This window comes from Labeo rohita, chromosome 23, assembly GCF_022985175.1.
Source record: "Labeo rohita strain BAU-BD-2019 chromosome 23, IGBB_LRoh.1.0, whole genome shotgun sequence".
Lineage (NCBI taxonomy): Eukaryota > Metazoa > Chordata > Actinopteri > Cypriniformes > Cyprinidae > Labeo > Labeo rohita.
The window spans coordinates 26333902-26446260 of record NC_066891.1 but is presented as its reverse complement, the minus strand read 5'-3'; the positions used below and the strand labels follow the sequence as shown (position 1 = coordinate 26446260).

General features: G+C 35.8%; 6 protein-coding genes and 1 long non-coding RNA gene across 9 annotated transcripts in view; 1 reads left to right on the top strand and 6 right to left on the bottom strand.

Moving 5' to 3' along the window:
* LOC127155133 (plakophilin-1) overlaps window positions 1-19719 on the top strand; it is a 48177-nt gene extending 28458 nt beyond the window's left edge. Inside the window, exons 5-14 of the mRNA XM_051097151.1 lie at window positions 1343-1550; window positions 1746-1914; window positions 2588-2705; window positions 5173-5331; window positions 6030-6197; window positions 6277-6430; window positions 11157-11343; window positions 11558-11642; window positions 18083-18174; window positions 18266-19719. Of these exons, the coding sequence (XP_050953108.1) occupies window positions 1343-1550; window positions 1746-1914; window positions 2588-2705; window positions 5173-5331; window positions 6030-6197; window positions 6277-6430; window positions 11157-11343; window positions 11558-11642; window positions 18083-18163 (1329 nt within the window). The 3' untranslated portion in view covers window positions 18164-18174; window positions 18266-19719. The remainder of the gene's footprint in view (window positions 1-1342; window positions 1551-1745; window positions 1915-2587; window positions 2706-5172; window positions 5332-6029; window positions 6198-6276; window positions 6431-11156; window positions 11344-11557; window positions 11643-18082; window positions 18175-18265) is intronic.
* A 4386-nt stretch (window positions 19720-24105) lies between these two features.
* Window positions 24106-42467, bottom strand: tnnt2a (troponin T type 2a (cardiac)). Its single transcript, XM_051096835.1, has 14 exons — window positions 42436-42467; window positions 41713-41723; window positions 41071-41157; window positions 37415-37465; window positions 32569-32598; window positions 32116-32137; window positions 31945-32008; window positions 30730-30846; window positions 30383-30460; window positions 30187-30294; window positions 29669-29778; window positions 27181-27271; window positions 26699-26739; window positions 24106-24297 (listed from the first exon to the last, which is right to left on the bottom strand). The coding sequence occupies exons 1-14, from the start codon at window positions 42465-42467 to the stop codon at window positions 24264-24266; spliced, it is 876 nt and encodes a 291-aa protein (XP_050952792.1). The 3' UTR covers window positions 24106-24263.
* A 1850-nt stretch (window positions 42468-44317) lies between these two features.
* On the bottom strand, window positions 44318-61921 carry lad1 (ladinin). Of its 3 annotated transcripts, none has more exons than XM_051097431.1 (14): window positions 61744-61921; window positions 60785-60910; window positions 59538-59868; window positions 55801-55880; window positions 55478-55646; window positions 52732-52818; window positions 52416-52459; window positions 51148-51190; window positions 51007-51053; window positions 50833-50899; window positions 47459-47587; window positions 47258-47356; window positions 45137-45235; window positions 44318-45055 (listed from the first exon to the last, which is right to left on the bottom strand). In XM_051097431.1, exons 1-13 carry the CDS (start codon window positions 61779-61781, stop codon window positions 45164-45166), a joined length of 1332 nt encoding a protein of 443 aa, XP_050953388.1. In that variant the 5' UTR covers window positions 61782-61921; the 3' UTR covers window positions 44318-45055; window positions 45137-45163. The 3 variants fall into 3 exon arrangements, with proteins under 3 accessions (XP_050953388.1, XP_050953387.1, XP_050953389.1); XM_051097430.1 differs by having other exon boundaries at window positions 45142-45235; window positions 61744-61920; XM_051097432.1 differs by having other exon boundaries at window positions 45142-45235; window positions 59538-59850; window positions 61744-61915.
* Window positions 61922-64950: 3029 nt separating this feature from the next.
* Window positions 64951-74472, bottom strand: tnni1a (troponin I type 1a (skeletal, slow)). Its single transcript, XM_051095811.1, has 5 exons — window positions 74431-74472; window positions 71455-71586; window positions 70968-71057; window positions 68469-68645; window positions 64951-65571 (listed from the first exon to the last, which is right to left on the bottom strand). The coding sequence occupies exons 1-5, from the start codon at window positions 74437-74439 to the stop codon at window positions 65467-65469; spliced, it is 513 nt and encodes a 170-aa protein (XP_050951768.1). The 5' UTR covers window positions 74440-74472; the 3' UTR covers window positions 64951-65466.
* Window positions 74473-74625: 153 nt separating this feature from the next.
* Window positions 74626-79379, bottom strand: LOC127154349 (uncharacterized). The gene is made up of 7 exons (XR_007825476.1): window positions 79062-79379; window positions 77269-77324; window positions 77017-77085; window positions 76777-76835; window positions 76513-76641; window positions 75933-76034; window positions 74626-74702 (listed from the first exon to the last, which is right to left on the bottom strand). It is a non-coding gene; the product is annotated as an uncharacterized LOC127154349 (long non-coding RNA).
* An 8763-nt stretch (window positions 79380-88142) lies between these two features.
* phlda3 (pleckstrin homology-like domain, family A, member 3) lies at window positions 88143-90689 on the bottom strand. The gene is made up of 2 exons (XM_051095879.1): window positions 89929-90689; window positions 88143-88983 (listed from the first exon to the last, which is right to left on the bottom strand). The coding sequence occupies exon 1, from the start codon at window positions 90312-90314 to the stop codon at window positions 89931-89933; it is 384 nt and encodes a 127-aa protein (XP_050951836.1). The 5' UTR covers window positions 90315-90689; the 3' UTR covers window positions 88143-88983; window positions 89929-89930.
* Window positions 90690-95331: 4642 nt separating this feature from the next.
* csrp1a (cysteine and glycine-rich protein 1a) lies at window positions 95332-106214 on the bottom strand. The gene is made up of 6 exons (XM_051097069.1): window positions 106036-106214; window positions 100914-101023; window positions 99787-99955; window positions 99008-99137; window positions 98783-98876; window positions 95332-96064 (listed from the first exon to the last, which is right to left on the bottom strand). The coding sequence occupies exons 2-6, from the start codon at window positions 101020-101022 to the stop codon at window positions 95988-95990; spliced, it is 579 nt and encodes a 192-aa protein (XP_050953026.1). The 5' UTR covers window position 101023; window positions 106036-106214; the 3' UTR covers window positions 95332-95987.
* Window positions 106215-112359: the final 6145 nt, after the last annotated feature.

Here is a 112359-nt window from a genome sequence, read left to right as displayed (position 1 = left end):
ATCTATCGGTCTGTCTGTCTGTCTGTCTATATGTATTCGTCTGTCTGTCTGTCTGTCTATCTATCTGTCTGTCTGTCTGTCTGTCTGTCTGTCTCTGTCTGTCTGTCTGAGGTCAGCAAACTAAAGCAAGATCTGTCTATCTGTCTGTCTGTCTGTCTGTCTATCTATCTATCTGTCTGTCTATATGTCTCTATCTATCTATCTATCTATCTATCTATCTATCTATCTGTCTGTCTGTCTATGTGTATCCATCTGTCTGTCTGTCTTATCTGTCTGTCTATCTATCTATCTATCTATCTATCTATCTATCTATCTATCTATCTGTCTGTCTGTCTGTCTGTCTGTCTCTGTCTGAGGTCAGCAAACTAAAAGCAAGATCTATCTATCTGATGGATGTCGTACCTAACAGTTCGATATTATATTGAGTATTGTGACATCCCTACCTATCTATCTGTCTATCTATCTATTTATCTATCTATCTATCTATCTATCTATCTATCTATCTGTCTGTCTGTCTGTCTGTCTGGTTATCTGTCTGTCTATCTATCTCTCTTTCTGTCTGTCTGTCTGTCTATATGTCTGCCTCTATTTATCTACCTATCTGTCTGTCTGTCTGTCTATCTATCTATCTATCTATCTATCTGTCTGTTTGTCTATCTATCTATCTGTCTGTCTGTCTGTCTATCTATCTATTTATCTATCTATCGGGTGCGGGTCGGACAGGTAACAGGCATGAGTATTTACTCTTTGGACTCAATCCGATACACGCTAATACGCAGCTTCTCTCAAACGGCCCCGTGCTCATGTTCACACTTTGTCTGAAAGCTGTTTAAAAGCCCTTCACACGGAACGTGGCAAGTGGTGGAATCGTTGTGCGGCTGCTGCTTTCTCTCATAGTGGATGTGTTTTGTGCAGCTAAGGCTGTGTTTGTGACGCGGTCTTGGGGCAAATGTAGTTGCAAACAACAAAGTTACGTTTGATTTTACTAAAAACTATTTAAACAAAACATAACAAAAATAGTCTATGTGTTATTTGCTATTTATCATTTTATGGGACATTGACTAGCTCTGACTAGCATGTCAGAGTCAGACACAGTTAACTATAACATTTTGCACTTAATCATGTTTTTACCTGGTAAACAAACTTGTACACGCATGCTCTGGATTTGTCTTTATTTATATCTCTGTTTTTGATGAATCTTTGGGAATTCCGTTATATCTATCTATCTGTTTGTCAGTCATAAATCATTTGTTTACTCTATATATTTTAAAAATATAATATTGAATACTACACATTATTGTAAATAATTTAAATTGTATGTGTTGTTTTGTATCACTGAAAGGTTTGGCGTTTGGGAGGGATTCCTGCCCTAATTTCGCTGCTGAAAGGAGATGACCAACAGCTGCAACAGGTTTCCGCTGCTGCACTGCGCAACTTGGTTTATAAAGACAGCAGTAACAAGATTGAGGTGGACAGGTGCGAAGGAGTAGATGCCATTCTGACCTTACTTAGAGACACCAATGTTACAGAAACACAGAAACAACTCACTGGTAAGACTCATTATTGTGCTTCGTCATTTTAATGGCTTGTGTGCCATTTGTTGTCCTGTGATCTCATCACGTTGTGTGTGAATGCTGTCCTTTATAGTCATGTGAACTGGATTTGTGTTCAATATTAATGTGTTTATCAAAAGCTATAAAAGTTATATAAGCTAGTGAAAGTATGACCTTTTGATATTCATTCAGGTCTGTTGTGGAATCTGTCCTCGGCTGATGCACTGAAGCCAGAGCTGATCACGAACGCCCTGCCGTTGCTTACAGAAAGCATTGTGGTGCCGTACAGCTTTTGGACTGACAGCAACACTAGCAAACACATTGACCCCGAGGTCTTCTGCAACACTACTGGCTGTTTAAGGTGTGTTATGGTGTCAAAGTCCTCCAGAGTAACTGATTGAGTACAGCTTATGTAAATGACAGCTTAGTATCCCACTGAAAAATAACAGTATACGATTTTGAATGACATGAGGGTGACTAAATAGCTCTTACTTTTCCAAGTTCGTAACCATGTACACACCTTATTTGTTGCTTAGTACCTTAAAAATAATAAAAATCAGACTATAAAGTCTATGCGCATTTTCCACTTTCGCTTTCTTGTATAGCTGCCTGTTATGGTGATAGTGCTCTTTTTTAGGTTCAGTGAGTTGTTTTTGACAACAAAAAGTGAAATATGTGCCAGTCTTCAAGCATAGGCATACTCTCATTGTTTATCAAATGATGTCATATTCAACACCCAATAATCTCCCAATGATATGGGTTAGAAGCAACATAAACCACCAGAGTGACGCCTTATAACTTATCTGTGTTCATAATCAGCAGACTTCTTGGAGCTGTCATGTTGTTTCATGCAAGTTTTCGTACCAGCGTTGTATTATTACCTGTTTGTTATCAGAGGCATATCACAAGATAAGACAGACGAGAGGACTGTTACACTACAGAATGGCCCACGTATAATCATTGTGCTGTCTTGCAAAAGTAATATCTGTTTTAATGATTTAAAAGCTGATGAAGTTTTGGTTGTGTTCTTGCAGAAACCTCAGCTGTGCTAGTGAGAGCGAGAGGAGCTCTATGAGGAGCTGCCCACAACTTATTGACTCTCTCATGACCTACATTCAGACTCTAATGGACAGAGGCGATCCAGATGACAAGGTCATAAGCTCTTAAACTACATGGAAAAATATGAGGACACTGAAACAGATGCCCTAATATTAGAAGCGCAAAGTTCTCAAAAAATTATTAAGTTGACTTGAGAAAGCTTTATTTAAGCTTCTTCTTCTTCTGAGACAGTATCTTTAGTATATTTAAACAGTATCTCCTCGTAGAATTTTCAAGATACAACCACCAAACTTCGGGTCAGACCTTCCGACTGTTCTGAAGATAGTTGTTATATACTTTCTAACTGATAAGGCTTAAGGTTTTTGAAAACCAGACTATCAAAACCAGCAAAAATCCCACAGACGTTCATTGAGGGGGTGAAAACTTTCAATCAGCTGTTAATCATCAGGAAAGCTCAACAGCTATCCTAGACAACATGCTAATAAACAATACTAAAACATGTTAGCAACATGGTAATCATGCTAACAACATGTATAAACATGAAAGCAATTTGTTAAACAGACTAGAAACATGCTAATAATTCTGGAAACATGGTGATAATGCTAAAAACACGCAAATCCAGCCAGAAATCATGCCAGTAACTAATCGTGTTAACAACATGCTAACAACATGCTAATCATACTAGAAACATGTTAACAACATGCTAATCATATTAAAAACATGTTAACAACATGCTAATCATATTAAAAACATGTTAACAACATGCTAATCATGCTAGCAACATTCTGTTAATCATGCTAAAACATGTTAGCGGAATGTTAACAACATGCTAATTATGCTAGGAACATGTTAAAGGAGAAGTCCACTTCCAGAACAACAATTTACAGATAATGTACTCATCCCCTTGTCATCCAAGATGTTCATGTCTTGCTTTCTTCAGTCGTAAAGAAATTGTTTTTTAAGGAAAACATTTCAGGATTTTCCGCCATATAATGGACTGATATGGTGCCCCGAGTTTGAACTTCTAAAATGCAGTTTAAATGCAGCTTCAAACGATCCCAAGTGCGGTTGTAAACAATTGGTTATTTTCATTAAAAAAAATAAATTTTAAATACTTTTTAATTTTAAACGCTCGTCTTGTCTTACTCTTCCTGAACTCTGTGTATTCTGACTCAAGACAGTTAGTGATGATCAGAAAAACTCAGATCGTATTTTCTCCCTCAACTTCAAAAATCATTTCAAAGTCATCCCACATCACTGCAGAAGTTCTGACCCAGTCTTTGCAAAGAAGATCAAACACCCTTAACAAAAAAGGTAAAACAGCGATATAGGATGATTTTGAAGTTGAGGGAGAAAATACGATCAGAGTTTTTCTGTTCATACACTAACTGTCTTGAGCTAGATTACACAGAGTTCAGGGAGAGTCAGACAAGACGACTGTCTGACATTAAAAAGTAAAAGTAAATTGTATTTTTTAATGAAAATAACAGATCGTTTCGCTAGATAAGACCCTTCTTCTTTTACAACCGCATTTGGGATCGTTTGAAGCTGCATTTAAACTGCATTTTGGAAGTTCAAAATCGGTGCACCATATCAGTCCATTATATGGAGAAAAGTCCTGAAATGTTTTCCTCAAAAAACATAATTTCTTTACGACTAAAGAAAGAAAGACATGAACATCTTGGATGACAAGGGGGTGAGTACATTATCTGTAAATCCATGTTCTGGAAGTGGACTTCTCCTTTAACAGCATTGTGTTTAAAACATTCTAGCCATATGCTAATTATAATCATGTTAGCGACATGCTAATCATGCTAATTATAGGTTGTAATGTAAATCAACACGATCTTTATAACACAGATAGCACACGTATGTCTAAAGATGTCTGTTAAAGATCTCTTGATCTGGAAAGCATCTGCTGTGTACAAACATCTGGCAGACATCTGTAAGATGTCAGTTTTACATACGTTCTAAATAATGAACATCTTAAAGACACCTAATAGACGTCTATTTGACGTCTGATAGGAAACGTCCAATAGACGTATTGCAGATGAGCAAACTACGTCTTGCAGATGTAAATGCAGACATCAAATAGACGTCTCCGAGATGTACGTGTGCTATCAAACAGTATAAAAGACTACTTAGGAAAAGATCTGTCTGTAACTCTTTGATCATTTTGAAAATTAATAGGCTCTAGAAATTTACATATCACTTATGTGACCCTGGAGCACAAAACCAGTTTTAAGTAGCACGGGTATATTTGTGGCAGTAGCCAAAAATATAGTGTTTTGGTCAAAATTATCGATTTTTCTTTTATGGCAAAAATCATTTGTATAATAAGTAAAGGTCATGTTCCATAAAAGATATTAAAAAATGACCCTTATGACTGGTTTTGTGGTCCAGGGTCACGTATGATACAGTAGGTTTTATAGTGTTAAGCATAATCACAGAGTTTTTAAGTTTCATAGAGTTTTAAACAGAATACACCGAAAATGTATTGCAACAAGCTTGAAGTGACTTCTGTGTCCTGTTTCTGTTTGTTTTCATGATGTGGGAGCAGTCGGTGGAAAACTGTGTCTGCGTACTTCACAACTTGAGCTTCCAGCTGGAGAAAGAGGCTCCTGATCACTTCACACAGTTTTCTGTTCCTGAGGAGAGAGTGAACGAGAACAATTACAAAAAGAGCCTCTTCAGCCCCAAGAGCACCAAGACCCAAAAGGTATAGCAGTTCCTGATAAAACAGCTAGCATGCAGGATGTTTTGGATGCTGGTCATGGGTTGCTGACTTAACATAAATGATTAGTTAACCTAAAAATAAAACTCTCATTATTATATTACAAAAGCATATTACACACAAATTCTCAGAATTCCACAAAATACTAATCAGCACAACTGTTTTCAACATTGTTAATAGTAATACATGTTACTTGAGCAGCAAATCATCATACTAGAATGATTTCTGAAGGATGTGACCCTGAAGACTGGAGTAATGAAAATTCAGCATTGCATCACAGAAATAAATTACATTTTTAAATATATTGCAATAGAAAACAGTTATTTTAAATTGTAATAATATTTCACAATGTTTCTGTTTTGCTGTATTTTTGATTACATAAATGCAGCTTTAGTGAGCTTTTGGTATGCTTTTTCAAAAGCATAAAATCTTTTGAACAGCAATTTAAAAAATCATTTAATGTTTTACTGAAAAGGGACAGTAAAGTCATACAGGTTTGTAAAGGCATGAAGGTGAATAAATGATGACATAATCTTCAATTTTGGGTGAAATCATCCTCCGACCAGCAGTACTTTTTGGTCATTTCCATTCACCAAACCATCACTGGATCAACATGGAAATTCATACCATTATGCATATTTAAAAGGCATCTTCAGTACATTCACAGTGCTTTTTGTTATCAGGAGTTAAACTTCCCAGCCATGGAGAAGAAAGAACCTAAAGGAGTGGACTGGTTGTACAACCAAAAGTCGCTGCAGCTGTACCTGTCTCTGCTGCGCTTCAGTCAGAACGAGGCCACTCTGGAGGCGTGCTGTGGAGCCCTGCAGAACCTGACCGCTTCAAAGAGCTCTGTATGTAGACATACTGGAAATACACATGCAACTGAACTTGAGAAAAAGTTGTTCAACTTGTATTTTGATGTCTGCGCAGTTGTCCACACTGATGAGTCAAAACATCATACAGAAGCTGAATGGCCTGCCTGTCATTTCATCCCTGCTTAAATCAGGAAACGCGGGCCTACAGAAGACCGCAATGTCCTTAGTGGGAAACATGTCCCGGGTGTCATCTCTACGGAATACTATGGGTAAGAGTCTTTTTTATCATACCTAGAAAACCCTTGTATTGGGTAGATGTCCATAAGAAGTAGTAGTTCATAACAGCGAATCAGTTTTGTCAGATGATTCTATTCCTATTAGTGGAGTCAAAAACTAATTCAGTGACTTTCAACTAGTGTTGCTTTCCTCAACGAAAATTATGACTAATTATCGTCGTCAACGAACCTTTATCACGTTACGAAAACGAGACGAAACGCAACGTAAATGCTTGTCATGTGACGATGACTATAATTAAATGTATAATGCAATATTGTTGACGAATAAAAACGAGACTAAACAAAATGTTATAACGTTATTTCGTTTTGTTTAGTCGCGTTATTATTATTATTATTTCGCAGTATTTCTGAAGTGAGCTGCATCAGGTCGTACTACGCAGATGCAGGCGACGTCACTTCCTCAAGCCCTGTTTTTTTATCAAATCATAGTCTATATATAAAATGAATGAATAAGCAAAATATATTTAACTTAAATAGCCTAGTTGACAGATTAACAAAACGAAAGGAAAAGACTGAGTGACATATGCTGCTAAGTTTGGTTTGTGTGGCACGGCGCTCGTCGAAGTTCACCAGAAAGAAAAACGAGATGACAGAAATAAAAGTAAACACGCTGCAATTTCGAATGATCTGTATGACCAAAAATGACTGAGTATTTTTTTGTTGTTTGTTTCCGCTGTTCGATCGCACACACATACAGCAAACGTTGCAGCCTGTTCATTATTAGAATAAAATACAGTCAACAAACATATACATATACAGTACAATCCGTGTCGTTCAGCCTGAGGTCGGGCCAAACACATATTTGCTCATGTGAGGATGTTTTTACGTGCATTAAGTACAAAGCTTGGTTTACTAATAAATAATAGTTTAGCATTCAGATACATCTCTTATATGGACACATTTAATTGGGTTCATGCCGAATGAGAGAGCTAGGCTGCGTGAGAACAGTGTGTTTGCTTTCAGTTTCGCTTTAAATTAGCCTAATTTGTTTTAGCTTGTTGAGCAACTTATATATTTTATTATTGTTTTGTTCCGAAAACCGTTCAAAATAGTCTATAGGCTAGGTATTGTGTTTGTTGCTTGTACATTATAACATTTCGCTTTGTTTACCGGCATTATTTATAAATGTAGTAATTTTGTGCTTATCTGTGTTTAACCTAAACTATAACGTTAATTTAGACCTACATACCGGTAGCCTATCTAAATATGATTTTATAATTTTATGCTATATAGACCTACATTACCCTACACTGGATGCATAATGAGCCGTAGTAAACTACATTTTGGTATTTTATAATGCCTAGTCATACTTCTGTGGATATTTTGGTGAAAGTAACTATATGCACAAGTTGTGTCACGCATTGCAATTCAGAGACAGTAACTAGTAATATATAATGTGTTACATTTTGGAAGTAACTTGCCTAACACTGCTAAGCATCCCTTGTTGGCCAAATACTGTAGCTAGTTTTAGCAGACTAAAATAGAATTTTCATTAACTAAAACTAGACTAAATGTCATCAGTTTTTGTCGAATAAAACTAGACTAAAATGTCATCAGTTTTCGTTGACTAAAACTAGACGAAAATAGTCATGGATAATTCTGACTAAAATAAGACTAAAATGCTCAGACATTTAGTCGACTGAAACTTGACTAGACTAAAAAGAGTATGAACGTGACTAAAACGAATAAAAACTAAAATGACAGCTTCACACAAAAACTAGACTAAAACTAAAATTAAAACAGGCCGCCAAAACAACACTACTTTCAACACTACAGCTTTTATGCAACATTTTATTTTTTATGCAAGAAATACAGTGCTGCTTGAAAGTTTGTGAACCCTTTTTTATTTAATTTTCTATATTTCTGCACAAATATGACCAAAAATCATCAGATTTTCACACAAGTTTTGAAAACTGACAAAGAGAACCCAATTCCAGCATTAAATATTTGTAAGTTGCAAAAGTATGTGAATCTCTAGAATTAGCAGTTAATTTGAAGGTGAAATTAGAGTCTATCTGTTCAGAAGTGTTTTCAGTCAATAGGATGACAATTAGGTGTCAGTTTATGCCCTGTTTTATTTAAAGAACAGGATCTATTAAAGTCTGATCATGTTTGTGAACGTGAATCATGGCACAAACAAAGGAGATCTCTCTTGCTGGAAACGGTTACAAAACCATCTCTAAAGAGTTTGGACTTCACAAATCCACAGTCAGACAGATTGTGTACAAATGGAGGAAATTCTAGACTACAGTTACCCTCCCCAGAAGTGGTCGACCAACAGAGGTCACTCCAAAGCAAGATGTATAATAGTTTCCAAGGTGCAAAGAACCCCAGGATAACTTCTAAGCAACTAAAGGCCTTTCACACATTGGTTAATGTTGAAGTTTATGAGTCCAGTTCATGAGCCAGAGGGATAGAGAAGCCTGACGGAGCCGGAGGAGTAGAGTTCCGAGGTGCAGGATGGACGACGACAGCTCAAGGCGGAGCTGGAGGGCTGAGGGAGACAGGTGGAGCCAGTGGACTGCCGGGCCACAGCGAAGAGGAGGGAGCAAGGAGCCATGGTGGAGCCACCCGGGTCGATGGGCTGAGGCGGAAACCAGGACTGTGAGGCTGGAGGCTTACACGAGCGATCCTCCAGCCATAACGCCGATGGAGACTGGCAGACCAGCGGCGACCCCACCGCACAGATGGAGGACTGAGGGTGAGCAGACGGGCTGCCAGATGACAGCGGAGGAGGAGGCAGGAGCGGGTGGGAGGGCGTGCATTTGTGGACACAGCCACAGGCCATATTGACGACCCACGGTGGAGCCGACAGAGGGAGGAGGAGGATGGAGGAGGAAGGGCTGACGACTCCAGGGGTCCGACCGACAGCGGCAGAGCAGGTTGTGGAGGAGCCCGAGGAAGAGACGGGGAGCCGATGAGCCAGGGTGACGAGGAGGATCCAGACGACCAAGGTGGATCTGATGTCTCCAGCGACTGATGCGGAGCCGTTGATCCAGTAGGCTGTGGTGCAGCTGGAGTGACAGACGACCAAGGTGGAGCCGGAGCGATGGAGGACCCTGACGGGGCCGGAGGGACGAGGCGAAGCTGGAGGAATAGAGTCCCAAGGCACAGGATGGACGACGACACCCCAAGGTGGAGGGGGATGAGGGAGCCTGGTGGAGCCAGTGGACTGCCGAGCTATGGCGAAAAAGAGGGAGCTAGGAGCCATGGTGGAGCCACCCGGGTTGATGGGCTGAGGTGGAGCCGCTGGGTCGATGGGCTGAAGCGGAGTCCGGGACTCGAGGGATTCTCCAGCCGCAATGCTGATGGAGACTGGCAGACTAGCGGCGAACACACCACACAGATGGAGGATTGAGGGTGAGCAGAGGGGCTGCCAAATGACAGCGGAGGAGGAGGCAGGAGCAGGTAGGATGGCGGGCATTTGTGAGCCTCCAGGCTCTCGGGAATGCCCTTAGGAACAGAGTCCTTCCTTGGGTTAAACTCAGGAATGGGAGCCCCCTCTAGGCAGGATGTAGAAACCAGAGCCTTCTCTGGACTGGACATGGGAACATGGGTGTCCGAGGGCTCCGCAGAAGGAGGGAGAAGAGTGGGCAGATCAGCAAACCAGTCTATGATATCCTCCTCCACCTCTAACAGTCCCAGATTTTCTACCAGCTCACCCTCAGCCATGTTGCAATGGGCGGAGCTTCATTCCGCAATTTCACTGGCTGGAATTGTAGCTGGCTCTCGCGCCTTGACTGACGTCAATTGCAGCTCCGCTACCGTAGCGATCCATTGCTCTGCCACTCCAGGCGGCAAAGGCAAAAATGAACTCAGATCCAGAACAGCGAGTTCAGTGCAACATCGTCAAACACCGAGCTCGCTAAACTCAGCCGCATACTCCAAAAGGGAAAGGTCTTTGCAGGTGAGGGAGGTGAACTTTGCGGCCAGAAGATCCATGGGGAGGACTCTACAGAAACAGAACACTGAGGAAAACATGGAAAACAAAAATGGAGGGTAAACACAGAGGTAAATGCTCTGTTTGCCTCGGTCAGGTCTTCTGTCACACACGCTGGTGGAAGGAACACAGGAGACGCAGAGAAATGTTTAGCAGTCTTTAATTGCACAAACACAAGGGGTAATCCACAACAGGAATGAGGAGAAGCACACAAACACATCAAGTGGACCCGACAAACACTAACTAAACAGACTGGGGCTTATAAACACAAGATAACAAGGGACAGACAGGTGCAAGGAATCAACTTATTAGACAGAGGAGAAACTGGGTCACAGGGCACATACAGTAAGGATGAAAACATAACACAAAACACTACATAGTCCAATTATCCAAATAATATGTCATGTAAATATTATTACTGTTATGCAATGTTTGTTTATTTATTTATTTTGCAAAAGAATCATTCAATTAATTATTATTAAGGCCAGTTACCTAAAATACATTAAGTGTGATAATGCTTTTTTTGCGGTGTTTATCTATTTATATATTTACAATTAAGTAATATGGAGGTCAGTTACCTAAAGTAGATCAAGTGTGATATTGAATTCTTTTGTTTGTTTATTAAATATTTATTACATTTGTATTTACATTATGCATACAACAGATATTAAAGTAATTAATATCAATGCCAGTATACTTTACTTAAACATTGCACCAGTTCTTTTATTCCTATGTCAGTGATGTTCTTGTCATACACAGCCAAGGAAGTTCTTCCCAACATCGTTACTACTGTCTCGGCTGTGACGCCGAAGATGGTTGAGTCTGACAGCACCATCGCTACAGCGTGCCGTGTGATGCACACGCTCATGCTGGCAGATCCTGACACTGGCAAGAAGATGATAAGCACGAAACTCATCGACTCCCTGACCTACCTGAGCACAAATATGTAAATAAGTATTTCCAAATGAAAATGCATACATAAAAGAGAAAATGTGGCATTAGCAAACATTAGCAAGCTCATGGTTGAAGTTTAGAGGAAAGAAACCAACAAATGACCATTTTAATGATGTTCTCTGATAGTCACCCATGTCTGACAGGTAGTCTGTAAGAATTAGATGTGTAATAGCAAATATCCTGCTGAGAATCTCTATTTCTTGCAGATCATTTGAAACAGCCAGAAAAGCTGCTGCATATCTTCTCTATAATATGTGGGGACAAAAAGACATTCATAGTGTGCTGAAAAAGGTAAGACTGTCCAAACTCATGGTAATGGTGGAATTTGTTGTACTTGTAAAGAGATATTTTTGAAAATTTTGAATGCTTGTTGTGTCGAAAAGAAAAAAAAAACGTAGTACTTTTGATTTTGGTACTCGGATATGTTCTTGGCAGATCTGTACGATTCGCATGTCCAGTTCAATGGCAGTATTTGAAAACTGACATTCATTACATAATGCATCACATTTTGGAACTGCATTGTTAGGGTGAAACAATTTACATAAGAAACATTAGTTCAAAGTGTTTAATCACAAGATGCTGTTAATGATTTCAGAGGAAGTGTAAAGGTATAGTTTTCATGAATATTTTCTCATTCTGAAAAGATATGGGAGGGCAAAAAAAAAGGAAACAACATCTGGTTATAAGAAAGCAGTGAAAGTAGGGTGTGGTAGGGTGTGTACAGACACATGTGGTGCTTTTTCATTGAGATTTTTTTTTTCCTGCTCTGAGGTTAAAAAAAAAAATCCCCAGGCTGCAATCCATCTGTCTGTATGCCAGATTACACATCAAATAAGACTCTTACTTGCAAGAATATTCTTCACACACACGTACACACACACGTTTGTTTTTGTGAATTGTGGAACTTTCCATATACTTCTATAGTTTTTATACTGACCAAACGATATTGTCTATATCCTCACCCAACCCTAACCCTTTCTGTAAGGGGTCTTACAGAAAACCTGTTTGCATTGTTACATTTTCAGATAAACATCATTTACTATTTTTAATCATTTTTTTTACATTGTGGGGACAGCAGTCAATGTCAAAAATTTCAGGTTTTACTATCCTTGTGGGGACATTTGGTCCCCACAATGTAGCAAGAACAAGTACACACACACTTCCACTCTCATGTACTCCACCCAACCCTGGAAGAGGTTCAGCGGGATAAGAGAAGAATCCAGGGGGACGAGTTCTTACTCTCTGCCTGTTAGGTTTAAAGGGAATGGGCGGAGCAAACGCGTTCACACAGCACCTTCCAACACCTACTCACATACACCCACACACACTCATCTGCAGGAACATACAAACACATTCAGACAAACAGTATACCACATGAACTATAATAGTAATCCGCACTGTATAAATTTGCATTTCAGCTCCCATGTTTTTTTATCACATGATGCTGATTTAGATTTTTAGACTTATAACACAATAAAGCTGTCTGATCCATCAGTTTTTGTCTTAAGCAGCCTTGAGAAGCAAGTCATTTTATCATTTGTTTGTATTTCAGTAGCACAAGGTTGTGCAGATCCACACGCACTGACATCTTATTGGTTCAAAACCCACATAACTTTGTATTACACATCAGATTTTGTGCTGATATACACGAAGTCCGTAACCCAACAGGAAGTATTGAGAATTCTCATTCTCAGGCATTGTGTTTAAACAAACTTCTCTTAGAGATTTAAACATCAACACCAAATTTGGTCAGTGTAATCTAAAGCTTGTGACATTAAATTGTGAAGATCTTGAGATTTTTCATTGAAGGGTGTGTCCATGGCAATCTGACAAACTTTGATGCACCAAAATTTACATGTTTGATAAAAGTCCTGTCCTGAACACATGCTTTAGTTATAGTATTCAGTTATAGTCATAGCGCCACCAGTTAGCAACAGGAAATGGCATGTTTTAAGCTTCAACAAACTCCTCATAGAGATTTTATGACATCAACGTTATATTTGGTCAGTCTAATCTATAGGCCTTTGCAATGTTAAATGTTTCGCAATGGGAATAGAATGTGTTGTAACACATCTATACAATGTCCGATCTGCCCCAACCTTCACACATTCAATAAGAATCCTGTCTTGAACACATCTAAAGGTCAATGCTTTGATATGTCATATTTTGCACTAACTCAAACATACCATATTCAATCTGTACCAAACTTCATGTTTTATAAAAGTGCAGGCCTGAAAACGTCCACATGCCAATATCCAGTTATAGTCATAGCACCACCACCTGGTAGCAGGAAGTTTGGCACATATAAATGACTTTGACATATTCCTTCTATATTTACCACTTTAAATGCATATTGCCCACCATTCACTGTTTTCCTAAAGCTACTGGGTGGTAGTAAGCCCGGGTGTGAGGACCCTTTCAACTTGCTTGCAACGTGCAACTTTAATTTTTTAATTATAATTATGACCAGTGGCAGAAGAAAATGAAAACGTGGGTGTTTTATTACATCCAAACAGAGGCTTAAAGATTTTACAGATTTTGTGAAGAAATTGCGGTTATTTATAAACTTTATGTATATGTAACATTCTTTGAAATTAAATGGAGCGTTTTTAACTCAGCATCAAGTTATATGGAGGTCCGTTTCCGCCACTGAATTAAAAATAAAAAAAGGTTATTGTGACTTTTTCATTTCACAATTCAGATTTTTTTTCCTCAGAATTGCGTGATATAAACTCACAACTGCGAGAAATAAAGTCAGAAGTTTGTATCTCACAATTCTGAGAAAAATGGCAAGATGTAAACTTGAAATTGAGAGAAAAAAAGTCAATAACCTTCTTTTTGATTCATTGGTGGAAACAGTTGCCTACTAGAGGAGCGAGGAACAAGGAGATGTGGATAAACACAAAACCAAGAGGGTAACACAGGGAAAGCAGGAACAAACGCGTAGCACAACATTTGACGTTCGACATCGGACAGAAGGCAAAGGACAGACTACACTATAAATACACAACTAAACGAGGTGATCAGACGAACACAGTTGAATGGAATGACTAATTAGACAAGGGAGAAACTAGGTCACCAGAAGCACATAGGGAGAAAAAACGCAACAAAACAGGTCCATAACCCTGACATGTCGCCCCCTTCCCAGAAGGTGCGTCCTGGCGCCGTAAAATCAAAAAGAGGGAGGGATGGGTGATAACTTGGGAGGAGGGTCGGGAGGAAGACGGACACTTGGAAGGGGGCCAGCAGACAGAGTCCATGGAGCAGATGATGGGGAGAGGAGCCAGGGAACAGACAGGAGGAACGAGGGCAGATCAGATAAAGGGAGGAGCCAGGGTGATGACAGGAGGAGCCAGGGCGGACCAGACTGAGACAGGAGGGATTTGGAGCAGGAGGAGCCAGTTGGGACCCAGGCCACAGCCGGGTAGGCAACCCACGGTGGATCCGATGGAGGGAGGAGCCATGGGGGAGGAGGGTTTGACGACAGCGGAGCATGTAGCGGAGGAGCCCGAGGCAGAGATGGAGAGCCTATGAGCCAGGTTGATGAGGTGGATCCAGAGCGACAGACGGAGCCGGAGGGATGAGGCAAAGCTGGAGGAGTGAAGTCCGAGAGTGACTTATAGCTCACCCTCAGCCATGTTACAGTGAGCTCTTCTCCACGATCTTACTGGCCATGGCTTCTTGTCTTGTAGCGGGCTTGGTAGCCGGCTCTCGCACCTTGTCAGACGTCATAAGAAGAAGCAGAAGAAAGTTGTGACATATTGTCAAGTATGGTAACCCATACTCGAAATTGGTTCTCTGCATTTAACCCATCCACAGCAGTGAGTAGTGAACACACACACCCCGTGAACACACACCCGGAGCAGTGGGCCGCCATTGCTCCAGCACCCATCTCAGTCATGGTATTGAAGGTCAAGAGAGTGCTGTTCATTCACAATCCACACCTTTAATTCCTTCCGGTGCGAGAATCAAACCAGCAACTTTCGGGTTACAAGCTTGACTCTCTAACCAGCAGGAAATCCCCACGCAAAACACAATGAAAAGACGTTAAATGAAATGGAGAGACAATACAAGAACCGACAAACCAATGGGGAACAGAACCAAACTTATATACACAGACTAATCAGAGGGAAACAGGTGTGAACGATTTACACAATGACGTAATAATTGAAGAAAAAACACAAAAACAGTCCACAGGGGTGTGACATTACCCCCCCACCCCCATAAGGCGCGACTCGCGCCGTAACAAATACACTGGGGAGGGAGGGTGGGTGCCCCCTGGAGGTATGCCTCCAGGGTGGATCAGGGGGATCAGGGAGCCACGGCGGAGCATACAATCCAGGGTGCCATGGCGGGTCAGGGAGCTCGGGGAGCCACGGTGGAACATACAATCCGGGGTGCCATGGAGGATCAGGGAGCTCGGGGAGCCATGGCCAAGTACATAGTCCAGGCGGCCATGGAGGATCAGGGAGCTCGGGGAGCCATGGCTGAGTACACAGTCCAGACGGCCATGGCGGGTCAGGGAGTTCGGGAAGGGAGGTAGCCCCCATACATCCAACAAATCCCCCCCCACCCCCCACCCCCCGGCTCTGGAGGGGGCTCCGGCTCTGGACGGCTCGATGGGACCAGCGGAGACAAAGGAGAACGTAATCTAGATTGGTCCACAATGTCCTTATGGCATATTTGGCTTGCCATATTTGAAGCCGGTAGTCCAGAGCGCGGGGGTGTTGCTGGCTTACTCGAGCGTGGGACCGTGGCTGGAGTCCGTGAGCTGGCCACTGCTGGAGTCTGTGAGCGGGCCGCGGCCCGAGTCCGTGAGCTGGCCGCAGTAGCAGTCCAAGAGCTGTAATTGGAAATACAGGGAGCAAGGACATAGTTGATAAATTCCGCTATGGATTTGCGGCAATCGTCAGAAGTTATAGAACAGAACAACTTGTCATCATGCGTTGATCATCACATCCCTCCAACTCACCAGGTGTACGATGCTCAGGAATTCCTCCACGTATTGCTCCAACGGCCTCTCCGCCTGCTGGATGTCCATAAGGAACTCCTCAGCCCAGAACATTTTGTTTTTGGTCAGTTCTTCTGTCACGAGCGTCGTGTGCGGGATTGAGGAGTAGGGACGAGGAGATAAGGAACATGGGGAACAGAACCAAACTTATATACACAGACTAATCAGAGGGAGACAGGTGTGAACGATTTACACAATGACGTAATAATTGAAGACTGAACAGGAAAGACCAAATAAGGGCATACATAGGGAAAAACCACAAAAACAATCCACAGGGGTGTGACAGCTGGCTATGTAATTATTTAAATAAATATAATAAAAATATAAAACCCGGTCTAAAGTCAGTGGCGCAGTATTGTTTTTTATTAATTTAAGGGGTGTGTTAGTAATATGTGCCTACAGGAGGGTGCACAACATACGTCAAATATTAAAAATGAAAGGATTACATTGTCAAAGATTATTACTATTGAGTACATGAAGATAAAAATGCCTGCATGTCATAATGGATATCATAAGCATTCAGTCTTTGCTCTTGCAATTGCCGCCATGTAAATAGCAAGTCCGTCATTGTGCAAGCACAACTGGCTTTTAAAGGGAATGGAAGATAAGACTCTGATTGATTTATTGGTTATGACTAAAACGCAACCATGACTCATTAAGAGAATAGAGACAACCTTTTTGGACCGTAAGACTGGCGCGTCAACCATTTTTTTCATCATTAAACTAGCAAAAGTGATTTGGACATGTGGTTCCAACCATGTTCCTGGAGGCCCCCCAACACTGCACATTTTGCATCTCTCTTTTGTCTGACACACCCATTTAGATCTTGAACAGAGATTGTCTTACTATAGGGTGATGAGAGGGTCTGTATTAGTTACTTTTGGAGAAAGCGTAAAGGCTAACTTGGATCACGTGTCCATTAAATGATAAGCTGTTTCCTCTAAAAAGCTGTTTATTCAGCTTAGCTGAAGCCTCTCTTCCATTGACATGCATTCAGAGAAAACGACCACTGGTCACCTTTTCCACGTACTGCCAGACCGGAAGCGTTAGCTTTAGCTGTTACGCTTTTTCAGCTAATGGCTGCAGGCTTGCCATCTAGTTGCTTTGTCTTGAAGTCTCTACTAATGAGCTGATGATCTGTATCAAGTGTGTTTGATTAAGGAGACATGGAAAACATGCAGTGTTGGGTGGCCTCCAGGAATGTGTTTGGGAACCACTGCTTTAGACTTTGCACCTAGATCATTAAAATAGGTCCCTTTAGCTTTTGTCTACCACAATAATGTATTTTGAATGATATCCTTTGGAGAGATTTTCACAGCTAATACTGTGAAATATGTTTGATTAATTAATCAGCATTCCATGTCATTGGTGCAATTCTAAATTGTTTTAACCTTCTGACAGGAGGACTATTGCAAACAGTTTATGTAGTTGTTGTTGTAAATAAGTTTATCTGATTGTTCCATTCCTGCCTTTCAATCAGTCAGAAGTGAAAGTAGTGAAATGTTTGATTATGGCTGACTTCAGCATAACTGCTGAACCTCAGGATCTCAGACAATCATGCATGTGAGAACACTTGATTATAAGGCAGTGATTCAGTGGAAAACCACAACATGCATTTGGCTCTGGGAGTTTTCACACTGTTAAATGGGATGGTGATATGTGTCATTTTAAAAGGCCAGTAATGTTCCATTAATAGTTTTGTCCTTTTATTCTTTTACAGCAAGGGATGGACAAGGACACATTTATAAATGACGTCACTGCTGTTGCGTACCAGGAAGCAACGAGGAACAAAAGATACTGAGAGATGTGCAAGTGAGTGGAAAGACACTGTTTTATTTTATTTATTGTATTGATCCTGATACCTTTCATACTTTTAATTGTCTTTTTTCCCCCTATTTTGCAGTTCTGAGGGAAGCCACAGAATTTCAAAATACTGTTCTGCCTTTCAGAACAGTACATACAGGACATATTGTAGGGTGAATGGGAAACAATTACTGCAAATTTTTTGCTATTACACTCTCACTGTTATTCCAAACCCAAATTTTCTTCTCTGTGGGCTAAAAAGACCAAAAAAAAACAAAAAACATAAATTATCATAAAACTGTGTGATGCTAATATTCCAGGTGTGAAGAACAGACCATAAATTAACAACAGTTGTTATTGACTAAACATCCTTTCAGATCTTTTCAATGAAGCTGTTTGCAAATCTACTTACATTTGATTCATTCATGAACTGATCTGTCACATGGATGGTTTTATGATATTTTAATGGTGCTTTTCTGTCATTTTTTTGAGCTTGGCATCCACTGATGTGAAATTAAATAATCAGTTGCTCACTGTTATGGTAAAATCCCTCTTTCTGGGTTTAATGGATGATGTGGATCTCTGTATGGCTAGTGCAGGCCTGTTTAGTGCCTAATACGCAGATAAGCACATTTATCATGGGAAAGAGTTTGTACACTTATGCTTGACAAACTTGCACTACTGGTCCTGCAAAGTAATAATTCCACTCTTCTTGACTGCTTTTCTTTCCCTGTCCTCCTGTGCTGTATATTCAAACATATTAGGCATACTAAGGATCATAATACACATTGGAAAAAGATTTTTCATTTTGGTGCAATCAGGCCTGAAAATTTGTTGGTTTCTAAACATGCTCTTGTGTGAGAAGTAAGACGTTGAAACAACACATATCAATGTTGATTTGACATGAAACTAAGAGTGATTCATCATTGGAATTCTAGTTGGATTGGAACTTTCAATGAACTGTTGGTTTCATACACAACTCTGGACCTTTGTCTTCTTCAACTTAAGTGGACTGAACACTTTATTAAATCCGGTTCTCATCTGTTGTAGATTCAGAACCACTTTAAACTTTGAAGTTCTCGTAATAATTTCTATCGCTTCTTTTATGTTATTAGTCACACATAATTCTACTGTAAATACATAATATGAAAAGCACAGTTGAGTGGAAGGTATGTAGCTTATGTAATATCTTGGCAGTGTAAAGATGTCTTTGGACCTTTGGGTATGGTTGCATTTTACAATATCATTTTTTTTTTTAAATTATGATTAATTATTGCTGTATTTTGAAAAATGAAATGATATTTTTGTTTCTTAACAGGCTGCTTAGAGCAGTAAATGCAAAATGAATTGTTTTCCAGATATGCAGTAATATAATGTTTTGATTGACATCCATTTTTTAAACCAAATTAGCCTTTTCTGTGCTTTTTTGCTTAATGTGTGTGATATTGAATTTTTTTTGAATATTATTTTTATTTGACATTTGTTTGGCTTGATTGTGTTTGAAATGCATATATGCTTGTGGGAAAATGTCTAGATCTTTTCTTTTTTTTTTTTCTTTTTAAGTTGTCAAAATGCAAAATAGAGACAGACAGAGAGAAAATTGACAAACAAAAAAAATAAATAATATTTTTGTATTAAAATATTAAATGTGGGGGTGTAAAATTACATTTTGCATCAACATGACCAAAAATGTGCCTTTTAATCTTGCGTAAAAATGTATTTCTAAAATAAAAGTGCAATTCAACAAGAAATGCTATATGGTGTTACTTTCATGAGTATTTTAACTGAGGATGCATAATATTAGATTTTTGCCAACATCTGATACGCCAATATTTTAAAAATCATTTTAAATGCTGATACCGATATATATTTCCTTTTGTTTTTTTAAAAAAAAGACCACGTCTCTCCTCTGCAGAAATTATAGAAAAATAATTTTTCATTTTGGATAGTTTTGAGCAAAAACTTATTTGTTAGAACTAATAAACATTATTAATTGGATTAATTAATGACATTTTTTTTTTCCTTCTTTTTTGAAGGATAAGTCCACTTCCAGAAGAAGGGTCTTATCTAGCAAAACGATCGGCCATTTTTTTCGGAAAATAAAAATTTGTATACTTTTTAAGCACAAAAGCTTGTGTAGCACAGGCTCTGGGATGCGCGTTCACGACACTACGATCTAGTGAATCACGTCGAAAGGGTCACGCCAAACGTAGGTAGAACTATAGACCCAGTGTTTACAAAGTGAACGTGCAAAGACTAAGAAAGTAAGTCAAACGCTGTTTACAACCAAAAAGGTACAATGATGTCGGACAATTCTGAAGTTGTTTGAGAAAATAAGATGGAGTTCTTCAACATACTCTACCTTTTTGTGCCGGAGTACACAGACGATGAACGCAGTAGTGATGGGAAGTTCGGATCATTTTACCGACTCAGACCTTTGAGTCTCGTTCAGCAAAATGAGCTAATCTTTTTTCGAGTCATTTTATTCATTTCATTCATTTTAGCAAAATCAGCATCACGTGACAGCCCCATAAGATGAACGAACGACTCGGAAAAACCCGAAGACTTGAAACAGGTGAACTAATTCCAGTACAGAACCTAATAGGATGTTGCGCATGCGCGACTGAATGAATCACTCCCCGAGACGACTCGTTCTTCCCGAGTCACATTAAAGATTTGTTCAAAATGCACGAATCGTTCAAGAATGACCCATCACTAATTCGTAGTATCGTGGACGTGCATCCCAGAGCCTGTGCTACACGAGCTTTTGTGCTTAAAAAGTATACAAATTTTTATTTGTATCACTAGATAAGACGCTTCTTTCTCGGCTGGGATCATTTAGAGCCCTTTAAAGCTGCAATTAAACTACATTTTGAAAGTTCAAAATCAGGGCACCAATGAATCCTGAAATGTTTTCCTCAAAAAACCATAATTTCTTTACGACTGAAGAAAGAAAGAGATGAACGTCTTGGATGACAAGGGGGTGAATAAATTATCTGTAAATTCTTGTTCTTGTTCTGGAAGTGAACAAACCCTTTAATCTACAGATGAGTCATTGAACATATTTAATATTCGTTTTTAATTAATTTGTTAGAGCATGTCAGTGTTTTTCCAGATATTGAAAGGAAATGTTTTTGCTATAAAGCCGCCTTCATTATACCACCATAACTTTCACTTTAATAGATTACACTTGACAAGCAGTAATTACACATAATTTCAGCTAAATTCTGTCAGAGTAAAACTAGCAGATTAGGCCTGTATATTTACAATCTGAGTGAAAATGTTAAAGATGATTTATTGTCGGGGAAAACACCTCTCATGAGAATGTTGGCTAATGAGATTTTGTTTCCTTTTTGTGATTTTATACAGAAGCCAAAATAAAGTCTGCTTTAGCAGTAACATAAGTCTTCATTGCACAGACATATTGTGGAAAGTCATTTCCCCATCAGAATGCAGAAATGCATTTATCACTTCTCAAGAAAGCAGTTGTATTCTTGGATCAGCGTGTTTCATGTTTGCCCAAGGTCTCCACCCTACACTAGAAATGATGGGCGACGAGCCAGGAGACGCATGTATGAGTCACACACATTCTCCAGTGCAATTATAAAGTTCCTCTGTTCCTGTCATAATATCAGAGAGCTTGAACACTGGACTGCCAATCCAAAAAAAAAATGACAGCTGCGCATGTCAAGCGTGTTTCTGCTGCTGCGTTTAGCACGTTCTTCACATAATTAGTAGAATCAATGTTTTGTTCAAATCAGTGTTTGCAAATTTTATATTTGTTCTCTGCTGAGTTTTCTTTCAGACAAGCACTTATCAATGCACAAGCAGAAAGTGAAAGTGAAGTCCTTACGGTGAGTGTTCATACAGTGTTCCTGTATATTATGCAAATAATTTGAGATAAGAATCTTCTGACCTTTTTCACACTGAAACTGCATGAAGGCCTGAGAGGATGTTAACAGAGAGCTGGGTGTGTGTTAATGTGCATTGATGTCTATTACCTTTAAACTGAGCATGAATTCATTTCTTACAGTAAGTACTGTTAATTATGTAGTGTGTTTACATGAAGATTTAGAATGCAAAGGTTTTTAATGTGTAAGATAACTGGGAGCCACGTATTGAATTAAACGTGCAACGTGAAGCTCATGTGACAGAGTAGTGAGTAGTTACTTATGAACGTGGCAATTGTTTTAGCAAATTTGCATTCGTTCCGGCTCCATACAGAGATAAAGCAGCCCACTTTTTACCATCCAAACAACTGTTGATGGATAAAATCAAGTCTGCCCACATTATGTCTTGTTGACTATTTTGCTTCACTCATGCATTTTTATACAAGTCAGTGCTTTGACGTAAAAGAGAACTCCACTTCCAGAACAAGAACAAGTTTCTGTATTGTAGTAAATAATGAGTCTACTTCCAGAACAAAAATTTACAAATAATTTACTCACCCCCTTGTCATCCAAGATGTTCATGTCTTTCTTTCTTCAGTCGTAAAGAAATTATGTTTAAGGAAAACATTTCAGCATTTTTCTCCATATAATGGACTGATATGGTGCCCCGATTTTGAACTTTCAAAATGCAGTTTAAATGCAGCTTCAAACGAGGAAAGGAGGGTCTTATGTAGCATAACGATTGGTTATTTTAATAAAAATAATACAATTTATATACTTTTTAAGGGCAAACGTCTGTCTTGTCTTACTCTGTGTGGACTGTTTTTGTTCCGGTTCGTGACAGTGTATGTCGAAAAACTCCCATCGCATGTTCTCCCTCAACTTCGAAATTGTCCTATATCGCTGTTTTACCTTTTTTGTTTTTTTCTTGAGAAAATACAATCAGAGTTTTTCGACATACCCTAACTGTCTTGAGTCAGAATACAGAGAGTTCATGGAGAGAAAGGCAAGATGAGCATTTGGGATTAAAAAGTATTTAAATTGTATTTTTTAATGAAAATAACCAAATGTTTTGCTAGATAAGACTCTTCTTCCTCGGCTGGGATCTTTTACAACCGCATTTGGGATCGTTTGAAGCCGCATTTAAACTGCATTTTGGAAGTTCTTGGATGACAAAGGGGTGAGAATTACTAGAAAAACTAGCTAAATTACTAATTTATCATTTAAACATTCAGTGTTTTTGCAAAGTCTCTCATGCTCACCAAAGCTGCCTTTGATTAAAAAAAAATACAGTAAAAACAATCATGTTGTAAAATCTTACTACGATTTGAAACAACTGTCTTCAATTTGAGTAACTTCTGTCAAACAATTAATCGGGATTAATCACATTCAAAATAAAGTTTTTGTTTACACAATATGTGTGTATATTATGTATATATAAATACACATATATGCATGTACATTATATATTTAAGACAAATATGTTATGTTTATATATATAAAAATATTTATACAATATCAGTTATATGATTATAAAATATATATATACGTAAAAACATGTCAATATTTTCAAAAATACTGTATGTGTATTTATGTACACATAATAAATATACAGTATACACACATGCATTATGTAAACAAAAACTTTTATTTTGGATGCGATTAATCACGATTAATCGTTTAACAACACTACTTTGTATATATTTACAATGTAATTTATTCCTGTAAAGCAAAGCTGAATTTTCAGCATCATTGCTCTAGTCTTCATTGTCAAATGATCCTTCAGAAATCATTGTAATATGATGTTTTGCTGCTTAAGAAACATTTGTTTGAATACTGTTTTGATGCTTCATGTTTTTCGTGGAAACCTCAATATATATTTTAAGATTCTTTATTGAATTTGAAATCTATTTTAACATATAAATGTCTTTACTGTCACTTTCGATCAGTTTAATGCATCCTTGCTGAATTAAAAGTATTAGTTTCTGTCTTCCTTACTTCAAACCCTTCAACAGTTGTGTAAACAAGTTAACAAAATCACTTTTTGTGCTCCATTTTCTTATTTTTTATTCTTCTTGTTCAGTCAAAATCTACAGTGTTTATTCAGTGAGGACTAATTAAAAGCATCTACTATACACATCTGTCCTGGGCATTTTCTTCATGATCTCTGTGGGTTTGTGAGGAGTCGAGTTTGTCTTTCAGCAGCATTCACTTCCTGAGGCCTCTCTTGGTTCTCTTTGACCTACAGAAGAAAAAGAAAATAGCCAAGAGCCTTTAGTTTAGTTAAACTCACAGCTGTAAACCATAATTTTTTTAAATGTCAAATTTAGGAGTGCGCTATGACCTCAGAGCTGACATAAACTGACTAAAAACGCTGGAGTTCATCATTATATATATATATCGCGATTTACCGGCAGAGAAAACGGGAGAACTTCTTTCTCTGCTGAGTAATCAAGTTGCTGAACATGCACAGGTATAGTAATATGCTGACTTTGCAGCTGCAAATTGCAACCCAAATCCTCCATGCCCTCTAGTGCTTTAGTTCTGACTCCCACAATCATTTTCGGCCACAGAAGCAGCTCAGCCAGCTGACAAGATTGTCACTCTGACATGCATTCACAAAGACTGTGTGTCTGTGTTCTATGCCTAAGGCAGGAGTGGGTGTGTCAGAGTTTGGATTGAATGAGAAAGCCCTCGGGGAAATATAGCAAAAAAAATAAAAAATAAAAAAAATATACTAAACCTTGAGAGAATAGTGCGTTATGTGCAGTGGCGGATTAAGACTCTTTGGTGCCTCTGGGCAACAACACCTAAAGTGCCTGCCTCTCCCCCAATACTCCACCCACACTTTTTTTTATTTGCAAAATTTCATATTAAACTTATCTGATAACAGAAGGCTACATCAACAAGTATTTTGTATACTTGATACAAGGAGGCATACAAAATAAAAAAAATATATATTTATTTGGTTTATTAGTTTTTGGTTATTATGTGTGAATAAAGACAATTTAGTCGTTTGTTATTTGCCTAATAAATAACAATACAAATTTTAGGTCTGAAAAAGTTTTTGACGGTTGGTATAATAAGTTTAAGCACTGTAGCTACATAGTTTTATGAGGATTTGAACCGAAAATAAAACTTACAAACTCACTTGTTTACATTCTGCCCCTTTCTTGATTGCCAGCGGCTACAAAGTACAACGTGAAAGCGCACGGCTGACGCTCTGTAGCGAATTCACACATATATAAAGCATTTTAATTTCAGTTGAAGAGACGGGAGTTGCACGATGCACCTCACAGCATGTTCCTAAAATCTGGTTGAGTGATATGTAGGCGTCGAAACGAAAGCGCACGGGTTCACGCAGTTTGTCCACTGATTCAAGCAGGAGAAAAAAACTTTCAACAAAATATTCAGGGGACTTAGTACATTCTAATGAAAGGGTATGTATAGCCACGGCCAAACAGACGTTTGAGAATACATCACTTGTCTTACCGGAGAATTTTTTTGTGTGTGTGGTGCCCCCCCTGGGCACTTCCCCAATTGCCCATATGGTTAATCCGCCTATGGTTATGTGTTAAAACCAAAATTTTATATAAATGCACACACATAACATTTATATATTTAAAAAGAAACATATTTTTCCTTAATATATACATGTGTGTGTGTGTGTGTATATGTATAAATAATAAATATACACAGTACACACACATGTAGTATGTAAAGATAAACTTGTATTTTGGATGCAATTAATCGTGATTGTTTGACAGCTCTAATATTTATTATATATTATTCTTACATTTGAAATAATTAATAAGTCTATTTTCTGTGCATCATGAGTATAATTAAAAATGTGTGAAAGATGTACTACAAGTACTTCAAGTGTACTACAAGTAGTAACTAAATATTTTTTTTTAATACAGAAATAGTATGGTAAAAGCACATTTTAGATTTTTTTTTAAGACTTTAAGATTATCTTAAGAAAGAAAAAAATAGTATTTTAAGTACAGAATTTGTGCATGAAAATAGAGCAATAAGTACATTATAGAAGTGGAACTGAAATAAAGTCACTTAGATGCAAACACTTGCCACACTAGTTTATGTACATTGTGTGTGCGCATTAGATGGACACTAGACATCAAAACATGAAAAAAAAAAAAAAGAAAGAAAGAAAAAATGCCCTCCAAAACTATTTTGGCTGAAAACAATTTTATTTGCTGAAATTTTGGGGTATTACTAATATTTGCAGTGTGCATAAATATTATATTAAACATTCAGCAAACTTTTCTTGGAATTTTATAGGGGAAAGTTATGTAGAGATAATAATTATGTCGTCTTTTTTTTTTTTTTGCCCAGGTATGTCATTAAGGCAAAAAAAGCAACTAAAAACTGCATGTGTGCTGAATATGTGATTCGGATTGCAACATTAATGGCTGTATAATACAATTTTCAGAATCTAAAATCATACTGAATTCATTATGATTGACAAAAATTAATGCATGTTTATGGGTATTTATTTCATGTGTTTTTTTTTGTTTTGTTTTTTTTTGTCATACTTCTCATGTTTTTTGTATGATGAATTCATACAAAATCTCCAGCTTGTACAATAACTTGAAATCAGGTTGGACGGAGAGAGTTAGACTCACGTTTTCTGGTGATCACTGACTCTGTTCCTCAGGACATTGATCTGTAGAGAGATCCACAATGAAAAACACTAAACATCTTCCTGAACGCACAATAATGAGGCCATGATGAATGACTTATTAGTGCGAACTCTGATCAATACTTTCATTCCGTTTCCACGTAACTAGGTTCAGGAAGACATTAGATACAAGTGGATAAGAATGCTTTTCTTATAAATCATTTCAACAGAGTCAACATAAAATGATATTTGTACCCATTTTACTTACATAATGTGATTGTGTGAACTTTATCATATTGATTTAAACTGGCATTTAACTGGGTTTTAACTGTAAGCGTGCAGTGCTGACAATAGTAGCGTCAACTGACTATTGTCAAGAGATTACATTTATATATAACATGCAGTGATGATTCATGTTGTTTCTGATTCCATGTTAACGCTGTGGGTTAGTCAGTAAAACTCAAAGTGATTTAGTCATCAGCTTACCTCATATTTCTGTTTGGTAAACTGATATTGTAACTCAAACTTCTCTGCTTCTAGTTGACGCATCCAGGTCCACAGTTCCTTTGCTTTCTCCCTGATGAAAAAGTAAGAGAATAATGTTATTATTATGTTTTATATTATAAAACCTGCTTAATTAGGACCTGAGCACCAGTAGTGCAAGGACCCTACTGGAATTGCTCAGATTCTTCTTCTCCAAAATGCATCACATTTTTGAGGGCCTAAACCTGCTCAAAAACTCATGAAACTGCACACACGCCAAAAATGGTGAACATTTACATCTGATATGGGTTTCAGAAGTGTGTGTGGCAAAATGGCTTGATAGCACCACCTATAAAATTTCAATGACGTGCTCCTCATGCTGTGTTTTACATACATGTACGAAATTTGGTAGACACGTGTAACACACCAATACCTACAAAAAGGTCCTCTGGTATGAAGTCCGAAACCCAACAGGAAATCTGCTATTTTGATTTTTCTTGAAAGGTTTGGTGCCGTTTTCAGGCGTTGTATTTAAACTACCTCTTCCTAGAGATTCAGTCAGATCAACACCAAATTTGGTCGGTGTAATCTAAAGCCCTTTGTGATGTTAAATTGCAAAGATCTTGAGTTTTCGTTGAAGGGCATGTTCATGGCGGCCTGACAAACGTCGATGCTTTGCCATGAAACAGTAAGTTGTTATAAGTCAGGCACACAATGTACGATCTGCACCAAACTTCACATGTTTGATAAAAGTCCTGTCCTGAACACATGATGGGCATCATCATTTTATCAAACATTCAGTTATAATCATAGCGCCACCTGCTGGCAACAGGAAGTGACATGTTTTACACTGTAATGAACTCCTCACGGAGATTTAATGACATCAGCAGTATATTTGGTCAGTCTAATCTAAAGGCATTTGCAGTTTTCGTTGAAGGGCGTGTCCGTGGCAGCCTGACAAAGTTCAATGTTTCGCCATGGAAAAGAAAGTTGTTATAACCGATCTGCCCCAAACTTCACGTTCGATAAGAGTCCCAGCCTGAACACATCTGAAGGTCGATATTCCATTATAATCATAGTGCCACCTGCTGGCAACAGGAAATAGGTTGTTTTTACACCATTTTAAACATGCGATGTCCAATCTGCACTAGAGTTTACATGTTTGGTAAGAGTCCTGGCCTGAAGACATCTGAAGGCCAATATTCCGATATAATTATAGCGCCACCTGTTGGCAACAGCATATGTTTTACACTAACTCAAACATATGATCTTTAATCTGCACCAAACTTCATATGTTTGATGAAAATCCTGGTTTGAAGACATCTACATGCCAAAATTCAGTTATAGTCATAGCGTCACCAGCTGGCAGCAGGAAGTTTGGCACATATAAATGACATATTCCTCCTATATTTACCACTCTAAATGCATTTGCTCACTTTTCGCTGTTTTCCTAAAGCCACCATGCAGCTGCATTATCAACTGCATTACTTGGAGGAATTTGTTTATTGTGGCTATTACAATTAATATAAGTTATTATTTACCATATTGCTGATACTGTTCTGCTCGTGTGCTAAAGTACACTATTTATAAGGGATTTGGGGATAATTCATCTAAAAATGTTAATTCTGTCATCATGCTCCATCAATGTCATTCAGAAACTATATAACATATTTCTGTGGATCATAAATATGTATATTCTTTTTATTTTATACCTCAGAAGTCAATGGTGACCAAAACTGCCTGGTTGCCAAAATTCTTCAAAATATCTTTATTTTCCACAGAAGAAAGAAAGCCATACAGGTTTGGAACAACATATGTGTGAATAAGATATCAGAATTTTAATTTCTGTGTGGAGTATCCCTTTAACTGTGGTAAAATTGTACTTCTTGACATGTTGTTGCATATTAGTTAAATTTGTAGAATGACTCTTCAAACCTAGGGCCCTATGGTTTTCGCGATGCAGAAAACGCAGACGGAATCGCGGAATTCAGTCATAAAAACGGAATTTACTGAGTAACGTGGAATGTCACGGAATTTGTCAAAGTTTGAATGAATTAATCAAAAGTAGGTCATTACACAGAACATTTTAAATACAAAACACAGGATTTCTGAGGGTAAAAAAAACTTTCATAAGGCTATTTTAAGAATAAATTTGAATAAATTAAGTATGCATTCAAATAATTAGACATGCTAAAACAAAGAATTTGATAATAAAACATATGGTGAGAAATAAAACATTTTATAGGGCCCTAAACATGTCATTTTTGTTAAACCTTTATTAAATTGATGTGAAATTGTATAAGTTTCATGATTTTAATTAATCAGACATGTTCTTTGATTAATACAATTTAATTCAACCATTAAAAAGGAGATGAGAAAAATTAAAACGGAAAAAACAGAATCCAGAAAAATTAAAACGGAAAAAAATGAATTTGGAAAAAATAAAACGGAATTTGGGAAAAAAAAACTGATTTCATGGGGCCCTACAAACCTGAGAGCAGAGTCGTTGGCATTGTCGATGTCCAAAGGTTTGCGCCGATCACCAAGAATCTTCTTTTTCTTCTCTCTCTCAGTCTGCTTCTTTCCACTCCGTCTCTCTATCTGCAAAACAACATCACACAGAACAGTACCGACAATGTATTTTAATAAACCATTGATATTGATGAACTATTTTGTGTTTATCCATTTAAAAATGCCAATTATTCTAATTTGCTGATTTCCTGCTAAGGGTAACAAATTATTTTAAGCTGACTCAACAAATTGTGTTTTTTATTTTTTTCAGTGCAGGATTCATAACAGCATTTAAAAAAAATTATTCTTATTATTATTCTTATTATTTGTAATAAAGCCAAGAGTTTTGATCAATTTAATGCATTTTCACTAAATAAAAGTATTATAAAAGTTAAAAATCATGCAGATCAAAAACTTTTGAACATGTATATTTTGATAGTTATGCATATTGTGTTTTAGGTGAATTTTGGAAATATGTTTTTTGAAGTGCTATAGCACCTTCTGCATGTAACCACCGAAGTGCAGACTGGTGAGTGTCTTTTTCTTCTTGGCATCGTCCTCCGCTCTCTTTTTGGCTTCTTCTTCCTCCTTGCGAGCTCTTTCCTCCTGAACGTTTGAAAAGAGGAAAGGATTTGCAATGCTAATACCAGTTTGCATCCATCAGTGTGTGGTCACAGAAAATGCTTCTACTCACCTCTAAACGCTTTTGTCGCTCCCTCTCGCGCTCGTTGCGGATCCTCTGCTGCTCTGCTCGCTCGGAGCGCCGTTTCTCCTGCGGAATCACTCGCGTTACATCTTTGACAGCAGATTCATTGAGAAATCACTCAACAAGAGCTGTTTATTCTGCAAAATTGCTTTGACACCTGTCTGTTGAGGCCTTTTCAGGCTCACTCAGGCTTGAAGTGACTACCAGTAGACCTACTGGAATGTCACTAATGGCCCTAATGACTGCATATTTGTCATTTTTCTGTTTTTGTTAATATATTCATTTTTTTGTTAATATAATGGCAGCTGTGGTTTCATAGCATATTGTTCACTCACAATCCTTTCTTTAAGACTGATGAGTTCCTCCTCTTCTTTCTTACGGCTTTCAAAGTGAGCTTCAATCAGTGTCTGGAGTTCATTCAGGTCCTTCTCCATACGCTTACGATGGATGTCCTGAGGGGAAAACACATTTGACCTTTGTGATTGTATCTGAGACCGTTTGCCTGACAAAATGCGTAAGTTCAGGTAGACAAAAGCATAAATCAAGCTCTCGGGTTTCAGTAATTGCCATATAAAATGTCTGGGTTGAGTGAAACATCCTGATGCCTTTTTGTAAAATTGCTAGTTTTTACAATTTTTCCAATGCATGTTTTGGCTTAAGATCTTTGAGTACTTCAAAACATCTGTGTACTGTCTTATTTGGGTCTTCAGAGTATATTTGAGGTTTGATATTTATTATATTATATGAAAAATACTGCCATTTCAAAATAAAAAAAAAAAAAAAAAAAAAGAATACTTGTAGAATTTGGGTCAAAAATGAAGCAGAACCCAAGGGAAAATTGCTTGAGAAAATGCCTCAGATATTAAAAATGTAAATAAATAAAATTGTTATATATTAAATGATAAAAAAGTTTAATTATAAAATTATAGAAATATTTTTTATTATTATTTTGTCATCTTTTATCTAATATTTCATATCTATTATATTATATGAAAAATACTGCCATTTAAAAGTAAATAAATGAAAAAAGAAAACTTGTAGTTTGAATTTGGGTGAAAAATGAACCAGAGCCCAAGGAAAATTGCTTGAGAAAATACCCCAGATATTAAAAAATGTAAATTAATAAAAACATTTTATGTGTTAAATGATAAAAAAGTTCAATTACAAAATTATAGAAATATTTTATTTTGTATTATTTTGTCATCTTTTATTATCTAATATTTTATATCTGTTTTATTATATGAAAAATACTGCCATTTAAACATAAAAATAAATAAAAAAGAAAACTTGTAGTTTGAATTTGGGTCAAAATTGAACCAGAACCCAAGGAAAGTTGCTTGAGAAAATACCCCAGACATTAAAATAAATGATAAAAAAGTTAAATAATAAAATTATAGAAATATTTAATTTTTTATTATTTTGTCATTTTTTATTATCTAATATTTCATATCTATTATATGAAACGTACTGCCATTTAAAAGTTTGGACTACGACTGACTGATTGATTGAAGGAATTAATATTTGTAAAGAATATTTGTCATTTTACTCACATCAAAATCAACTCTTTCTCCATCTGGAATCTTTGGGGGCACCAGGTTCGGCAACATAAAAGGTCTGAAAAATATATTGACGGTGTTTCAAAATTTTTTAATGAAATGAAATCATGTACTGTTGATCTTTAAAAACATATAACCAATCACTGGTTATAAATCTAAACTTACTTCATGAATTTGGGTTTAGCCTCTTCTCAAGAATCAAACATACAAACAAACAAACAACAGAAGTTATTTAAAGTTATATGAGACATTTTCAAAAAGACATTTTACTTTTAAAAATATAACCTGTTGCAAATCAATCAGGCATGTCTGATTTTAGCCTTATTTGCATACATCTCCCTTTTGTGTTCTCATGCCAGTTATTGCACAATAGCAAACGGTTAGACATATAATAAAAAATGTGTCATTAAATCCATAAACCAGATTATAACCGAAATCTTTTTCTGATAGAATGAATGTTATCATGAGAGAATTTGGTATGATCTGATGCTTTGAAGATACAGCTATCCAGAAGGGTGTGTGTGTCATAATACAGGTTTCTGCATGTTTCAAACAATTACTTGAGAGTTGTAAATCTTAGGTTTCCTCTCTTTAGCCAGTGCAATAAAGAGCAAATACCTCCTCCATCTTCTGTATCTTCTTCACCGTCTGAAAGAAAGAAAGGTTACAAGTTGGTAATCAACAGCACTGACAGTGCCACAGAGAACAGGGAGATGAAAATAGAAACTGATAATGGAAGAATGGTGGAAAAATTACCATCGCATACCAAACACTCGTCACTTCAACTATACATAGAGCAGAATGTTTGATTCATCCGCGAATGTGTGAGTCATGAGTTCCAATAAATGATAAACACAGATGTACACGGGAAAAATAAATAATAAAAATAGAACTGCAACAGCTTAATGTTACTATGTAAAAGTGATTGATGAAAGAATACATACAGTTTTAGAATAACATGAGGGTGAGTAAATATGAACCTTGAAAGGTCTTTTCTAAATTATAAAATTGGCACCCAATTAAATTGATAAAATTAATACAAAATTCTCAGCTTTTATCTATTTTTTAAATCTTTGTCAGATATTTCTAAAGCTTTTGAATTTTTTCATCAATGTTTTGTTTGTAAATTTGTATGATTTTGGACTTTATCAGTGCAATTCAAAATTTTACAAAAACAAACGCTTTGATTAAACGTCAACATGGTACTGCTTGCAGATTTATTATGGATGGTGCTGTTCGTCAAAACTCTGACCAAATTTTCTCCTTCTATTTACGTAGTCTAGAAGGTATTTCTGTGGCTTGGCGATCAGTTTTAATAAGCCAGTTTATGGCAAGCCATTTTATCCTAAAATATTCCCAGTGTTAATCATAGTAATTCAATTACTAGTAACAATTTAATTAGTTCTTACTAAAGGTCCTTGCACACAGTCCAAACTTTTAGTATTCGTTCTTTCATATGTGCAGTCACGCACAGAAAGTCACGGTGGCTCTGAATTGTCAAAACACCTTTCAAAATGCTTGCTATGGATGCGCAAAATTCTTTTTTTTTTTATTAATGACAGACAAAAGTTTCGGAGGCAGTGTGTAAACGTGATTGACACAACCTGAGGTTGTTTTATTGTTGAATTATACAGTTGAATTATAGAGCTCTGTAATTGCATTCTTACTAGTAACAATTAAATTAGACAGGTCTTTGTCATATTTACTAGTAAGAACGTCTCAGTTACGTATGTAACCCTTGTTCCCTGAAGGAGGGAACGGAGACGTCACGTCGGTGACCGACGAATTGGGATCTCGCTTAGAGAGACCAATCTACTTAGAGTGTAGCCTAAACGAGCCAATGCTGCTGTCCCCTCCAGTGTCCTGAGCGAGCTCCTTGTGCCCGCTTCCTGGCCTAGGCTGGGCTCGCAACAAGAATACCAGTCACTGTATAACATAGCACTACCCACTTCCGTGAAGCTGGAGCACTGGGAATGTGTGGAAGCCCCACCTTTCCTGTAGGAGGTTTCGAAGCATTTACACACATCACTCATTTTTCAGGAACATGTGGAAGATTGGAGGTGATTGTAACCTTCTTGGAATGGCAGAAGATCTGCTGGGAAACACGGGCTCTGAGACTATACCGTGGACTTTTACACATATGGGATCCACTTAGGTCTCTCATATGGACCCCAGCCCTCTACCGGTTCTCATGGATTCGTCGAGTGAGGGCCTGACGCCTGACGCTCCGCTACGTCTGGCTGCCGAAGGGACGGAGGAGCTCAACAGGGTCTACTGTATGGACACTCTGGAGCAGTTTTTGCAAGCCGACCCCAACCGGGGCCACTCAGTGCTTCTACCCATTTGAGGCGAGAACACAGGAGGATACCGGCTCTACACGAAGGCTATAGAATCTAGCGAACGTGTTAGGGGTCACCCAGCCTGCAGCTCTACAGATATCTGTCAGCGGGGTGCCACAAGCCAGCGCCCAGGAGGATGCTACACTTCTAGTTGAGTGAGCTTGCAACCTGAGCGGGCAGGGCACAACCTGTGCCTGGTAAGCCAGGGTGATGGCATCCACTATCCAATGGGCCATCCTCTGCTTGGAGACGGCATTCCCCTTCTGCCGCCCTCCGAAACAGACAAAGAGCTGGTCTGAGGTCCTGAAGCTTTGTGGATGACCTGCTCCTCGTCCTCCCTGATCTTACACAATGTCTGTGTGAGAAGGCTCACTGGGGGAAACGCATACTTGCGCAGGCCCCGCGGCCAGCTGTGTGCCAGTGCGTCCGTGCCGAGCGTTCCCTCGGTCAGGGAACAGAACAACTGGCAGTGCAACGTTTCTAGAGAGGCAAACAGGTCTACCTGAGCCTCCCCGAAACGTCTCCAGATCAGCTGGACCGACTGGGGATGGAGTCTCCATTCTCCGGGGAGCGCAGCTTGCGACAGCTCATCAGCTGCACGGTTGTGCAAGTCCGGAATGTGAATGGCACGAAGCGACCTCAGCTGCCTCAGCATGCTTAGTGCCCAGACACGTGAGGCAACCATCGTGACCGTGACCATCACCCGGTGCCAGGTAACGACCGCATCCAGAAGCGCACGGGTGGAAGGGCATGTTTAAACGCCGCGTCTTTATAAAGACGTCCACCCGTGAAAGCTCTTTTAGAAAACTGCTCTGAGGTCTGAGGCGCACAAGGGAGATGGCCGGAGCAACACAGAAGGGGGTAGTGCAGCCTAATGTGTGCTTTTACCACTCGACCAAGGAGACCACCGCTGCTGAAGCGCCGTGCCGCCAACACACGAGCCGGTACAGTGTGACTCGTTCTTCTGTCTTTCGGTATCTTGTTACTCGATCCAGTCGGCTCCGAAATGAAAAGCTGACTATGCGCTGCACCTGCTGCATATTTATACTTGCGCTGTGATCAGCGGCAGCTGGATGCAGTCATCGCATGCCAATGTACATTGGCTCGTTTAGTTTACACTCAAAGTAGATTGGTCTCTTTAAGCGAGATCCCAATTTGTCGGTCACCGACGTGACTCGAAGTGACCGACTGAATGGGGAACTGAATTAGAGAGCTCGCTAATTGGAATTGTTACTATTAAAATTTTTATTATAGAGCTCTGTAATTTAATTCGTAATAGTTCTTAATAATTAGGTATGCACCTAAATTAGGGTTGTGCCGATAGACAATAGTATCGTGTATTGACGATAGTCAGAGATATCACCTGTTGCTGATGCCTTTTAACGATAGCAAGACAATTATTATTATTATTTGTCAAAAATAGACTAGGCGCCTAACTTTAGTGATGCAGTGCAGAGAGCCGCTTCTGGGGAGCTTCAGAAACTTGCCACGAGGTGGCTGGTATAAACACAAAGGCACAAATCACAGTGAGCCGGAGTGGGTGTTTCGGATGGGAAGCATGCAGTCTGTAATTATGTGCAATTCCTGACGCTCTCGAAAGCGTGCAATCGCTTTCTTATGCACGCGTTTTTTTCGGTTTCACTTTCGAAATCGGTCTCGTACAGATGGGAGACGATGGAAAAGGAGGGCACAGTAACTCGTTTTGGGGGGAACAGACCCCATTCGCGCCACAGACCTGTGCAGTGTAAATAAGGGATAAGAAATGTATTCGTCATATAGTGATGTAACTATTGTATTCACTTACGGTACTGGGAGTGTTTTTTAAAGTGCATAAACTCGTGCAGGACTAGGCTAGGCTAGTCTGTGATGATGTTCTTTGATAACGTAAATGTTCTTTGCTCGTTTTCTGTAGCTGCTTTTTGAATAACTAAGGAAATGTAAGCATTAGTAACTTACAATGTTTCTATTAAATTGTTATCATTTTAAACACAAATTAAATCATATTGAAAACATAAGGCTGCGTTTAGCCTAACCTAAATGAAAATTCTGGGCTAAAACCAAAACCAAAAATTCTGGATGCACTTGGTTGAAAACCAAAAACAAAAAGCTTTGTAAGAATTAATTACTATTTTAATCAATACTATAAAGTATGTTTGTAGGATTTTTTTTAATTTAACTCAATTTTAATGATACTACATTTTAAAAACACAAGCCAATAAAATATATTTTTTTTCCTGAAATTACACAATGCAACTGTACAGAAAATATAAAAATATTAAATATCAATATGTTATTTTTATTTAGTTCCATGCAACATAATCAGATATAACTTTTTTTTAACTAATTATCCAAATAATGTATAGTCCTACAGAGCTATTATTATTATTAGCATAACGGGAGCATATCAGTGGATGACAGGATAGCGTCATTTTACAAGTGTTGCCCAGTACATCTCTACTATAGCATGTTACAGCACAGTAGCACTACTGTAACAGGAATAAGTATACTACATAGAAATTTCCTATCGGCATGTTATTTAGCGGACTTTGCTTTTCAGGTGAGCATGAGTAAATGGTAAATAAGCAAAACACACATTCACTAAGCAGAATATTGAGCGAAGCATCACACCGCACAGTGTCGACGGCTGAAGGAGAGTAAAACCTGCGTGCTGAACGCTGCCGGGCTGTGCAGTGCGCCATATATGTTATAGATATTTTTCCGGCTCATATTTTCGGCCGAAAACCAAAAATGCCTATTTTGGCAGACGGAGCATCCCTAGTAAAAATGCAATTACGACAAGTAACGCTGAGAACATTTTAAGCTAAAACAGCTTGCCATACCAGTTGGCAAATGATAAACCTGAAGATGAAAAACAAACAGCAAATCCCTATAGTTATAAGCTATGCTGCTTATAATGCTTCTTGTTTAAACCTTAATATTAATACATGTGACGTTTGCAGGAAGTTGGACAAAGTAGATTTTATAAAGTCTTCAATTAAACATTTGATTAAATTAATTTAAAAAGTGTTATGATTGCTGGTCAAGCTGTAGTGGAGTCAGAATTAGTGTTACAAATTGTTTGATCGGACAGTGGTGATCTGGAGGGGTCAAACTGAGGGTCTCACCAAGTTCCTGAGCGGTCTCTTCCTCTTCTCCTGCTTCCTCCTCATGAGCCTCTGAACATGGTGAAAGTTAAAGAACAGGTGTAGTTAGCTAGCGTTACCGTCAACTATGAATCATCTGTTTCCCTTCATTAGGTATCAAATTACATAACGATTCCTTTGAGTTTATGAATTTAATTCAGTTGAGAGAGTGAAAAATTCAAAATAGAATAGAACACGTGTATACAAGTGTGAGAGTAAGCTTGTTTGGAAGATGTGAGTTAATTCCCGAGGGCAAAGGAGCCATATACCAGCCTGGGCATGATGGGTACTGGTGCCAGGCTTGTTAGATTAAAGCATACCTCAAACCTCTCAGATCGTTACACACTCACACAAAACAATACGACGCACGTCTCTACCCAACTGTCTATGATATAAGTTTGTCGGCATATCTGAAGTCGGACCACCCTTGAAAAGTATATTATTACAGATGGCAATACCATACTTTAAATTTGTTCCTGTGCTCAAATCTGATTGACCAATCAGCATTTGAAAACCTCACTAAATGCGGATCACTATTGTTAATGTTGTTCATTTCACATTGATAATTTATGAGTGTGTTATTGAAGAATAAAGAGCGCTGTGGTGATAACCAAGCGAGTAGTTGCTAAATTTGAAGAAAATATGAAGAAAAAGGCCTAAAACCTACATTTATTTCTTCATTTTAGTTAAATTGTGGTCATATGCTGCCTATGGATGTAGCATTGTTCAGTTTATGAATGCAGCAAATGAGTAAGGTCGAAAAACTTCCCTACATAGATTTCACTCTTTTTTTATGTTGGTCACACAGATTTGCCATGCTGACCAGGGTTGCCCAGTTCCAGCCCATTTTGGGTTGAAAAAGCTATTAAAATCTCATCAAAATCATGTTCCAGATGGTCAGAATCTCCTTCCAGAGGGTTCTACCTAGGTTGAAACATTTCAGGGTGGTGAGGGGAATTTCACTTCAACCCGCAATAACCAACGGAAATAGTATAAAAGTAGTACAATTCCACAGGAAAACAAAGGACTTGGCAACACGTTGACCAACAGAAAGCTGCATGTAACGTAACTTTATTGTAAGCTGTGCTTGATATATCTCTACAATACTGACCTTTCTGGCCCATGAAATTCTGCCTTAATTTTGCTAACCTTTAACTTCTTGTTTAATTATAACTGTTAAGTTGTGGTAGGGCTGTGCAGAAAATCAGATGCGATTATCATGCGCATGTCGTCAGTAATGTCAGTTCTGTGATTAGTCGTGAATCTCCATCACGTGCTGTCAGATGGAGCAGCATTTACTACACAGAGCTGCAATATTGCGTTCATCGTCAGATATGTATTGCCTTTGATTATAAAATCAATATTGTGTAGCTTGTCAGTGAAATACAGCTATGTGTAGTAAATTCTGCTCCATCTGACAGCACGTGATGGAGATGTACAACTAATCACAGAACCGCCATTACTGACGAGATGTGCATTATAAATCGCATCTTTTTTTGCACAGCCCGAAGATGTGGTCACATTTATTGTTGCTCAGAGAAATTTGCAGAAGAGAGTAGGGATAAAAAAAGTTCCCCACACGGATTTTGCTCATATTCAAATTGGGTGTGTGAATTTGCCGCGTTGACCAACAGCAAGCTGCTTTATTTAAAAGTTATTTCTGTGTGATTTGTGCTTTATACGTCACTATTTTTTGACAATACACAGTTTCTCTTTTTAGACTGTGAAATTTCTCTGCTATTTTGCTAATGTGGCGGCACCTTTAAAGGAAAGTTTACCCAAACATGACAATTCTGTTATTAATTACTCACCTTCATGTCGTTCCAAACCCGTAAGACCTTCATTCCTCTTTTGAACACAAATTAAAATATTTTTGATGAAATCCGAGAGCTTTCTGACCCTGCATAGACAGCAACACAACTGACATGTTCATGGCCCAGAAAGGTAGTAATGGTATTGTTAAATAGTCCATGTCATATCAGTGGTTCAACTGTAATGTTATGAAGTAGAGGTCGACCGATGTATCGGTTTTGCCGATTAATCGGCACTGATAGTTGATTGGCGGAACTATCAGTTATCGGCAAAAATCCAAGCCAATAGTTTTTTTCCGGGTTGGGTCCGTCGCTGGAGCAGCTGAGAAGGTCGTCATTATACAGTAAAGTCCCTATAGTCTTTGTTATACAGCACGAGAGCAGCCACTAGTGGCGGAAATCACTTTTGCTCGTTGTGTGATTAACATATTTTTATATTTTGATTAGATAACCACAGATGTTCTAGAATAGAAGCAGTTAAATTGTGAAAGTACACAATATCCATATGTATGCAATTTCAATACTGTGACACTTTACAATATGAGTCCATTTGTAACATTAAGATTGATAAAAGCTGTAGAATAGAAATATTGTTCCTTGTTAGAGTGTATTAATTTCAGCATTTACTGACGTAATTTAAAAATTTTAGTTGCTTTTGTTAACATTAATGAACAATGAACTAACTGTAATGATCAATATATAATTAATATTACTATTTTTATTCATTTACAAAGTATGGTTCAGTAGGCTACTTTTTTTTAAATAGTAGAGCACTATTTATTTTCCGTTCAGTATCCATTTTAAAAACTATCGGTCGATTAATCGGTATCACCCAGTGTGGTCCAACCTAGTTATCGGTAAAATCCGATATCGGTCGACCTCTATTACGAAGCTTATGAAGGATGTTTTTTGTGCGCAAGAAAAAAAACGACTTTATTTCTTCTCTTCCATGTCAGTCTTATGCTGAGCAAATGCGAAGTGAATATTTTAATTGCGTTTTTGGTCTAGATTACTCACAGGATGTTTTTCGTGTCACTCACATGAATAAAATCATCGTGTAATGCTCCCCTCCATTTTCTGATACAACTGGAAATTTCAAACTGGACATGTCAATAAGCTCTTCAATTATTGGCTTGTGTGACAGTGTGCCATACAAAATTTCCGGTCGAGTTGAAATTTTTCAACTTGCATGGAAGACACGATTAAGGCGCATATGTCGCGCTTTTGCGGAAATCGTGCCGCTCAGTTATTGGAAGAGAAGAAATTGTTGAATAAAGTCTTTATTTTAGTTTCTTTGCACACAGAAATATTCTTGTAGCTTCATAATGTTACGGTTATAGCACTGATGTCAGATGGACTATTTTAATGATGTCTTTGCTATCTTTCTGGGTCTTGAAAGTGTCAGTTGCGTTACTGTCTATGCAGGGTCAAAAAGCTCTCGGATTTCATCAAGAATATCTTTATTTGTGCTCTGAAGATGAGTGAGGGTCTTACGGGTTTGGAACATCATGAGGGTGAGTCATTAATGACAGATTTTTCATGAATAGGTGAACTATCCCTTTAGGCGATATCTGCTGGTCTTAACATATCTGCGGTTAGGCCTATTACATTTTGCAACCTCAAAACAGCAGCTCTCTTTTTCAAAATTGTTTAAATACACCTTAAGAATGATTTTGATTTTCATCATGATTTTCATTGATGTTTCATGTTATTTACAGAATACCACAGTACGTATCTAAAAATATAGTATAACCAAGCTACCATGTTACACTTTAGTATTAGTGAATGGCTTGTGCCCTTTGCCTTTAGCAGACAAGCAGTAACTACCTTCATCATGCTGCTCCTCCTCCTGCACCTCCTCATGCTGCTCCTCCTGCTCCTCCTCTTGCACCTCTAAACCACACCATGCAGTTTAGGTAAGTAAACAAGCAAAAACACATCACAAAGATGGAAGCTAGCAGATCTGTTCACACTGAAACACAGTAATGGGTTAGCAATGATATGCAGATGCTCAGAGCTTTCTGCTCTATTTATTCCATATGTGTCATTTTTGGGTGTGATTTGTTGAAAGCTGACAAGCAGAATCAACAAAACTGCTACGCACTAGAAAAGCTCAGCTTTCACGCTCATAAATCTACATGATGGGTCACCATATCTTGCAACCGCACTTACATGATTTTTGTTTGAATCTGTGAAGGTGTAACACATGCAGTGCTAAAACCAGATCAGCTTGTAGTTTTTGAAGGTCTTATTGTATTATTGTTATCTCCTATTTCATATATCAGTGTAACGCTGTTGAAAACGTGTATGTTTTACATAAACCATCATGTAGTGCGTCACTCCATTGTTTTGTTTTTTTTAAACTCTGTAGCTTTAAGGTCAATATTTATGAGCTATTTTAAAACAAAAACAGCATTTTCTTGTTTACTGTGAAAGTATAAAAGTAATATTATGAAACACAAGACTTACCCTCCTGCTCCCTAGAGAACAAGAGAGAACAGAGCTGTTATTTCCATTGTTCTCATAGCTCAAGTACCTTCCCAACAGCTGCCTGAATTCTCAGATTAAATATACTTATCAGATGAGTGGGACAAGCAGATGCTATTAAAATAAACAATAGCGCCAGTGACTGTTGTATACACTTAATGCACAGTATTCTTATTTGAAACCACATAATATTACTAGAAAAGAAATCTTGTAAGAGACACAAGTGACCCTGGAGCACAAAACCAGTCATAAGGGTCAATTTGTTGAAACTGAGATTTATACATCATCTGAAAGATGAATAAATAAGCTTGTCATTGATGTATGGTTTGTTAGGATAGGATAATATTTGGCTGAGGAGCAACTATTTGAAATCTGAGGGTGCAAAAAATCTAAATTTGAGAAAATTGCCTTTAAAGTTGTCCAAATTTGTTGTCCAATTTTTAGCAATACATATTACTAATCAAATAACGTTTTGATATATTTACAGTAGGATATTTAGTAAATATATTCATGGAACATGATCTTTACTTAATATTCTAATGATTTTTGGCATAAAAGCAAAATCTATAATTTTGACCCATATAATGTATTGTTGGCTATTGCTACAAATATACTTGTGCTGCTTACAACTAGTTTTGTGGTCCAGGGTCACAAATTTGTCACTGATAGATGGATGGTAATTGAGCAATAAACTGGTACACTTACTCGTACTCCTCCACTTCTTCGTTGTCTGACATTTTTACTCTGTAATAAAAATATATTTAAAAAATAATTATAATATAACATATAAGATAACATTTAAAAGAATAGACAATATAAATTCCGTAAACTCATTAGTGAACCAAAATGTTTTGTTTTGTTTTTTTAAATTTTCTAAAAAAAAAAAGGTTTTCTAAACATTCTATTTTTTTGTTTGTTTTTCTAAACATTCTATTTTTTAGTTTTTCTAAACATTCTAAAAAGTCAGTTCTTTTTTTTTTTTTTTTCCAAATTGAAACAATTTTTGTACTGTTATACATTCGTTTTTCTGTACATAGTACATGAGTAATATATAGCATATAAAACTCTTACCTGGTATACAGCAGTGATGTGTGAAGAAAGGCTGTGTTAATAATGTCCGGGAGGCGAGCTCTGCCTCTCCTCTTGATTCTTATATGATCGGGGCTGGGGCTGCTTCTGGGGGTTATACATCTCACTCACTGTGTTTATTTTTACCCTTAGAGATAAGTGGAGAACAGTCTTGCAAGCATTCCCTAAAAGGCCGCTGGCATTGTTGTAGTGAAGAGAATGGCGATGGCTAATGTCCATATCAACACGAGTCTCTTAGAGGTGTCCTCTGATAACATGTGGGACTGGTTAGTCTCTGACCGATTTGACTCACTTACCATTTCACATCTCACTCATGCCAACAGCCTGAGATTGCACTGCGTTCAAACGTGCAGTTTAGTTTGTATCCTTGATTGAGGCATGTTGTAACATTTTAAAAAGTTTCAAGGTTAGTTTGAGCTTACGCCTGGAGAGATCCTAGGTGGATGTGACTTTCTACTTTCAGATGAATACGATCAGAGATATATTAGAAAAATGTTCTGGCTCTTTCAAACTTTATAATGGCAGTGAATGGGATTTTGAAGTCCAATAAAGTGCATCCATCCATCATAAAAAATACCCCATTTTAATAAATAAATGTTAATAAATGCCTTCTGAAGTGAAGTATGAAATTACTCTTTTTCTGTAATTTAATTACAGTTACGTCTTATTTAATTGAACTTAATATTGTGTATAAACTGTAGAACAGTTATAAAAAAAATACAATACTAAATTAACATCAAAACTTAAAGTCTAAAATTAAAATGCATGTTTTTTTTTTTTTTTTTCATATACTCTTCTCACTTTAAATACTTTGGTGAGTTAATAAGAAAATTGGTAACACTTTAGTGTCCAGTTCTCACTATTAACTACTTGGTTATTAGCATGAATATTACTGGGATATTGGCTGTTTATTATTACTTAAAAAGCACATATTAATGCCTTATTCTGGTTATTCTAAATCCTACCCAATTCTTAAACTTAACAACTACTTTACAAAGTATTAATAAGCTGTCATTAGGAGTAAATTGAGGCAGAAGTCATAGTTAATAGTTAGTAAATAGTGAGAATTGGACCTGAATCTAAAGTGCAACCAGAATAATTTATGTAGCTATCTATTATTTATTTTTAGGAATTAAAAGAACCATTTCATGTCTATCCTTGTATCATCAACATGTCAAGGTTGATACAGGATTTAGAAAGTAATTAGTAATAAGTAATTAAATACTTTTTGGAGAAAGTAATTTGTACAGTAATCTAATTCCACTGTTAAAGAACTAGTAACTAGTAATTCATTACTTGTTTAGAGTAACTTACCCAAAACTGTTTCTTGTAATATTAAATGATTGTTTTTGTTAATAAAAATAAATACAATTATTCATATTCATACTAATTCATATCTATTATTATTATTATTATTATAATTATATGAATTATTTTCACAAAGTCAGATCCTTTTAGACCTGCATTATTTGAAAACATGAGACAACATAACCACCAGTATAAAATTTTTATTCATCTACAGCATAACCATTTGGGGCAGAAAAGATAATTACATGACAGGCATTCAGTTTTTCCAAATAAAAAAAAAAAAAACAAGAACAACAAAAAAAGAAAACTAAAACAAAGGAAACGTAGGCTTTAGTTGAACTGGAATGAACTGAAGTCACTTTGCATAAGGCTTGATAGGACACATTTTGCTGTCTAAATTACATTTCCTTGTCTCCGGCAAGTTGAAACAACAGCAGCGAGAGCATAGGTCAGCTTCAGCATATGATTCTAGCTTCATTATCATGAATCATCAAGCTTATTTCCAGTAGGTTCATTGAAACAGACATTCATGATTTTACAGTTATACCTTGTCCTAGTTATGGCTGTGGCTCTTAATAACATGCTTATCAATAGCGCATATATCAAACTACAAGACATAGGTGTGTCTGGCACCGACACAACGTATTCCTGCTGTCAGATAAAACCTGTGATGTTCACCGTCTGTGTTACCCTGTAATACAGTTTCCACAATCCATAAGTACATGTATTCTCAATAACGTAAGCCTTGAATTTAACCCAAATAATGTAAATTAGTATGACGCCTAAAAAGTGCTGAGGAATTAGCCAACGTAAAGAAGCAGAACGCAAAAGAGTTTAGAGACAATGCTTGGCACTGACTGTCTGAAAGAGTCGATCAAACTTCCTTCAAAATCTTCAGAGATGCATCATCAAATGAATCTCATTAAACCTGTAATGTGGAATAAAGTGAATTGTTAAAATGAAAACATTTATTATTGTCATTAAAAAAAAATTAGGGTCAGACAATCACCTTACTTTGTCTTTATCCATGAGAGAGTCACTTTTGGTCCTGGTCTTGTCCTCTTTCAAACAAACTCTTCTTAATGGAGATGTTCACATGTCTCAGATCCTGAGCATAAACAAATGAGTTATGAAAAAGGACATTGTTCGGCATTCCATATTTTAAGCTTTTAACTAAGTTTGGCAGAGTTTTACGCATTACAAGCTGAAACACCAATGTGACAGAACAAGCCATCAGCGCCACAGATTTAGACTGCAATATACAGTTGAAGTCAAAAGTTTACATACACCTTGCAGAATATGCAAAATGTTAATTATTTTACCAAAATAAGAGGGAACACACAAAATGCATGTTATTATTTATTTAGTACTGACCTGATTAAGACATTTTACATTAAAGACATTTACATATAGTCCACAAGAGAAAATAATAGTTGAATTTATAAAAATTACACTGTTGATTCTTAATACTGTGTTGGTACCTGAATGCTCCCACAAAGCAGGTCCCACAAATTCTGTTTTTTCAACATTTTAGTGTATTTAAACCTTTTCCAACAATGACTGTATGATTTTGAGATCCATCTTTTCACACTGAGTACAACTGATTGACTCATATGCAACTATTACAGAAGGTTCAAACACTCACTGATGCTTCAGAAGGAAAAAACATGCATTAGGAGCCGGGGGTGAAAACTTTTGAACAGAATGAAGATGTGTACATTTTTCTTGCTTTGCCTAAACATCATACTTTTTTCATTTAGTACTGCACTTCAGAAGCTACAGAAGATACTTACATGTTTCCCAGAGGACAAAATAAGTGAAATTTACCCTGATCCTCAAATTCCAAATGTTTTCACCCCCCGGCTCTTAATGCATTGTGTTTCCTTCTGAAGCATCAGTGAGTGTTTGAACCTTCTGTAATAGTTGCATATGAGTCCCTCAGTTGTCCACAGTGTAAAAAGATGGATCTCAAAATCATACAGTCGTTGGAAAGGGTTCAAATTCACGAAAATGCTAAAAAAACAAATCATTTGTGGGATCTGAATTATGTTTCTGAAGAACAGCAGACAGTTTAACTGTTCAAGACAAACAATGGACTCATGAACAACTATCACTAAACAAAAAAACCCAGCTGTGGATCATTCAGGTAAAAACAGTATTAAGAAGTGTATGGTCTTTTTTATAAATTCAACTCATATTTTCTCTTGTGGAATATATGTAAATGTCTTTTATGTAAAATATCTTATTCAGGTCAGTAGTAAATAAAAAATAACATGGATTTTGTATGACGCTCCTTATTTTGGTAAAATAATTAACATTTTGCAGATTCTGCAAGGTGTATGGACACTGGCTTCAACTGTAAATGGGTGGATATTTCTTTCTTTCTTTTTAAAAAAAAAAAGAAAGAAAATAAATATGGATTTATATATTGCAAAAATAAAATGAAACCAGATTTATGGCTTTTAAGTAATGCAGAAATATTTGTAAATACTAATACTATCAAAAATATAAATGGTCCTAAAATAGGATTCTTTTTGTTTATTTAAAATACAGTTAGCCTATTTTTATTTTAAATTGGGGATGTTTCTTTATGAGAAATGTAGTTGACTGCATTGACTGCATTCAAAAAATACCACATGAAATACTGTTGAAATGGCAGCATGTTTACTGTGGGAAAAAAAGAATGTAATTTATAGCTTTGTAAATGATTGCTTGTTGAAAACATCTATTTGGGGGGGGTGGAAAAGGTTGTTTGAGGATATGTGGAGGCCACGTGTCATGACATAGACTTATTACATAAATGTTGGCTCAAACCTGTCATTTCAAAGACACTAATAATTACTCCAACAACGTACATGACACATACTTGTGTGATGACTAACAAGGTCAAGTAAGTGAATGAAATGGACTCGGTGTGAAGTGTAATACTGCCACCAAGCCAAAGCCTGGAGAAAAACAGTGTTCGGTGAACTAATGAAGATGAGGAACCTTCCTGGACATCAAGAGAAGCTTCACACCATTTTTTTTTTTATGGGTACCTACTCATGATTTCCTTTCTCTGTGTGTTACTGTGCAGTTCCTGTGAATTCCAGTGAGATAATAATTACACTTTGCATAATGCAGCACTTACCGAAGGGCTGTGAGATGATGGTGATGACACGGTAAATGTTTTCTTCTGAACAAAGCGATTAATCCGATCAGAGATTCCTGAAGAAAAGCTGCGAAAATCCTGAAACAAAGTAAACGATCTTAAATGATTGAACAGCCAGTTAAGATGAGCTCAAACAAGTGAATAAATAACCCATTTTCAAGACACTGTAAAGATCCTCACCTGTTTGGAGAACACATGGCTTTTGTCAGATCCTTCCTGTTCTTTCTCAAACAGCTCCCTCTTTCTTGACACCTCATCTGCTAAACACACAGTCTTGTGCACCAGTGGGGATTTGGATACTTCCCATTTCTAAAAGTTGGAAACAACCGCAAAATACATTTCTCAAGCACGATTTGTGTTTGTGTTACATTCAGCAATATTTGGCGCTTTGGTGGTTCACAAATTAAGATATTTTTGATGAAATCCGAGAGACTTGTGATCCTGCACAGACAGAAATGCAACTACCATGTTCAAAAAACAATCTTATAGCTTCATAACACATCTGCTTTAACAATTTTCTTTTGTTAAAGCACTCAATTTTCAACTTTTCTGGGTCAGTTGCGTTGCTGTCTATGCAGGGTCAAAAAGCTCTCGGATTTCATCAAAAATATCTTAATTTGTATTCTGAAGATGAACAAAGGTCTTATAAGTTTGAAACAACAAGTTGAGTAATTAATTACAGAATTTTAATTTTTGGGCGAACCTGAAAAATAAATAAATACATTTTATTTAAAATGAATATTACATTATCTATTTTATTTCTTACTGATTGCAACAATATTAAAACATCTGGGACATAACTAAAACTGTGTAATATGAAATTATTATTAAAATTACAGTAAATTGATAAACTATTTTAAGTGGCATACAGACATTTGATATGTTTTAAAACTAGCAACATTTTTATGCTAGGTTAATTTCCTGTTAAATATCAGTTTCAGGGTTTTTGCAGGTTTTATGAAAGTAAACGTAAGACTTTTTAAGAGCAACTAAAGACAATATAAACTGAATTGAATATGTCAGTATGGTCTCTAAATTGAAAATACAACATCCAACAGATCTAAAAAAACAAAAAAAAAAAAACAAAGCAAAAGCAAAAGCTGATGACTTGAGTAGCTCTGCTCCCAACCACTGGAATATGAAAATATATTTACCTGTACTTTCTGATCACACTGCAAAAAAAGTGTTCTTCCTCTGTATTTTTTGTCCAAACTTTGTTAAAACAATATACATTTACTTAAGATTCAAAATAAAGTGAGATTATGATTAAAACAAGAACAAAAATCTGCTAGTGGGCTCAGAAAGAATCTACTTAATTCAAAGGGAAAACCGTTTTTAATACCCACACACAGATATTTGTTTTTTGACCATAGACTAATTAAATCTTGTTCAGTTTTTCAGAAAACAGGACTTTATATCTTCAGTTTGCATCCTGAGTAAATATATCTTGATTTAGGGATGTTATTCTTTTTTTTGTTTGTTTTGTTTTGCAGTGCATTCAACATTGTATACCACCCTAGTAAAAACGTAATTTAAAATACATTTATTCCATACTAAGGATAGTTCAAATCTATTAACATATTTACTGGCATATCACTCGAGACTGAAGGAAAAACTACTGTAAAAATTAGAAACTTTATTTAGAGTACTAGCACACAATGCACATTGTTTAATATTAAGCCTAAAATGTGTTTTATTGACACTATTGATAACTATTGTCCGATCTGTAAATACTATCAGTCTTTAAATGCAAGATATTTAAAGTATACTTGCAAAAAACTGCTACTGGGGTGTAAAAATAAATCGGTGCTCTTTGGATGCAGGATTCCTTTGTAAAGTTGTAAAGTCAAAAACTCATAAATCCAAGGCACTCGAATACTGTGGAATATAAAAAGCCTTTTCATAATGCTTTAAAGTTTTGTTACCCTTATGAAGGTGAGTTAGCCGCAACGCATTGGTGTGCACATGTGTTGGTTTTAAAACTTCAAAGCCTTGCGAATAAAGGCTTTTTATATTCCACAGTATTCGAGTGCCTTGGATTTATGAGTTTTTGACTACACTTGCAATAGTTCCACTTCAGCACCATCAAATATACGTCAGTATAGGATTAGTTTGACTTCAGCACTACTTCCACACAGTTAAACTGCAGTAAGTACATAATTAGTTGTTACAATTTTGCAGACTTTAAGTATACAAGTTCAATACCAAAAGTACACCAGAGTATATTTATTAAGTACATAATATGTAAATGTATTTGTAATATACTTAGCATGAAATAAATATATTTTAAATACATTATACTATATTTATTTTTCACTGGGGCATGACTTTGAATTTAAAACATTCTCCTGCAGTTTAAAGGAGAAGTCCACTTCCAAAACAAAGATTCACATATAATGTACTCACCCCCTTGTCATCCAAGATGTTCATGTCTTTCTTTCTTCAGTCGTAAAGAAATTATGTTTTTTGAGGAAAGCATTTCAGGATTTTTCTCCATATAATGGACTGATATGGTGCCCCGATTTTGAACTTCCAAAAAGCAGTTTAAATGCGGCTTCGAACGATCCTAAATGAGAAAGAAGGATCTTATCTAGCGTATCGGTTATTTTCATAAAAATAATACAGTTTATATACTTTTTAATGTCAACCGCTCATCTTGTCTTATTCTGCCTGGACTTGGACTGGTTTTTTGCGGTTCATGACAGTTAGTGTATGTCGAAAAACTCCCATCTCATTTTCCGTCTTAACTTCAAAATCGTCCTATATCACTGTTTTACCTTTTTTGTTAAGGGTGTTTGATCTTCTTTGCATGTTCGCTTTGCAAAGACTGTGTCGGTACTTCTGCAGCAATGTAGGATGATTTTGAAATGTTTTTTGAAGTTGGGAGAAGAAATACAATTTTTCAACATCCCCTAACTGTCTTGAACCATAATACACAGAGTTCAGGGAGAGAAAGGAGCGTTTAAGACGAGCGTTTAAGATTAAAAAGTATTTAAATTGTATTTTTTTAATGAAAATAACCATTTGTTTACTACCGCATTTGGGATCGTTTGAAGCCGCATTTAAACTGCATTTTGGAAGTTCAAAATCGGGGCACCATATCAGTCCATTATATGACATGAACATAGACATGAACATCTTGGATGACAAGGGGGTGAGTGCATAATATGTGAATCTTTGTTTTGGAAGTGGACTTCTTCTGTAAGACCTATTTAGACCTCAATTTCTGATGCATGAATTCAGACATAACAATAACAGTAAAAATGCATTTATCTGTAATGCTGATTGCACAGACACTATTTGAACTAGAAATCACTGAATCAATGATGAACTGACTTTAACTGAAAAGTTGAGTGTTTACTATCGTCCTCTTACATTATTGACACACCATTTTCCTGACTGATACTGTAAAGCGGCTTTTACACAATCTGTATTGTATAAAGCGCTATATAAATAAGTGACTTGACTATATTGGGGTTTTTTTTAAGATTATGAGACAAAGTGCATAAAAGTGCTTTTTTGTAAATTCAGATAAAGTTTGTGGAGATTCAGACCTGTGAGGCTTGAGCCAGTCGTTCCATTTTCTCCTGAATGGAGCGAGATGATAACCTCTGTCGAGAGCTTGTGAAACAGCACAGACAGCAGTTAATTCAACACACCCTCATTTCACTGCTGCTAAAACAAAAATGAATAGCTCACTGTATATAAAGCAATACAGACGCACTCACTTTCTCTGAAATGGGGTCTGCTGCTGCTCCTCCTCTTGGTTGGAGCTCTGTGGACCAGAACATCCAGAATAAGCTTGAGAGTTCATCAATGTGAGACTGAGACTGGACTGAGTCTGAGGTGTTCGTGTTTAACAGCTTTACCTTATTGGATTCAAAACTCTTCGCTGCAATCCGTACACTTGCACTGTGGATGAGATTGGACATTAATAGAAGTAAAGTCAATACAGACTGTTGTAACTCTTCACTGTATATTTTGAAATAAGCAATGTCATAAGATAAAATCTACACAGTTATGATTCATATACAATAACTATTAAAATAATTATATTAAGAGTGAATCTGCTATTGTGTTTGGGGTAAAATTCTACAATAAGGTTGTGTCTGTTAGTTAATGCAATATTTTACAGTACAAACTAACAATGAGCAATACTTCTACAGCATGCATCAGCATCTTTTAATCTTAAAATGTTAATTTCTACATATACTAATACATTTTTAATAAAAATTGTACATTTTAATTATCTGCTAACAATGCACAATTATATATATATATACATACACACACACACACACAGTTACTATATTCAGAAAAATAATCATTTTCTTTAGGTCATTCATTGTATTTAAAATGCAAAACTACAAGAGAATATTTATTGAGGATGTAACTGTTTTAGTCAGCAGAACGTAGTCTAATGTTAAATATGAATTGTAAACAATTGTTAAATTAAATTGCATGTCATTTGCAATTAAATGAAAATGTACTGTAGTTTAAATGTATAGTTCATTCAGTTAACTGAACTTTAAAGTGTATTTCATAAACTTACTTAAGCAAGACTTAAGTACATTTTTATATATAATTTCACTTTGTTTTAGAAATAAGGTTAAAATTTAATGGCAAATATACTGGCAAGCATTTATGGTAATAGTTATATTAATTTTCTGTTGAAACTTGCATGTTGTGTATTTAAATCTATTTAAAATTGCACATTTGTAATTATGAGTTTGCCACATTAAAGATTTAAAATATATGACCTTGTCTGTTAACTAGCTTTAAAATGTCAATATTGAATAACACACTACAGTTAAAATTATAATTAAGTACTTTACATGTGCTTTAGTATGTAAGTCAACACACCAAAATAAGTGCAAACAATGATTTAAAATGTATATTCAATCTAAAACTTTTAATTTGACAAACTGCATATTTAGAAGTGTACTTAAGTGTGTTAAGAAACAGTCATAAAAAGTAAACTCTCTTTAAATGCACTTAAGTGGCTTTATATTTCATTACTATTATATTACCTGCAAGTTTAAGTTTTTAAAATGCAAGTGCACATTTAATACAACTAATCATGCTTCTTTTTAACAAAGGTAATACTTAAAAAAATTAAGTTGGTGTTGATCAGTACCTTCTCTGCAACGGCATGTTTTCTTCCTCCTTCTTCTTCATCATCTGAAACGAATAATGACACTGAGGCATAAAGCAGTACTGTCTGTCTGTGTTTGTGTTGAGTTAGTCAAATATTTAACAAATGAGTCCTGACATAAATAATGAAAGCTGTATGTGACGTAGCACTTGAAGGGCATTGACACAAGCAAATTTGACAGGATAGTGACTCGCTGTACTGTCCAGATGAAATGCAAATGTTGACAGTGTATTATGTAACATATTGCCTCTCATACTTAATTAGCTGGTGTATTTATATAGCCAAATGAGAGTTTTACCCTGAAGGACAGCGTTCTGGAGCTCTGTCGTGTGAACGTGGGTTTCGCAGCTGCTTCGGAAGTGCTCGGTGACCCATTTTCATGTCTCTGTGCACACATGCAAATAAAATAAGGCAGGAAGAAAAGAAACTGTAAGAAAATGCATAATTAATCAGTCAATAAATGATTAAATGCCTTTTTTAGACCTCTGAAATTAACTCAAATTATTTTGGAGTTAATTCAATTGCAGAATGTGGTTGTAATTTCTGTAAATAACAGAAGTATGTGTACAAAATGGGATTAAGGAGCTTTAGAGAAATTACAACAATATTTAAACAAGATTTCAGATTTAATTTAGTGTGTTGCTTACATTTCTTTGCAATTATTTGTGAGTTTTACTAGTAATTTCTGGGTGCAGTCATTTCTAGAAATTGTTTCAAATCAATTTCGGTTCTTTTTTGTACACTGTAAGAAAATGACTTAGACGTTGGAAATGAAACAAAGGTTATTTAAGTCTTTACCCTTCAAAATTTCATATTTAATTCAATGATTTACTTGCTGTTTATTTAAAACTTTAACTCAGAAATTGCTGATCAGCACTACACCCCCTTTTTAAAAAATATAAATAAATAAATAAATAAATAAATGGAAAAAAGAAAATAAATTAAATAAAGAAAATAAGAAAGAAAAGTTGTAAATAAAACAGATTACTGGTTCATGTTTAAAACAAAAATACTATTTTAGTCTTTCTGCTCCAAAATGCCATGTTATTTCTGCTTGTCATGTTATTTGCTGTTTATGTAAAACTTTAACTCAGAAATATCTATCATATATATATAGCTCTACATAAAACAAATATTACGAGAGTATTTTATATTAAAAAACGTCTATAATGTCATGTTATTTCAATGTGTTATTTGTCATTTATTTAAAACTTTCACTAAGAAATTGCTGGTAAATTTCATAAATAATTACAAAAAAAAAAGTTTTTCTTTCTTTCAGTGCTGTACACTGTAAAAAAATATTTTTGGACTATACAGTTTTGGACTATATATAAAATTCTACGTTTCATGTTATTTGTTGTAAAAAATGTATTTTTGTAGCTGTAAATAAAAATGTATATCTAAAGATTATTTTATTTAAAAAAACAAAACAAAAAAAAAAACAAATACAATTTCAGTTTTTCTGCACCAAAATGTCATGTTACTTCAATGTGTTATTTGCTTTTTATTTAAAACTTTCACTCAGAAATTGCTTGTAAATTTCACAAATAATTACAAAATTTTTGTATTTTTTGCCTGTTTAAAGCTGCAAATATAGCTAATATTACTAGAAAGTATTTTATTAAAAAATAAATAAATAAAGTAAAACTATTTCATTCTTCGTTCCAAAATGTCATGTTATTTCAATGTGTAATTTGCCATTTATTTAAAACTTTCACTTATACATTGCTGTTAATTTCACAAATAATATTGTTTTTTCTTTTAGTGTACGCTGTAAAAAATGTCTTTTTGTAGCTGTAAATAAAAATGTATATCTAAAGAGTATTTTATTTAAAAAAATAAAATAATAAAACACTATTTCAGTTTTTCTGCACCAAAATGTCATGTTACTTCAATGTGTTGTTTGCCGTTTATTTAAAACTTTCACTCAGACATTGCTAGTAAATTTCACAAATAATGACAAAATCTTTGTATTTTTTGTCTGTTTAAAGCTGCAAAAAAGCTAATATTACTAGAGAGTATTTTATTAAAAAATAAATAAATAAATACTATTTCAGTCTTTGTTCTAAAATGTCATGTTACTTCAATGTGTAATTTGCCATTTATTTAAAACTTTCACTTATACATTGCTGTTAATTTCACAAATAATATTTTTTTTCTTTTAGTGTACACTGTAAAAATGTCTTTTTGTGGCTGTAAATAAAACAAATATTACTAGAGAGTATTTTATAAGAAAATACTATTTTAGTCTTTCTACTCCAAAATTTCACATTTAATTCAATGCCATTTATTTGCAATTAATTGTAAAATTTACTAGCAATTTTCAGATGAAAACTGATAAACGAAATCCTTTTTTATCAATGTGTATGGTCCTCTATATCATTTATCATATCTGTAAAAATCTCCTCCTTTTTCGGACACAAGTATAACAGTAAATGTCATAGCATCGATATTCCCCTAGAGGGAGCTCTAATATCACTCTACTTCAGTACATTGGTAATATTATACTATTCTTTGAAGTACTAAATAAATGCTACTGGTACATATACATGTCAAAGTACCATGGTATATCACCATAGTACAACAGTTTGTACAGAAACTATGGAGGCACTCTATTTTACACTCCTGTTTCGCATGTACATACTATGTACTTGTTTTCTAAGGTACTAACCATGAAATTCCCCCTAAATCTACTCTAACTCATGTAGTCACCTCTTATTATTCAGTACTTTCTCAGTTAAGTACACACATGTTGGTATTCCTTGTTTTTCTCTATAGGCGTAATGGTTTTTATACTGTACAAACTTGCATTTTTAGATTAAAAAAAAAAAAAAAAAAAAACACCATTTAGTATGTTTTTAAGCCTTTTGAATTACAGTCCTCATAAACCACCTTCACACTGTAATACCTCTGTCATACCCATGTCATTATACAAATTTGTGTCCCAACCAGTGAACTGTAAGTACATGTACTACAAAATAAAGTGCAACCGAAACTATACTGAACAAACGGTAGTGCTGTTAGTGTGAATCTGGCTGTCTCACCTCTGTGTCTTCATTAGATGTGGGGCTCATAGAGCCGGAGTTGGTGGGACTGCGTGGTGACTCCGCCCTCGGAGACTGAAGGGGTGGAGACTTGGGGCTCAGAGGAGAAACCAGTCTGCTGACGGCTGAGGGTGATGAGGGACTCATATCAAAGGAGACGGAGAGAGAGCTGATCAAAGAGAACAACAGATTGACATAATTTAAGCAGGACAAAGATTATCACAGTGAGCAGAACTGCAAACAGATCAATGTTTCCAGTGAGAGACATAATAGAAGACGCACACTCTAATTCAAATATTTATAATGGGTAGAAATGTAAATACCTCACAAACTTTCGGGATGCTTTTGATGGAGCTTGGGAGTTTGTCGATGTTGAGTCTTGATTCGTGCCTCCATTTTCTTGCTATAAAAAGACAAAAAGACCAATTGATGTCAGTGAAAATGAGCTGGGCAGTATGATGTGATGCTAGAAATGTGTTCACTGGTGTGTGCAGGATGGCTTTGTGATGAAAATGTCAACATTAAAAAACTTATTACTAGAGTTGAGTTGTTTGTGATTACCATGCAGCACAGGATTTTGCATCAATATCGGAAAATGTATCACTTACGCCGCTGTCAAGTGTTCGTTTTTAACTCATATGTTACCTAATAGGAAGATGTTTTTGCACTATTGCCAGACTTTATCATTCATTCAATATAATCTTATCTTTTGGTTTGTGTCCATCAAGTTCTACTTCAAAAGAGAAAAAAAAATCTATGTAAATAACTTACAATAAGTACAGCTTTTTTATTCATTGGATTATGCTGATATAGGCATTAACACAAGGTTATTGAGTATATATATTAAATATTAACACCGAATAATAACATATTAACCAATATTAAACTTTTACAATGATTTTCCAACAAAAATAACTACATTCTGATAAGTTTGAGGTCTCCCATGCTCACCAAGACTGGATTATTTGTTCAAAAATACAGTAAAAACAGTAATATTGTGAAATATCAATAATAATATGATGAAATAATAACAGTTTTCTATTTTAATGTTAAAATATCATTTATTCCTGAATTTTCAGCATCATAACACCAGTCTTGAGTGTCACATGATCCTTTTATGAACAGCATTTATATGAAATAAAAATCTTAATCAACATTATATGTATTATATTACTATTATATATCATTATGCATTATATTGCTATTATATTACTATTTTATGTCTTTACTGTCACTTCTGAACAATTTAATCTGTCCTAAAAATAAAAAAATCTAACCTTTGTACTGTGTTAAGAGATTCTTAAGTAGATTCTTAAGAGTCTTAAGTAGCACGGGTAAAGCCTAAAATACATTGTATGGGTCAAAATGATCAATTTATTTCCTTTTATGCCAAAAATCATTAGGATATTCATGTTCCATGAAGACATTTTTGATTAGTAATATGCACTGCTAAGAACTTCACTTGGACAAAGGCGATTTTCTCAATATTTAGATTTTGTTTTGTTTTTTTCACCCTCAGATTCCAGATTTTCTGACTGGTTTTGTGGTGAAGGGTCACATATAAGATATAATGTGACTCTGTAAAGGAGATGCTGATAACATTGCTTTGAACAAACATAAATAATTCAAACTACAGATTCATAATTACAGTGAAATACTCCAGTTTTATTAAAAGGAGCATTTTAAGGAGCATTGTTGTGCGTTTGGTTACAGGTTGCACTAGGTGAGAATTCACTTTGTTTATAAAGCTTTCACGGAAGTGACGGCACACTTCAGAAGTGGGTCAAATGACTTAATGTTCTTTCAGGTCGAGGCCCTGTAGGTGTGTGTAAGGGAGACTGGGCCTCCCGCAGCTCTTTCTCTTAACCCTGTAGATGATTAATTACACACTCTACGGGTGGTAACAAGAGGCAACTTCAGAAATGACCTCTGACCCCTAACCACATGACAAAACTTGTCAGATTTACACTGTGCAGAAGTGACAACTTACAAACAACGGAGGTAACAGAGAGGAGAGGATTTTATAATTAAACCACTGCAAAACAAGTTCATCTAGTAAGTTCATTTAAACTTAGACAACATGTCTGTCAATAACAAACACAATGAGACACTGCTGTCTTATTGACTACCATCGATACGACCTGACTGCTTCACTCTCACTGTCCTACTATATATAGCACCTAATGGGTAATGCTACTATGTCATTTGCAAGATTAATGTTCCCCTGCCGTGAGAACTGATGCATAACCTGATCAAAAAACAAGATCCCAGTTCAGGTTGCAACCTTTGCAAAGAATATGCCATGCCAAAACATACAAAGGTTTTAAGTGGTGTATTTAAAGAACTTACTCATAATTGGCATAATGGGAAAGAACAAACGCCAAACCTTACCAAGCCCAATAGTACAACTATAAGTAACAATCTATGGCACTGCACATTAATTCCAGTAGTCTAATGTTAACATGTTGTTAAGCCTGCAGTGATACACTAACAAGCATAGAAATTTCAAAGCAAATGCAGATAGTGGGTGGAACAGTTTCCCATAGGTTCTGTACTTTATTAAATATAATTATTTGTCTTGAATATCTACTCAAAGACAAAAAGAAGTCCATCCTGAAATCTCAAAGAAACTTTTTTATTTCCCTTAAAATAAGATGTTTTATATATATATATATATATATATATATATACTATAATATAACTTTTTATTTATCAAAGAATCCTGAAAAAAGAATCACAGGTTCCAAAAATATATATATATATATTAAGCAACATTCAAAAAAGCATATTTGAATGTGACACTGAAGACTGGAGTAATGGCTGATTATATATTGGTTCTCAACCAGGGGACCAAGCTTCTAAGATGACTTAAAATTAATTAAAATAAGACAAAACATGTATCAAAATAAGTTTAAATAACTCAAATATGTTTTATTGTAATTAACCTTCTCAATAACATTTTTTATTTTTTTTTGGAAGAAGGTTCCCACAGTCACAGAAAACCCAAATAAACGACGTAGCCTGGTTTTAAATATGTGATTTTTTTTTAAAATTTAGTTGTATTAAATCAAATTTAGTTGTATTGAATCAAACTGAATCAAACGTATCAAGTTTAAGGCCATAAAAAGTCTTAAATGGTTCAAGAAAGTCTTAATTATAATTTTCTTAAATTTGGTGACGGAAAGATGAGAATTGCAATTTCAAAGTCTCAAGGTGCTTTGCTGCTTTATGTACTGCAGTTACTGGAAAAATCGCTATATTTCTGCCGTTCTCAAAGCACCACCTGCTGGCAAAGAATGAATGTGCATTTTCAATAAGACTGCTGTTTTTGCTCAGACCAATGTGAAAAGCAACCCATGTTTTTACACTAAAAACACACAGAGTTGTAAAAGTGAACTGGTGGAATGACAAGAAGATAATGCATTATAATAATCAAAACAATATATTTTAATCAAAACGATATATTTTAAGATCAGTCAGTGCAAGTTTCTTTCAATTGAAACAGCTCAGACTTACAGTTTAGTCTGGGATTAGGCTTAAGCCTTATCTGTAAAACTTGGGGAGAAAGTCTTGAAATTTCAGTTTAAAAATCCTGCAGATACCCTAAAAACTCGGAGTGTCTGGCTTTCAAATATTGTTGTGGACTGGTGTTTCCCAGTCTTGCACAGTGCACAGTTTGGCTCTCTCTCTCTCTCTCTCTTATTTGACCCATCCATTTCATGTTTTGGAGTCTCTACTAATGAGCTGATGAGTTGATTCGTGTTTGTTTTGATTAGGTCAAGTCTGAAAATGTGTAGTGCTGGAGTGCTTCCAAAAACAGGGTTGGGAAATATTGTTGTCGGCAATTGATGTCAAAACAGTTGAGAACCTGTTGGCCAATTGACCACAGCTATCGGCTGATGACAAAAATGATATATGGTCTGAAGCTTAGCTGTTTTGAAACACATCTACTGTTTTAGTAATCACAAACTTCTCAGAACACATTTACTGAGAACATTCTCTAAACGCCTCACATCACTGTAGAAGAACTACTGTACTTTGAGAACCCATGTCTTCCTACCTTCTCATGTGTCTCTGAGTCTCTGGAGTCAGTTGGAGGTTCTGATGACATGAAGGTCTCCACACAGCGCTGAACGTTCTTGAAGAGCTCCTCGTCCTGCTGTTCCCCCAGCAGCTCCAGTCGGGGCTCCTCATTCGGGCCGCCCTCTCCACTACCATCATCTTCCCCCTTATTCTTCCTCAAGGTTTCAACATGCCTATTCCTCCGCCGTTCATCACGGACTCGCAACATCTCCACAAAGTCCATCTGCAGCTGGGCCACACCACCACCGGAGTCGCCACTGGAGTCGTCAGCTTCAGCAGGCCCGCTTAAACTGGAAATTATATTATAGCTAATATATATTATAATTATATTAGCGTGTTTATATTATGTCATGTTGGCTTTTTAACATTCATTTCATGCATTCATACTAGCTTTAAGACTTTGAGGGGATAAAACCTTGTTTAGCAGAAATAATATACTTTAAAAGAACGCATTTAAATGGTTAGTTCACCCAAAAATGAAAATTTTGTCATTAGTAACTTACCCTCATGTCGTTCCAAATCTGTGAGACCTTCATTCATCTTTGTTTTGATGAAATTCGAGAGCTTTCTGAAAATATATCTCAATTTGTGTTCTGCAGATGAACGAAGGTCTTACATATTTGGAGTGAGTAATTAATGACAGAATGTTCATTTTTGGTGAACTATCCTTTTAAGATTTGAAGTAAGCTGTGCACATTCAATTCAAATGAAACCCAATGAAATAACATCACTACCAAATTGACATGATCTTTTTCTTGTGTCCCTCCATGGGGGTCAGAATTCAGTCGTCTTTGTACTTTGATAGATTCATAATCCATTTATGCCACTGGGAGACATTCTGCTACATCATGAAACTGTTGTTGTAAACTTGTTTCCCAAAAAACACCTTCATTTTTGAGCAAACTGTTTTTCTTAAGAACAGGGACAGTGCAAATATGGTATTACAAGATCAAATTACATCATTACAAGCAGATCCATATTCACTTTTATGATACCATAAACCTTTATCTAAAGCACTCTGAAGCGCTCATCCTCCTGTTCTATAAGGTCAATTGCTTCATGCAAATATTTAACCCAACATTTGCATTAAATTTGATATATATCACTGTCTTACCAATTTGAAGCAATTACAGCTCTTAAGCAATTTCAAGTGGAAAGGGAGAGCATAAATACGCCATTAATCTTGTCTAAAGTTGTGTTTTCTCTGTAATTTAGTTCTCGCACCTACTGGTTTGTGGTTTGGTCTCTTCATTGGGACTTTCATCCGTGTCTGCTGCAGGCTCCCTTGTCTTCCTCCTCTTCTCTCTCTCTATCTCTTCCTCATCCTCCATTGTCCACTGTCGAGCCAGCCTGAAGATCAAGCATTTAAAATCATATAAACATAAGGCATATTGTCTTATTCTGTTGCATTCCCAAAGTGTTTTGCTCATACTGCTTGAAAGCTTTAAAAACATTGGAACTTTTGGCTACAGCTACTTTCGATTTCTGTGAAACATTACAAAAAGCATTTGATTTAAACTTTTATTGGACCAATTTAAAACTCTGTTTACATGGAGGCAGAAGAAAAGAAATGGCAGGGATGTTTTGAGCTACTGACTACTGAAATCCATCCTGTCAGTCTTTTTGAAAGTATGAGAAGATGCATTACCATCAAAGGTCTGGATGATATATCCCAGAGGTGGACTATTGTATTTCAGTTTGAAAACAGTGTTTCATTGTGCAATAACTGGTTTTTCAAGCTCTGTTTTGGTTAAAGGATATTCACTGCCTTGAGTCTGAAAGCGTGACATTACGTTCCATATGAGTGCATTACACTAGCTGTCAAAACAATGCAACCTGCATCAAAAACTCTAACTGCATGTCCAGTCCAGACTCCATTACTTTTAGTTTTTATTTCATTTATAAAACTGTCGTCTAAAACGCACATGAAAATGACTGATCATTTCAGTATTACATACACTGGACGTGTTGCCCTGGGTACTATATTTCTGAAAATTTCTAAAATTCTAAAATGAGCAAAAATAATAATAAACTCAAAAAATAATTGCATTCCAAATTAACATGGCCATAGCATGTCAGTATAAACACTACTGTAACACCTACGCTTCTGCAATCTGTCAGAAAACGCAAAACCGTTCAGACTGAACAAAATAAACGCTAAATGTATATTTAAATTTACTTACGTTGACAAAGCGGACCAGTTTTTCCGGCTAATAGACATTATTTCGGTGTTCTTGTTTTGAACTCGGTTGGAGAGAGGTCTGTGGAGGTGTATGAAGTGTCGCGCTCTTCCCTGTGTCTGTGCCACCTTTACCCCGCACCTTCACGAAAGCCGCGTCACATGACCACCATCATCACCTCCCGCCGTGCGATCACATCATACCTGTTCACTATTAATACACCAGCACTGAATCGCTTCCGTGTTTTCTCAGGTTTTACATCATGTTTAAACCCTTGAGCAGCTCTACAGGGTTTGTGGACGAAGAAGGACCACTAACGTTACATCTATACGACCATCACAACGCAGGAACGCTCTCTTTAGGAATAACAAAGCTGCATGCTCTACACAGCAAGCGAAATATATATAAAAAGTAGGCTATTAGGTACTTTGGGATTCATTCCGATATCAAAGTATTATGATACATGTGATGTAGAATATGTAAACAAACTATAGCTATGTAGTAACTTAAAAAAATGGCCAAAAATAACTTGAATATTATTAGATACCCCAGGAAGAAACCTCAAAATATACATTGTTTTAGTCATATGAAATGTTAGAATCTAGAAGCAAAACATCATAATTACTATTGCATTTTTGTATTCTAGTCTAGTCTAGTCTATTCCATTCTATTCCATTATTTGCCTTGCATATTTTAGGATATTTTAAAATATATAAAATAAATACATCTAATATTTTTACACATAACATTTCATAATAGCTAAAATATATTGTATGTTTCTATTCTATTCAATTCTATTCCATTTTATGCAATATTATTTGCATATTTTAGGATATTTTAAATTACATAAAATAAATAGGTATAATATTTTTACACGTAACATCCTGTAAGATTTCATAATAACAAGAATATATTTTATTTTTCTATTCTATTCTATTCTATTCTATTCTATTCTATTCTATTCTATTTTCTATGCTATTCTATTGTTTGCCTTGCATATTTTAGGATATTTTTAAATACATAAAATAAATACATATAATAATTTTACACATAACATTCCATAATGTTTCATAGTAACTAAAACATATTGCATTTTTTGTATTCTATTCTATTCTATTCTATTCTATTCTATTCTATTCTATTCTATTATTTGCCTTGCATATTTAGAATATTTAAAGATATATAAAGTAAATACAGATAGTATTTTTACACATAGCATCCCATATTTCAGAATATCTAAAATATATTGCATTATTTCTATTCTATTCTGTTCTATTATCTATTCTATTCTGTTCTATTCTGTTCTATCACATACCATCCCATAACATTTCATAATAACTAAAATAGACATTTTTTTTTCTATTCTATTCTATTCTGTTCTGTTCTATTTTTTGCCTTGCATATTTTAGAATATTTTAAAATACATAAAATAAATACATATAGTATTTTTACACATAACATCTCATAACATTTCATAATAACTAAAATGTATTTTTCTATTCTATTCTATTCTATGCTATATCATTTGCCTTGCATATTTTAGGTTATTTTAAAATAAAGTAAAATATAACTAACTAAAATATATTGTATTTTTTTCTATTCTATTCTGTTCTATTCTATTCTATTCTATTTTATTCTATCCTATTATTTACCTTGCATATTTTAGGATATTTTAAAATACATAAAATAAATACATATAAAATTCTTACACATAACATCCCATAACATTACATATACACTGCCCTCCAAAAGTTTGGAAATGCCCTAGAAAAGTGGGGTTTTGGACAATATTGGCATGAATCCTTTTTAATTTGTTATAATTTTGCATGTGCAAAATGTCATCCAAAACCACACTTTGCCAGGGGCGTTTCCAAACTTCTGGAGGGCAGTGTACTTATCAGTGTTAACACTGTTTTAGCTATATGAAATGTCAGAAAGCTAGAAGCCAAATATGTCATAAAAATAACTGTTATCCACTTTATTTTTTAACACAGAAGTAAGCATATAGGCGAGACTTCCGGTTCATTATCCACTGTAGTGAAATAAGGAGAAGAATAAAAATGTGCAGTAAATGGTAAAACTGTTTGCACTACATACCAGTTTGTTCATAATTAAGATAATACATTAAAAATAATATACACCAATCTGCAATATTTCAAAAAGCCGTTTTGGGATGAGACCGGAAAGCCAGACCTGTATAATTGGGAATAGTGTATTATATTATATTATATTATATTATATTATATTATATTATATTATATTATTTGCCTTAATATTATAGAATATTTAAAAAAATAAAAATAAAATTACAAAAACATATAACAATTTTGCCTATAACATTACATATACACACATAGTGACTCAGTAAAACAAGAACATTAACTTTAAACTATCTACTTTAATAGATAAAGTAGAATTTATCTGTTTTAATCAATGATACCATTTACAGACCCTGATATCTTCATTGCCTTTGATAGGAACTTTTTCATGCTGTGTCAACTCAGCCTTAAATCTAGTTTTGTTGCATTGTTTCGGGTAGCAGTGTAGGTGGGATAAAATGTACTTGTTGTCAAAACAATGTTAGAATTTGAGACATTGTCATTGTACAACATTTTAAATGAAGTCAAGCATGTGGACCATCATTTGATGTCATTATTCACAGTGGCATTTGCTCTACAGTTCAGAATTCATTAAAGCTCAAAGGCTGGAGGTGTTTGCTTTATTTCCTGTGCCACACCTATAAGAGACAGAGCTGCTGTACTTTGACCAGAGCAATATGAAAGCCAAAGTAGACTATCCAGGGTTTGGCCTTAAAGGAAATAATAGGCAGGCAACTTCACTGGAATGACAAATCTGGTGGCATGTTTCCGCTATATTGTTTCGTTTACAATTGCTTCTATATTCACTTGTGCAGCTAGAGAAAAAAAAACATTTCAAGGAATGTCACAGTGAACTTTGACTGCTAAACGTTAAATAAGCACAGCAAGTGGCCTGAACACCCCACCCAATGCCAACACAGGGAAGATATCCACTATGCAAATAAGGGTTGGAGTCCACTGTCTTCAGATGACAGCATTCACAGTTAACGTTTCAGTTCCTGAACCAGCTCCTTATCTGTGCATGATCTTATTCAATAGCAATTTAAGCATTTGCATCAAATTAGACTAAACAAAGAAACACAGCACATCTGTTTGAATTCTTAAACCACTTTACTGTTATATAGCATGCAAAAAGACATGATCACGCTATCCTGGCTGTGTTAGTATACACTTTGGATGAGTTTTTTTTTGTGTGTGTGTGCTTTTTACTTTATATGTTTAATTTCAGCACTGCAAGTAAACAATAATTCATAGACATACTATCAGAAAGCATGAGAACTAAGCATGGGAAACTTTTGGTAAGACTAAACATATTTAATGAGTCTCGTACATTAACAAATATGTCTCTGTTTATTCACATAATGTACTAGTTACCTTCCATAGACTCTTCCTAATAACTGAATATTGACATACTAAAAGATAAACTAAGCTAGTAATTATTTACTTATTGGCCACGTAAAAGTTGCCCAAGAGTAGTTGCAATGAATTACAATTGTCATGTCAACGACATCTGAAATAACAGTACATCTGGTATTTAATGCTATATTTAGTATGTAACTCTAAACGTAATCCTTTTTAGTTGCCAAACAAAAAGCTGCATAATCTTGTCTGTTAACTAGATAGGGTTTCACTGGGTGGGGCCTTTTGCCGCATCAAACATCTTCTTTCTTCCCTCCATGCCAGACATGGCCTCCACGTTCTTTCTCCAGTCGCTGTCCTCAACTGGCCTCTTCTGCAGAAAGAGACAAAAGTTTTACTACTAACTAGCAATGATTAAACATGATTATATGGCCAAACTTCTGTAATTCCATTGAATATCACTATAATGAATTTGGGTTTGGCTGTTTGGGTGATTTCACTTGAGTGAAAGTTTTGAAAGGAAAATGGGTAATTTTAAAGACTTAAGGTTGAGATGATGGAATTTTCCAACGTGATCTCATGACAAAAATGTACCTGTGGGAACTTTTTTGCAAGATGCCAAATACATACTGCCACATACGTTTGTGAAAGCGTGTTAGTTTTTTCTCCCCAGAACAGATGAACGTACATATAGTACATTTTATGTGACGTTGGTTTTGTGTCACCGCAGTTCTGACTTGAAATGTCCATTGAGTGGTGCTGTAACTCTAATGCTCTGTGACGTTTTAAAATAATGTACCATCTGCACTACACCTAAACGGTAAAATGCAATTGCAAGCATGCCATCGTGAGTCATGTTTTTCAAGGGATTCGTACCCATGGATTCCACATCTTAAGTCCAGTTCCTTGCCGCCTGAACTAACGAGTAAGATTGTTACATGCGAAAAGCGAAACATGCGGAGCTGTAATAATAACTGTATACAAAAATGATTACAAGTCTTCGTTGTTTTACCCCATCTAGTGTTCATTTCTGTTGGAAACTACTTATTGGTACGTATTTCACACCTTGCGAGAAAGTTCCCACAGGTACGTTTTCGTCATGAGATCAGGTAGCACTTTTCCGTCATTTACGAGATGTTACACATCCTCTGAAAAACTACTGAATGTCTGGATGAAAACACGATGAAGAAGCATAAAATAGCATATAAATTGAAAGACTTGAAGGGATAGAGAACAAATTGTTGAATAAAGTCATTATTTTTGTTTTCTTTGCACTCAAAAAGTATCATAACATTACAGTTGAACCACTGATGTCACATGGACTATTTTATCGATGTCCTTACTACCTTTCTGGGTCTTGAACGTGTCAGTTGTGTTGCTGTCTATGCAGGGTCAGAAAGTTTTCGAATTTCATAAAAAAAATATATTAATTTGTGTTCCCGAAGATGAACGAAGGTTTTAATGGATTTGGATTGCATTTGGAATTCATTTTCGTTTGTGGGTGAATTTAAGCAGGTTAGCAAGATGACTAGCCCCTAGATGTTGTAAAAATGTAAAATTCCTACTATAAATATGTCAAAACTTAATTTTTGATTAGTAATATGCATTAGTAAGAGCTTCATTTGGTCAACTTTAAAGGTGATTTTCTAAATATTTTGATTTTTTGCACCCTCAGATTCCATATATTCAAATAGTCGTATCTCGGCCAAATATTGTCCTATCCTAACAAACCAAACATCAAAGGAAAGCTTATTTATTCAGCTTTCAGATTATGTATAAAGGACCACAAAACCAGTCATAAGGGTCAATTTTTTGAAACTGAGTTTTATGCATCTTTTGAAAGCCAAATAAATAAGCTTTGCATTGATGTATGGTTTGTTAGGAAAATATTTGGCTGAGATACAACTGTTTAAATATGTGGAATCTGAGAGTGCAAAAAAATCTAAATACTGAGAAAAACACCTTCTTAGTTATTAGCAATGCATATTACTAATCAAAAATTAAGTTCTGATATATTTAAAGTAGAAAATACTTACAAAATATCTTCATGGAACATGATCTTTACTTAATATCTTAATGATTTTTGGCATAAAAAAAAAAAGATAATTTTGCCCCATATAATGTATTTTTGGCTGTTGCTACAAATATACACATATTACTTAAGACAGGTTTTGTGGTCCAAGGTCACATATATTGAATGTTTTTAACAGTCACAATAATATTCTAAATTAGTGACAGAATTATATTGTGACAGAAATTTGAGTGTAATGGATTTTTGAAAAAGAAAAAATGTAGGGCTCTATTGATTGTTGTTGATTGAATGTTGAGATGTGGGTGTGGCACTCAAATGAACGCAGATGAACACAAGTTTTGCTTTTGATTTCGTGCCGACTTTACCTGGATTCTTGTCTGACTGGATCATTGAATCAGTAAGTTGTTTGTTGACTTGTGAACAACTGGTTTAGTCGTGAATGAATCATTCAGTGTGATTTGCAAACTGATTCAACACATCTTTGAAAAGTATCAGAATCAGTTCCCAAACAGACATCATATGTTGGACAGGGTGCTGATTTTTTTTTCACTTGTAGTAACATGGGACGATATGTTTTTATGAAATGTAGTGGAGTAAAAGGTTTAGTGTAGACAAGTAAAAGTCAAAGTACAGATAACAAGTAGCATTTAATCTGCTACACTATTGAGGTTTTGGTTTCTTAGGTTGTGTTTCATCTTTCTGATCAAATATACATAGTTTAAAAAAAAAAAAAAAATGTTTTTCCATTGAATTCTGCTACACATCCACACAAAAGCTTTTCTTCTAGTGTACCGCACTTATGTTGTCCACTCTCGTGTCTGTCATACAACACCCAACCTGCATTATATTCCAGACAAATGCTGAAAAGAATAAACACTGTCACCGTTTGCTCTCTAAAATCGTTGCCTTTTACTCCACGGCTTCGTATCCCATGAGCTTTCGCCTTTCAAACAGCTGCTTCTGGTGATGTCATCCTTCTGTCTGAGCTCTGTTAAGCTCTGAATAGTCAGGGTACATTGTTTCTTTTTGTTGATCCACAAGTTTTCCGAGTGTCAGTCCAAACACAAGGTTAAAAGGTTAGTAATGTTAGTAATGTTTTCACTGGTGTAACCTTGAAGGATTAACAGTTTTCTCCCGTTATCTTACATGGAACATGATGTCCTACTTGTGCAGCTTTGTTTTATATAGTTTCATCTGTGAACATGGTCGTATAACTTTACATGTACATGACGTCATACCTTCTCAGTATCCTCTTTCTTCACAGATTTGAGGTTGGCTCGTAGGTCCATTGAGACTTTGTGCTTTGAGCCTAGGAGGGATCTGAGGATGGCGTCTGCAGAAACCCTCACTCTCCTCAGGGTGGGCCGCTTGAACTTTCCCCTCAGGTCCAAAACCTTAATGTTCAGGTCTTTGACCTAGAAGATAGATGGATGATTGTTTAAAAGGAACCCTAGGTATTAAAACTTATTTGGCTCAATATAACATAAATGATGTCTCTTACTGAAATATGTAGTAGAAAACCCATGAAAGATTTACGTTATTTAAAAAAAAATCCATGTTGTTTTATACATATTTTGGACTATTATATAGATTATGTCAAAAGGTTGCACTCGCTGAACTGCTGCTGCTACCTGTTGCTATTTTTACCACAACAAAACTTGGAATAAACAACTCGGAAAATAAAATACTGATGCGATGATCACAGCTACTGAAAGAGCTTAGAGGTGGAGATGGATATAAGCGTAGGCTTATAACCAAACGTCATAGCATTGTTTGTTTTTTTATTCCCCACAAGGAGTCTAAATGGCCCTAAATATCGAGTGAAATCCATGCTTAGAAACTCCTTCAGTGGCTGTGGTGTCATGAGAAGCATCTACATGTTTACATCCTGCCAGGATGGCATCCAGCGTTTCTTGTCTCTGCCATTTGTAAGCTCTTTCAGTAGTTGTGCTCTACTAAAAGCCTCAGAGACATCAGGGCTAAAGTGAAGAGAACAAAGACGTAGGTCTTTAGAAAGTTTTATTGGTCCACAGGCAACTTCTCATTCTTTTCTCCTCTGCTTTTCGCTAGGAAAGCAGTGAAGACTTACATTGCTTCTCTTGTTGCCCTTCGACTGAAAATTACAACCAAAAGCCACTCAATGTGGCATGTATTTTATTTTCAGAGTTGTGTTGCGGTAAAAATATCAACAGGTAGTGCCAGTAGCTCACCAAGTGCAACCGTTTGATGCATTGAAATAATGGCACCCCCCATAGTCCTAAATATGCATAAAATTATTTTTTTTAATAACATAAATCTTTCAAGGATTTTCTGCTACTAAGAGACATCATACAAGTCTTAATATCGCGGTTGGCTTTAATTACTTTTTAGATATCTATCTGTATCTATATATATTAGATATATATATCTAACTTGCTATTTACAAAATGTATTGAAATCAAACGGGAGTTGGTTCACATGAGTAGCAATGTTTGTATTAGTTATAGTCTGTTTACTTTGTTCCAAATATGGTTCCAATTTGCATTTTCCCTTAGAAGGCTTTTGCTTATGTAGGGAGCAGAGAAATGACAGCATTTCCATTAACCGATGTTATGCGACTAAAACGTAATTTGTTCCTCTGGCGATAAGTCATGGCAATGGATTTTGGCTTTATTTAAAGAGGCGTATGCGTGTATCTTTACAGAAGCAGCATGTAGAGCTGCTTCAGAATCGTGTGGCGCTGCTGGTATAAACATAACATCAGCTCCGGTGGCCGTGTCGGAGCCTTTTTGTGCCGCAGATGTGTGCAGTGTACATAGTCTAAGCAATAATGGCAGGGAAAGCCCCTTATACTTGAGAGCGCGGCTGCGTGTTCTTGGCGTTTATTTTACATTGAAGAAAGATCATGTGACTTTTTAAATATGCCATGTGACCTGTAAATGCAAAAAGCCATTTCCATTGCAGTTTTGCAAAATAGACCTTTTTTTGATGCGTTTCCATTCAATGGCATATAATTCGCAATTTCAATTTGTGCATCTTGAAGGGTAACGAAAACGTAGGTATTTATGGATTTTTTTTATCAGTGACGGAAAAATCCGAAGACTGTCACGTTGACAGATTACACTTATTGTAAATTGTAACTGTAATTTCCACCCCTGTCCAGTTGGTGGCGAGTACGCTCCAGTGTGGCAGCAGAGCACAGGATTCAGAACAAAAACGAAACTGTCAGGAATCTTTAACTATGCGTTTGATTATGCACAGGCGAGTAAAATCCCACTTTAGCTACAGCGATCTATCACGCCACATTACAGAGTGCCAAAACTGTATTTATTGCTTGAATTTCCTAATGACATGGACAGAATTTGAAATCTGAGACTTTGTTTCATATCAAAAGTAACAAAGCTCAGCCTATTGCGATTTATTGGATGGGAGGTGCACTATGTACCGTTTATTCATCAAAATTCAGCATACATGATTAAAAATGAAAATTTAAATGACGGATAATGACGGAATTTTTACGACCCTGTCTGTCAAATAGACTAAAATGTTAAAGTCTAACGCAACCTTTGGTACACTTAGGAGTAGCACTTAGGTTTGGAACAGCCCATAGAAACATCTAACAAAAATTTCCTCCACCTTTTCATGAAATTGCACTTACTCAGAACTGCACACTAATATTAGAATCCTACGAATAGCTCAGATGAAGACAGCAATTGTCCAGCTGGTTATTAAACTATGGCTTATGTGGATTTTCATACCTCACGCTTATTCAGTAAGACTTTGGCTTCAATATCATAGCGCTCCTCATCCACCACATCAATCTTAGCATGGAGCTCTTGACAGAGTTTCTAAAAAAGACAGAAATGTTAATCAAGTTTCAGGAATCCTTTTTGATGTGAATGCGTGTTATATTACACAACGTGCCGACTAACAACATAAAAGCTCGACCAAAAGGTCTTTTGTTGTAAGAAACCAAATAGCATATGCCAATTTTCCTACTTATCGTTTCACTCAAACATACGTCTCATAATAATGACTGTGGTAGGCTTGGATGGGTATTTACATTGCAATTAGTCAAATTAAGATAGACAGGCACTGGCCAGGACATTTGCATCAGCCTTTTGAAAGCTAATATGCAAATAAATAGGCGGAGCGGCGCAAGCAGCAGTGATTGTACCATTAGATTTCAAGTGAGCACCAAATAAGCAAACCGGATGTGGTGTTTAGTATGTGGACTATAGTTACCTGAAGCTCAGCGAATGACATGCCCTGTGTCTGCAGAGGAGGAACTTTCTCCGTCAGATACCTCTGCTTCTCCTCCTCTTTATCTAACACTTCCTGATCCAGTTCTTCTTTGGCTTTGGCCACCATCATACTCTGAAAACAAACAACTAAATGTCAGCAGGCCTGTTTCAACATCCACACGTGTGCTCTTTGTTTTTGAAAGTGTTCATGAAGACCGCGAGTGTGTAGAACTTTGAATTACCTGATGAACATGTATATAAAAATCCAAGTAAAGTTTTTACACAGCTTTATTTACATATTTTGCTTTTCAGTACTTTGCACTTCTTATTATTTAGTACTTTGGTTCAAAAAGGGTAGGGTAGGGCCAAAAAAATGTGACCCTGGACCACAAAACCGGTCATAATTTTTTAAAATTAAGATTTCTACATCATCTGCAAATATAAAAAAAAAAAAATGTTTATAGAACATTTTGAGTCTCAAAAAAAAAAAATGCTATTTTCTTTAAATTACATCAAAACCCTTGTCAGACCAGTAAAAACTACTCCAAATGTTGTCCCAATTAGTCAAACTTAACAAAGAATTTCATATTGTTAAGGCTTTGTGAGTCTCAGCATGCATTGCAGCATGAATAAATTATAGGATTATTGTTTTGCTGTTTGCTGACTTAATGTAAACTTTTTGTTGTTGTTTTGTCATTATTGTTAGTTATTTGTTGCACTGTAGTGTAAAGAGCTCATCTTTTTAACATTTGTTGATTGCAGCCATTTTTGAGGTTTGTGTGTCTAGTTTTGAGGTCTAGAGTATGATTAACCACTTATATCTGTTAGCTGTATATCTTAGTCTTGTAAGATCTTTTACAGACAAAGACAATGTTGTCTACATACTAGATTAAGTTATCTATTAGGAGTTATCTCTAAGGAGAAGTCCACTTCCAGAACAAAAATTTACAGATAATGTACTCATCCCCTTGTCATCCAAGATGTTCATGTTTATTCTTTCTTCAGTCATAAAGAAATTATGTTTTTTGAGGGAAACATTTCAGGAATTTTCTCCATATAATGGACTGATATGGTGCCCCGATTCTGAACTTCCAAAATGCTGTTTAAATGCAGCTTCAAACGATCCAAAATGCAGTTGTAAACCAGCTGATACCAGCTGAGTTGATAACCAGTTGATACCAGCTGAGGAAGAAGGGTCTTATCTAATGTAATGATTGATTTCTATTAAAAAAAAAAATACAATTTAAATACTTTTAAATATCAAACGCTTATCTTGTCTTGCTCTCCCTGAACTCTGTGTATTCTGGTTCAAGACAGTTAGGGTATGTCGAAAAAATCTGATCGTATTTTCTCCCTCAACTTCAAAAATCATTTCAAAATCATCCTACATCACTGCAGAAGTACCGACACAGTCTGTACAAAGAGAACATGCAAAGAAGATCAAACACCCTTAACAAAAAAGGTAAAACAAAAAATAAGATGATTTTGAAGTTGAGGGAGAACATGAGATGGGAGTTTTTCGACATACCCTAACTGTCATGAACCGGAACAAAAACAGTTCAGGCAGGGCAAGATGAGACAAGCACTTGACATTAAAAAGTATATATATATATATATATATATATATTTTTTTTTATGAAAATAACTGATTGTTTCGCTATAAGATAAGACCCTTCTTTCTCGGCTGGGATTGTTTACAACTGCATTCGTGATCGTTTAAAGCCACATTTAAACTGCATTTTGGAAGTTCAAACTCGGGGCACCATATCAGTCCATTATATGGAGAAAAATCCTGAAATGTTTTCCTCAAAAAAAAAAACATAATTTCTTTATGACTGAAGAAAAAAAGACATGAACATCTTGGATAACAAGGGGGTGAGTACATTATCTGCAAATTGTTGTTCTGGAAGTGGACTTCTCCTTTAAGGTTTTGATATGTAAAAAATTAAATGATCTCAACAACAGTAATTGTTGTTTCAGTTGCTGCGACAAGACTTTTTCTTTTAGCAAAATAAGACAATCAGCATTGCATAAACAAACAAATTGATGTTGGCTAAACAAAGTATCTTTACTGAGAAAAACTACAAAAACTATTGTTGAGAGAACTCAAAAGTCTTACTGCATCAAGTTGCCTTTTTTTTTTTTTTTTTAAGTTTTCTTAACTATAGTTTCTACAGCTATTGCTACAAATATACTTGAGCTACTTATGACTGGTTTTGTGGTCCAGGGGCACAAGTCATCTGACATCATTGTTTTACCTTTTTTTGTAAATGGCATTTGACTTTCTTTGCATGTTCGCTTTGTAAATGCTGGGTCGGTACTGCCGCCTTTGTCACTCAAGACTTTTCCCATGTGGCTATGTAATGCGTGTGTTGAACTAGTGCAAGACAAGCATTTGTGATTGTTTTTTTTTTTTTTTTTTTTTTTAAGAAAATTACCAATCTTTTGCTAGCTAAAACCCTTATTCCTGGGCTGGGAGCTCTTTGAAGCTGCACTGAAACTGCAATTTGGACCTTCAACCTGTTGATCCCCACTGAAGTCCACTATATGGAGAAAAATCCTGGAAAGTTTTCCTCAAAAACCTTAATTTCTTTTCGACCGAAGAAAGAAAGACATGAACATCTTGGATGAGATAGGGTTGAGTAAATTATCAGTAAATGTTCATTCTGGAAGTGAACTAATCCTTTAATGTCTGTTTAGTATGTATTAAGAGACTGAGCCATTTACTTTTAAAACCCCAGGTGTGAGTATTGGGACAGGGCCAACACATTTCTGCCATCTAGTGGTGTGTTATTTATTCAAAAAATACTATTGTTTATAATTACGGATTAGTGATTGAACAACCCTCTAATCTTTAAGTAAGTATCAAAAATTGTATCTTAACTCTTAACTTAAACCTCAAATAGTGCAGCTTGATAAGAGGGACGAATTATAAATATGAATGTGAATGTTGAATTTATATGTGCTGCAAACCAACCTTCAGCATTAGCTTTCTTGATGCTGAGATCTTGGACTTCCTCTGAACCAGAGATGTGAAAGTTAAAAAACAGCACAGGTAGTAGAGATGACTGAATAATCAAAGTTTTAGTTATTTTATTAGAGAAAATAATGCATTGCTTACCTCTTGCCTGAAAATACAGCATAAGATGTGCATTAGTATATATTGACAACATATCAGACTAAATATTGTTATTGTTGGTCTTAGACAGACACACTCACCCTTGTTCAGGCATCTTCGCAACTTAACCTCTATGAGAGAGCAAAACCATTTTATACAGTGTTTCCTAGATGAATTTACTACATTAAATCGAATTTAACTCCCACTGAATTCGCATAGAATGAATTTAGGAATACATCACGGCCACATCCTGTCCTCCTCTGACCCACTCACATTTTCGGCATATCTCTAGTCAAAGACCGAAACGGCCCTCAGACAAAGTGATGAGTTATCCTGCTACTTTCTCAGCTGGATTTACATAAAGAGCAAGAATTTGGACCTGTTCTATTCTATTCTATTCTATTCTATTCTATTCTATTCTATTCTATTCTATTATTCTGAAAATTATAAGAAGGTCAGGATGAGAACCATTGATAAACGAGACCTTCAGTATTGTTAAAGAAAAAAAATAGACATTTCAGCTTTGTAAACTATTCACAATATATAATTGTCCTCCTACTGATGAGTTACATCAACTGACTTGATAAAACTACTAATTATATAATACAATATTATATTATATTATGTTTCTCTAATGCATCATAATAACCCATACAATAACCTGACCATTTAATTTATTATAATAAAATGTGAAATACATATATATATATATATATATATATATATATATATATATATATATATATCCTTTCTCTAAACCGATTGTCCTATGTACAGTAAATTATATTATATTATATTATATTTTATATTATTAGACATTTCAGCTTTGTAAATTATTCACAATAATTCAGTCAACTCAAAAAAGTTTATTCAACTTGAAATGTTAAATTATATATATAGTATATTTTAGTTGAATCAACTTAAATTTTAAGGCAGCTGAGTTACTTACCCATCTGTTAAGTTTAGCTAACACAAATATCTAAGTTGTTACTTAGTACAACTTAACATTTCAAGTTGAATAAACTTATTTTAGTTGACTGAACTTAAAATTTTAAGGCAGCAGGGTAACAAATCATTTTAAGCTGACTCAACAAATTGTGTTTTTTATTTTTTACAGTGTAATGCATCATAATGACCAATTAATTTCCTGACCATTATGAGAGACAATTATAAAAATCATGAGAAGGTCAAGATGAGGAACAATGATAAATGAAAGCTTCAATATTTTAAAAAGACAATAAAACAGTGTCAGGAAGCGATATAGGAAAAAATAAAAAGCGTACCATAAAATGAATGGAAAATATATAGTTTATCAATGTCTATTGTGATCATTAGATTTCCCATCAGTAAAAGCATCTTACCTTACAGTGTGGGTTTGTACTGTGTTGTCCTCAAGCTGATAATTGATAACAGAGTAGAGATGTGTTCCCTTATTTAACCCACAGCGTCTCTGTATCTCTAATCTGTCAGTGGAGGATATTATTAGAGCACAAATCTTCACTCTCTCTCTCTCCTTGTCTGTCTGTGTCTCACACATTAGGTTCATCTCATGGCTCCACGGCTCTTTACTATCTGTCTGTCTGCTGCGCCAGTGGACCATCATCGGTCTGCTTTATCAGCTGATTCGTCTGCTATGCTGTGAAATGTCAATATTCAGTGGCTCCAAAGAGTATTTGGACACTTAAGCCATTGTTAATATCGGAATGTTATTGAATTAGATATGAAATATCAAAACAAGAGCTTTCCTCAGGACTAACACCACTTTCTGAGGCATTTTACAGGCAGTGATTTTTCCACACAGGTGTCCTGTCAGAAAAACCACAGGTGTAGAACATTATGCTTACTATCAACATGATCCACTAACATCTGGCGAGCAGAAAATGTCAGATGAGGGAATTACAGGAATAGTTCACCCAAAAAAATCACTGAAAATTTACTCACCCTCAAGCTGTCCAAAATGTAGTTTGTTTCTTCATGGGAACAGATTTGTATAAATGTAGCATTACATCACTTGCTCACCAATGGATCCTCTGCAGTGAATGGGTGCCGTCAGAATGAGAGTCCAAACAGCTGATAAAAACATCACAGTAATCCACAAGTAATCCACACCACTCCAGTCCATCAATTAACGTCTTATGAAGAGAAAAGCTGCGTGTTTCTAAGAAACAAATCCATTATTAAGATGTTTCAACATCAAACCATTACCTCTGTCTAAAATACGAATCCCTTAGCCATGATATTGCTTTCTCCAGTGAAAAAGTTGTCTGAATCAGGAGAAGGAGAGAAATATGCACATATCCAGCACTGTTTATAAGTGAAAACCGTCCAAAACGGTTCTAAACAAATATGTCACATATGTCACAAAAACAGTGTATAACAGCGCATTGTGTGTGTGTGTGATGATGTGATCTGTCTGTCTGCATGTGTGTGTTTTAAATCCAGCACCTGTCGAGCAGCAGGGCCACATTCCTCTCCTCACAGATCTCATCCAAACCCTGATCCACTCATGCTGACCTAGAAATTCACGAACACTGCATGATGGTCTCATTTCTGCAATGACTGTGATTATGTATTTTTGGAATAGAGATACATTATGCCTGATGAAGGCGAGACATTTTTTTATCATCATACATCCCCAGTCAATTGATTATAGAAGGTTAAAGTACCAAAAATGAAATTCTGTCATTAATTACTCACCCATCCCAAACCCACAAATTAAGATTCATTTGATGAAATCCGAGAGCTTTCTGACTCTGCATAGACAGCAACACAAAAGACACGTTCAAGACCCAGAACGGTTGTAAGGATATCGCTAAAATAGTCCATGTGACATCAGTGGTTCAACCGTAATGTTATAAAGCTATGAGAATACTTTTTGTGTGCAAAGAAAATTAAAGTAACAACTTTATTCAACAATTTCTTCTCTTCCACATCAGATACAGTGGCATGTGAAAGATTGGGTACCTCTCGCAGAATCTGAAAATGTAACTAATTTTAGCAAAATAAGTGAGATCAATCAAAATGCATGTTATATTTAGTTTAGTACTGTCCTAAGTAAGATATTTTACATAAAAGATGTTTATATATATAGTCCACAAGAGTATAGTATATATATATATATATATATATATATATATAGTCCAAACAATAGCTGAAATTATTAAAAGTTCCCCCTTTAAAGTTTGGGAACCCTTGTTTCTTAATACTGTGTGTGGTTACCTGGATGATCTATGACTGTTTTTTTGTTGTTGTTGTTTTGTGATAGTTGTTTATGAGTCCCTTGTTTGTTCTGAACAGTTAAACTGACGCTGTTCTTCAGAAAAATCCTACAGGTCCTGCAGATTCTTCAGTTCTCCAGCATCTTTTGCATATTTGAACCCTTTCTAGCAGTGACTGTATGATTTTGAGACATGAGATTTTCACACTGAGGACAACTGAGGGACTCAAACACAACTATTAAAAAAGGTTCAAATGCTCACTGATGCTCCAGAAGGAAACACGATGCATTAAGAGCCGGGGGGTGAAAACTTTTGGAATTTGAAGATCAAGGTAAATTGCACTTAAAGGAGAAGTCCACTTTCAGAACAAAGATTCACATATAATGTACTCACCCCTTGTCATCCAAGATGTTCATGTCTTTCTTTCTTCAGTCGTAAAGAAATAGTGTTTTTTGTAAATGATCCCAGCCAAGGATGAACAGTCTTATCTAGCTAAACGATTGGTTATTTTCATTAAAAAAATACAAGTTAAATACTTTTTAATCTCAAACGCTCATCTTGTCTTGCTCTGCCTGAACTCTGTGGCTCAAGACAGTTAGTGTATGTCAAAAAACTCTGATTGTATTTTCTCCCTCAAATTCAAAAATCATTTCAAAATCATCCTACATCACTGCAGAAGTACTGACCCAGTCTTTGCGAAGTGAACATGCAAAGAAGATCAAACACCCTTAACATAAAAGGTAAAACAGCAATATAGGACGATTTTGAAGTTGAGGGAGAACATGAGATGGGAGTTTTTTGACATACCCTAACTGTCTTTAGCCAGTATACAGTGCTCAGTTTAACTGTTCAGAACAAACAAAGGATTCATGAACAACTATCACTAAACAAAATAAAACAGTCATAGATCATCCAGGTAACCACACACAGTATTAAGAACCAAGGGGTCCCAAACTTTTGAAGGGGGTTATTTTAATAATTTCAGCTGGTGGACTATATGTAAACATCTTCTACAGCACTAAATAAAAAATAACGTGCATTTTGTATAATCTCTCTTATTTTGTTAAAACTGTTCAGATTTTCACAGATTCTGCAAGGGGTTCACAAACTTTCGCATGCCACTGTATGCACTGTAATTGAAGTCTAGAGACACAAATAGTGTAATAAAATAAATGCTTAAAACACCTAAAAGTGTATTTTGGATGTTTTCTTTGCATTAATCTGAAATTACATTTTATGAAAAGCTGAATAACGCAAAATCTCAACACTAACCAGAGCATGAAGAATCAGTGGTATCGCCTGCAGTGTTATATCTGAAGCAAAAGCAGTAACATCAGTTTCAGTGTTGGTTTAATGAAGCCACTTGTTACTGTGGCCTGTAATACTAAACCTGACCTTAGATTAACATAACAGCATGTTGCCGTCACATAGGGTCAGTGTAATGAAAATATATTTAGGCTATAGTCGTCAACAGCAGCCGCACTCTGCCAAAGAATCAGTCATTCATTCAGTCCTCCTGAGCACCAGAAAACCTGAAGCAGGGCTTTATTTATCAGCATCATGTCAACAGATACTTCTCTGTAGGTGCTGATTCACCTATGAGAAAAAACATTATATTATATTAAATATTATATTATATTATATTATATTATATTATATTATATTATATTATATTATATTATATTATATGTGACCTTGGACCACAAAACCAGCTGTAAGTAGCACAGGTGTATTTGTAGCAATAGCCAAAAAAACATTGTGGGTCAAAAGGATCGATTTTTCTTTTATGTCATGATTTTCTTTTAAATCATTAGGATTTTAAGTAAAGATCATGTTTCATGAAGATATTTTGCAAATGTCCTACCGTAAATATATCAAAACAAAATTTTTGATTAGTAATATGCATGGCTAAGAACTTTATTTGGACAACTTTAAAGTTGACATTCTCAATATTTTGAATTTTTTTCCATCCTCAGATTCCAGATTTTCAAATAGTAATTTCCTATCCTAAAAAAAAACATACATCAAGCTTATTTATTCAGCTTTCAAATGATGTATAAATCTCAGTTTCAAAAAATGGACTGTTATATTATATTAGAAATTTGAACTGATAAATTATTTATGGTACATATTAGTCCACGTAATGTCTGAGTCAGTCTGCCCTCTGCTGGAGGTCTTTTTGCACTGAAATGAAATGAAATGAAATTTGCACTGAAATGTATTTACTTTTTATTATTTTATTATTTGTACATATTTATATATATTAAGTTGATATTTTAATAATTTAACCATTTATATAATTTAACAACACATTTTTATGTTCATGTTCACATTTCTCTGCTGTTGGGTAATGGTCACATTTCCCCTTGTTTATTTTATTTATTTATTTATTTTTAAATGTATTTATTTAATTTTTTCTGTTTTAATAATTTAATTAATGATTAGCTTTCAATCAAGCTCCCACCCACAAACCTTTGGGAAACCCTGACAAAATATGACTTGTTAATTAAAACTAAAAATATATTATTAAATATATATCTATTAGATAATATAATTTTATAGATATTAAAGAAGTGCACATGTAAACACATGTAAATAAATATACATAAACAGCGGGTAAAATAAGTATTGAACATGTCGACACTTTTCAAGGTAAATATATTTCCAAAGGTGCTGTTGACTGTTGACCCAAGTAATCCATACATACAAAGAAACCAAAACAAATAAGTTCATAAATTAAGTTATGTGTAATAAAATGGAAAAAGTATTGAACACATGAAGAAAGGGAGGTCCAAAATGGAAAGCCAAAGACACCAGCTGAAATCTATCAGTAATTAGAAAGCAGTCCTGCCCCTTGCCAGTGGAAATTAATATTAGCTGGTTCAGTCCCAACACCTATAGTACCAGGATGATGAAACAAGGGTGGACATTGCAGCAAGACAGTGATTCCAAACACAGCCAAGGCAACTCTCAGTTGGTTTCAGAAAAGGAAAATAAAGCTGCTAGAATGGCCCAGCCAATCAACTGATTTGATTCCATTTTATTACACATAACTGAATTTCTGAAATCATTTGTTTTGTATTTTAATAAATTAATGAATAATTAAAATATACTATTAAATAGCTGTTGTACAAAAATGTACTAGTGCACTAAGAAGAGCTAAATTTCCATTTATACATTTTAATAAGTTCACAGTCCTTCACATGAATTTTGATAGACTAATATGTGTTACTATATGCGGTTAAAAATTCCAGTGCGGCTTTAGTTTTCTAGAGCATTCACAGTTTATTGACAGAGATCATTCAGGAAGGTGTCTGTTTTCTGTTTATTAAACACGAGCATCAGGTTAAAGAGTCGTGCTGAATTCATCAGGCTCACACTCGTATGCTATTTTAACACAGTTTACACACACGGTCTCTCTGCTTCTCACATGCCTCTGTGAATGACGCACACAAGCACACAACCTTCTGGAATGTGTCTACAGTGAAACAGGACAACCACAGTCCAGATAAAAAAAAAAAAAAAAACAAATAGCTTGTTAGCATGACATTTTTTCCTACTTTCTTCTTTGAAACACCACAGAAGATACTTTGAACAATGTTAGCAAAGTCGTTCTCAGAAAAAAAGACACAAAAGTTGTCACTGAGGCAGTACAAATTTTACAAAATGTACATCTTTGTACCTTAAATGTGCATGTAATTATCTTAAGGGTACATACAGTATTGCCAAGTTCACGGTTTTCCGGCGGAATTGGGCTACTTTAACACTGATGCCGCGGATTGTTTTTCATGTCCGTGGGTTTAAGCGATCCTAATAACATCATATTTAGCCCCTGGAATGCAAGTGTGTTTTAAAGGTGTACTTTACACCCCTGGTTGCAATTTTTCGTGGGGTGGGTTGAGCGGGTTTTGTTTTGAAAACCTGGCAGCCTTGGGTACATATTAGGCCCTGTCCCAAATGGCAGCCTAAACCCACGTAATGCCTCTTTGTTAGTCTGTTAGTCTGTTCTGAGCTTGCACCAGTGCGGGCTCTAGTGATGGGTTGTTCTTGAACGATTCTTTAATGTGACTTGGGACGATCGAGGCATGATTCGTTCAGTCACGCATGCGCAACATCCTATTAGGTTCTGTACTGGAATTAGTTCACCTGTTTCCAGTCTTCTGGTTTTTGGAATCGTTCGTTCATCTTATGGGGCTGTCACGTGATGAACGAACAACTCGAACCTGAAGATTTGAGAGATGAACTAATCAATTCTCTTTCCGGCTCAGACTGCATAGGTTAAAGGGGTCATCGGATGCCCATCGGATGACTGCACGTGGTTGACTAGGTTTAAAACAAGAAAAAGTGCACTTTTAAATAAACAAAGCATATAGGCCTACAACTGTAGAAGTCAAGTGAACTAAATAATAATTTGTTTATATTTACTGAGTTTAAACGTGAATATGTATATGAACGATTGTATTGGTGTACTGTGATAAAAAAAGGATCACAATGCTGAAAAAGCACGTATGGATTTGAAATCAAAATAACGGATACATGTATTGTGTTTGTGGTAAAGAGCCGCGTAACGCACACGGACTGCATACGCACTGCAGACGCAGTATGTGTAAAACAGGCGTAAGATTGCATATGCACATTAAGTGTTCCATTTGGGACAGGGCCTTAGTAGCTAAAATCTGCACAGAAGTTCATAAATGGTACATATTAGTACCTTTTAAAAAGTTACAGCTCAAGAGACAGCTTTTGTACATTTTTTTTATGAGAGTGCATGGACAAAAAACACAAAGACATTTCTCAAAATATCTTCTTAGATGTGCCAAAAAATGTTTTTATTATTATTATTATTATTATTTTGTTAAATAGTTGGATTATTAAATTCTTATCAAATACTTCATACACATATATGATTTTTTTTCTTTGTAGAACATGTGAATTTTTTTATATATACATTTTGTTTTCTGACTCAGTTCCTTCCTGACAACCAAACTTATTCTCTATTTCAAACTAATTGCTTGTAGATGGATGTGCATATATGAACTTCCTTCCTGCAGTGTTTATTATCAGAGCTCAGCTGTTGAACACGCTTCACGTGGACGTGCACATGGCTGTATTACTGCAGGTCATTTCTCTCATGACCCGTGAGTGTGTTTATGAGCGTGAATCCGTATTCATGTGCTCCGACTGCCACCGTGTGCCGCCTCTAACCCCATTAAAACCGCAGCGACACACCTTTGGGGAAAAGATGCCACAACATGTCCAGGTGCAGGCTGACGCGTTACGTAACTGGGAGAGTCTATATGTGCGTGTGACATTCAACAGGAGTCAGACGAGGCAACCTTATTTACTTTGAACATTCAGACGACTCTATTATGACATAATATGTTTAGAGTAAATAAATAACTACACATTTATAGGTCTTATCTACTTCTGAAGAGCTTGCGACAGAGTAAATTAAAGCTTAGCAATCTTCCACGAGACAATTAGTGGCCTGTATTTTGGTCTAATTACAGTTCAACACTATAAACACACACTCAAAGAGGACTTTATTCTGAAACTGCTGTACACAGCACAGCAAAGCCATTGCATACATGTGGTGAAGTCCAGCAGGCTGTAAGGAAGCTGCCAGACTGCTGAGTCATTTCAAGACTGTGGCTTTTTTTAACAGAGCCTCCTCAGTAGCTCCAGCTCTGGGGTTTTCCACACACACAATCTGCCTATTATTACAAGGCCGCAGGCACAGCCCAGGGCACTGAACGCCTGGAGATGAGAGCAAAGCTACCCTGGAGAGTGTCGAATATGGCAGACGCCGATTGCCTACGCAGTCTTCAATGCTGCCTACACACTCAGCAGGAGACATCAGTAGAAGTTCACTTCACCCGAGTGCTTTTGTTCATTTGGAACAGATTGCAAAGTCATGAATAGCAGAGTCATGCAAATACAGTTACAGTCACTGATGCTCATGAGTTTGTGTTTTTAGTTCTAATATTTTAACAAACAGCCAGCCTAAGTGTTTGACAGGCATGTAAACATGCCCGAGGGGTGAATTGTTTGATTTTTGGGTATTATAAAACGTGATGGAGACGTTTGAAATGCCATTTGCTTAGTTTATTATACTTATTTTAAGAAATTAAGTTTATTTTGTGGCGTAAATGAATTACTTTACCTCAGAGATTAACATGTTTGGCTATATCGTATAATATATCATGGTGTTTATATCAGGAGGCAAAGGAGGCAGTGCAACTTCAGTATTACAAATATAACATTATAAAGTGTATAAATAAAATCATTTTTCTAAAGAAACATTGTCCAACAGTGACACCAGCAAGTAATGTTACAGCGGGGGTACGCGTCTCTCTCGCCTCCCCTGAGCCCATTGCGTTGTAACAGTTTTAATTTTGGTGGGGGGTAATTGAGGTGAATGGGGAAGAGTCATGTGAGAGGATGGAATCCCTTCATCACGATATGACTAGTTATGCTTGGCCGTGATTGGTTCATCTGATAAATCCTGCCTCTTGTTTTCCTGTGTGTTCTGCATTTGCTAATCAGACTGAATGAACAAAATAGACCTTCTTCCTGAGTAAACGATAAGCGCCGGCGCTGCCATTACGAATTCTAACTTCGATTGGATGCTCTTCTGTCCCGGTCTCCATAGGAACCCATTCAAATAACGCCCATCTGTTTTTAATGTAGATAATGTCGGCAGCTTCGTGTCATCTACACAGTCATTAAACTTTGAGGAGTGAGGCACTGACAAATGACGGTCATTGCGACAATGCAAAGTGATGGCGCTATGGAGCAATTGGCTTTTTAAAAACCTTTTAGTAGGTTTAACATTATAATGGACACTGGAAATGCAAAGTATCCTTCAGGTTAAAAGTCAGGCTGACTTCCGCATTCAGGAAAAACATCTATAATGGTGTTAATGGGAAGACAAAAAAGTAAGTAAACAACTCACACAATTAGATATAACCACTTTGTTTCGTCAAAATAAAACTTGACCTTTGGGTATTTTTAGTGAGTAATTAGTTTGGTGAATTTTAAAGTTATAAAAAGTTTAAAGCTTTGACTGATGATCTGGAAAATTCAAAAATAGATAAAAGTTAACTATTAACAAGAATAGCTGAACATAAGTTAACAAATAAAATATATTGTTAATTGTCACTTGAGTTATTACTATGGAATAAATGTAAAATGCTTAGAAACACTAACTTGATTATCTTCATACTTGGCTGCAATAAATAGAATACTTATGACATTGTTAATGTAAAAATATAAAATAGATTTAGAATAGCGGAAGTAGCTAATGTTTATTTAACCAAGAAAATGTGGCTGGGACATGAATTTATGTTTGATTTAAAATAAAATGTTTTCTTATATGTGACCCTGGTTGAATAAATAAATAAGTTTTCCATTGATGCATGGTTTGTTAGGATATAACAATATTTGGCCGAGATACAACTATTTGAAAATCTGGAATCTGAGGATTAAAAAAAAAAACAAAAAAAATCTAAATATTGTAAAAATTGCCTATAAAGTTGTCCAAATGAAGTACTTAGCAATGCATATTACTAATCAAAAATTAAGCATTGATATATTTACGGTAGGAAATTTACAAAATATCTTCATGGTATCACGTATGCACATGGATGAGACCAGAAACAGACAATGAATGACTGCGGGAGAGAGTCTTTTATAGGGCGTGGTAATTGGGTGCAGGTGTGTGCAATCAGAACTCCGGTGATGAGGAACGAGTGGGCGGTGCTGTGGGTGAGGTGGCAGATGGAGGTGGCTGTGGTGAATGCCTGACACATGGCACATGATCTGTACTTAATATTCTAATAATTTTTGGCATAAAAGAAAAATCGATAATTTTGACTCATACAATGCATCATTGGCTATTGCCACAAATATGCCCATACTACTTATGACTGGTTTTGTGCTTCTCGGTAACATATTTTAATATATTTCTAATGCTGATTTGCTGCTCAAGAAATATTTATTACCAATATATAAAAAAAAAAAAAAAAAAAAAAAAACTATTGTGCTGTTGTTGTTGTTGTAACAGTGACATTTTATCAGGATTCTCTGATGGATATGAAGTTCAAAAATCAGCATTTATTTGAAAAAGAAATGTTTTCTAACTATTAAAATTTCTTAAAGGAGAAGTCCACTTCCAGAACAACAATTTACAAATAATGTACTCACCCCCTTGTCATCTAAGATGTTCATGTCTTTCTTTCTTCAGTCGTAAAGAAATTATGGTTTTTGAGGAAAACGTGCCCCCCGATTTGATCTTCAAAAATGTAGTTTAAATGCAGCTTCAAAGGGCTCTAAACAATCCCAGCAGAGGAAGAAGGGTCTTATCTATTTTTCGAAAAATAAAAATTTGTATACTTTTTAAGCACAAAAGCTTGTGTAGCACAGGCTCCGGGATGCACGTCCACGACGCTACATACTATTGAATCACGTCAAAAGGTCACGCGGAACGTAGGCGGATCTACAGACCCAGTGTTAACAAAGCAAATACTCAAAGACTAAGAAAGTGCAAGTAAGTCAAACGCTGTTTACAAACAAAAACGTGCAACAATGTCGGACAATTCTGAAGTTGGAGGAAAAAAATAAGATGGAGTTTTTCGACATACTCTACCTTTTTGAGCCGGAGTACACAGACGATGAACTTAGACGTGATTCGTATCGTCATGGATGCACATTTTTCGAAAAAAAATGACAGATCCTTTCGCTAGATAAGACCCGTCTTCCTTGGCTGGGATCGTTTAGAGTCCTTTGAAGCTGCATTTAAACTGCATTTTGGAAGTTCAAAATCAGGGCACCAATGAAGTCCATTATATGAAGAGAAATCCTGAAGCGTTTTCCTCAAAAAAACATTTTTTTTTTTTACGACTGAAGACAGAAAGACATGAACATCTTGGATGACAAGGGGGTGAGTAAATTATGTGTAAATTGTGGTTCTGGAAGTGGAGCTCTCCTTTAACTGTCTCTTAATGCATATTTGCTCAGTGTAAGTATTAATTGTATATGCAATGTATATAAATAAAAATTACATAATTAAAATAAAATATACAACTCAATATTTAAATATAAATTTCCACATATGCATCTTTATGGAAACAAATGCATATTTATATTTAAATGTATAATTATATATTTAATAGAATTAGAGTTGTCATCCTCAAAACCTGTACATGTGACCCTGGACCACAAAACCAGTCTTAAGCAGCACGGGTATATTTGTAGCAATAGCCAAAAATACATTGTATGGGTCAAAACTATCGATTTTTCTTTTATGCCGAAAATCATTAGGATATTAAGTCATGTTCCCTGAAGATATTTTGTTAATTTCCTACCGTAAATATAACAAAACGTATTTTTTATTTGAAAAAATGCATTGCTAAGAACTTCATCTGAACAACTTTAAAGGCGATTTTCTCAATATTTTGATTTTTTGCACCCTCAGATTCAAATAGTTTCAAATAGTTCTCATCCAAATATTGCCCTATCCTAACAAACCATACATCAATGGGAAGCTTATTTATTCAGCTTTCAGATGCTGTATTAATTCATGTATAAACTAAATTTCAGAAAACGGACCCTTATGACAGGGTCACATATGTGTTGATAAATATCTGTTGCTGTGTTTAATTGGAAACATGGTTTGGTTGCGTCGTTTTAACTGTTACATGACTCATGGCCACCGCAACATAAACAACATAAATATAAACATGGTGGATCCTCGACTCTTTTTACTTCAGTCGAACCTTTTGTGCTTCAGTCTGTGACACTGTGAACTAATATGGCCATTCTGAGTAATTAGTTTAACATTATTTTTCGCTGCTCTTCATAATCAGATCTAACCTAAAAATCATTATTGGGATGCAACCCTTCAGTTAAGAACTATATGAAGATTTCATCAGATTCTCAGTGACTCTGAACGGATCTGCAAAGGTCTGTCATTTAATTTTCACATTTATTATGATGACAACCAGTTGTGGCATGTTTCCGATTAATTCTACACTTCCCTTCACGCCTCCGTTTGTTAAGGCAGGAGTGCAGCACTTAACGTCCACAGATTACTGCACAATAGCACACCATATTCATTCTGACGAAAAAGCCCTGTTTGACAACTTCTTTGATGGCCTCATGTGAAACTGACAGCAAGGGAAAACAGGCAAGGCGGGACATTATTAGTCAGTGAGGCCATTGTCCGGGCATGTGCCGCAGACACACTTGAAGTTGAGAGTCGAGTAAGCTTCTGAGAGCTAAAACACTGCTTCTAATTAGCATTAAACATCCCGCTGTTGCCTTGGGCCTTGAAAAACTAATTAAGAGAGATTCACACTGATATGTGTTACAAAGTCACAAAATCATTCTTTTTATTTGGACAATGTGTACCTAATGACATAATAAGCGTTTGTGCAGAACACATTTCCTATAATCTTTTCATCACAATGCAGACCATTATTTTCTAACTTTGGCAACCGCTTGGGTTGTGTAGGCAGAATATGGAGAAAATTGTAGTAATAACACCATTGCCCAATGGAAAACAAAATAAAAACACATCCATCAAGTTTTCCGTCCAGTCGGGATACATTCCAAGGAACAGCAGTCTGGTCTTCCTGCCGTGCTTTGTGTGTGGTTGAAAAACCTCTACAAGTGAATGAATCCAGATTCGCTGTTCAAATACTTATGAAATGTTAAACAGTGCAGCTGTGAGTCATACTTCATCTATGGTTAATATCTCCTAAAGCAGCATCATGCTTTCACTTATAATACTGAGTATGAGTCCTCCATTTAGCACGAGGTAAATATGCCTCTTAAAAGTGTATATTCGGCGCCAAAATCCGCTCTGGCGTGGTAAGGAGTGAAATTAGTATTGAATTATGGAGAAGAGCAATCCATTGGGTCTCTGTTGCTGTTGACTTCCGCAGTAAAAGTGCTTGGAAAAACTCCACTGTGTACAAAACATCCATGGCGTAACACCCACATGTATACAAATCCATCCACTGTGTCTCTGAGCAGGCCAAGAGATGTCACTTTGAAAAAGCACAAGAGAAAAGCAATATGTGAGTTTTGAAGTTTTTCATCAGGCGTTTTCTTAACATCGGGCTCCTGCCTTCACTTTCTTGTTCATGGTTTCTCCTCTTTTGGATCCAGTCCTGTGTCTAGGCTGAGAGATCTGGGGGATACAACAGTCATACTGCATTAGTGGAGCACTGACTTATGAGATGTGGAAGGAATTACAGATTCATCCAGTAAAATAAATTTTCAGCACACTGGAGGTTTATTATTCATATTTTTCCACGCACAAATGGAAATGGCGTTAAATCAAATTCTGGCAATCCAAATTGGGTGTATTTGAAATGCATGAGTGCAAATTATTTTTATTGCAAAGAAAATCTAATATCTGGCCTGATTCCATGTTTCATTCAGCATTATTCAATTGCTTTTGCTTTATATGAATGGGAGCTGGTCAAGCGTGAATGCCTTTATAATTAACATGTCTTGGGTTATCTAATAAAACCTGGAAGCATTATCAAGCATTCTAATGGGATTAAATAACAATTCTGAAACATCCTTTTGAATAACAAGGGGATTTTATATTAATAGTGTGCTTCAGAAATCCTTTGGAATTGAACTTATGGCTTGGAAATAACAGGACAATTTGGGAGTTACTGATGTTTTAAAATGTTCTTTAAATTCCATTTTATATATCAATATTTAGGATGTAATTCTCATATTGGGAACTATGTGCTTTGAAATATTCAGCTTTTGGAATTTTGAGCAAATTCCCAGTAGGATTCTTTAGAGTTCGTTCCAAATTATTATCGAAATTCCAACTGAGAATAGGACATTCCTTTCTTTATTGGGGACTCGGGCAGCTATTTCATTCAAAAACCTTTAGGAAAGCCTGTCAGAACCATAAAGGAATATTTAGTCATGATTTTCCGTGTGTCAGACCGGACAGAGCGGTCTTTCACTGAGCTCAATCCAGTAAATGAATAGCAGATGTTATTCAGGATAATTGATTCCTGAGAACGCGTGAATGCTTCTCTATACAAGGACCACACAACCAGCTCTTCCCGAATAAACGCTGATGAACATGAAAATCAGTTGTCTTTACCCTCAAAGCTCGACGTCTCCCTCCCCGCAGCTGCCCAGATGTGACAAATGTCTGTTCCTGCCGGTCTGAACGGCGACGCGGTTTTTGAAGCGCACCAGGGCGAGCGCGATCTCCGCGTTCCACGCCGTTCCCTCCTGCTGGCACCTGAAGTCAATCTCCTTGCCGCCGTTCATCACGATGGTGAAGTACACCAGCCCCCGTTTGTACTCCACGCAGTCCAGCGTGGTCATCTGCTCGAAGCGCATCTCTTTGCTGCTCTCGCCTTTACAGTCGTACAACCGGAGTCCGTCCTCTGACAGAACGCAACGCTTCTTCTTCCACAGCTGCAGAAGTCCATTACTCCTCTTCTCCAGATAGCCATCCTTCATGACTTTACACTGGTTCATTCTGAATAAAGGTTGGTGTGAAACAAAAAAAAAAAAAAATCGCTAATTGAAATCGGCGAGGCGATCACTGCTGTTGTCGCGTAGCGTTAACGACCGAACACTGCACGCAAACGCGCATAATCGCTGTGCGCCCACTATACAGTATAAAACGCCTTCATTTATTTCGTTTCGCTTAACTTTAAAGGCTTCATCTGGAAAAAAAAATTCCGCTAAGGAGTCTAACGCATCACCGCCGCATTGCCGCCTGACGCCTCTGTGGCTAAAGATCAATTTCCGACTTTTATATATTGTTACAATCTACTTGGAAGTCCCGTAATCTGGGCATGTTGGTACTTGCTCCTCTGAAAGCGACTCTTCTCGTGTTTCTGAAGGCTCTTTCCCCCCCACCCGGTCGTGACGTCATGGGGATTAGTCCTACTTTAACTGCACTCTGGAATGCTGCTGCCTGATAAACATTAGCTTGTACGTCCATTCATGTCATGTCATCTTTACTTTAGACGGCTTTTTAGTGAAGGGCTTTTCTTTTATTCTACTGAATCACTTTGACGGGGCACTTTTAACGTCTGACTGCTGTTATTAGTCCCTCAGTCAAAACGTTTTTACAGAATTCCTGTCATAATTTAGAACTAAAGGATCCTGATGGGAATATTTAAAACGATACTCTTTTAGAATACATAACTGGTAATGGAGTTTTGATGATACCAATTTTGATAGAAACAAGATTTTAGACATTTCAAAACATTTCAGAACATACCGTTTAGGTCAAAAGTTTACATACACCTGGCAGAATCTGCAAAATGGTAATTATTTGACCAAAATAAGAGGCATTACACAAAATGCATGTTATTTTTTATTTAGTACTGACCTGAAAAAGATATTTTACATGAAAGACATATAGTCCACAAGAGGAAATAATGGTTACATTTATAAAAATGACCCATTCAAAAGTTTTCATACACTTGATTCTTAATACTGTTTTGTTACATGAATAATCCACAGCTGTTTTTTTTGATAAGTGATAGTTGTTCATGACTCTCTTGTTTGTCCTGAACAGTTAAACTGCCTGCTGTTCTTCAGAAAAATCTTTAAGGTCCCACAAATTCTTTGGTTTTTCAGCATTTTTGTGTATTTGAACCCTTTCCAACAATGATTGTATGATTTTGAGATGCATCTTTTCACACTGATTGACTCATAAGCAACTATTACATAAGGTTCAAACTCACTGATGCTTCTGAAGGGAAAACGATGCATTTAGAGCCGGGGGGGTGAAAACTTTTGAACAGAATGAAGATGTGTACATTCTTATTTTGACCAAATATCATATTTTTTTTATTTAGTACCGCCCTTCAGAAGCTGCGGAAGATACTTACGGGAAGAAACTTATGCTTCCCAGAAGACAAAATAAGTTACATTTACCCTGATCTTCAAATTCCAAAAGTTTTCACCCCCGGCTTTTAATGCATAGTTTTTTTTTTCTTCTGACGCACCAGTGAGCATTTGAATCTTTTGTAATAGTTGCATATGAGTTGTCCCTCAGTTGTCCTCAGTGTGAAAAGATGGATCTCAAAATCATACAGTCATTGTTGGAAAGGGTTCAAATACACAAAAAAGCTGAAAAACTAAAGAATTTGTGGCACCTGAAGGATTTTTTTTTTGTATGATCTCTCCTATGTTGGTAAAATACTTAACATTTTGCAGATTCTGCAAGGTGTATGTAAACTTTTGACCTCAACTGTATGTATGCATAGTTAAGATAATCCAAAAAAAGTATGATTTTTTTCATTATTCTGTGTTTTCTTGTTGACTGATCAAATATATCCATTACAAATTTACTGAAAAAACCTTTTACTTGTTCAAATCATTGGTGGACAGAAAGGTCTTTATTTCGCATCTCAAGTTCTTCAGAACAGCAGGAAGCGAAACTCATCCGATCGTGTTGTCTTCACTGATACAACTAAAATGGAATGATGAACATCTTAGAAAGTCATTGTTGGTCGTGAGAAATAGGCCTCTTTTCATAGCAGAGATATTGCAGGACTTTATTTTGCATTCTGTCCACTAGAGGACAGTCTTTACCTCTTCTTAGCATTCAAAACTCAACTTGAAAGGTCCATTCTGTGTTGTTTTAGAAGCATCATGCCACACACTGAATAAAAACATTTAGGTCATCTGCTCTCATTGGAACCAGTGTCATCAGTCTTACATAATCACTGGAAAACACAAGGATGTACTATGTATAATTAAAGATTTCTGTTGAACATTCATCCACGTTTGCTACAAATAGAATGCAGGACTACAACAGGACTTTAACATTATGAATGAAACCTATATTAATGGCTGAATCGTTTGCAAATATTTGCCTTTCACAGATGGAATGTGTGTAGGTTGTTCATGTTAATGCTAGATTTGGCTGGGGCTCTTTGCCTTCCCCCAGTTCAACAGCCATTACAAGCAGGCAGCTTGCAACATGAACAACGTTACTCCCACACAGCACTGTGAATATTGTTTGTAATGTTTGACAGCTTGATCATATCCCAGTCATTAATTTCACTTTCCTGTATCAGGTGAAAAGTTGAAACAAGCAGGAGTGCCGTAGTGGGGCATAACTGTATCAGAAGCTCATTTTAACAGTTTGCGTTGTTGATTTTAATATCCTCTATTAATGGCCTACAATGTAAGAAGATATTGTGTTAAATAATTAAAAATTAGTCATAAAACGGCTTGCAATATTTCATTCAAAAATGAAAATTTGCTGAAAAATCAACTCATCTAAAATATCAAAACAAATTTGGAGAAATGTATCATTTCATCGCTTGCTGACCAATGGATCCTCTGCAGTGAATAGGTGCCATCATAGTCCAAACAGCTCATAAAAATAACACAATAATCCACAAGTAATCCACACCACTCCAAACCCTTTAGTTAACATCCTGTGAAGCTAAAAGCTGAATGTTTGTAAGAAACAAATCCATTGTTACATTTGGATTATTTTATCAGCTGTTTGGACTCTCATTCTGACGGCACCCATTCACTGCAGAGGATATTTCTGTACACAGTCAGCAGAGCTCAGTGTCTTTGACCAATCAAATGTTTACAACTTTTTAAAAGACTATCAGGTACTTCCCAAAAGGAAGCGGCCTGACTGTAAGTGTCACATAGTTCATCTTTCAGTCACAATGAAACTCAATAAGAGAGTGACTCATAGTAAATTCCTAAAATTGTAAAATGATTAGCTTATGAACTTGGCACGTCATTGAGATTATGCAAAAGGAATGTGGTTATGTTCTACTCACTTTAAAAACAACGATTCAAATGCAACAAATGCAAATAATATTGACGCATGTCGAATCAGCAGACAATAAGAGATTTATAAGAATAAGTAATTTGATCAAGTGATTACTTGGTGAATGTTTGGTTAAGTAAATACAGAAAATTAAAAAATTAAGCCTCATAATTATGTTACTTAAAAAATGTTATATGTCATTTAGAAATGTGTAATACGATGTACACTAAGGTTTAGAAGGTATTCGTGATATTCTCATGAATGACAGCGAAAACTGACAAGGAAGAGAAGAAATTGTTGAATAAAGTCGTTATTTTTGTTTTCTTTGCTCACAAGAAGTATTTTCGTAATTTCATAAAATTAAGGTTGAAGCACTGATGTCACATGGACTATTTTAATGATGTCTTTACTACCTTTCCGGGCCTTTAATGTGGTAGTTGTATGGGTTTCTATGCAGGGTCATAAAGCACTCAGATTTTATCAAAAATATTTTAATTTGTGTTCTGAAGATGAACGAAGGTCTTACGGGTTTGGAACAACATGAGGTGGAGTAATTAATACCAGAATTGTCATTTTTGAGTAAACTATCCCTTTAAAGTGTCAAACTGAATGTGTCCTAGACATTAAAGGATTAGTTCACTTCCAGAACAAAAATTTGCAGATGTACTCAACCCCTTGTCACCCAAGATGTTCATGTCTTTCTTTCTTTAGTCGTAAAGAAATTATGTTTTTTGAGAAAAACTTTTCTGGATTTCTCTCCATGTAATGGACTGATATGATGCCCCCAAATCTGAACTTCCAAAATGCAGTTTAAATGCAGCTTCACAAAGTGAACATGCAAAGAAGATCAAACACCCTTTACAAAAAAAGGTAAAAACAGCGATTTAGGGCAATTTTGATGTTTGGAGTTTTTAGACGTACCCTAACTGTCATGACCGGAAAAAAAAAAGTTCACACACAGAGCTAGACAAGACAAGTGTTTGAGGTTAAAAAGTATATAAATTGTAATTTATTATTATTATTATTATTTTTTTTTAGAAAATGACCAATCCTTTCGCTGGACACGACCCTTCTTCATTGGCTGGGATTGTTTAGAGCCCTTTGAAGCTGCATTTAAAGAAGTTCACTCCCAGAACAAAAATTGACAGATAATTTATTTACCCCCATGTCATCCAAGATGTTCATGTCTTTCTTTCTTCATTTGTACAGAAATTATGTTTTTTGAGGAAAACATTTCAGGATTTCTCTCCATGTAGTGGACTTCTATGGTGCTCCTGAGTTTTAACTTCCAAAATGCAGTTTAAATGCGGCTTTATACGGTTCCCAGCCGAGGAAGAAGGGTCTTATCTAGTGGAATGTTTGGTTATTTTCTAAAAAGAAAATAACAAATCGTTTTATTAGATAAGACCCTTCTTCCTTGGCTGGGATTGTTTAGAGCTGCATTTAAACCATTTAAACTTGGGGGCACCATTGAAGTCCACTACATGGAGAGAAATCCTGAAATGTTTTCCTTGAAACAACATAATTTCTGTACGACTGAAGAAAGAAAGACATGAACATCTAACAGGTAAAACATGCTCTTCTGCAAAAAGGTACAGAATGGGATGTGGGCTGTTGGTGTGATATCAAGAATAATTCGTAAGAAATGCCTTCTACTAGAAATATACACTGAAACTAGCTCTGCTTATGTGCAAGGCACATTCATCCATCATAAATACAAAAATCTCTCAAACATTTACATTCACCAATTATTCAGTTTAATGGACACAAAAAAGACACCAAAGTTGTGCATATTTGTACATTTACTTCTATAACATTTTTTTAAAGTACATGCAGAATGCATATGTTGGATATTTTTCCATTGATAGTGAAATAAATTTAGTGCACTTGATATTTGTTCATGCTTCGAACAGAGCTGAAGACAACATTCTTTACAGTGATTAAAGCTCAAACAAGCAAGTGGCAAACTAGTAAAAGGGTAAGCAGATTCTTTAAAGAACAGGCAGTACATCTAAGCAGAGGAATACTGACGTAACAGCATAGCTCAGGTTCCACTAAATCTGTGCAAACTCAAGTGATCATCTTAGGTGAGCAGATTAAGTTTTAATCCCATGTTTTGTTTGCATACTTGACGTTCTTCCAAGCATTTGGCAGTGAGTTAAGACGAGATGTTTATGGGTTTAAAACAATGACATGATGTCTTGTAGAATGTGTTGAAATGTGGAATGTGTCTCGTTTAAGCATTTAAATTCTAGTTTCCTTCTTGGCTGACACTGTTTTCCTTTTTAAAGACACTGACATGCACTCACTCGCACGCGAGCAGGAGGTGTTAAGGTGCTTCTACAGATGCTTACGATTGGGGGTCGTGGGGAAAAGTGTGTCATGCTGATCTATTGAGTGTGTGACAGCGCTCCAGCACCTTGACCGTATCCAAAGCCCTTTGGTCCAAAGTTTTTGGCATAGCAACCTGTGTAGAACACAAAATGAAAATGAGACTTTTACAAATTACAAAGTGCGTAATATGGGAGTTGTGTTGGCTGTGGTTTCCAAAGTGTTGCTGTTAAGACTGACACAGATTGGTTCAGTTTGATTCACAAGCTCTTGACTGAGCTGATTCAATTCTTTTGGATTTAGTATATCGGGTACAAGTTTTTGCCGCTAGAGGGCGCATATTCAAAACAAACAAAGAACTAAAGATGTAGTTTGATGAAGCGGTGATTGTGTGTGGAATCATGGGAGTTGTAGTTTTCATCCCTTCCGATCATCCTTTCGATCATACGTATGTGATGTAAAACAGAGCTGTTTAACATAATAGATACATTTGAGTGTGTTGAAAGTTCTGTTATAATGTTACTCTGTGCATTCCTCACCCGTCTAATAAAATGCATAACATATTAAAGTGTCTTTGGGGTTTCTGTGTTTTCTACAAGATAAAACAGGAAAAGCAAGGGTGTATGATATCATTTGCAGGTGATGCAAGGACATGGTCCGTTACTCTAGTTAAAATTGCTTATTTCTCTGGATTTAAACATTCTTGGAAACATTTGGGATAATGTGAGTACACAAGTCAGCAAACTGTTCTAGTGGTTTTTGGATATTTTAATCCAAAATATTGTGCTTTTAAATTGTGGCTTTTCAAAGTAAAAAATATAATGAATATGTAAGAAAGTGCATATATTTAGCAAAATGCTTCTCAAGTTGAGGTAAATATAAGGTTACATGCCATACTGTTTACAAGCTGTTTTACTGACGTCTTTCTGTAGTTACAACACTCCCTGCTGAATAAAATAATAGAAACCATTACAGAAGTTGTAATGTTTTGTAACAGTATTTGTTGTGGAAACACTGCAAAGCAATGTTCAAATCAACTGTTAACCATTAAAACCATTACCTAATGGTTTCCAGTAGCAGGGTTGCCAAGTTCATGTTTTTTTTTTTTCTGCGGAATTGGGCTATTTGTAACCTATTGCTGTGGGTTGTTGTTGGGGTTTTTTCCACCGCAGTTTAAATATATGATAATGATAATGATACAATAAAAAAGCTGGGAAATTATGAGTTTTGTGAGGGAGGGGCCTTTGAGCTCTTCTGGGGAAAAAAGGCTGTGTATGATTACTGCTAGTGATTTTCAAGTTGAAATTGTGTCTAACATATAAAAGTGACTGTAAAATCTGTATTTTAGGTATGGGAGTGGCATACGGTGAGTTTTGATATTTGGATGGCGTCAGTGGGCTTTTTTGGGGCCATTTTTGATTGGCCTTTGGGCTGGTTTTGGTACACAAAACTGGCAACCCTGTCCAGTAGTGTGTTTTGGGCCATATTCCATTAGGATTTAGTGGTTTAAACATGCCACAAACCAATACAGTCTTTAAAGGAGGAGTCCACTTCCAAAACAAAGATTCACATATAATGTACTCACCCCCTTGTCATTCAAGATGTTTATGTCTTTCTGTCTTCAGTCGTAAAGAAATTATGTTTTTTGAGGAAAACATTTCAGCATTTTTCTCCATATAATGGACTGATATGGTGCCCCGATTTTGAACTTCCAAAATGCAGTTTAAATGCAGCTTCAGACGATCCCAAATGCGGTTATAAATGATCCCAGCCAAGGAAGAAGGGTCTTATCTAGCGAAACGATCGGTTATTTTCATTAAAAAAAATACAATTTAAATACTTTTAAATCTCATGCTCAATGCTCGTCTTGCCTTTCTCTCCACAAACTCTGTGTATTCTGGCTCAAGACAGTTAGGGTATGTGGAAAAACTCCAATCGTATTTTCTCCCTCAACTTCAAAAATCATTTAAAAATCATCCTACATCACTCCAGAAGTACCAACCCAGTCTTTGCAACGTGAACATGCAAAGAAGATCAAGCACTCTTAACAACAAAAGGTAAAACGGCAATATAAGATGATTTCGAAGTTGAGGGAGAACATGAGATGGGAGTTTTTCGACATACCCTGACTGTCATGAACCCGAACAATAACAGTCCAAGCAGAGTAAGACAAGACGAGCGTTTGGCATTAAAAAGTATATAAATTGTATTCTTTTTATTAAAATAACCGATTGTTATGCTACATAAGACCCTTCTTTCTCGGCTGGGATCGTTTACAATCGCATTTGGGATCGTTTAAAGTCGCATTTAAACTACATTTTGGAAGTTCAAAATTTGGGCACCATATCAGTCCATTATATGAAGAGAAATGCTGAAATGTCTTCCTCAAAAAACATAATTTCTTTACGACTGAAGAAAGAAAGACATGAACATCTTGGATGACAATGGGTTGAGTATATTATTTGTAAATTGTTGTTCTGGAAGTGGACTTATTTAACTATATGTAATAAAGTAGACAGAACTTAAAAGCGGAGACTTTGTGTCATATCTAAAGTAACAACTCACAAAGCTTATTGAGATTATTGGATGGGAGGTGTGCTGCAAGTGGTGTTAAGTATAGTTTTGTTCATGCATCAGCAGAAAAAGCATAGCATTGGATTTTAGATTCAGTATCGGTTCATGAAAATGAAGATTGATTTGAATCAATTAATCAATATTGTAAACCCAGCCCTGTTTGCTTTGTCATTGCTAACATGTTCTATGGGATTTAGTTCATTATGCACTTCTGGGTGTTTTCTAGGTGGTTGTTCAGCATGAATCACCAAAAGAGAAAGGTAAATATTGGATACTCTGCCTTTGCAGAAGATTTCTCCATCCTTGTCGGCTAAAGTTGTAGATTCTAGGCCCTTGCCACACTTTGCACATCGGAAACAACCCCTGTGCCACGCCTGCAGAGAAAGAAGACCACAGTCACTCAGTGGACACCATGTTCAGAGCTTACAGGACCATAAGCAGTGGCTTAGTTAATTTTGGTGCATCATGACAGCATTTCCTCCTGTCATTTCTGCTTTTGGCTTACATTTCCTGCCCCTATGACTTTTTCAGCTGCGTAGACGGCCTTGCTACACCGTGGACAAACATCAGAGCCACCAAACTTTTGAGCGAATTTGGATGTGTTGGGGTTATTGGTTGGCTGGTGATCTGGAGCCCTGCAATCAAAAGACACAACACGAGAGTTAGATACTGAACATTGGTCACAGTTTGTTAGATTCCTCCCAAAAAATCTTTAAAGGAATAATTCCTCCCAAATTATAAACTGTGTTCATTAAAACCTGTTCAAAGATGGTTTGACATTCTTTCTCATGTGGAACACAAAAGAAGTAGTTTTGATGAATGTTCACGCTGCTCTTTTCCAATGAAATGAAAGTGGACGGAAAGCTGTCAAAGTCCAAAAAAGGGGGAAAAGAATCTATATCGTCATCATAAAGTGGTCTTTACAACTTCTGCTCTATATTTCTGTTAAACTTCTGTTCTCACATGATAACTTTGTATGAGGAATAAAGCAAAATTTAACTCATTATTTATTGAAAATTGTGCTTTGCAGCCATGGTTAACCTTCATTTTCATTAAGAGCAGCGTGGATGCTCTGCTATGAGTGTGTAAAATAGGATAAACTGTGGTTGGTTGCTTTATATCTTGGTCAAATGGTTTCTTTCCACCTAACTGTGCTGTTCTTGGCCAGAATGGGCTGTGAATTAGACAGTATGCTGACAGTCTAATCTTGTGAGACTAGATGCGAAAAGAGTGAAATATGAAGCAATTTTTAAGAATCAAAATGCAAATTAAGTGCATTCTTACTCCACGGGTTTAATGCCCAGTGACTCTCCTTTGTCCATGCTCAGAGTTCCTGCGCCAGCGCCGTATCCGTAGCCCTTGGGCCCATATTTTTTGCCGTAACAGGCCTTGCAGTAGATCTCATTCTCATGGACAGCCACGGTAGTGCTGTCTAGATTTTTCCTGCACACCACTGAAACGATAAGGATGTGTAAATATAACAAAATACATAGATAAAAGTGTTCTGCAGTGACCTTCAGCTTTAAAATTTTATCTTAAAAACATTAAAAAAAAATGTTGCTTTAACTAATATAGGTATCTGAAACCGTAGCAAATATATTATTTAGATAAGTATATTTTTCATAGTTTTATATTAGGGAAAAAAAAGTACAATTTCTCTCCCCTAAAATTTGCTATATCAATATACTCCAATAGTTTTGTGCATTTCGTGATCATAAAGTCTTGTCTGTCTAGAGGAACACCTCAGCAGGGTTCTGTGCTTAAATTTTTCATTAAAAGCGCTTTTGATTTTTTTTTTTTTTTTTTTCCTGCAGACAGTCTGTCTGGAATGCAGAGCCTTTGAGGGCCCAAAGCAGGGTAATATTATATTTCATAAAGTTATTTATAGAGACAACCAAAAGAGGGCACCAGAGAACAATCTAGACAATAGACTATGGTGGCGACTATTCACCATTAACATAATCCATAATTAGAATTAGCTTCTGCTAAATTATAAGAAAAAGGTAAATAATAATGACTGCAAGGTTAAAAAAAATACCTTGATGCTAATGCTTTATTCTAACTTGTAAACAGCAAAATTCAGTTTTATGACCCGATTTGCACACACTCGAACGTTTGTACTTTTTCAAACGTTTTAATGTGTAATACATATGTGAAACAACCAAATTGTGACAGCTTGCTACTCCAATACAGATTTAAAAGCATTCTGGCACACATTTTTCATTTCAGTGCTGAGTTTGCCATTGTACCTAAGATGAATAATTATTAACAGACAAATTATATATTAATCCTTATTAATGAAAAGAGTCTGCTCTTGGTAAACATTATACCAATTGACCTACTGATACTGTGTGTGAACTGACTGCTCATGTCACGATACTGGACAGCACAGGAAAATGACCCAGACTTACTGCACAGGAAGCAGGATCTGTGGAAGCTCCGCCCTTCACACTGCACTTCCTCTGCAAAGTACACTGTTTTTTGACAGCAGCCACATTTGTTTCCACCCCCAAGAGGCATCCTGTAACACACACACAGACCTGACCTGAAATCACCTACTTTTTGGGAACATCCTAATGCTACGTACAATAAAAACGATAAAGTGTCTTAATTCAAATCTAGAAAATGTGTGTAAAGTTTAGGAGTAGGTGTAGGATAAAAGTATAGACAACTCAAGTCAATGAGAAGTCCTGAAGTTCTGTGAATACTATAATTATAGGTAATTATGCTGTAGTTGGTCTTTAGCATAGAAAAACAAGAGAAGTTCACATGAAAGTGATGACATACCACAAGAGAAATGCAATGCCAAAAAAGGCATTAAGGTTGAAGAATGCATGTCTGAAATCTGAAACGAGGTTGTTCTGAAATAAAAGCACATTTGGACTTTCACAAGCACATACTTGTTGTGATTCCAGTACAACTTGAAATATGCCTCCCGCTTCGTTAGACTATTGCAATGGATCTCCGGGCAGCTGGAATTCATTTAATATGTCCTTAAATGCTTAAATTCTTGATAAGAATTTAACAATTAAGAACCCACAGTGTGGCACAAAGCAGCAAACAAAACAACACAAAATAAATTAGTAGCTTTTCTTTTTTGTTGTTTTTTGTTTTGTCCAGATGTACATTGAGACTGAAGCTGTGTCCAAAACCGCTCCCTATCCCCTATTTAGTGCACTATGTCGGTATCAGCTGTTTTGTAGTGCTGTCCGAATTCTGAGTGAATAACTTTATTCCCTATATTCCTTCACTACTTTATACCCACAATCCTTTTTTTTTTTTTTCCAAAATGCTGTTTACGTTTTTTTCTTATTTCTGCTTTAACATTTACTTCATGCATTATTAATATTAAAATATATTATGTAGGCATTAACTCAGTTTAATGTTTTAACTGATTTACTGATGTGGCGTTGTTGTAAACTTGAGGGCGCTCTAAGACCATTGTCATACTAGCTCAGGCTAGTTTCAAGATATTATAAGATTCAAGATATATTATAAGAAATACATCAAATTATGAACAATTAATAATAAATATATGTTTATTCTTTGACAGTATTATGACCACATTAAGCATTACAAAGCAAATTAATACTATACCATTGATGAAACCACAAAGCTGGTGCGGAAGTATGTATAATTACAATGTAAAGTCACTGTGAGTGTTACTGTTATTCTTATTTTTTTCTAAAATAAGGTACATGTAAGTAAAAACTACATAGGTATCAGGTAAACTATAGGTATTAGCGAACAAATTAACAACTGAGTGATTTTGCACACAGCTTGAGACACAAAGCAAGAATCAGTTGTTTTGTTGTGTCCAGAATCTGCAATGAGACTGAGACACGAAGCGAAATGAAGCAAAATAAATTGTTAAACAGAAATCAGTTTTGTTTTGTCCAGAATCTGCATTGAGACTGAGACACAAAATGACATGAAACGACACAAAACTAAATGAAACAGTGATTAGTTGTTTTGTTTTATGCAGAATCTACAATGAGACTGAGACACAAAATGACATGAAACAACACAAAACTAAACGAAACAGGAATCAGTTGTTTTGTTGTGCCCAGAATCTACAGTGAGACTGAGACACAAAATATAATAATAATAATAATAAATTTTATTTATAACGCACTTTATATTCATACAGAATCCCAAAGTGCTACAAGGTAACAAGCAAATAGAAATAAAATAATTTAAAAGCTTTTCCAAAAAGATAGGTTTTGAGTCTTCGTTTGAAAACATCCACTGATTGTGGAGTCCGTAAATGTTCAGGAAGTGCATTCCACAAACATGGAGCAGCTGAGCAAAAGGCCCGATCCCCCATAGTACGCAACTTAGTCCTGGGAATTTTTAACAAGTAAGTTGAAGCAGAACGAAGTCCACGTTCAGTAGTTTGTGGAGTAAGAAGCTCCTTGAGGTATGAAGGGGCATTTCCATGGACACACTGGTGGGTAAGAAGAGTGACCTTATAAACAATCCTGGATGATACAGGAAGCCAGTGTAGTGTTTTAAGGATGGGTGTAATATGGTCATATTTGCGAACTCTCATTAAAATCCTAGCAGCACTGTTCTGGATATACTGCAGTCTCTGCAAGCTCTTGCTGGATAATCCGATGAATAGAGCATTACAGTAGTCCAGTCTGGAGGAGACAAAAGCATGAACAAGCTTTTCCGCATCTGCCAGAGTGAGCATAGGACGAAGTCTTGCAATGTGCTTAAGATGGAAATAGGAAGTCTTGCACAATTGATTTACATGAGCTTCAAATGTTAGATGAGAGTCCATTTTAATGCCTAAATTTATAGCTGATGTTGAGAGTGGAATAGTTTGACCAGAAAAATTAATACTAGAAATAACAGATGTTTGAACCTGTTGTGGAGTGCCCACTAGAATGGCTTCAGTCTTAGAGCTGTTCAACTGAAGAAAATTCTGCCTCATCCAATTTTCTACCTCCTCCAAACATGCAGTTAGGATAGAGGAAGACAGGATAGCAGAATTGTCTGAATTTGTCTTGATGTAAAGCTGAATGTCATCAGCATAGCAATGAAATGATATTCCGTGTCGATTGATGATGTGGCCAAGAGGGAGCATATATAATATGAAGAGAATGGGACCAAGCACTGAACCTTGAGGAACACCACAGGTGACATTGTGTGTTAAGGATTTAACCTCTCCCAAGGCCACATATTCCTTTCTCCCAGTTAGATAGGATAAAAACCAGTTATAAACAGAATCAGACAAAGAGACAGTGTGACGTAAGCGATGCAGGAGGATGTTGTGATCTACAGTGTCAAATGCTGCAGTCAAATCCAAAAGGATAAGAACAGACGGAGAGCCAGCATCTGCCGCCATCCGCAGGTCATTTGTGACCCTCACCAGAGCCGTTTCTGTGCTATGGCCAGAACGAAAACCAGACTGGAATTTCTCAAACAAATTGTTTTGTTTTAAGTGGATCTGAAGTTGTGCAGCAACTACCTTTTCCAACACTTTAGAAAGGAATGGAAGATTCGAGATGGGCCTGTAGTTTGCTAAGACTTCTGGATCCAGACATGTTTTTTTAAGGTGTGGTCTGATAACAGCAGTTTTCAAATCAGTTGGAACATGATTTGAAATGACTTTAAACGACACCAAACAAAACTAAATGAAACAGGAATCAGTTGTTTTGTTGTGCACAGAATCTACAATGAAACTGAGACACAAAATGAGTTTAAACGACACCAAACAAAACAAAACGAAACAGGAATCAGTTGTTTTGTTGTGCACAGAATCTACAATGAAACTGAGACACAAAATGAGTTTAAACGACACCAAACAAAACAAAACGAAACAGGAATCAGTTGTTTTGTTGTGCACAGAATCTACAATGAGACTGAGACACAAAATGACATGAAACGACACCAAACAAAACTAAACGAAACAGGAATCGGTTGTTTTGTTGTGCCCAGAATCTACAGTGAGACTGAGACACAAAATGACTTTAAACGACACCAAACAAAACTAAACGAAACAGGAATCAGTTGTTTTGTTGTGCACAGAATCTACAATGAGACTGAGACACAAAATGACTTTAAACGACACCAAACAAAACTAAACGAAACAGGAATCAGTTGTTTTGTTGTGCACAGAATCTACAATGAGGCTGAGACACAAAATGACATGAAACGACACCAAACAAAACTAAACAAAACAGGAATCAGTTGTTTTGTTGTGCACAGAATCTACAGTGAGGCTGAGACACAAAATGACATGAAACGAAACAGGAATCAGTTGTTTTGTTGTGTCCAGAAACTACAGTGAGACTGAGACGCAGAATGACATGGAATGTCACGAAACAACATGAAACGAAATGACACTAAACAAAGCAGGAATCAGTTGGAACACAAAACAGAAATCATTTTTTTGTCCAGAATCTGCATTGAGACTGAGACACACAAAATCAACAAAACCAAACCAAATCAAGGTTTCTGAACCAGTGTGGGTTCTGAGTTGTAAACTGTTATTAACTCCAGCAGTATACTTATGACAGTGAATCATGCTGTCTGATCTGCTGTAACTGCTGGGAAATGTCTCATTGATTTTGTCCATAAAAGGGGTGGTTGGTTGTAATTGAGACATTCCTACATAGTTCTGCTGTCTCCAGTCTAAACACAAACTCTGGCCCCTGACTCCAAACATGTTGGGTTGTCAAGGATGTGAGGGAAGTGACATGACTCGGCACACAGCCGCACATGCTGATAACGTTCTGTACTATAGCACACAAGCCTTTTTTGCTCCCATATGACAATTTCCCCTCTGTCGCAAACACGTGCATTGCCACAGACGTTTGATAGACAGTTCATAGTGAGACTCAAGGAAGTTAGACATTATATAATAACACTGTGAAATTGTTTTAGGCAGTGGTCTCAGTTGAATCTGATTAAATCTACTTCACACTTCCTGTGATTTCAGAATTCTAATTATTCATAACTACAAATCCACCATGCTGCATTAGGAAGACTAATGTTGGACATCACCTACTATTTGTAACATTTAAAAACCTAAACTGAGTTATATAAGAAAAGCTGTTGTTAAGGAAATAGATTTTGCAGCAAATCATTGTTTCCCCAGATATAGTGTTAGATGACACCCGCATGAATCTCAGTTCAGAGGACTTGTTTCTGAAAATCTTGGTCAAAACGTTCCAAAGACTCCTTTCTCAGACTGAATGATTTTAAGAGTCCAGTTATCTTACTTGCAAACAAGACTAGACAAGTCACATTCCTGATTCCAGAACAGAAAAGTTAGTAGTAGTTTGTAACTGAGAAAGGGGAAAACTGTACTTGTTGCTTCCATATGAATGCCAAGAATTCAATCAGTTGAACAAAATTCGAAAAGTTGATGAGGTGGAAAGAATTTAAAGAATTCAAAGAATTCAAAGAAAACAAAACCTTAGAAGCAGTTTCAGCCTTGTGAGCTGCACACAAGCTTGCAATGCAGAGCCATTACGCAAGAGTAGTGGTAAACAAAATCCAACACTGTGAAGGGCTTCTTACCTGAAATGATCTTCTCTGCTAGGTGTGTGGATATGGACAGAAAATCAGCAGACTGTGGGGATGAGAATGGCTCTTCTGTCCTGACGCGTAACGGTGGAGGAGTCTGTGTCAAACTTTAGCTCAGGAGCTCTGGGGTGGGGCAGTGTCTGGGGAAGTGAGTCAAACTATGTACTGTGGTGAGATTAGTTAAAGCAACAGCACTACCTCACGACCCTGCTGTGTGTTTGCTCACTGATGCCCCCTCCTACACGCACAGACATTACACTGAACAGTCCATGAGTCAAAGGTCGATGAGGGGCTCAAACCATTTGTACAATAAGACTTATAGAGTGTTTAAGCTGTCTATCACTAGCAAAGCTCAATATCTTAGGACCATGCTAACAACATGCTAATCATGCTAGAAACATTTTAATCATGGTAAAAAAAAATGCTAGCAACAAGGCAACAACATGTTAATCATGCTAACAACATGCTAATCATGCAAGAAACATGTTAGCGACACGTTAATCGTGCTAAAATATGTTAACAACATGCTAATCATGGTAAAACATGCTAGCAATGTCAGCTTCTAATCATGTTAGAAGCATGCTAGAAACATGGTAACAACATCCTAATCATGCTAGAAACAGGATAGCAACATGGTAATCATGCTAAAAAGATGTTAGCAACATGTTAATCATGTTAAAACATGTTAACAAGATAATCATGCTTCAAACATGCTAGCAACATGGTAATCATGTTAAAAAGATGTTAGCAATAAGTTAATCATGTTAAAAACATGCTAGCAACATGGCTATCATGTTAAAAAGATGCTATGATAATAATGCTAAAACATAATAACAACATAATAATCATGTTAACAGCATAGTAACAACATGCTAATCATGTTATAAACTTGCTAGCAACAAGCTAATCATGCTATAAAATGTTAACAATATGCTAATCATGTTAAAACATGTTTGCAACATGCTAATAATGCTAACAACATGCTAATCATGCCAGCAACATGATAATCATGTTAGAAGCATGCTAGACACATGGTAACATACCATGTTAATTATGTTAGAAACATGCTAGTAACATGATTATCATGCTGGAAACATGCTAACAGCATGTTAATTGTGCTAAAACATGTTAACATGGTAATTGTGCTAAGGACATGTCAGTAACATGCTAATAATGCAAACAACATGCTAATCATGCTACAATTATACTAGCAACATGCTAAAATCATCATAAAAAATGATAGCAACATGATAATCAGGTTAGAAGCATGCTAGAAACATGGTAACATGCTATTCATGTTAAAAACATGCTAGTAACATGCTAATCATGCTAGAGACATGCTAACAATATTCTTATCATACTAGAAACATGTTAGCATGGTAATGGTAACATGGTAATAAAGCTAAAAGATGCTAGCAACATGTTAATCATGCTAAAACATGATAGCAACATGATAATCATTCCAGAAACATACTAACAGCATGCTAATTGTGTTAAAACACTCTTGCAAAATTCTAATCATACCAGAAGCATGCTAACAACATGGTAAACATGCCAAAAACAAGCTAGCAATATGTTAACAACATCATGTTAGATGTTAGGATGCTAGCAACAAGTATCAATAGTTCATATAATATTACATTTGTACGGTTTATATTTATATATTGAGAATTAGCTTGTGCTTAATAGAGAACTTGTGCTGTCAAGATTTTTGCTAAGTGACCTTGCTGACAACGTACAGTCCATTATTTTATGGTTCATTTACATCAACAGATGGAGTCCAGCTGCTAAAAACCAACGAAGCAGCTCTGACCTTCATATTTTATTTTGCTTGGGTGGGTCTGGAAATGCCACGAGCATGTGGGCAATGTACTACTGTTCCTCTTCAGAGTGATTAAATATCCCATCAGGCACTGCTCGCACATACCGACTGTCAGAGCATCTCTTCCTGTACCAGGGTAATTACAGTGCTAGAATGATCCACTGTAGCGAGCGGGACTCTGGTGCTGCTTTTGAAGGGGCTATTAGCTCCAGTGAAAGCAAAGTGGAGTTTCACATAATAACTGAAAGTTCATTTGACTAAAATGCTCAAGGCCACAACAGGAAGGAACTTCAAAACAGTCATATATTAAAAACATCCACTGTAGTTTGTAGCAGACACCTTGTAAAGGCAGTTAGTACCAGCAAATCAATAACAAATTGGTAAATATATTGGTAATTTGCATGATTTTAGCAAGAGACATCTGTTTTTCCAAATATAAACCAAATGTTAACCACAAAAACATTTCCACAATTCCCTCCAGTTATGGGCAAAACACACATGGTAAAAATATGGCCCACATGTTTCATGTCATGTCTACTGTAGGTCAGAAATTATGGCTGACTTCCACATCTGGCTCAGAGGTGAATGCTGTCTGGGTCCTGATTTCATAATTTGCTTGCTTCTTGGTGTGTATTTGTACAAGAGATAGTTTTATACTTGGATCTATAGGAAAATAGATTTATGAAGCTCTAGAGAGGTTATTGTTTTCTGTCATGTCAGATTACATTGTATTAAAGCATTATATTATCATTCATATTAGCTATACATTACAATTAAATGTCCTATAGGTGCATGTCTTGATTCCACTCAGTTATGTTTATCTAAGACTCACTGGCGCCATCTTGTGGCATCAAATGAATGATTTTGAGAAACGGACACAGAAGCTGTTCATCGTTAATGCCTCTGAGATAATAACGTAGGTCAACCTCATCAACCTCGTAACAATTTGTGATTCCCATTTTGAGTACTTGTTTTCATGCGGTTTCTGTTGGGCTGTAACATTTTCCATTTTTTGATAGCTTTTGTCTCACTATGTTTTTACTACTACGTTCTTTTTTTTTTTTTTTTTTTTTTTTTTTTTTTATTAAGTCTGCAATTAAATCCTTTACTCCTCAACTCACCAAAAGTCTGACGTGTCAAACCTACACAACTTTCTTCCATCAAACAAACTTCAGAAGGTCCAAGATGTCTGTGTGAAAAAGCTTAGCTGTAGGCCTATTGAATGAGCACTTGTAGTTTACCTCAAATCTTAAAAGTATATTTAAAAATACCAAAAAACTTGCTAATATGATATTAATGGAATAAAAGGCCTCTTAAAGAGTTTACTATCATGACTCTTTAAAAAAGTGCACTATATAATAATGTCAAATTAAATGTTTTACTTTAAAGTACATTTTAAGTCATTATTAAGCCATTTTTTATAATCTTTTGTCGTGCTTTAAAGAAGTGCACTTATTTTGCAGTGTTGACTAACACTGCTTGTTTATAATTTTAACTGTAGTGTGTTATTTGATAGTCCATTTCAAGGTAATATATTTTAAATGTACTAAATGGCAACTTCATTACAAATGTGCAATAACAAGTAGGGTATATTCAAGTGGCAATCTAGTGAAAACTAAACAGTGAACATGTTCGTGGCTACTACTGTACCTAAACTCTGTAGTGATGGGTCGTTCTTGAACGATTCGTTCATTTTGACTCTCCGAGTCGTGTCGGGGAGTGATTCGTTCAGTCGCGCATGTGCAACATCCGATTAGGTTCTGTACTGGAATTAGTTCACCTGTTTCGACTCATTCGTTCATCTTATGGGGCTGTCACGTGATGAACGAATGACTCAAACCCGAAAACTTGTCAGATAAGAGGTGAGCTGAGCTAATCATAGACTAAAGACCCAATGAATTATGAACAATGAATTAATATTTTCTGTTTCTTATATCATTATAGTTTTGTCTTGTTTGTAGTGTAATCAATGTTTGTGTAAGCAGTAGATGTGTTAGGGAAGTAACACGTCACATTTCAATTATATTTTGCTAAAATGAACGAAATGAACGAAATGACTCGAAAAAAGATTCGTTCATTTTGCTGAACGAGACTCAAAGGTCCGAGTCGGTAAAATGATCCGAACTTCCCATTATTACTCTATCGCCCCCTTGAGTTTTTTTTTTTTTTTTTTTTTTTTTTTTTTTTGTACTGCCACTCAGGGGCGTTTCCAGGATTTTAAAACATCCGGGGCTATTGCCAAAACATCAGGGGCTAGTGGTAGTGGGTGGGAGCTCACATCATGCTCACATAAGATTTTGTTAGACACAAGTGGTTGAACCTGGATCCTTCTAGGTGGGTCCGGGGGCATTAAACCGGGGGTTAAAGACCTTGTCACACTATTAACAATAGTAAATAGTAATCACTGCAAATAGCAAACATATCAAAGTATTATAACAGAATTATAACATTACAAAAATATTTTAGACAAATAAAATAATACATTTGAAAAAAATTATAACTGTAACAAATATATAGTTGCATGCAAAAATAGGGCCCTATTTTTTTTTTCCCAAATTCCGTTTTATTTTTATTTTTTTCAAATTCTGTTTTCTGTTTTCATTTTTCTAGTCTTCTTTTTAATGGTTACATTTAATTTTATTAATCAAAATGTAATTAATCATGTGCACTTAATTAAAACCATGAATCTTATACAATTTACCATCAATTTATCAAAAGTTAAGAAAATTACATGTTTAGGACCCTATGAAATGTTTTATTTTTTCTGACTTTACGTTTTATTGTTACCAAATATGTTTTAGCATGTCTGTTTAATTGAATGCATAAAAAACAGCTTTTATTTATTTTTACAATATGGAATTCTGTATTGTGTATTTTTCTGGTTATCAGATGAAGGTATAAAATATAGATTTAATTGATCTTTTAATGAAAATTATATTTTATTTTTGGCAAATAAAGGGGATTTACTATTAAAATGTAAAACATGGAAGAAATATTGTGTGAAAAAAAAATGTATTCATTTTTATTAATTAATAGTAATAGTAAGGCTAATAGTAGGCACGTACTTTATACTGAATGATGAATAAAGTTAAACCAAACTTTTATTTTGACGGGTTGCTGACTTGCCGTGAATACCTTTACATTTCTGTGTATATATTTGACGCTTGTTTTACTCAAATAGTAAAAACAGTGAAATGCTCATGAGGTGACTAATGTATTTATGCCTTAATTTAAGTTTAATGACCAACTTTTGATTAATTAATTCAAACTTTGACAAATTCCGTGGAAATATAGGGCCATACAAAAAACATTCGGGGCTGGAGTAAAAACTTTCGGGGCTCGAGCCCCTAATGATTAGCCCTAGTGACGCCCCTGCTGCCACTGCAGGTTTTTGCAACGCGTTTGTCATTCTGTCGTCATTCTCGCCATATGACAGAATCTGTTTGAATTCATAAACAACACGAAAAAAGACCATAAACCTTTAGTTAAACTCTTGGTAAGTACTAGTTTAACCATGCTCATTTGATATACACTATCATTCAAACGTTTGGGATCAGAAAGATGTTTTAATGTTTTTTTTTTTTTTTTTTTTAAGAAGTCTCCTATGCTCAACAATTTTGCATTTATTTGATCAAAAATACAGAAAATATTCTGAAATATTATTACAATTTAAAATAATGGTTTACTATTTTATTATACTTCTGTATTATACTTATACTTATATATAATAAAACAAAATTTATTGCTGTGATGCAAAGCTGAATTTTCAGCATCATTACTCCAGTTTTTAGTGTCACGTGAACATTCAGAAAATGCTGGAAACAGTTTTGCTTTAGAATTCTTTAATGAATAAAAACAAAAAATAAAAAATAAAAACTCTTAATATAAATATATAATCTTCATATATATATATATATATATATATATATATATATATATATTATTATTATTATTTAGCATAAATATGTTAAATCAATAACATGTGATGGTAAAGACTTATATATTTTTAAAAAAGATTTATAATTTGAATGAATGTTGTTCTTTTAACTAGTTATTCATCCAAGAATCTTGAAAAAAGTATCAGGTTCCAAAAAAAAAATAAAAAAAGGTTTCTGAAGGATCATGACACTGAAGACTAGAGTAATGGATGATGAAAATTCAGCTTTACATCAGATAAATAAATTTTATTTTACAGTATTAATTATTAGTTGTTAGTAAAATATAATAATATTTCACAAGATTATGTTTTGTTTTGTTTTTTCCTGTATTTCTGTTCAAATAAATGCAGCCTTGGTAAGAAACGTCTTTGAAAAACATTAAAAATCTTACTGATCTAAAACTTTTAAACAGCAGTGTATGCAATATGAACATATATCTAATATATATGGCTTTAATTAGTGAAAGTGTGTTTGTTTCAGATTTATTAGTCTGCAAGTTTACACAGAGGACATGATGTATATTACCACAGCTGTGGCCTGCTTTCCCTTGAACCTGGT

Coding starts and splice junctions, on each gene's coding strand:
- tnnt2a (XM_051096835.1), bottom strand. CDS start 42,467: ATGTCAGACAACGAAGAAGTGGAGGAGTACGA. Junction 32,599..37,414: donor AGAGACCGCTCAGGAACTTG/GTGAGACCCTCA, acceptor TCTTTCTTTCAG/ACGGTGAAGAAGATACAGAA. Junction 27,272..29,668: donor GCCAACGACTCTGCTCTCAG/GTTTGTAGGGCC, acceptor CTTTTTCATCAG/GGAGAAAGCAAAGGAACTGT.
- lad1 (XM_051097431.1), bottom strand. CDS start 61,781: ATGTCTATTAGCCGGAAAAACTGGTCCGCTTTGTCAAC. Junction 55,881..59,537: donor ACTCAGAGACACATGAGAAG/GTAGGAAGACAT, acceptor GTCTTTTTATAG/CAAGAAAATGGAGGCACGAA. Junction 52,819..55,477: donor CATCTAATGAAGACACAGAG/GTGAGACAGCCA, acceptor ATGTGTGCACAG/AGACATGAAAATGGGTCACC.
- tnni1a (XM_051095811.1), bottom strand. Junction 71,058..71,454: donor TGTCATTCGCTGAGCTTCAG/GTAACTATAGTC, acceptor TGTCTTTTTTAG/AAACTCTGTCAAGAGCTCCA. Junction 68,646..70,967: donor TCTTACTGAATAAGCGTGAG/GTATGAAAATCC, acceptor TCTATCTTCTAG/GTCAAAGACCTGAACATTAA.
- phlda3 (XM_051095879.1), bottom strand. CDS start 90,314: ATGAACCAGTGTAAAGTCATGAAGGATGGCTATCTGGAGAAGAGGAGT.
- csrp1a (XM_051097069.1), bottom strand. CDS start 101,022: ATGCCTCTTGGGGGTGGAAACAAATGTGGCTGCTGTCAAAAAACAGTG. Junction 99,956..100,913: donor CAGATCCTGCTTCCTGTGCA/GTAAGTCTGGGT, acceptor TTATCGTTTCAG/TGGTGTGCAGGAAAAATCTA. Junction 99,138..99,786: donor CTGGGCATTAAACCCGTGGA/GTAAGAATGCAC, acceptor TTTTGATTGCAG/GGCTCCAGATCACCAGCCAA.